Source organism: Watersipora subatra, chromosome 7, assembly GCF_963576615.1.
Source record: "Watersipora subatra chromosome 7, tzWatSuba1.1, whole genome shotgun sequence".
Classification (NCBI taxonomy): domain Eukaryota; kingdom Metazoa; phylum Bryozoa; class Gymnolaemata; order Cheilostomatida; family Watersiporidae; genus Watersipora; species Watersipora subatra.
The window spans coordinates 15,072,457-15,192,270 of NC_088714.1; the positions used below are offsets into that span (position 1 = coordinate 15,072,457).

Here is a 119,814-nt window from a genome sequence, read left to right on the forward strand (position 1 = left end):
AACTCTGGTAGCCGCACTTGGAAATTCTTATCAAAAAACATACTGTTTGTTTTTCAGTTAGCAATTAGCCTGCATGCATTCATGTACTGAAGATGCACTCTTTCACTCAACAAATCGGTTACTATGCTTTGTTCCGCCCAATTTCGGCAGCACTTATCTCAGCACACCTCTGTAGGTTGAAGATTTTTAATAAATTTATATTTTAGCATAGCATTTTAGCCTATGGGACATGTTTTCTAACAAGCATATATTTTAATCTCGGCCAATGGCCATGACAGTAGTCTATAAACATATTTATGGAAAGTTATTAGTATGGCTCATCAAATATTTTCTAAAATGAAAGATTATTTTGGATTAGAAGCTGAGCCTAAATACCCCTTATTTCATTCATAAAGAGGAGTGAATCCTTCTACCTAATTGGCCCTTATGATTAAACGTTCATTCATGCGCCCGCCATCAACTCATACCCGTCTCTGATTGGACGGATGACTCATAAATAATAATAAAGAAAGAGCTTCGCTGTATTCAGGAGTTTGCTGTAGTCTAAACTCGTCAACACATACTGGTTCCCAATTTTTATAATTTTCTTTACAGAATCCGTATCATTATACTTTACCAGAGACTCCGTACGCCGAGGTGGCCGCCGGTTGGCCATCGAAATGCGAGTATAACTCATTGAACAATTCTCACGGGCTCTCAGATACTTACGGACACTCAGTGTGAGCCGACAAGAGCTCTTCACAAGCGCAGGTAGCTGACGAGACGGAGAAGTCTTGGCAGCGGCAAGTAGGGACACTAGTGAAATACGAGTGAGATCTAGCCGAAGAGGGAAGAGTGAGCAGAGAGTGAGGGGTTGAGAGCTGGTAGGGGACTAATAGGGTGCATGATGAACAGTATGGGTATGGGTGGCGGGTACAACTACGTACCTCAGCTCAGTCACGCCTCTACCGGATTCGGTAGCCAGTACGGTACAACAGAACTCAGCCATGCCTATGACAGCACCCGCCATACAGGAAATACTTGGTACAACCCGGCAGCAGCCACTGATCACGCCAGCAGATTCAACGAATATGCATGTAAGTGAGCCATATTTGTGTTAGAGTATAAAAATATATTCAAGAATTGAAACATAAAATTTTTCATCATTTAAAATCTGTTTACAAAAGTTGCGCCAAAGTTGTTGCATCACACGAGTCGTCGGATGTGATGTTTTGCCAAAGTTTCATGAGGAATAGGGAATAATGACATGAATGGAAACAATAATTTGCTGAGTGTCATCTCTTATACTTTGACATAATTAGGGGGTATCACACCAGCAAATACTGTTTACCTCTGACAGACATACGCGTCATACCTCCGACTATACGCGTTTACCCGAAATATTGCAATAACCGATTCTCTTGCAAGTTTTCATCTATCTGCTAAAAGCGATAACTGATTTTTAATATCTTTATATCGTTTGTTTGAGAGATATTTAATTCAATTCTGTAGTCTGTTGCAAGGTAGTTAACAAATGACAGCTGTAAACCAACAGGAAATGAACTTTCACATGTTTTTGTGTCTTGGAAAATCTACAAGTGTGTTTTTAATCATTTATAAGAGAAACAGGCAATAACTGTAGCAAAACTAATAAATAAAACGAAACAAGTCTAACATTTGTCTTAAGGAAGGTTTGTAAAATCAGAAATGATGAGATCTGTGGAAAGAAGGAGCATTAAAAGAAAATGACCTTGAAAAGTTATGTCGACAGCAGTGCTTTCACACGGCTAAATTTGACGATATTGTTATGATAAATTAGTGTAATTGGCACTGATATGAAATGACCAATTTTAATAACCTAAACAAGATTTGACTGGCTATGCCGCTCTAAATACCGGTCAACCTGAATGAGTGATTCATGTGTCAATTTCCTAAATCCACTGATTGCGTTCATATGCTATAGAAGCAATATGTCTCAACCTCGTCTCTCTACTAGCGGTTGAGAATAAGCTACGCGCCTTTTGCTCAACCATGCCTTCTCTATTTGCTTTTTTCCAAACCGGGGTAGTCGTCATTACATCATGGGTAACTAGCTACAGTCAAAATGCCTTCCATGTATCGGATATCCAAAAAATGCCAAAAGCAAATAGCGGTGAAGATATAGTATTGCTCAAAGCCAACGGCCTCGTGAATAAGGAATTTAAATATGCCTCTTTGTATTGTTTGAGTGCAAACAATGTGACAAGTTGGTGAGTGACAGCTAGGAGCAGGTAGTTTGACATGGCAACAGCTCACCCCTGTTGAAGAGGTGGTTTTTTTACAAATAGATCTTTGGCTGAAGTCTTAAGTAGGCACTTGTCTTGACTGCTGTAAGAATTCACAGTTGCACCACAGTTTATTTCTTGGCATATGAACACATAAGTAAGGACCTCTTCCGTCAATATATATCAATTTATATAACAAACTTAAGATTTTAATTGAATAAATTCTTTACATAATGTTTTTTTCTCAAGCGTAATATTTTGGATGTGGAATGTTTGAAATAATATTTTTCCAAGTTTTTATAAAAAAACTAATCATGTTTATATTTGGATCAGCAAAAATACAAATACTTGTTACAAAAGTATCATATAGATTCTTTCTCCAATACTACCGACGGCTGAATACTGGTAGACCAGACTGATTGAAGAATATCATTGGCTGTTATTGATGCCGTATGTATAACTATAAAATACATCTACTCCATTGAATACTTCTAAGAACTGTGCTTTGTGATGAAATATCTCATAAATAATTGACAACCGTCTGAAAAATAATTATTGCTTTTCAACAGATCTGAGAGGTTATGATACACGTAGCTGTTTAGTAGTTTACTAAAACGTGTGAGAAAAAAGACTGAGTTAAAAAAAGATTCAACATTAAGATAAACAGAGTAGCATCTAGCCTACTACTTTCTAGCGAAACTCAACAGTTTAAGGGCAGAGGAACAGATTCTTATTATAAAATCAGTAATCTCAGACTATAAAAGTGAGCAGGGTGTCAGTGCGAGCAAACAAACCAAAGAGAGATACGCATAGAAAAGTTTGCTAATAAACGGCTTGCGGCAGTGTTTGTCACTTTTCTGGCACCTTTTAGCACGTGGCTGCAATGCTCTCCCACAAAACTGCGCTTAGTATTTGGAGAAATCAGAGCTTTGTTGTCCATTTAAGTTTTTACAACTTTGATTAACGTTCATGCACTTGATCAACTGATTTGGTTAGGCGTACTCATGTTAAATATTCATTTTGAAAACTTGAAATTTAAGAAAATGAAATTAGTAGGACATTCTTTATCATCAAAAGTTTGGAGGGATTGATGAACCCTGAGTGAAGCGCCTGTTATGACTGAAAATACTAAAAAATCTTTCATAATTTATCCTGAAATTAAATCTTACACCGTTAAAAAAAGAAGGTTGTTTTTCACCATTTTACCAACTTTTAGAGAAGCTACAATTAGTGCCTGTTAGTTAAATTCTAAGCAGATGACAAAATTAAATAGTGTTTTAGTTATAATTGTCACACGGTTTCTCTAGCAGCAACGTGAGCCCTTGATAGACAATCACGAATGATAAGGGCACATTATCTACCTAATGTCATGAGGCCAACCTTAACAATACTTCTAACCACACTATCTGACACACACTTCTGTTAAACCACCTAGTCCTGCATGTCACTGCACGCTCTTCTCACAACTACCACCTTGTATACTCTTGCTCTTTTTCTTTTAGTAGCCACATAAATGAAATTATAGTGAAATAATTATAACACATTTAAAAAACATCCATATATTCTAAAAAAACTTTAAAACTATAATACTTAATATTATAAAACTTCATCAATTTAAATGAAATTTGAGGAGCATTATTAATAAACTTTAAAGCAAATGCTACAGAAACTCATATAATTGTCCTAGTTGTTAGCGATTATTTTTGTGTTAAAGTTAATTAAAACATATTTGAAACGTTGATAGCAATAAATATATTATGTACTAAATTACACATTATTAATGAGCTACAAAGGCAATCACCGTAAATATAATAAATACATGCGTGAGCTATAAAAATAATACGATATGTTTTATTTTTAAACCTAAAAAATCGACAACAATAGTTATTTATTTTTTAAATTTTATATACCTCTTATCAAAAATGAATTCATGTCAAGTAAAGCTATGGAAGAATATGGGGATGCGCTGCAATATATTAAGAATTGGGAGGTAGTGTCACCATGTATTATTACCACATATTATTAGCGTGTCAGACAGAGCATAACCATTCATAACAAATTCATCTGCCTCTTTAACTCCCTTTCAAATCATCAGCCACTGATAAATAAACTTCAATTCATCTCGTGCACCGCTAGTACAATATTGTTAATATCTAATGCTCTATACTACCGCTTGCCAGATGGCAGCCTGCCTTGTGAACAAAGTTTAATCTGCTGCCTTTATAGCATTCTTTTCAATCTCTTTTGCATTCATTCATGTTGATATAAACCTGTGTTTGCATCGCATAGCTGGGAAGCTTTCGAAAATTTCAAATTATGTTTCACTGCTGGTAACTCCAAATTAAAAGACAAAAATAATTGTCCCAATTATGTTAAAGTGATGTTAACAGAATAAAAGATTTTTCATATTTTCCAACACCAAGTTTTCAGTTTCTTTTGTTTTGCAAATCAATTGTTAAGTCCGGCAGCATTGACGATAGATATTGACAAAATTTCGATGTTAACAAATCAATGCTGATCTTTTTGGAAGTCTGTTAAAAGTCTGCTAACACGGTTCTGAGGTCAGCTGTAGAAATAATTCTCTGTTTATCTTTTACAGTGTCAAGGCTGATGGGGCCAAGTAATTGTTCTATGACCTCTATGGGTCAGATGGCTATTTCTAGCCCGATGAATGCAATGCACGGGCTCGGTGGATATGACAAACATCCCAGCATGCAATTCCCCATTTCACAGAGGCGCAAACGTCGTGTACTCTTTTCACAAGCTCAGGTTTACGAGCTAGAACGACGGTTTAAGCAGCAAAAGTACCTTTCAGCGCCGGAACGGGAGCACCTAGCGCAGATGATTAACCTAACACCCACCCAAGTTAAAATATGGTTCCAGAATCACAGGTATAAATGTAAGAGAGCGCAAAAGGACAAAGACAAAGGACCAAATGATGATGCGAGGAGTGATCACAGCGCTCCGCAGTCAGACGATGAAGATGTAGATGTGGCCCCGTCACAGCATCAGCAGGCGAATGAGCCGAGACGGGTAGCCGTACCGGTGCTAGTCAAAGACGGGAAACCTATAAATAGTGCTACGAATGTTAGTGAAGCGGAGAGCAAATCTATGCCAGAAAACAGCACCCTGGTTATGCCAAACTTAACGCCAGCAGGTCTTTCAATGCCGTCCTTAGACAACCATCTACCACTCGACAATCACATAATTCACCAGCCACAGCAGCAAGCCCTAGCCTCCTATCCTAACATACCGAGCGGCCTAAGCGCCTACGGTTCTTTGATGAATAGCCGGACTTGGTAATACAGGTTTCCTGTGACTATATTATACTCTCTGTAGGTTAATTAAGTCAAAGAGGCTTTTTGCAATTTCTGTACATTTCCTGGAATGATTTTGTGTACATATTATATGATAATGCTGTTGGTCATATTTATTTTAGGTAGTACTGGTAAGGCAACACGCTTTATCATATTTTTATATTTCCTTTATCTTATGTTCTGTTTAACGTTGCACCGTATTAATCGTAAGCACCCTCTAAATGCCTGCTACCTGTCAAAACTTTTCGAACACTTCACAGAGAACTTTGTGATGGCAGGCAAGTGCTCCTGGAGTACTATTTATTATCTCCCTCTGTAAAGCATGAAATACTTTCTCAATCTTTTTGTATCAGTTTTGCTGCCTAACACGCATTTAGAAGCAGCTACACACATTCCAGATTCCAAATTGACATCAGATGAGATAAAACTATTGTAACAGTGTGTCAGTAAGTCGCAAAGTTAGAGCTGGTGTTGTAGTCGTGAGGATTTTCACACTATTTTTCCACGTAATGTCGTTACATAGTAGAAATAAATAGAAAGAACTCATTCAAGTCTGCCTTGACAATATGATTTTATATTAGTTACAAAACAAACTTATTACAACAAGTTGAAAAGGTGTCACAAGAGTAAACTAAGGTGAATTAATGAAACTACGTCGGGCTTAAGGAACGATAAGTAACCCTTGAAATGCTTCTCTGAGTGGAAACTAATTACCTGAAAATAAGTGGCCCTCACAGCTACTCCACTCAAACTTATTATCCTCTACTCTGCTCCAAGGAGCAAGGATGATAACTCCTAATTTTAGCAGTGCCACAACCTCACTCCATTTGAATGTAAAATAAATAAAAGAGCCATTTTCATCAATTTTCTAAAATGCATATATGTTTACTAACATAAAGTTTTGTAAATAGAATAAAGACAGCAAGTTGAGGTTCAACTGCCAAAAAAGGTGACACAAAGGGTGACCTAAGTGGACAAAAGTGGTGACATATATGACATTCAACCTTGAATAGCTCTCTGCAACTGGGCATGTCTCTAGTCACCGAGGTTCCCCTGTCACTAGACTTAGATATGTACAATTAAGACCACAGAGCCATCGCTTGTGCTCTTAACAACACGCACAGCGTCTGCTTGCGGTGAGCTAAGCAGACCTCAAACTTGATTTTGAGCGATCGCTCAAACACAAAATAAAGTCTTCAATATATAAATAAAAGTTAATTTTAAAGTTTAATTTTACTGAAAAATTGAACTATCATATGCTCATCATAACCAATATGGCGATTGCTGAGCTGGTGAAAACCCTACAGTAAATAGATCTACTATATGAGTGATTTAACTAAAATATGCTGTGCGCAACGAATCATAGCTTGGTGAAGAAAAATAACTGTTCGTGGTCATAGATTTAAAGTTAAGAATAACATAGCATAATAACATTGGTGACAAATAAGTGAATGAGAAAACTAGTTCCAAATTAGCTGTAGATGATTCAAAACTGCGCAAAGAGAAAAACATTAAATAAAAGAAACTATGTTAAAAGTGTTCAAATTGAAACTAGAAACTTGTTAAAAATATCCTTGCTGTTTCCTTTTGTCAACCATTTTATTCTGCTATTTCGGCCACAACAACTCATGAAATATCTTTTTTGATATGGGACAGAGTTTACATATTTTTGGAATGACATCATTGCTATTTGCATGCTCTCAAGTGAATGTATTTCACTGGCTTAGCCATAGAAGAAGTTAGGGAAGGGCACTTAGCTAGATGTCATGCGGTCTTGTACAAGCCGTGTAATAATGGCATATCGGTGGTGAAAGCCGTCCTTGGACACCCGGCCTGTGGTTTGTCGCTGGCCCTAATATCTACCGTATATAACATTAAGAATGCTCTAATTCATTTAAGTCTGTTTAATAGATGGTTCGGTGGTCACCCTTGACATCTGCCGTATGAATTACCGGAGAAAAGTAAGGACTCGACACAAATGCCCAACAAGAAGATTTCCTTTCAAAAACTGTTGTCTCTTTAATGAAAATAACCAAATGAATCTAAAGGCATGTGGCATCATTACTAAGTACGCTAATCAGGCTTCCGTTCTATAATAGATTGACAAGGAATTAAACTTGCTTTTTATTAAATTAATTCTTTTCTTAAGTCTTTTAAATTTAGCTTCTGTGCTTTCTTTAAAATAAAACAAATATACAAATAAATATTGATAAAGTGGCCATTTAGTGTGTGATCTTTAAGGTTCATTCTCGGTTTGAAAGAGGGGGTGTGGGATAAAAAAGAATTTAGATAACAAGGATTGTTGGTAGTTATCTAAACAGAGTTTGATGTGCAGAAAGGGTAATATAGTATAGAATAGGTGCGGCTATGGCAAATTTAAATTCTAACAAAGCTTTGTTGTTGTTTCCTGAGTCTTTTACTTTCTCTAAATGGTAGTTTTTACTTCAGCTGAACTTTAGACAAATGCCGGCTAAAACAATAAAACCCAAATATTATTTTCATAAATACTACAAACAACACTTTCAAGTGATAAAGTAACAGGTTTTACGTGACATTGTATAATAAAGTTATAATATATAATGGTATTTTTCACCAAAAATTTATGTTTGATACAATGTTGTGCCACCCTTATTCCTATGCTAATTATTCTAGCCAGTGGCTCAAAAACATGCTGAAAAAATTTCTCAGCAGAAAGAAAAAAATAAAAAAGGTGTGAAGACATTACAGGTTTTCTCTCGAAGTGTTTTATTAACCTATCAAATAGAAATGTCCTTGTTTCATTGTGTGTGCATCACAATACAACAAAGTTTTAGAACATCACATTATGAAGATAGTTAATATGAAAAGATACTATTGAAAATTTTCAAAAGCAAATTTAAGCAAAAGTGGAATGTTCATACCATTTAGAAGAAAAACAACGAGATGGTGAGTCAAAGAAAACAGGAATGATAAGGGAATGATAACGGGAATGATAATAGTTAAAATTTGGAAATCAGCGTGATAACAGTGTGAAAACAGATAAACCAGCAGAAATCTCAAACTAGCTGACTTCAACTGAAGTTAAAAGAATCTAATGCAGCTGACAGAGTTAGTAGAACTAGTATTTCACTGTAACATTGAGGTAAAGTGGAAGACTGCCCCACTGCAGTGCTGTAATGAATTGGGGGCAAGGATAAAACTGTAACGGCAGGTGAAGTAATAAATGGCATGTAATAGCAATGACCTCTAAAGAGAGGTAGCGCAACAATTGGTGAACTCGTATCAGGGTCATTGCGTGCTTGTAGAATAAAGCTTAACGTTTTGTCTGAATATTCTGAGTCGAACGATAAAAGAAGTATTTTAATTATTTCATTTTAGTGTTTTATTTTTTAGTCAATTTTCACCGGTCTAGTAAAACCATGCTTTTAAATTCTACATATGCTTTTGTCCGTGTAGTTTGAGCATTAGTTTATTTTTAAGCTGTGACAAATTTGTACTGTCTGATGACAAATTAAAAAATCAAGATATCTTTTATAACAATCTCTAATTTTTTAGGGTCGAAAACTCAGTTTTAATACAAAAAGCTCATTTACGCGGTGACTGGTCATAGACTCTATGTGGCAGCTACTTGGCAGCTGTTTGACAGCTAGATAGAACAGAAATTACTTGGAATCTCCATATATGTATCTAGTTGCTGTAGCAGACGAGTATTGGAATATCAGGCATGCAATGAACTGGTGTCAAGTCATCAGCGAGGGACAAGTGCCTCTTGGAGAGAGAATTAGCTGTTACAAGTATTCTGCCACCGTACAGTCTCTACAGGCTCTCTCGTAAGTCAGCTCGGGGGAAGAAGGCAGCCGACAGCAGGCAGTATTAGCTGATAAAATTACAAATTTACAAAATATTGATATCATACAGTTTGAAAGACAAAACATGGTCTAAAAAGTTCAATCAAATACCAGAAAGGTTGATCTTAAATATATGTAGAGGTTGATTTTTTAGGAAAAGAGTAACTTGCCAGTTAGGAGAACAAATATTACCACTTTTTATACAATAAATAGTAGCAAAAATAAATGCAAATAATGAATAAAAATAGATTAGAACCGACACAGGATACAAAAGTGTTTTTTGGATCAAAATAAAAAACCTTAAATGATGGGAAAAGATGACAGTGATAGATAGCATGTTTTCCAGAAAATACAATATTATTAAAATAATGTTTTTATTTATGCATTTGCTTCTAAAACGGAGTAGTTTTGACTGCAAAATATCGTCACACAATTAATATGATGAAAGCAGTTAAGCGTGCTGGTATTAGAACATGGCTAGTCACTTTTGTGATTCATCGTCTGCAGCGATTTGCTAACGAATTTTAATACTCGCCAGCGATGGCCTCCATTACCATAGCTTCAAGTGTCATTAACAGAGATAATCTCTTTAGTTAATGACAGCAAGCAATATGTCGTAGGTTGACACGTCTTTGCTGGTGGCTGGCGACAAACCTCTTTCAATGAACTAATTACAATCAAAAACAAATGTAAATGATTTCGCAAAACTTCAAAATGAGATGATTTCCAAAAACAGAAAGTGCAAATTTAAAATAATAATCCAACTGCCGTATACTTGAAGGAAAACAAGTAGTAGTTGTCTAGAAATAAACAACTTCAAATAATTAATTACCATTTGTTTTTCTGTTAAATAAATTTAATAAGTAAATTTTTTAAAATTTTAGCTAACATAATTATATAATACTTGATGAGCATTCTTTTAACTAATTGTGTGTCTTTTTGAACAATTAAGTTTTATCGTGCTACATCATTAAAGTTTTTTATATATAAGTACACCAAAACAACATTTCCAGCATTTTTTGCAAAGTCATGTAAAGTTATGTGCCAAAAAACTTTTAAATTAATGACTAGTTGCATTTACAAAAAGTCGTGTAAAAATCTAAAGAAATTTTTTGAATGTGAGGGGGTTGTTAGGGCAGGTGATGAAGGCAATGAACTAGAAGGTAAGTAAATACACAGAGCATTACACAGAGCTGCACAAGTGTTTTATACGTGAAAAGAGATGAGCCACTTGTAAGCCTGCCAATAGATCATATTCCATTAGCGTGCCACACGGCTCGGCTCTCCTTACCCCTGCTGCTTCTCACATCGGCCAATCACGGACATGATAACCTCTCTATTGCTCGTATATCCCTCGCTTTGTTCTTTTGTTCTTGTGAAAAGCTAGTATCATATTTATCCTTGATGATATTACAATAATGTTCAGTACAATAATTACAATATCTACAAAATGGTGTGATATCTAATTTGATATAAATTAGATTAGAATTATAGAAATTGTGAAAAAAAATCGAAGTTAGTCAGCTTAAAATCACTGGGTAAACAGCAACCAAATTGGGTCCGGCATCAAATAAAAAAAACTATCTCATTATTTTGTAAGAAATATCCTACAGAAGCTGATGTAAACCAACATTAACAGCCCTAAGACGCTAGAATAAGTCTCATTTGCAGTATATAACATTATATTTTTAAAAATTCCCTGTCTAGTAACTGATTATTTGCTAAATGTAAAATTACCAACAAGAAAGCAGTCAAGTATGTGGAGACCAATGCTGTCAATGTGTCAATTTGATGTCAGAAAAACCTGGCACGTAGGAGAGCTTCCTCATTTAACATGGCACTCATAAACATAGCTAGTTATATATTGCTGTCCTGGCTTCCAAGGTTCTATATAAAAGGATTTGGAACAGAAATTTTAACAAAAATAAAATTTGATAAAAATGGCTAATTTTTCTTGGTTTACTTCAACATCTGAGTTATCTGTTAATTATATAATAAGGAAATAAGTCTAAAAATAATTTATTTTAACAGATTGCAAGAAAATCTGCCAAAAAAGGTTGTAATTAAAGAATCACAAAAAAATTCTTTATTTAAATTTATGTACCAAAATGAAAAAACAAAAAGTAACACGCTTCGCTAGTCTACAAAAGCAATAAAACAATTGTGTTCTTAGCATGACAGACTCTTGTAGGCGGTATGGCATTAAGTAACCTCGTAACAACATCATAGATAATTCATGCGGTGTCAATATGGCCATCTAGCTGCCAATAACTCAAGTGTGCTACAGATGTTCTCTAGCTCTCCAGGTTGTATCATGGATACAGCTTTGCCAGCCCACAACACAAAATCCAATTCAGAAACATTATTCCACAGCATTGCTCGATATTTGCATGTCTTTGCTAATGACTTTTGTGAATCTTCGTAACAAATTTTAGATTTTCATTAGTAAAAATCTGTAAATCAGGTATTTTAGGCTACACACCATTATTAATCATAGAGCGTACATTTAGCTAGAACCTACTGGCCACTTATGAAACGAAGATAATTACCTGAGCTTTATTAGAAAAGGAAAGCAAGAGGTTTGGCTGAAGGAACGGTTGCTTGTTTAGAGCGAATGGAGCATTAATTATATGTGAATGAGTATGACCATTGACTGGTTCTCATGGCCAACTTGATCTGCACTTACCAGTGTTACATTTAATAGCCCTGATAGCCCGGCTCCAGGACCGCCGAGAGCCCTCGACATCAGCGCCAATGACGCACTAGTACAACGAGATGAGTCGCTCCGTCATTCCTCAAACATGATTGTCAGCGAATGAGGACATCATAAACACACTTTATGGCTACTTATTACATGTTTATTTCATGTTCAAGCACTGCTTCACTGGCTATCTCCAACGCTTTCGGTATTACAAAGAGCTTCTTTAAGATATGCTATACTTAACAGGAGGTTGTTAAATCCATCAAAATAAATAGACGCCCTTGTACTGATACAGTTAAGTGGCGCTGAGCTTGTAAAACTATTTATGGGCAATAGCTAGCAATAAGGTATTATTTTCAGCTTATAATGAATTTGCAAAAAACTTCCTGTTAATAATCCAATGAACCCTTCATTTAGTGAGACATTTCGACAATATTAAAAAACAATTTTAAATAGAATAAATATATCTGTTGATCTTTATTGGATTTTGGGGGACCTTCGGCGTAACTGATGTCTTCTTAACTGACGATCTCTAGACAGCGCCACCAGGTCATCTAAGCGTGTTGACATCCTACTCAGCCTCCCAAAGACAATGTCAAGAAAATGCCTGAAGGAGAAACTTATCCCTCTTGCACCGCTGATATGACTGGTAAGTTGCGATCAAGTAGATGAAACTGACATGTGGAGGCAAGTGCCCCGGGTGCTATACCTACAGTACAGAATCCCTCCAGTGGAAAAGCAAGGATTTCCCACCGTGGAGGAGAAAGAGAGGAGAGCCCGAGGCCAAGTATTTGTGTTCCAAGTGGCTATCATTACTCTCTGACGAGCGTGTTAGCCACTAAACTGTCATCATTGAGATGTTAGAACTAGCTTGCCAAAACTGACACATGTTCCATGCCACTCACTTGAATGCAGGTGAAATACTTTAAAATCCATAAGACATTCAGAGGAGAGGAAAACTCTCCGAGTTTAGTGATTTAAAGGGTTAAATAACACGCAAACAACTTGAACAATAAGGAGTGCTTAAACACAGAGATACAATAACTGGATTCTGTTGGCGATGCTTATATTGAAGGATGTAATGAAAAATGTTATACTTAACTAGAGAAACAGGAAACCAGTACGAGTAAGGATTAGTGAGAGGCAGAACAAGCTGCTTGACACGCTGCTAGTACTGATGTCTATTGAAAATAAGATATTACACTATATACATAGCTGAGATAATACAGCCGCCTTCGAGTTCTACATTTCACGAGGTGACCCAAAAGCATTAGACAAATAAAACATTTAAAATCATACAAAATATGATTACAGACAATCCTCCCTGTCCAATTCATGTGATGCAAAGTCTGTTCAGCTTGTACGAAGGTTTAAAGTTGACTATGTATCGCCTTGATGAAGTCATATACATATATCTTGTACAACGACATCAGACGAAGGTCTGAAACTGTGCGATGCTTCGACGATTCTATCTGTATTGCTACAAAATCGAAAATACTATGGAACAGAGGAAATAAAAATGGTTGAAGGAAAAGTCTTGGTTGATGGCCTTCACGGGAGCGCTGCGACAGTTGAAATAGGCATGACTGAGGATGAAACAACATAAAACATAACAGTTACATGTAAGTGATCACATCATAAAATATTTCATACTTTATGTGAACACACGTAACCCATTTCATACTTTATGTGAACACCTGACAACACATTTCATACTGTATGTGAACACATCATTGCATACTCCCATCTATTCTGCTACAGGAATCTTCATCACTTCTGATGAATATGGCCCACACTGCATTGAAATTTAGTGACTTTTGAATTTTTCTTTGTCTCACTATGACATGAACAATATTATATGAGCATAATTTGTATGACAACTGAGCCTTACATGACAGAAGACTAGGGAATCTTGAAACTTTATCATAGCTTTATCCAAGTTAGTAGCATGTGTTATTATTACTCATACAGGAGGCCTTGAGGTCCTCCGGTCATCATTGCTAAACTAGTCAGAAAATATGATGCAACATTTTAGATACCAGACTAGCAGTAGCAACGATGAGTACAGGATGTAGGTTGCTGGTAAGGAAAAGTCAACAGACACCTACCCTGTTGTTTGAGGTGTAGTATTGCTGAGGGTGACCAAGCTGTCCGTATACATTGCTCTGGTTATAGCGAGATTCACTCGCCTGTCCTTGTCCACCTCTAGACCCTTGTCCATATCTCGACCCTTGTCCACCTCTAGACCCTTGTCCATATCTCGACCCTTGTCCACCTCTAGACCCTTGTCCATCTCTACCCATCTGCCCTCCGTATGGCTGGTAACGGGTGTTTTGCATCTGATCTGAGGAGAGCATGACAGATAGGTAATATGATCTCGGTTTTTGACCACAATATAATCTAGAAGACAGTTAAAAAAAAGAATTGTGCAAATTTTCTCAAAATTCCATTTAAAAAAAGTGTAGAAATATCATGTTGTGTTTTAATCTAACAAAAATGAAAATATAATAATCATTATAAAATCCAAAACACAGTATTTTGTAAACCACAGTGAAGACATCTGCATAACAGGTTGAATGCTGAAGATAACAAGGGTCTGCGAGTTGGCAACCAAACCATTTTGTCAAGTTTCTCATGTTCGTGTCGAAGTGTTCGATTCTTGAATTTTGTTCAGCATCCGAAGCAAAATAGTCTGGAAGATTTTTTTAATTACGAATTATTTACGATATAGGTGATCAAAAATAGAGGTTGGACTATATAATAGACATACTTTGATGTGCATAAGGATTGATGTTTCCTTGGTAGCCCCCTGCTTGACGATTTCCTTGAAATCCACCACTGCCTTGATGGAATGCACCCCCTCGTCCTCCACCACTATTGTAAGAGTTATGGCCATCTAGAAAACAATATCCTTTTATCAATGAGAAAATAAAATGAGGTTGTGATAAAGTTTTACACTCATACCATGATGATAAAGTGTGGTAGTTGTATCTAATGGCAATCTTTCAAAAAATATCAATGATAAACCTGTTACTTAATAGATTGCGACCATGCTGTTTTTCTAATGACAAACCTGGTGTAGCGATTAAGGTTTCGTTGCATTTGATTAAAAATCATCAAATTCTACAAAGGAAACTTCTACGCTATACAAGCAACATCAACACCATAGAGTACAAGGTAAAGGCTTTTGACCGATCTAAAAGCGATAGGGGATTAAAATGCTGCTTGCTGGGTCTCTATATGCGATGCTGGAATCGAAGGCGACGTACAATTTTGAAAGAAAATAACTAAGAGACGGTGTCTATAAAATAGATTATCCAAACGAGCCTGAAGAAAACCATCAGTATCGCTACACAACTCTTTATGCGCTGAACAAATCATGGAAATTTATTTAACAGAATATCCAGTCTATTTCCTTGATGAAAATCCACAATATATTAATGAACAGTCAGTCATTAAGCTTCGCAAATAATTATATTTTACTCTATTACTTATAAGCTACATACTTTAAATGTAAACTTATATCAATGCCATTTCCTCCGCATTAAATAATTTGCCTTGAAACTCACACTTTCCACCTAAAACCGTCCTTTTTAAGAAAACAGTCCAAGATATTTCACATATCAAAGAACTTCAATTTTGTTATTTTTCCCTTTATTTCAAGTAGATATACAAATATATATATATATATTAATCAAGAATTTTCTTTCAGATTTGTTCACTATCTGTAATACATGTAAGAAGCACCCATAATCATAAACAGAAGCAAAACATGTGTTTAACTACAAAACACAAATCAAATCAACATAACAATGGGAGATACAGATAACGAAGCGAATGAACCATGACATGTTATGGTTCTACGGAAGAGGTCAGGTGAAATGATGTAGAGACGGAGTGAGGAACTGACGGGGTATACCAAAGGACAATGCAACAGAGCTGACAGCTAGAGTCCAACGCTCAAGTGCGACGTGACATCTCCGTGCGACAAAGAGCACTCACTACCTCGCACACTTTATCAATAGCACAAGTGGTAACATTATAAACTCTAATTTTCATGGCAAACACTTTGAGACGTTGAAGAGGCCGAAGTAAACTAACAATATTCTGTCGAGCTAGGCTGACACTTGCGAGCTGAGATCTCAGAGCAGCATATTAATATTCGGCATCGCGTTTAAACAAACATATCATTCGCATTTTATACAATATTCAATAATTTGAGAAAAACATTAGGCGTGCTCAAATGACATACGGGGCAGCTCGGCGAATGTCGCAATGATTTACAGAAAAATCTCTATCTAGTTATATCACGGAGAATGTTACACAAGCGTAAAACGTATGTTGTTTATATTGCCATGCAGCGGTATAACTGGGAAGGAATAGATTTTGAACTGAAAGACGCCGAGGCGCAAAACAATGCTTAAAGGCCGAGAGGCAATCTTGTGGTGATGAGGGAGCACAATGCTGCGTGGTTCGGAATCAATGCACACCAATATTTCTGTCTGCTTCAAGTGCCAGTAGGCTGATTACGAGTCCAAAAGATTCGATAATTAACCAGGGCCACTTGAAACGACACGTAGGAAATTGCGAGTGAGATCTAATTTGTTCTCTATTTTCTCGTCACCTGGCGAATTAATCATGTATCAAGAGGGCGCAATCAACAGCGCTTAGACAGCCATGGCATCCCATACGAACCGTACCTGTTCTGCTCCTTGAGCTGAGTCTCTTGCCTACCGACTTGAGCTCAACAGAACAATAATATTATCTGTTTTTGTAAAAATTAATTTACTCGCATTCAATACGAGGCTCTAGAAAAATAATAGAATTGTCGAGGAATTGCTGAGACAGCGAGTAATATCGGCAGCACCTTGACGACAGCGGACAAATGACGGTTGGTAATGAGCGATTCCCTTTGAAACCTCTTCAACTGATTCTATCAGGCAACCACCGACTTCACGCTGCCGTAGCTAATGTACTTATGCAGAAGCCTTCCTCAGTGCCATCTACCCCCTTGTTCTTATGCAAATTGGGAGAATTAGCTTATGCTGTAACATATACACTACATTCTCAGAATGACGAAGACACACAAGTCAGCTTCCGAAAATTGTTAGCAAAACTAACTTTGCCTGTAAAACACACATGTACCCTTGTGCACCCTTATGCGTATGAGTACAAATAAAGCCATTTGTATATAAACCTTCATACCCATACGTATAAACAAAACCATAAGATGTACACCTTGTTTATACCTTTTAAACATACATATACTTCTTATCTTCGTCACGCCGACACATCGATAAAAAAATTAAATTTTTTAATATAATTATAAAGTTGAAAAGCAGCCTTTTGGTAAACTTTTATAAAATGATTATATTTATCTTTGAAATGTCTTCTAAAACATTATTAAACATTGTCACAAATTTCAAGTAGATGAAAAATTGATCGCTCTTGCTTTAGACTCAATGTTCTGGAACACTTATTTTGGTTATAGTCATCTATCCCATCAGACCAGACAGAACTGTAAGCAGTAAATAAGGACACGGATGTAACTCCCCATTTACGGATGCATTTAAATGTAGGGCTATCATTTGATTGAGAATATCAATAAGTATTTCAACAAAAAGAATGCTTAACATAGTTTACTACATCTAGCGTGTAAATTAGTGGGCTGACGCAAAAAGGTCACCATTATTTCCACCATAAAACCACCGCCCCCCTCGTCCAGTTACTCCCACGAGTCGACCTAACCAACTTGAATTCCACCCGCATATCTCTGGATACTTGAATATATTATCTTTTCAAGTTAAGATTAATTATGAACGCAATAGTAAATGACTATTAATTACATAAAGTGAATGTACAAGAGCCATGTAGATGGTCCTTAGCAACAGAACTAGCAACGCTTATGCAGCTCTGAGTGGTCAAATGGTACTTGTCGAGTAGAGGTGGAGAGGAACAAGTTGTTAGTAAATTGATGCTCATGGCTAGCATACGATCTCTTCCGTGACATCTAGATGAGTATACATATAATGTAATGAAGGAACACTTCTTCACCACGAAGAAGGACTTGTCATTAAGTTATCTAACATCATGCGTGTGAAAAACTATGCATAACGCGGGTGGAGATAATTCTGGTCACCCCAATTTTCAGTGACTACACAGGTTAGGTAAAACATCAAATTTTATTGACTATCTTAAATAGCAACAAAGACTCAGATTATGATAAGTTACTAAAGAATGAAGTGGCACAGAAGCTGCAGGGTAAAATGATATTCTACCTTTCAACCCATACAGGCTGCTTTAAACTGATATCCTTGCAGTCACTACGGGACATATTGGGGGACATATTGGTAAAAAATAGTGCAATGGAAAAAACTATCAAAATTTCTCTCTAAAAACTGACAACAGGAGACCGATTACTCCACTACAGTAAAACAAACATTTGTTTACAAAGAACCGCAATAAACTGCTACGAAATCATCTAAAGTTTTTCTAATTTCACGCGTGACCCAGGTGGGTGTCGCACTAATACAAGTGAATTAAACTAGTATATAAAGGTAAACAAACCTATTCCATGGCTTATTCACAAAATATTAATACGACGGGATCCTGCCTACTATTTCATAAAACATGGATGAAATTAAGTCTTTACTTTACGGACAGAAATAAATGCCTACGAAAATGCAGAGAAGTCATGCTAAAATATACATCCAGGATAAAAATGTGGTAATTTTATTGTTCCAAGTTATGTATTTGTGTTTATAAGTTTACGATAGCCTTCGGTAGCAATACATCCGCGAGATGGACAGGAATTTTCATCTCGACCCACAAATAAAATTTATTAATAAACTTGAAGGTGGTTGCTTGAAGCAACACATGATGAGGAATCAATCCCCTTGCGGATAATCAAAGAAAGATTTTTATAAAGCATAAATAAATCTACTCCAATTTTTAATTCTGCCGGCTGAAACTAGGCTGCCTGGGCGAAATGCTCATTTATCACCAACAACAACATTGGTCAGTTTATTCAGGCTAAAAATCACAAACAACGAGTAAGCAATAAGTTTATCATTTCAATAGCAAATCTATAGATCTATACCAATATATAGAGCTATAGAACAAATCTGTAGATCTATACCTATATATATATAGAGCTATAGAGCAAATCTGTAGATCTATACCGATATATAGAGCTATAGTACAAATCTATAGATCTATACCTATATATAGAGCTATAGAACAAATCTGTAGATCTATACCTATATATATATATATATATATATATAGAGCTATGGAACAAATCTGTAGGTCTATACCTATATATAGAGCTATAGAACAAATCTGTAAATCTGCACCTATATATAGAGCTATAGAACAAATCTGTAGATCTACACCTACATATAGAGCTATAGAACAAATCTGTAGATCTACACCTATATATAGAGCTATAGAACAAATCTGTAGATCTACACCTACATATAGAGCTATAGAACAAATCTGGAGATCTATACCTACATATAGAGCTATAGAACAAATCTGGAGATCTATACCTATATATAGAGCTATAGAACAAATCATGTACCTTTTATATATTACCTTCCATTCTAAACTAAAACAGAGACCAAATGTAAGAGACAAAGGCTATTTTAGATGAGCTGCAGTCCCATCGTTTTTATCCACTCCTGATAATTTTCATGGAATACTTTCAAATAGATTGTAGATATTTGGACAAGACAGATATACCTGTACCCTAAACAACAACATACTATTGCGCATAACGCTGTCCGCTAGAAAGGTAGCGCAGAACAAGAATAACTGCTCATAATGCGAGGTCAGAGAGGCTGTTCAAAGTGATACAACGTGAGAGATGTCATTAAGTTGATGGGTAATAGAACTAAGGCATGAAGAATAACAATAACATTGCAATATATATTCTATATAAAACATATAAGAAATATTAATTGAAATGTGGGTCTCAAGATGTTTGCACACAAAGTAAGTGGGTAACACAGATGTTTCAAGCCTCCTCCAACGGCCATTCAAATGATGATGATTACGAGAGGCATTGTGATGCCGATGCTGTCATAACCGCTGCTTCAGGCTTGCCGAGCGTCCCTCCAGCTCATTTGCTCAAGTAGAGCCTCCTCTCGCCCGACTACTTAGTGTCACAGGCATACGCAACCAAGGATTACCGCGCAGGGGCGAATCTACTCACACCTCCAGTATCTACACCGCAGTGACTACGCATTTAAACAACCAGAATATTGTTGCATAATGTCTCTACATTTAGCGAGGGAAGCTAAGACTTGAACACTGATTTTAAAGTTCCCCGAGTTTGTAGGAGCAGCGTCGAGTTAAACGACGATAAAATGTATTTCCTTCTGCAACTATCATTTTACATCGTTACATTTTACATAACTACAACAAAAACTAAGAAATAGAAAAAATTGCAAAATTACTTTGTGATATTTCATTTTTAGTCAATAAAACTAATAAATTTTCATTATAATTATTTAGTTATAATTTACAATTACTGCAGTTGGGCCGTCATTATAAAGGCAAAGAGAAAGAAAGGGTTTGTGGAATCCGACCCTGCTAATAAGCGAGCAAAAAGGTAGAGAACGTCAAGTAGGGTAAGCGTATCCATGGCTATCTTATTAGTACGTTTGACACGCTCCGTCTCCTACTATATATATGCATAAATAAATGGAGAGGATTTCTACTTGTAATTCCATTAAAGCAGAGCATACAAAAGCCTGTCAGACCAAAGTTGAAGCTGGTGGCTAAGAAGAATCGAATAGAAAATGGAGAAGCTGAAGAGTAAGAACTCGGCGTAAAAATTCTTAGAAGCGCATCTCCGCTCCAAATGATACAAACTGAACAAACAACTTTTAAAACGTCACTCGAATTTAATGAAACCATCCATTCATACATACAGACCTAAAGCTAGAAAATTTAAAAAGTTAATTATTGAAATGTGTTGAGGAAAGGATTAAGTTTAATGAAATTAGTGGAAATATGGTGACAACGAAATTCTTGTGTTGAGCTATTAGGAAACCAATTATTGGTAAGAGACAGATTATCTGAAGCGCCTGCCACATAGTGAGATTATCCATGGTAAGAGGGTGTGTATGCTATATAGCCTGTTATCCATGGTTAGAGGGTGTATGTTATATAGCCTGTTATCCATGGTTAAAGGGTGTATGTTATATAACCTATTGTCCATGGTAAGAGAGTGTGTATGCTATATAGCCTGTTATCCATGGTTAGACGGTGTGTATGTTATATAGCCTGTTATCCATGGTTAGAGGGTGTATGTTATATAGCCTATTATCCATGGTTAGAGGGTGTGTATGTTATATAACCTGTTATCCATGGTTAGAAGGTGTATCTTATATAGCCTGATATCCATGGTTAGAAGGTGTGAATGTTATATGGCCTGTTATCCATGGTTAGAAGGTGTGTTATATAGCCTGATATCCATGGTTAGAAAGTGTGGATGTTATATAGCCTGTTATCCATGGTTAGATTGTGAATGTTATATAGCCTGTTATCCATGGTTAGAGTGTCTATGCTATATAGCCTGTTATCCATGGTTAGAGTGTATGCTATATAGCTTGTTATACATGATTAGAGTGTGTATGTTATATAGCTCGTTGAGGAAGCAACTCCCATAGCACGTCCTCAATAAAAATAAGGAATCTGTTTAGCTGTCTTACGATGATGGTGCGAAATGTAAACATCGGCTATTAGCATTCAATAAAATGACACAAGCCTAGAAACTGAGTGACGATAGAGCGCGGGTGGACATGATACGCCCCACCTAATTTAGCCATGAATCACGACTTCCTGCACATTTGACATGTTCCCCTAAATCATAAGGCATATATCTGAGACAAAAGAGATAAATGGAAGAGCATATATACAGCGAGCATTACGGGATTAGGGTGACTCTTTGATCAGAGATAGTGCATTGTCTCTCAATAAACAGGGGTGGATACAAGAAGAATGAGAGAGGGTTTAGATTAATGATAATTCTTATTATTCGACTTATACTGATACCTTTGTATTCAATTTAACTTTGGAGCTTTTATTCTGCGGAATTAAATTCAGCTAAGATTAAAACATAAATAGAAGAAAAGTTAACACCAGAATTTAGCGGAGATATGGCGGTGGGAGGTGAAAGCCACTGTCAGCCGGTATTCACGAGGTAAACAAAAAGTGCCCGAGGCCGTTCCAAACACACCACAAATCAGCGCAAGTGACACGTCCCGTAGCTTCACAAGAGAATCTTTGACATTTCTAAGGACTTTGCTCTACACATCCCAAATGGCACAACGACACATGACAAATAAAGAGTAAATTTTACATTCTTCAAATTCCTTCGAAAGTTTGTTATTGCGCACGAGTTGTGGGAGAATTGCTTTGCAACACTTCAACACCCAACAGAATTCTTATGAGAATATAACTATGTAAAAACTGGAATACCAAGTGCAGCATCACAAAAGTTTAACATGTCTCAGCTCGGGCCATACCCATTTCTAGAGATTTCAGAAAGAGAAGCAGACTCATATCAAATCGACACAGCACTAGCCATGCATGTAATTAATGCATGGTTTGATGTCAAGCGCAAGAGGAAACAAAATAAGCTCTCTTGATAAAGGAGATAAGATTCTTTGTATCAACTTAGTTATATGTAACAAGCAAGCTCACTCAATGCGCGCCTCTGGAGGCAGCAACTCAAACAGATGAGAACATCTCAAGAACACAATCAACAAAAACCATGACGGACTAACATCGCGTAGAAGCATCTGTATGCATCCAAAACCTAATCGCCTTGCTAGCCAACGACGCGCTAGTGAAAAAAGATGACAATGGAACACCTTGAACTCACTAAAACAGTATTTTAAAATGCTTACGACGCGGTTTGTTGGAAAAGTAAATTTAATCAGTATCTAACGGAGCTGAGCGAAGGGATGTGAAGCGGTATACGGAAATACTAGATAATGGAAGGGTGTAAACTGATGCCATAAAGGGGGAATAAGAGAGGCTGTAAACACGCAAATTTTAGAAACTTTGTTTGCTAGTAATTTTTTAACAAAACTTTTAAAACAAATTTTTTTTATAAATAAATTTTTTTTTACAACCGAGAGCATACTTCAGTCAGCCTTAACGAGATGAGGCATTTACATCTTATGCTGCCGGCTATTCATCTTAACTGCTGCCTATACTTGGAAACAATCAGCTAGTTTTATATTAGAAACCTTGATGAAATGAAATCTAAACGAATTGAGAGATTCTACTTGTACTGGTTTTGCTATATTTATATAAGTTTGATAAAATAATTTATTTGAGTTTATTGGCTAACTGTTGCCTCATTTTTGTTTCAAGGTTCTTGGATGACATAATTTGGAAAGCATTTTTGTTTGAACTGAAATTATTGCAAATATAGGAATTTTGCATGAAACAATTACAGAAATATTACCCTTTGCTGACTTTTGCACAATTGCAATAATAATATGATACTAATGATATAATAATATTAATGATATAATATTGCTTGCGATGATAGACGTCAGTTGTAGACTCAAACCCCTTAGCAGCTTATCTTTTGAAAAATAACAGCAATGGAGCCATAAATATTCTTGTAGTATGGTCCATTTTCAAGTACTAAGATATTTTCAGAAATGTTTTACAAAATCCTTGAGCAAAAGAAACTGAGATGTTAAGAAATCGCTGTCCCGTTAACGGCGTCGATAGTCAGCTACAAAACTATACCGAGGGTCATAAGGCTGCCCTGCTACTCATGCGCAGGTCTGATCATGCACAGATTTGATCAACAAATACAAACTGTTCCACAAAGTCATTACATCTGAGTAAGATAAACTTGTATTTCCTCATATTGACTGGACTTCACCAATATCGGAGCTCCTTAAGGAGTCCTTACAATCTTGGTAAAAGATGAGGATGGGTAGAGGAGTTCTATTATTGAAGGGTGGAATGAATGCTGGACAAACACTGTCAGAGTGTCAAAGTGTGTACACAGCAGTTTGTATGCATTTAACATAATAGTATTTGCATGAATATGCTCCAACCTTCCTACTCTATTTACACTGCACTACCTCCTAAGGGAGATAATTCCAAAACATTGTTTTACGCCAAAATAAGAATCTACAGATCTACAAAACTATATGTGAATAAAGGTAAACATCACATCGCACGCCTCGTGGGGATAACTACAGAATGTACAGTAAGTATAGCGGTGATAGCTAGAGAATGTACAGTAAGTATAGCGGTGATAACTAGAGAATGTACAGTAAGTATAGCGGTGATAACTAGAGAATGTACAGTAAGTATAGCGGTGATAGCTAGAGAATGTACAGTAAGTATAGCGGTGATAACTGCAGGATTTACAGTAAGTGTAGCGAAGAGATGAATGTATTAAAGTACAAACTACAGCCGTACAAAACAAATAGCAAATCAGGTAACTTTTGACTAATGATACTCTTAATATATGATTGTAAAGCAAGAAGTTATCATGTACCATAACCCATTCTTACAAGGGGAGTTACATTCAACCACAAGGATATGAGCATGTACTTTTACATAACTATGAACTCACGAGTAATTTCTGTAGATTTAGTCTACAAATGCCGACAGACGAGACATGCACACAAATAAACTTTGCACATATAACGCATATATCTTAAGAATTGATACAGCTCATGAAAGTGCGTAGAGAGCGACCTGCTCGGAAAAAACAAACATATTTAAGAGGCCATACAGCGTGGATACACGAAATATATCTACATATCACATGCAAGCAGGGGTGTTAATGGGACACTTCCTAGCAAACAGAGACAATGTGTCATACGCATCGACAGTCACTCATTGACAAACCACCAAGTGCCCTGTGGTTAAAGCCATCTAAAAATACTCGAAGGATCAAGTAATTATACAATAGTTTCACACACGGCCAAAGAGCTACAACTGAGAAGGTGGAGGAATATGTAGCCGCTAGCTAGCCAGCGCTTCTGTGGCTACACGGAAAAGCCGACGGCTACTTTAGTTTCACTGCAACATTAGCAGCAATTAATATGTCAGAGTGACAAGTCCTGGTGTGTCAGACACGATGCGGTGCAGCGAGGCTAGCTTTGACCACTGCTCAATCCGCAAAAAGAAGAATGAAATTTTTTATTAGCCCCATTAGTGCAAATGACTGCTTCACACCAGCCCAGACCGTTGAGCGGGAGTCGTCCCTACAAATTGAATATATTCTAGGCGACTTAGCGGCACCCATTTATAGAACGAGCGAAAGTATCTATATGTGTATAAACCAAATATGAAAAACTATACGGCAAATATCTGCGTACGGATGAAATGTATGAAAAGAAAAGCGCTGGCAGCTGGGAACTAGATACGAATACAAGTAAAGATACAACATGTTGGAGCAACGTGAGAGAGCGGCTGATGACAGCCCATTGAGTCAACATAGCAATTTGAACTTGACAGACAAACATTCTAATGACAGGACTAGCTTCTTTTCTGCCAAGTGTCTTCAATGACCCTCCATGGAAACCACAAAACAATGAAGGTAAACAGGAAGTGAAACACCACAAAGGCTGTGAAAGAAACAGTAGCCAACCAAAAAAGAAGATAGTTCATGTAGGAGGATTACTTAGCCAGCGAAAGAAACTGGGAAGATAAGAGATGCAATTTGCCAAGGACATGGAATATGATGCTGAGAAATTGGCTAAGGCAGGGATCATATAAACTGAGCCCTGACGGCTTGATATGAGTGACACAAATAATTACAGGTTTCAGAACAAGTTGATGAGAATTTGTGAGACAAAAAGTGCACTCACTGTAGCTATTGGGGGGAGCGATGGTGTTTCCTCCTGACCGCAATGATGAACTGTAAAAGAAAGGAGATCAAAGGTGCTCAATATTGCTGATAACAAGAAGCGGGAATATGCTATGCTTTACACCAATTGGCTAAGAGAGAACAACTACCAAATAAAGAACAAACGCTATTATGTAGACCGGTGAGACAAAGAAACGATGAATATGTAGAGTAGCACTTGATGGCATATGAGAACATGCTTACATTCCTGCACGCATCTACATTCCACTTCGATAGACAACTAATAAAACACTTGACAGTTTGACACAAGTCAACTGCTGGTTACTAGCTAATGGTCAACATCTATGATCGCCTCTATGGAAAGCCGACCTGAGCATCCTGTTCGCCGGGCCAGCATCCTTATTAGTTCTGTAGCCCGAATTTGGAGTGAAGCCGAGTTGGGGCCGGTAACTATCACCCCGTCCGCGACCTCTTCCCCTGCCTCTACCGCCATAGTTGCCTCTGTTATCCACTTGCAAGTCCTCTGGCTTCAGGGTTGCGGCTGGGAGTCTTAATGAAACAAGCATTTAGTGGTGATCCAACATTGAGAGTATAATATAACAATACACAGAGGTAGTAGAAATCACAGGCTATAACAAGGAGTACTCCGGCATAAGGAACTGGTAGACATAAGGAACTGGTAGACATAAGAAATAAGACCATGTGCAGATAGGTGGATACATATGCAACCATTTAAAACAAATGATATGGAAAGCAGCAATCATATGACTGACTCCTATGTAATAAAGTTCAGTGAGAAATGCATAGCTTGAGCTTCTTTATTTCTGCATTGTACTACAGCTACCTGCTAACATGTACTAGTGAACAGACACGATGACTGTTCGTTTAACTATTTCACCACCAAACTTTCTTTTACCGTAAAAGATTATATCATTTTTGGACTAATCAGAATCATTTTGTTCGAAGCCTCCTAAATCCACACCACCATTCTGCACAGCCATATGCAAACACTGTGCAGAGCCGAACTATGCAGTTCGTGGCATGCAAAAAGTTGAAGAAAACTAATATCCACCGCTGACTTTGATAAACGTATACTAAACCAAAGGGAAGCTTATCAGAATGTAGAGTGCAAACAGCAAGCATTCTACAGCTCCAAGACTGGCTAACAAGAATGAGTTATGAGCTCATGCCTAATGCTACTCACACTGGCACACATAAAACTCTTGTCGTGCCAACCAGCTAAGTGAATTAATCCACTTACTTGGCACCGGGTAAAAGTACAGCAGGGTAGATGTGACCCTCTGGATATTTTGGGTCTTCATACTTGACCCTGCAAACAGCGATGGCATATGATAACAGCTGTAACATACACCTCCATATGTGAACAGTGATAGCATATGATAACAGCTGTAAAATACACCTCCATATGTGAACAGTGATAGCATATGATAACAGCTGTAATATGCCACCTCCAGCCTATATATGAACAGTGATAGCATATGATAACAGCTGTAACATGCCACCTCCAGACTATATATGAACAGTGATAGCATATGATAACAGCTGTAACAAGCCATCTCCAGCCTATATATGAACAGTGATAGCATATGATAACGACTGTAACATGTCACCTCCAGCCTATATATGAACAGTGATAGCATATGATAACAGCTGTAACATGCCACCTCCAGCCTATATATGAACAGTGATAGCATATGATAACAGCTGTAACAAGCCATCTCCAGCCTATATATGAACAGCGATGGCATATGATAACAGCTGTAACATACACCTCCATATGTGAACAGTGATAGCATATGATAACAGCTATAACAAGCCATCTCCAGCCTATATATGAACAGTGATAGCATATGATAACGACTGTAACATGCCACCTCCAGCCTATATATGAACAGTGATAGCATATGATAACAGCTGTAACATGCCACCTCCAGCCTATATATGAACAGTGATAGCATATGATAACAGCTGTAACAAGCCATCTCCAGCCTATATATGAACAGCGATGGCATATGATAACAGCTGTAACATACACCTCCATATATGAACAGTGATAGCATATGATAACAGCTGTAGCATGTCACCCTCATATGTGAACAGTGACAGTATAATTATGATAACAGGTGTAACACGCCAACTCTACTATACCAAACTAATTTGAAGCGCATGTTGTTGAATAGCAAACATGCAACTAGTCAAACAATATTTAGATCTACCTCGGAGATGAAAGAGACCTTTGTTCACAAAATCGGCAATAGCGACAACCATACTTACATGATGGCCTTGTTGTCAATGATGTCTTCGCATTGTTGTAAAGGCGAGGGGACCACACTAAAACAGTAAACAGACAATTCCTAACAGAAACATACAAATAATTGAAAGAGAAGACGACTGACAGTTTGAATACATGAATAGATCGAAGGGATACTCACTGTTCTGGCAGGATGACAAATTCATCCTTCTGTATCGTACCAAACATTCCATCGGTAAGTCTCGTCACCAAATCCATGGGCTGTAAAAATGCAAAACTTGTATGAAATCATGCAAGACCAGGATATTGATAATTTATTAATATATAACAATACGAGATAGCAAATGTGCGCTACTATCTCAATAACCCAACTGACATCCATGCTATCAGCTCATGTATGAGAAGTCTGACAGAGTAATTCGAAGAGAAACATTTCTTCTTACAAATCACTGGCTTTTCGATAAAGCATGTGTACAGAGATTCTACATTAAGTGCTAAAAATAACTTTAAATAAGCATAATTTGTGCGAGTACAAACAGCAGTTGCAAACTCCTGCTACCAAAGGAGAACGACTCCAACATATTTATCAATATTTCACAAGGATGCTAGCCACATACCGCATTATCGGTGGACTCGTAGAGACTTGTGAGAAAATCAAAGCTGTCATGCCATTTGCTGACAAACAGTCGATCGCTGCCTTTCACAGCCCTCTTATTCTCCTCGTCTGTCAAATCGGCGTAGCGAGGTTGTAGCGCTGTCAGCAACCTTTGCTCATCCACGAAAGGCAAAAGCGCGACCCCTTAAAAACATAGCAGTAAGAAGATGCTAACAGACCATGCCAGAGAATATTCAGTAAAAATCTTGGTCAGATGGTACCACTAGCGCACTATCATGTCTCTCAATAAATAAACCTGCAAAAAGTCAAGCGAGGGCTCTATGTACAAAATTAATTCTCCCCTCTCTGTGCCTCTGCTACTTCAATAGTTTATACCTATTTTTATGTCCCGCACTTTTTATTCTCATCTCTCGGTTTCACCAACCCAGCCATGCCAATATATTGATTGACAGCTGTCCAGCCCTTTTATATTCCAGTTCTCTACCTACACCAACCCAGCCATGCCAATATATTGATTGACAGCTGTCCAGCCCTTTTATATTCCAGTTCTCTACCTACACCAACCCAGCCATGCCAATATATTGATTGACAGCTGTCCAGCCCTTTTATATTCTAGTTCTCTACCTACACCAACCCAGCCATGCCAATATATTGATTGACAGCTGTCCAGCCCTTTTATATTCCAGTTCTCTACCTACACCAACCCAGCCATGCCAATATATTGATTGACAGCTGTCCAGCCCTTTTATATTCCAGTTCTCTACCTACACCAACCCAGCCATGCCAATATATTGATTGACAGCTGTCCAGCCCTTTTATATTCTAGTTCTCTACCTACACCAACCCAGCCATGCCAATATATTGATTGACAGCTGTCCAGCCCTTTTATATTCCAGTTCTCTACCTACACCAACCCAGCCATGCCAATATATTGATTGACAGCTGTCCAGCCCTTTTATATTCCAGTTCTCTACCTACACCAACCCAGCCATGCCAATATATTGATTGACAGCTGTCCAGCCCTTTTATATTCCAGTTCTCTACCTACACCAACCCAGCCATGCCAATATATTGATTGACAGCTGTCCAGCCCTTTCATATTCAACTTCTCTACCTCCACCAACCCACTCATACTAATATATTGACTGGCAACTGTCTAGTCCTTCGATATTCCAGTTCTCTACCTACCAGCTGCTACCAACCCAGTTGAATGCTGCTGTTTCTAATCTTTTCAACCCCCCTAACCTAACCAGTCACAAGACCAATTCTTTTTAACAACTGCTTAGCCTCATTATTCTGATTACTGATCCCTCAGTCTACGCCAGGCCAGCAACTCATATACTGGTTTCTTTACATCCGACTGAGCTGGCCTGTCAGAAACATCTCAATCCTTGCTTAAACCCGCACAGAGCTTCCCAGTAAGCATCGCTTTTATAACTAACCCATCCAAGCCCACTTCTTGCCATTGAGGTCAATTCTGAAGTTAGTAGGATAGAAGTCTATGATGGGAGAGTCGGGCTCATACATGAGCGGTCTCCAAGTGGGTGGCACGTGGTCTTTACTACCGGCAGGGAAAACAGACATCAACTGTTCAAAAGGTCGGAATGGCTAAAAGGAGACAGAAGACGCTGTACACGTGTGACTACAAACAAACATTTAGATGTGTGATAACAGGTCCATATATATGTGTGATCCAGGATCCATATCTCTATGGCTCCATATCTCTATGGCTCCATATCTCTATGGCTCCATATCTCTATGGCTCCATATCTCTATGGCTCCATATCTCTATGGCTCCATATCTCTATGGCTCCATATCTCTATGGCTCCATATCTCTATGGCTCCATATCTCTATGGCTCCATATCTCTATGGCTTCATAGCTCTATGGCAGCCAATACCTATGCAACATCAATCTTCGATAACACACACAAACAATAAAAACTTATTATTGACAGTTTATTCATTTACTCTTGTACATTCCCTAGGACACTTATATTTCGCTAGTATTTAGTTTCGTGAGTAGCACACAGAGTAAAATTTCGCTGCGACTTAATTTTGCGGCTCTGATGAGTGCGAAAATATAGTGATGTGAAAACAAATGCAGTGGAAAAAACATTACATTCCTCAGGCCCAGTTCACTAATAAAAAAAAAATTCAATTTGGGAATAGTTCGTATTTGTAAACCACAGGTTGAAATGTGTGGGTGAGATCGACAATTCAATTTGATCACTTGCTGCCATTTGTTTCTTAGTCTATCAATGACGTCTAGGTCCCTCCCGCCGTGACTTTCACACTCGAATCCCAAGAAGAAGAAAATAGATAGGTAACAACCAACTTCACAACCAAAACTGTATAACCCTTACGCTGCCATAAACGCATTTATGCGTTTTCTAGGGGCCACTGCCATAAACGCATTTTTGGACTTTCTCAGCAATAGTGTGGTAACCTGATTTTATTATTTGTTGACCACGCAACCCACGGTCTTTAAGAGTTTTATGAAATTGACTGTGTTGTCCGAAGATTTCTCTATAAAATCAGCCTAAAACAACGAAGCAATTTTAAACTTTTGTTTGAGAATTTCTAATCTAAAAACAAACATTTTTCTGTGAGTTCATTAACTACCCCGCGCGAGTCATAAAACAGGTAATTAGTTGTTGATGACATAATAGCCAATTTAGATTTTTGTGATTATGCAAATAATTAAAGTAGAACTTGAAAAAATACTGTATACATATCATGAAGCAATATCGGCAATTTCGGTAAAACGGCTGGCACTAGGCCGGTAACGAATTTGTACAGGGTTGGCAGTGAAAGAGATAATGTGGTTGGACCTGATGAGGGTTGATATTGTTTTTGGTTGATAATAAAATTCATCACTACAATAATTATTCTTCAATTTTATGACTTCACCTACCAGACTTTCATCCTCATCAGTTACAAATTCGGTGACTAAACTGATATAATCTTAATTTGATTTGCCATGCTGCTCAGTCGGTGTATTAGCTATAATGAGTTTACCAGAAATTTCCCATTTATCCCAACCACAGACGAAAATTGCCTGCATTTCTAATATTACGATTTTATTGTGGATATCAATGAACAAAGCTATTTAACTTCACGTTTTCGCTCGTTTGTTACGATAGTTTAGTTTCGCTCATGAAATTTTCGCGAGAGGATGACACCGCGAAAACGCGAAAGTTAGATGCTGCGAATACATAAGTGTCCTAGGGTATAATTTAATTTGTGAATTTAGCCTATTATATAATATTATACTGGAAAATCTCCTGTCATACAGCCCACAACCTGATAATGGAATAAGTGATAATGGAAAAAAGAAAGGGTAGTGCTGGTTGTAGAAAAAGTAGTTGTCAGCAGGAATTGACAGAGTATAGTGTAAATGAGAGTTGCTCGAGATGATATAAAAACAAATTTGATGGAGCACGACTTCAAAAAGGAAATTCTAGTAATCTAGGAATTTGACAGGGAAACTTGTTGGCATGTATGACATAGTTGTATTTGAGCATGGAATGAAATGTTTCTCATTACATCCAGTACACGTGAGCTGTGATATGTTGTTGTCCAGTCTGCCTAGAAAGTTGTTACGCAGTTCTTGAAAATCAGGACAATCTAAAGATTGAAAATGAGGAATGTGATGAAGGGGGGGGGGCAGCATTGGGAGGAGCAATATTGTTTTGTGCAATATTTTCATCGTCAATGATGTCCATAAAATCATGATCATCATCTGGAAACAAAAGGGCTGCTAAGTCCATGTCATTTACAACGCCTACAACATCTACTAAAGAATTCTCTGAATCAGATGAGTTGTTGTTGTTATTAATTTGAGTAGCGTGTTGTTGAACATTAGTATTTGATGTTGCTGGTTGCTGTGAGGACCTTCTATTTATCCTCCTATTGAGCTGTAATTATTGAAAGACACGTGGACGGACGGCCAATGCGTCGGCCACGACATGGTGTTCTGGGAAGTTGTATGTCCATGGTAGTTGTCCAGTTGTTTTGAAAGTAAATTCAAAAAGTCAATTATGCAAAACAAAAGTTGTAAAAAATTCACACCTAATCTACTACTATCTCAAACCTAAACTTTACAACAATAAAATGAATATTAATTAAAGCTGTAGGCCTAACCTACTGTAATGTATGTAATTTAACAACAGCAATAAGGAAATATGTTTATTATATCTTTGAAATGCAATATTAGAAGTAAAATGGCAAGCTGCTGTGTAATATACACAATTTGAAAGTTGGTTGTGTTAAATGTAGAATGGTTTTGATAGCGATCTAGCAGGAAGCAAGTAAGAGCGTTCACACGTCTGGAAGTTTTCTGCAAACTGTAGCAAAATAAAAAAATGTTTTCGTCATAAAAGGGCGTTGTAATTCGGCCCTAGCTTGTACATAGGATGTAAACAATTTTGGCAAACGTTTCAAATAATTTAATGAAACCTTCGGTAATTGGGAAAAAACATAGGCTGATAGACTGTGTACCACAATTTCGTACCTGTAAATCGATCTACGCCTCAAACGGTCTACGTTTATTACAGAAACCTTCGGACAAATAAATTCGAATAACTATTCTTATGATAATTTTATAAAATCAAATAATTACTCTTATAATTAAATATTTTTGCAAGATATTAAAAACGGAAAAATATTAGAAACCTTCGGCAATGCTATAGACTGGTGAAATGCGCACGTTTTTTATCCGTGAAATGCGTACGACTTAATCGTTCTATTCTCTGCCGCTCGGCGTCTCGTTTGCCGGTCTTAATTTTGATAAAAATAAGGCTTGTCAAGTTTTAATAACGATTTCCGGCCGAATTAATCTGTCTATTGTGTTTAATCTGATCAGATGGGTAAGTTTTAGGATATTGTCGACAATTTTCAAAGATTTGGTAACATATTTAAATAGGTTTATATGTGTTTTGTAGCGCTATTATACTTAAACGACTCCATAGAAAAATGGTTAAATTTGTTGATGAGATTTGGGTACAAGGGTTTGCGACGGTGTTGATGAATAATTTTTATGAGTTGTGTGCACTATGCATTTATCATAAATCTCTCAAACAATCGCTCCGCTCGTGTTTGGTTGTGGGATAATACATTTCATTTAATCCTACATGTAACTACTTACATCATTCATTTTGAGGCTTTACAGCTGTTGAATCATTGCAAGAAACAACTAAATATACTTATAAGAGTATTTGGTTCAACACACGACAATCGTGAATCCTTTTGCAAAGATCGGAACAGATTAATGTACAGTTTTCACTAGACTGGAGATGCTCGCAATGTTTTGAATGTCCCACTGGTACCAAAGTTATAAATATACGAGACATCTCGTTGATAAGTGTAATTAGGAATTGTTAACCTATAACAGATATAGCATATATATGTGAATAAATCAACCAACCTGGGTACCAAGCTCAAACGTGTTAGACAAATCTCCTAAATTTGTGAAATCTGAAGCGAAGGGTGCATAGTGATACGGGAAGTACCACTTCCACGAGGCACATCCCTGAAAGTAATATCTGAAAGAGTAGGAAGAACTGTTAGCTGGGAAGTTCTCAAGCGAAATACAAAAATGGACGAAAAAATCCAAGCATCATTTAAGCAGACAACAGGAAACAACAAATTAGCCAATCACTGAACAAGAAGCTGCTTCATCGTGAAACTACATGGTCTAATAGCCTAACAGGTTGGTAGAATTGCATGACAGATAGTCAAACCGAATGGCTAGCAGATGCCCACAATAATGGAGTAAATACCTCAGCACCCAACAGAGGCCCTTGGCGTATGCTTTGGCTACTTTTTGACGGAAGGCATAGTCATCACCATCCACCCCAAACTTGTTCACGTAGTACCTTTCCTTCCATCCATTCTCCCATAGTCTGCAATAGAACACCCATCACTATTTGCTCAAAACTTTTTTTCATTAATATTTTTATCATTGCCCTTATTTCTGCAAGTTAACCTTGACTTGACCCTGCAAATAACATTCAAGTCAAACTGTAGTAGCTACTTTACAATAAATAATTAAACTTAATTAAATTGGAATTCATACAAAGAATTATTTGGAATATCCATGTTATAGTCACATTACGATCGCAATGTACAAATGAATTTAACAGTAGTTTTTATCCTTATTTACACTTGTACATCGTATACTGTGTGCCTGTTTTACTCTCATTATTTACTGACTCACTTGACATCATCTTCAGGCTCAGGATCTGAGTCCGAGTCCTCATTACGTTTCCTCTTTTCACCAGCCTTTGGTTCAGAGCTCTGTAACAGAAACATAATGCTGCTTGCTATGTCTATGACAACAACTTGAGACCATAGTACAAGCAAATCTCTATATACAGCTGAAGGTGGCACAGCACTAACGACTTACCATGGCATGCTACTGTTTGCTAACTGCAAAGGCTAGTTTATTGACAATGCATGCTTTAGAAACTAAAATATATAACCTTAAACCATGTTTCTAGTGAGAATGATATGCGTACAATCAATTTTATACCTCTCAACAGTTTCCGGTATTGTGGATATGCTTGATATACATGTGTAATTTATTACGTCCGTAAGAGGAAAAGTCATGCTACTACAAGAATAACAATATGTAGATACACACTCATTTTCATATGCAACCAAACCTCTAAATTAAAGACGAGGAGAACAGTGGACTTACCGATTTATTCCCCTCACCATCCTTGTACAACATGGCCCTCAAGCTTGCAGCAGCATTCTGATTGCTTCCACCAGTTCTCACTGCGGCAGCACCAGATTTTGTATATTTTTGGTCCTGACCTTGCCCAGGTTTGTAAGCGGTAGACTGGGATTGCATGAAACCTGGCCTCTGAGCACCCGACCACTGGTCCTGATCCTAGAGTTAAAAATAAGTACCATAAATTTTGGCTTACAAACCAAAAATTGAAATTTAGCTTACAAGCCAGCTAAATTTTGAACTTAAGAATCCATCCTCGACTTATATGATGGTTACGCTTTTCTTGACTCGAATTCTAGTAAACTTCCATTTCGAAAACCATTGCAAATCCAAATTACATGATATGACATGGAGGGATTTATTTATAAAATAGTAAAATACTAGTAATCCTACTCAACGTGAAATGGAGACACAAAGTCCCATTCTTCACCATTTAAATTGTCATCGCTAAGATTCTCTTCTGGAACAACATTATTTTTTCGAATTTAATGTTTTTTGTGGTATCAGTCTGTAAGTCCACACTTTGATAATCCATTTGACACATCGGCTATTGTCGGTCCAACCTTTTTCTTGTGCATGAATCACGATTTTTGACAGAAATCTGTTCTGCGGTATGGCTTTCCCGTTAAATATGTAAATATTATCAGAGGTGGCAGTTTCGTTCTATTGGCTAAGCGGACCAACACGATGGTGAAGAGCTGTTTCTTGTGCCCTGTTGTCTTCATTAGCACTGCTTTCTCTTGTTCATTCGTTTAAGTGTTGTATTGCTGATAGCAGCAAAGAAATGGGCGTTTCTGCTGATGGCATTTTCAAATGTCATTTTTTCAGCTACATATCACTCGCCTCTGATGCCGACTGATAATTACCGATCAAGCCATTCGAGCCAGAGAAGGAGGTCGACATATACCGCAGGTACATGTCAAAACCAAAATTTTAAACCCAACTTCAGACCTTGACTTATACGCCGGGTCGACTTTGTAGCAAATTTCGTTATGCTTTTAGGAAATGGAGGTTCAGTTTACGATCTAATGGATTGTTCAAAGAGTGTTGTAGGCTACTGCAATTTCGAAGCTTGGAGAGGTTATTAATTTTCACTGCTGTTTATTGATTGACACCGTGAAATCTAAAATAGTGTAATACATTGTGATTACATAATGCTTTAGATAAAATGGGGTAAAAAATACGTAATAATGAGTAATAAAAGGTACACAACTGTTGACATAAAATATCGCTATAAAATCCATACCTTTAATTCTCTCTTCTCTTATAGGTTTAAATTGCAGCAACATTTAGAAAAGTAGGTAAAGTTGTAAATGAAGAATTTGTATCGACTGATTTCCAGTGATATTTCAAACCTACTAACAGGTATTGACAGAGCGCGCCAAGGTGAGCGCGCTAATAAAATTTTACGGTGCGGACCGGACTCATTGACTGACAGATCACGGTACCACTCCCGCCGGCCAATCGCGCCCACGCAGCACAAGGGCTGTCAGCTGTGACCGCCAAACAGCCGGGCAACGAACAATGCCGCAAACTCAACACTGACAACCGGCCTCCAACAACACCAATTAGTGGTTGATCCCAGCCCATAGCTAATACGAACTTGCATAATTTATTGTATGTTGCTAATCTACTAGTAACTAGAAAATAAGTGGAACAAGGGTGTTGCTGATTCAAAATTATACTATATTTATTACAGACTTGTACCCTGAGAATTACGGTAGTTAAGCTATTGGATTTCCGCAGACCTTGGCTATGTACTTGACTCATAAAGGTCTGGTTAAAGATGCACTTACACAAAATTGAATTAGATTTTATTAGAAAGTATCGGTATTTTCTATCATTTATGATTGTTTTTGATGTTTGAAGTGATCTGACTACCAGAATGTTTCAAAATTAAAATCCACAAAACTTAAAAACGAGACTGAAACGTTAAAAAAATATTCCTGCCAAATGAGATCACTCGTTATTATCGTTGCGATAGTTGATATCAGCTGTCGTGTTCGAGTTGCAGCATTACGCGTCTCTGTTTTGTCAGTCTCTTTGCAATTATTGATGTCATAATCATACTTTTCCTTGATCTGACAGTTTTAATGGTGATCACGTTTTGTTGCTTTTAATCTTGAAACACCCTGGTAGTCAGATCAGCTCAGACATAAAAAATAAGCGTAAATAATAGAAAACTGTCGATACTCTGATTAAATCTATTAAAATTTTGTGAAAGTTCGTTGTTAACAGTATATTGAGCAATAGGAATCTCCTGAGTTACTTAGTAAACAGTAAAGTGTGTATGTAAACACAAAGTTCCAACTGATAATAGATAGTTTTGTAAATTTTTGTACATTTCAAAATAAAGTTGAAATATACTAAAAACATGTAAACAACAGATCAAGAGCAAACAACTCTACCACACAAACCAAACATGAGGTCAAATCGGCTGTTTTGAACATAACAACTTGCTGCGCAAAGAATAGCTATAATCTTGAACTTACCCGAGCCTGCCTTCTCTCGTTCTTTTTTCTTGCTCTAAACCGTACCTATATGGCACAACAACATTAACATACGTATACTGACAGATCTAAACAAGTGCTCTCTCAAACAATGCCTTAAGAAGAATAGAATTAAACATTGATTTGTTGCTCCAATTATAAAAGGAACAACAACTGCTTGCACCACAGCAATGAATCATGGAAGGAACATCAACTACTTGCACCACAGTAATGAATCGTGGAAGCCATACCTCGTCTTGCCTTCTGTTTTTAAAGATCTGGTCCTCCGCTTCTCCAAGAGCTTTCAACACCACCTGAACCTTGTTGAGATCAGCCACTCCGTCTTTTGACAAGTAACCCTGACAAGAACAAAACCTTCTATGAGACTAGCCCCAAATACCGAGAGCGATGTACGGAAAAGATATAAGTACAAGATGCGTTACCCCTGTTTGACGAGCTGTTTCTTTATATATTCTCACGAGTCTGTCAATGGCACCTTCTCTGATCTCAAGACTCGGGAGATGAGGCAGGAAATCATTGCCCACAAAGAAGCACATGAATATCCAATCGTCTATCACCCTCTGCAACAATGTATCGGACCGACTAATCCGGCGGTTAAAGAGCCTCAAGATTAAAGGTCGCCTACTGACCTGATTCCACTGCTTCAAGTCAATCGAACCCGATGGCTAGCAGCAAGAATATTGAGGATCTTAAGAAACCATGCCTGACACTTGGGAGAAACATTAAAGAGAGAGTTTTGGTATGTAATACATGCACGCACGTAGCAGCTGTATGTGTCCCAGTTAGTAGATTACGAGGGAGTATAGATTACATACAGATTGATCTAGATACCAAAAAGTTTGCATAGTCAAATTTAGAAGCTAGTACATATTCCACTGGCTAGCAACTGCTAATCATAAAGTCTTGTCAACACAAATGAGTCACCGAAAGAGGCTGTTTTTGGTTAGGCAAAGTATTGGCTAGGCTAGTAACTAGTAAAATGTACACTAATAAATGGTTAAAACTCAAGAAATGGAAATAACATATTAATAACAAGACAAGTTGGAATTACCTTCATAAGAAAAAACCAAAAAGAATTTTTAGCACTCATATTCGACAACCTTTAGTTTAACCTTCAGTTTATAGCACAATGAAGCATTTTTGAAGGTGATCCAATGGCATATTCTATAACTAATTTAGCAAGGCACTCATTCGTAATAATGCACTGCAGTGAAAAACGATTAAACTGAAAAATGAAACACATCGATCCAAATGTGATTTGATTGGGAATTGAATGATAAATATCTAGTCTACCAGTTGGAAAACAGTAACTGCTTTATGAGGAGTCTCCAATTCAATTAGGCTGACCTGATCTTGCGCTTACAAATGACTGTCCATCCAATGACTTACACAACTATTAATAGGCAATAGAAACGCCATACAAGACTATCAAATTTTATCAATAAAACTATTATATGACTCCATCGCTAATCGCTACCTCTTCCTCGACAAATCAGCCATTAAAATTATTTTACAACTTGTAACAACTCAAAACAAACTATTTCTAAAACTTTTTAGTGAAAGCTACAAATAAGCTACAAGAGTTATGCCTCCATGAATTTTTGTTAAACAGCGATGAGACAACTTCCATTTCCAGAAAAAGAAAATTACGCTGATTTTATAAAATGGGAATACTGACTAACCATTGGCCGGGATGATATCTTCATGTTTTAATCAGTTGACCATAGACAACCAGATCAGATAAAAACAAACCAACCTGGCAACTTTCGCATATTTAGAAGAGCTCACATTTATGTACTGAAATTTTAAATACCGAGTAGATCAAATGTGAAAGGCAAGATTACGCATGTTGATATATTTATTATACGGGACCTTCCGCAAAATGTAGGAAATACAAATGTGTTCTACGAGCGAGTCCGTGATTTCTTCAATTTGAAAATAACTGAAAAGATGCTTGTAATGAGTAATAACAATGCAGAGCATTAGCTGATGTTTTGTTAAATAAGATAAACAATTATATGAATTAATTATATATTAACTCCAACAAATTATTTCAGTCAGGGAGCAAGTTGTTTGAAAATTGAAATAAAATATTAGATGCCTAGAGCCTTAATATTTAACATACTGTGTCAAAATTAATGATAGCTAAATGTGGGAGTAGAACAGCCATGATACATTTATCAACGATCCTCTAGTTCAGGAGATAGGGTTACCATGCCGTAGGCCGCAAAGGAATATCTCGTACCAACAGCAAGGACTACGCAATTATTTAGATTTTATCTAAAACTGATGATCTTTCATAAAATTTGCTATTACAGAGAAAAGGCAGTAAAAAGGTCTGAATAAAATGCATAACATCAACTCTGCTTATGAACTAGAGACTACAAGAAAAGAGTTCATTTAGAGTTGCAAATTTTACAAGGAAAACAACTCCAATTTTATACTTTTGTCAACAACTAAGAATTCTTACTGGAAAACCTCTAATTGAACGCAACCTTTATTTGAATTCCACCTCCATTTGACCACCACTCTGGGGGAAGAGTTGAAAAATAGAGTGCCATGGCGTTAAAATAAAGGTTTTACAGTAAATGTGAAATCCAGGACAACTCTTATAAGGTAAATACTGTTACTAAAGCATGAGCTGATAACTTCAATATTTTAATGACAAGGGGTATGTAAAGTCAACCGCTCTGCCTACCTAGACAGAGAAGGACAAGGAAATTAGAAGTGGAAAAAACTTTGAAAACCTGTTTGATGTCAAAGGAGTCAATTAAACAGCAAAAGACCGACAGCAAGGTCATAACCCGGAGATATTACCTCAAAATCGTAGGAAAAGTTGATGTTGGTAAGGAGGAGATCTCTGGAGAGGTACTCCCTCAGCACATTCAGTCTGATAAATATGAACTCTACACCACTTGGCTGTATTTCTGGCAGTTCATCATGCTGTCAACAACCATACAACACTTTATCACTGACACATAATAGTAATTAGCCTGAACATGACAGACAGAGGGGTGACAACTCTTATACAGCTGGTGGTGATGAGAGCGGCGAGAATAAATTACTGTAGAAGCGCAGATGTTGAAAACTGTTTACTCTGACATATGAAGAACAATTGGAATAAAGTTCAAGAGCTGATAAATATGTAAGAGGCACGGTTAAATATGACAACCATAAAAACATGACTCTCGCTACCTATTCGATTTTTTACCGCGACGATTAAATATTCCGTAGAACTTAATATTCGACAAAGGTGCACAAAATATATCATAACTTTTGAAATACCAGATCTATGAAAAGGTTTTGAAACTAAATTGATCAGCATTCAATTTTACATCAGCTGATGCTATAAAAACAAGTCAGCAAGAATGTTGCTGACTGTGTTTGAAAATTTTTCAACCCTTCCCTTACTACCGCGTGTAATAACTTGAAGGTATCCCGAGTCAAAAGGGTTATCGCTATTACTATAGCTTACGGCATTACTATTATTGTTGAAAATAATTATTGTCCCTAAGACTATTATGCAATAGGCCTAGACGATCCTCACAAATCAATTGATCCACAATTAGTGAAATCTCATTAGCTATAATGAGTCAGACACGACTGACCATGGAGAAGAAAAAAATTGTGATCAAAATCAATGCTTTCGAAAAACGAAACTCATCTCAGCCTGGGATGTAAACACGTTTCGTTAATGCAGAAAATGGTTTCCTTCCATTCGCATACAGACACAATGCACTAATAAAATAACTACTCACAAACTAACAACATTTTTTACAAAGCTTATTAAACCCACACCACACAACTCTTGGCCATACACAAACGCTGTACCGATACACATTACGCGGCTCGTGGTATGCGATGAGCTAGGCAAGACACCCTATAGCCTCATGTTTCTTTCTCTGACAACAATGAGGGTTCTATATCAAATGACACATAAAAAGATTACCATTAATTTTAATATGCATGATTACACGTTCCAGACAAGTTACAGATTTGAAATTAAAATAAAAACTTGTCTAGTTCCTATTCAAAATTTAATAAGCAGAAGTTTAAACAAATGTTGTTAAATTATGACTGCTTCTAAAAAGGGACAATGTTGAAAGCGAAGAGGTGAAAAAGCAGACAAGTTATAAAACGGGTATTGAACCAACAGTCACTAAAACTTGATTGAGACAAGTCAAATTCAGTCGTAGTGATAACAATGCCATGGCTTATCGATATGATACATGTAGTCCTCATTTAACGACGGTTATTCCCTCCAGGAAATCCGTTGATAATGTATCCGTAGTTTAATAGGTTAGACCATTCCATCATCATTCAGCAATATGATAGCTTTTACTTTTTCCTCTTTTATCCATTAAAGCCTTATTTACTGGTTTGGCAGTATTTAAACTCATTTAATATTCTAGTCATAAAAATTCAAATATCTTGAAAATGACTAACATATTCATAAATTTCAAATTATAAATTTAATATTCTTTAATTCATAAACTTCAAATATCTTGAAATTTATGAATTAAAGTTATGCAATAATGCATATCCAATAAATTTTCAGCGATAAAGTTTGAAAACCTAAGCTAGTCTAGAATACCGCAAATGAATGGCTCTAACCATTTTGTCATTTGACCATACATACGATAGTGTACTACTGTATGTATTGTTACTTAAGTACTTTCTATAATTTCCCTGTATTATATAATGTAGCGTAACACATCTATTTATTGCAAATTATTTATTTGATGAATAGATTATGGATTAGAGTACGACTAACATGGGAAGATACTGAGTGAGAGTTGGAGAGGGTGGCTGCGTTACCTTAGCCAACTTATCAAACGCATGCGTGGGCACGTTGTTACGCTCACAACTGTAACACCACTGCGCTGCCGTACTTACAAGAATTTGTGTTAAACAAATACTTGAGCAGTTTCAAAGTCTGTCGTTACTCTGAGTTGTCAGTAAACAATGACTACTTGTATTAAAACTATATCATAGAAGTGATAATGAGAAGACAGATAAAACCTTACTCTTGATTCGCCATACATAATAGTACTTAACAATACTAAACTGCTGCCTCTTTGAGATAAACTATGACTGCTGGACTAACTAGAGACAAAGCCATTACCACTACCTGCAACTCAAGTTTTGATATCATTTCCTGATACAGTGCACCATCAGAATACAATTTTGATCTAATCCAGGGTTGGCATCACATGGTGAAAAAGTCGTATGTAGGGGTATAGAAACCATGGTAATTATATAATGCAAACATTTCCTGGTTAAAATCACCAAAATTTTATATAAGCGCAGTACATACTAACAACTAGTGACAAAACAGTATGTTAACCTTAGTAACTATAGTTACCTACAGAGACATTATTGTATTTAGTAGTTATGACCTGCAATAATATTTTAAAACATTTGCGGTGAAGAGTTTCGGCGTCTTTGTTATTTTGGCGTACGCAATAAGCACACCGACTGTCAATTTGAGCTTGAGCGAGAATTTTGTTGAATTCGTATGAGGTGAAATCATCATGCTTCACTTCGCAAAGTGAAAAAATCATATATCAAGATAATTGCATCCTGAGGTTGCACTGTACTAAGTTTCAATTCAAGCGAATGTTTCACACAGATTCACATGATGTTTCAATACTTACTCAAACCGGCCAACTTATCAAAAGAAATAATAATCTCACCTCGCCTCGTTTAGCCTTAGGAGCTCCTGTGCATTCTTTTGCCTCGTGCCCCAGCTGTGCACAAATCTCACATGGTCTTGGCTGACCTGGCTTGAATTCCTCTCTTATTATTGTGAAGTTGGGCTCATGTGTTGCCAACCCCAACATGATAAGGTCAGCATCGGCACCACACAGGCAGTGCTGAGTGTTGGGGTCATGATCCGGCTGACCTAAGATCAAGTAAAACACACTAGTCTGTCACAAACACAAAATAAAACAGAAATAGTCCATGAAGGAACAGCATGAACAGTAGAGCACCCAAAGGCGTGTGGCACTACTGTTTCTAGTAACTTTCCAGAGCACTAAAGGAATCAGCAAATGAGAAAAGAGCAATACCAAAGAGTTCTAAAAATACACCAACACACTATGACGGGTGTCGATATTATCATGTCTTAACCTTTTTTGTGCCATTTTTGCATTTGAGCATAAACGCTTGTGTGACCAAAGTGCCAATTTCGCATTTCTGTGAATCTGCAATGGCTAAGAATTGATAAAAATTAGCGACCGGCAAATGAGCATAATATGATTTCAAAATATCTACAAACTTTATGTATTAACAGTAGAAATATATTTAGAGTGCCTATCAAGCAATTTTAGACAGTTAGAACAAGTATTTAATTAATAGTGGTAAAAGAAATGGACAAAAAAATACCACCCATTTAATTGTGATGTTGCAAATGATTTTTAAAATATTTATTACATTTTCAAAAATTTGTGACAGCCGTCTTAACCCGAGTTTCAACACAATATAAACCTACATACATCTATGAAATATCAAAAGGAAAGGCTATATTGCTTGGTAATTGCTTTGTTCATCAATCGAAAAAATGATGTTTTGCAAAAGCCAATTATCTGAAAACGGTAGTTTCTATAAAAGAAGTTTTTCTATGGTGTTTCCTGTCTAACGTTGTTACAATGTCTTTTAGTTTAAATTCGAAACCTTTGTGGGCGCATTCATCGTTTTTAATTTTAGGAAGTTTCTGCTATCGATAATCATATTTTGAAGGATACAAATTTATTTGTTAGTCGATCGTACATTTTTCCGAGTTCTGTTTCTGGTTGGTAATATATTCATAAAATGTTGTTATATAATTCTGCATTAATTTATTCTAGCTTGTCTAAACTGCTTTTACATTATTTTATGCTTCTGGCAGCAAAATAAAATGGTTAACATGTATGAAGTATGAACTAGAGCCCAGAGGATTGTATTTTTATTTAAAAAACAAACATTTTTGTATTCGGCATCATCTGGTTTGCTATAAGATCACCCACGACAGGTACTATTGGTGGTATTCTGTTGTTTACAGAGTTCAGCGAATAATGCTGCAGTCAAAGTATTAAAGTGCATCAATTATATCAGTACTGTTTCAGCTTATTCAGATTCTTCAATATCTTGGCTTTCAAATGAGCCATTGTTTGACATCGTGAGACAGATATTGGTTGGTGTTTATAGGATTTCCCCAGAGCGCTACCACAGAAATGTTCAATGGTATAGGTTCGCAAATTATGACGCCACAATGTTCATATTCGGTGTTGTGTGCTCTTACCACTTATTTATCAACTACTATAATGACGCTAGAAGCAGGCGAACGTAGGAAAACTCCAGAGAACCAATGAAGATGACAAAGGAATCAGTGTAATTAGCTCTCCATGTACAGATTTTTATGATAAATAGCTCAGATTTCAAGAACCAGACTATGTTTCCCGATGATATTATGTACTAGCCCTCTCTTTTTATTGTGATGTTGAGGGACATGACTAAGGCTAATTAATTTCAAGCATTGCGTGATCTCGCGAGTGCAATTTATGTATAGTCCTAGGGCCACGCAACTGCAGGGCACAATTTAATTGATGTGATTTCATTACCTTTATCAACGACAGTATATTTATTGAAGCATAATCATGTTTAGAAGGCAACATGGAAAGTGATGCGAATTCTTCAGATAATAATACTACTACAACTAAGGATGAAAAAAGCAAACTCTAACAATCACCCGGAATCTATTAACCCAGAACATGTGTTTCTATTGGTCGAGCATTAGCACGATCCCAGGCATTGTTGATTATCTAGAATCCTAGTTTATTATTCGCGCTCTCTGGGTTAAGAGCACCGATTGTCACAGAAGAGGGCAATTTTCTGTGACAATGGCAGCGAAAGGCACCGACAACCTAAGGCTAAATGCTAATTATGACATCACATTGTGAGAACCACAACCAAGTGTTTTTTTATTGCAGGACATACTTTTGACAACCTGTTTTTCATAGTTCTATTATTCTTTGTGTATTGAATATAGGTTCATTCGAAAGCCAAGACTCTGAAGTACTGAAATATATGATAAAGGTACTGATATAATTGATGTGCTTTAAACACAACCTGTGAAACCAGTCCTTGAGTCGGAGAAACTAAATTGCTCACACACAGAATCAGTTAGAGCGGAAATCATGGCCTAATTAAACATTAACATTTCAGTATGCTTTATACTAACAGCTTACAATATGATAACATATTACAAAGCTAGATTGTAATGCAGACTAGAATATTCATAGAGCGTATAGAGGAGAGATATACTAACCTCGCTGTTTACGTATGTAGTCCATGATCTTGTGCTCACCCTCGCCTGGCATATTGGCATCAGAAAGAATGACCTTGAGCTTGCGCCATGCCGGGTCAGTGTTAAGTCTGTCATGGATGTAGTATCTGAGGCAATCGGCAAGCCGAAACATGAATGGCGTTCCCTTTAAGAAAAGAATGGAAAACACGTCCATACTTTCCTTAGCACTAATAGTAAAACAATACCACCCAGACTCTGAAGGTCACATAACTCCGAGGGGTAGCAATGATGAATATGTACATTTTTTTGAAGGAAACTGGATGTGATGAGATATATTTACAACAAGCATTACAAGATTTAAACCTCAGATATAAAACTCTGAAGTTTACAGAGAAATGAGACTTGTGACAAAAACCTGTCTGTTCTCTTGGAGCCGCTGCTTTAGCATTACGGAAACAATTATTTCACTACAAAAGGCAGCAAAAAATTGCATAAAAATTTTAGTAAAATGAAATATTGCCTTCTACCAGTATTTCCCTAATCAAGAACCATGAAGTCTTTTCTGTTTGGAATATAGTCAAACCCTGACATTTAGAAGTTAATCTGTTACTATATTTACTCCGCATGTCAAACTTGTATTTTGAAGCAAATATTCTTACCATACATTTTATTTCATTCGCTTTGTTCCACATCCCAAAAACTGATAGTAAATATTTTAGGTAAGTACACATAACCTAATAGTGCATTATATAGATATGTATTATATTAATAATACAAAAACCTAAAATATATGTAAAAACTAAATAAACAAAGCTATATCAGTAGACATTTTTTGTTACTTTACGAGTTTGAGCAAAATCGAAAAGTCAACAATGCTCAGACTCGATAGCAGAGTAAGTGATAGAAATATCTGGAGTAACTTACTCTAGCTTACACTCGATATTGTTTAAATTGGCTCAACTTTTACATTTTGCATCAATTGTACATTTTACTTTCTGCTATCACGCAAAATTATGTATCAAAAAGTTTCTAACAACGCACATTGGGAATGAATTCCTTCACATGCCAACAGATAATGTTCGCAAAAAGATGATCGTCGAGTGGAGTTATACTGTACTACCACAAGCACCTTTATTAAATGTTAGTTTGTGACAGGAGATCTATAAATACAAATGCGATGTCCATCCGTCTTTATATTAGTCTTCCTTCCTGGTATTAACAATGAAGAAACACTCAGAAGCAGCGGTAGAGTTCAGAGTTCAACTATTTAACAACAACCACGACTACAGCTGTTGCTGCACGATATCTTTGCATGTACATTCGATTATTTGGTCTCAAAATATATCGAATATCGAAAAATATCGAACATTGGAGTTGTCTTCTTTCAATAGAAAGTGTTAGGCTTTAACATGAACGATATGAGAGGATATTGGCTAATATTGGTTGAAAAACAGGAGTTGTCAGCTCGTTACAATAAAGAGAAGAGACAACTCCATTTTTGCAAAATAAAATCAGCCGATATTTCGATAAAATATCGACTTCGATATTCATATCGACTTGAAAACTGGCCAAATATAAAATCGTCCACTGAAATATATCGTCATATCGAATTATATCGTGTTATCGTGCAGCACTAACTACAGCCACCACAAAGCTACTGATAAAAGCCCGGCATGAATTAGCTATAAAGAAGCAAGATAGTTCAGCAATAACAGACTAACGAAAACAAAGTAACAAGACCCAGTATGCAGTAAGTGTATAATATACCACGGTGTAAGTTAAGTGACAAAGAGACACTCACAGGAGTAATACAATTGCTGTCAAAGTGTTCAGACTTGGGTTTCTCTGGCGGAAGTGTGACGCCATTGGCCTCCAACTGAGCTCTGATCTTTGATAACTCTACTCTCTTGGTTCTTTCAAACATGACGAAAAATGAGAGATAAGAACAGAAATGAATGATACTAATAGCAGACAGACAGGAAGCTACAAAAAGTGCAGCGCCTCCTGCACCGACAGGATGTTAAATCATGTAACTAGCGGTGATGAGTATGTCTGGGCAAGTTACATCTCCGAGTATCAATACTCTGTTAGACATAAACACCCATTTATAACACTTTCATAAACAATGAAAGTGTTATAAATGGGTCCATAAAATCAAGGTTTATAAAATATACACATACATTATAGACGACTTTTGAAGAATTTGAATTGAATGTCTTTTTGGTTTGGAAATTCTGAACCATGACAACAGTTAGTGCAAGTCAACACGGACAAAAAAGTTTCCTCATCTTCTTCTGTTAAAATGAGCTAAATAGGATAGCGGTAATGTTTATGTTTTTGCTCAAACTGTCACAAGACAACTTTATTTTAATTAACAGTAAAAATCTGTATGGATAATTAAACCATAACTGTCACGAACAACTTTTATCGTATTTACTAGGTAAATCAGACACGCTGATTCCGATTTTGTACTGAAAATAAAGATTAGTCCACTAACCTTCAGTCATTTAGGCGTTTTTTATAGCATTTCAGTATCTGTTTCGAAAACAACACAATCGGCATTACAAGCTCCGCCCATAAATATGTGACGAAACCTAGCTTTTTCAGAAACGGAAGTTAGGAATGTTTAGTCCGATTTAGAATAATAGAGATGGGTGTCTTAAAACCTATTATTATCTAAATCCAGCCTGTAAAATAATTTTAGTTTTTTTATGAAAGGGATATAAACTATTTAAAATTGCTCGCAGCTTGTTACATGACGTTTAAATGGGCTGGACGCCGAGAAAAATGAGCTCAAAAAGCACGGTTTTATCACAAGCTAGCGTTGTTATCGCGCTTTTTAAATATGCAATGCTAAATAGCTTATCTACCTTTTAGAAAAGACTGATATTATTTTTAAGGCTGAATTTAGATATTAATGGATTTTAAAACACCCATCTCTATTATTCTAAATCGGTCTAAACATCCCTACGTAACTTCTGTTCCTAAAAAGCTAGGTTACGTCACGTATTTATGGACGGAGCTTGTTATGCCGATCGTGTTGTTTTCGAGACCGATATTAAACTGCTATAAAAAATCCTTCATTACTCTGAAGTTAGTGGCCTAATCTTTATTTTGATTACAAAATCGGAATCAGCGTGTCTGATTTACCTAGTAAATACGATAAAAGTTGTTCGTGGCAGTTATGGTTTAATTTGGTGTTTGACATGCAGGTCACCATCAACGACGGATTTTCCCGGTTAAAGCTTTACAGTCACAATCCATCCAGCTGACAGTTATTGGTAACACACTATCTATCAGGCGCTTCAATAAGGATCATCACTATGATAATGGTTGCCCTGTTATTGAAGTTATTTTCACAGATGCTCATTATGGAATTATTATTATTAAATAAACATTATAACTATGAATAATATTGTATTGCTTTTACATAGTTTAACAGTCAGTAAAGGCTATTTGCTCATATGGACACACATAGTTGGTAGTGCGTGAATATGCCACCGTGTCAAGCACAAACAAAGGGAGACAAATCCCAATTTGTTTTGATATATCAAAATTTGTAGAAAGTTGATAAAATTATCATGTTACATTATTAAAAAAACCAACGCAAAAAAAATTTGCAGGGCAGCATTTCTTGACATATTTGTAAGTTAACGACCTTGCTAAGCTAGGCAGAGTGATACAAGCAAACCCAACTGAAGTTGACATTGGAGGGGTGCCCCATATGAACAAGGAAGTCACTTACTCAGACTCATTGCTTGACCTGAACCTCCTAGATCTCTGTTGGTTCATCTTGGCGCGTGGAGCCTGCAACAAACATTTAGCATTTGACCCTGAGACATGCTGGATGGCAAATAGTGAACAGACAACTCCCAAATATCTTATTTCTTGACAATAGCGCTTCAAACGGAAGGCATTCTTGTAAATTCCTATGAAGAGCCACGGGCTGCAGGAGCTTCCTTAGTTTTATATGAGCTGAATAACTTGCCCTGTCATCAAATAAACATCAGCGGAATAAAGAAACGAAAGTCGTTGCTACATGCAGCAATCATGAAGAAGGCAAAACTACATAAGATAAACAGTTTGGATATATACATGTATATATAACGATCCTCAGCCAATTCACGCTTCACTTTCTGCAGTTTCAGTTATCCGCCCGTTTTTCAAAAATATTCAGCAAATAATAAAAATTGATTGGTCAAGACACATCACCAAGCATCGCCAGGATGTGTATTGTCACAACAAAAAAGCTCATACTTCAGTCCGTCTCCCTTCACTGCAGTACATAGCTATTTCCTTGTGCTCTTTGAACATACACAGCTATTTTTTCAGTGCTTGAAAGTGGTACCAAAACGATTAGTGTCTTCCAAGCCAAGAAGTGAGCAAAAAGAAGAAGACGCTTACTATTAGTGAAAAAATGAAATTGTTGGAGACACTGCTAAGGAAGGATGTTAGCATGCCGCTGTGGAATACTATTACTGTCTGGTTGAAGGAATCAGCAGTGGTACATAAAATTATACAGAAAAAATTCATAAAACTGTATCTGTGTCCTTCAATCAAGATCTAATACGCGTAGAGACTCATGGGCCGGGCAATGATAAAAATTCAAAACATTGTCAATTTGGATAGCTTATTTTCAATTTTTAACGAGTTTCGCTTTTTCCGTAAGGGCATTTGTCCCAAGTAAGTGTGGAAAATGAGGAGCCACTGTTATATTATATAGTTTATCACCTGCAAGGAAATTGTGAATTTCAATCATCAATCAGAGATCAGTTGGAAAAGCCTTCAACCAAAATTGCTCAACCTTCATTTGAGATCACCAACTTTAAGATAACACTCCAGCTATAACTCTGTTTTACAGGAAAGTTGGCAACAAACCGCACGATTGCTAGCGGTGACTTGGTTATGAAGTTTACACCAAAGCCAACATGGTTCTAAAACAATACTATAGTGAAACCTTTACTTTGGAGTCTTTTAGTAGAAATTTTGATTCAACTTACAAAAGATGTTTCTAAATAGAAAGACCAGAAGGCCTGTTGTAACTTAATCCATTTGCTTGACGTAGGTGCGACGTATGTGTCATTATCGGTTTCATTAGCTGGCAAATATCAGTAAATAACAGGGATGTTGTTTTCATTCCTTATATAATATATAGAGTCACCATATATCACATACAGAGTAGAACAGCCTTTGTTTCTAGCGAGTCAAGTTTCATGTTTTCTATATGATGACAGATTTTTTAGTATATGCCAGCGTAAATAAATCGTTCTACTTGCGCTCTTAAAAATATTCTTAGCAAAATGAGACAACAATACAACACCCGCCTCTTTTGACCGCTATCTTCCCCCAGTCTTCGCTTCGCCTAATCAAAATGACTAATGTAAAAGGAAAACAATTAACCATACCGTTTGTATTCTTTCTTCGTTTTCTTTTGGTTCTTTCCTCTTTTCATCTGTGCTTTTTCTATTTATTTTACTATGTAGTAATATAATTCTAACATGTATTTGTTACTGGTTTTAACCATTGCATGTATTTAAAATTTATACAAAAATTATATCCGAGGTTTGCGAGGCCGAGGCTCAGAAAAAACTTAGGTATTTAATCAGTTTTTACTTACAATATTTTCTACAGACGGAACGGCTTCCTGAACGAATTAATTTCTTAAGTAGAAGTCGCACTGTATATTCCATCCCATTGGACTGAATAACTATAGAGGACCAGTGTAACGAGCAAACAAAACTCACCACTCCATCTATAGCCATGTAGAGCAGCTTGCGAGGCCTGCATATAGCAAAGATTCTGTCGATGTACTCAAATATGGCTACCATCATCTCATCCTCATTCTTGGGTGCTGGCCTACAAAGATACAGACAAGACTAAAGCAATTCCAAAAAGGTATCGCTGAGTAATACAACAAACTACAGCAATATGTAGAGATAAACTCAGCTTTAGCTATGAGTATTTCTCAAAAGGATGACCTCAAAAATAATGTTGAAGTCAGCCAGTCCATAAATTTGATTCCAAATCGCAAAAAAGTTTATTGTAAAGACTGTTAACAACCAACGGTTAAATAAAGAAAAGAGCACAGGCTATAAGAACAACTAAAACAGTGTTATTATCAGGTAATCTCACTCTGTAAGGTTTATTTACAACAAACTCTGATGAACATGGTTTAGGGAAATTAGACTTCAAGTGTGAAAAGTTTGTTGTCATTCCAGCTATAACAACCCTACTCTCTTTGATGGGCTTTCACAGCCTGCACTACATCTCCTTTGTGAAATTACACGTTTCAACAATTGTTTTTTGTCCACACTATGACAAAGGGAGCACATTCTATGAAGCGTCGGCCTAATTTATGAAAGCTTTTGTTCTTTTCTCTCTTGAAAGAAGCCAATTTCAACAAACCCTGAATATGCTCGTTCAAATTGATATAGAATGTACATATATGTCACGTTACAGCAAGGAAATGGTTGATATGACTTGATGTGAATACCCTATTGTTATACAAAAGTAAAAATGGAAAATAGTTGAAAACCTTCGAAATACATTGAAAATCTGAACCGTGTGAAAGTCAAAGCTCACTTACCTGGAAGAAAGTCGAATAGAATGAATTTAAAAATATGATAAATGAAATCAATTAGCCAGCGCACCATTGGTTGGCCTCCGATGTTGATATTACACCACGAAAAGGGTTATATCCGACTTTATTTATCTATTGCTTTAATCGTTTGATCAATTGCATCAATATAGAACCATTCCTATGAGGGAAACTTTCCCTAACTAGCTCTTTGCCCTAAACAAGACTAAATTACCCTCACTCATAGAATAAAAAAGGTTAGCCCTAATTTAAATAAAAACTTCATCCTTCAAAATTGTTCTTACGAAGTAATCATTGTAGTACTGTCATTTTTCATGGTGTGATCACTTAAGATATCTAAGCAGGTTTACATAAATAGAGAGCTTTTACCAACCAGAAAATACAAAAATAAAACCGCAACACTCGTTGAAATATTTAGGAAAAACATTGCCAATGGCTCTCCAAGAATTCAGACATATCATCATGTTGCTGACTGTTGCCAAACCTAATATTTGATTTTTTTGATAAAATCATCTAAAACATATACACTAACATGTGTACTAACACATGCAATGTTAAAATAGTATGCACTACAATGGCGAGGCTTACATGGAGCTTTAAAACATTTAAAGGCAAAAAGTTTTCAGCGTTCTTTCAAGGCAAGAACCCAAAAAACTTTACTAAGTTCATGTATTGATATTTTACTGCACCGAACCCACCTGTGCTTTGTAAAAACAATCCATGCTACAAATGAAAGTGATTTAGTTAAACTTTTATTAAAGTCCTTAGTGGCACCTACTTGTCATCTGGGTGACAGCATGGATGAATAATTCCATTCATATCCAAATAAAGGTTGTCAAACTCTACATCATTCAAATTTGGGGTTGTACAATCAGGTTGAATTCTCCTTCCATCCTCATCGACTTTTGCCTATGGTAGAGTTATAGGTAACAGTACTTAGAACAATATAATAACTTCACTCGGAAAAAAGCAGTTTAATGACTAAATTAAGCAACGCGTAAAGATTTTAGTATAGATATGGTAAACGTTACGACTCGTTCACCTTATAAATCAGCTTGGATGTCTAAAAATAGTCGATCTACCAGATAATTGTTGTTCTTGTTAGTTTTAATAGTATAAACCAAAATAAATTTGAAAACAGCTCACAAATAAAAACGTCAAACACTTATGTTTATTACAGCTCTGCGGCAGTCCATTTTAGACTACAGACATACCTGCCAACTCTCACGCATTGGGCGTGAGACTCACGCAATCACCCCAAAGAAAAAGTGAAAATGCGTGAGATTTTTGCCCCTATTTCCACAATTTTATATATACTATCATTGATACATCAATTGCCCCAAAACCAAATCTCACGCATTGCCCCACTCTTGGGTTGGCAGGTCTGACTACAGACTACAAATAATATATCAATTAAAATATATTTAGTACAACACCTGGTACTTATTACTATTTCGCTAGCAAAAAAAGAAGCAAAAACTGCGGTTACTTCTCCAGAAAAAGGGAATAATACATGAATAGATAAAAGCAAAACTAAAAAGCTTAGTGTTAGATTACCTTTTCCTCGACAGCGTGAACTACAACGGACGGATACTTTCTGCTTAACCATCTGAAAAATGCTGGCACCCCCATGTGCAAACTAACTTTTTACAGTATACTTTGAAAACGTAAATGAAGTTGAATCAATAACGCTAAAACTACGATTTTTTATTATCACTTAAAGAGAAATTGGCATGGAAAAAGTAGTGTGCCCATGTAACGGCAGACGGTGTCGATCATTGGTTAGCCGAATTATAACTGGTATCACATAGGGACATCAAGTAAGAAGAAGAGTTATCTTCTTTAATCATAGTAAAAGATAACTCGTAATAAAAAAAGGTTTTGTCCTAGAAATAATTTGTGTGTAGCGTATAAGTAATTATATGTCCTGAATAACTGGTATTGAAGACATTTTGTGTTTGATACTGGGGCTGAAGTTCAACAGTAACTGAAAAAAACAGCTGACAGGCTAGATTTACAGTTAATGGAACCATAAATGGAACTCCAGTTTTTACTGGAGTTAAAGGTAGTGGGTAAAGCAGACAGTCAGTTAGGAAGTAGATACAGATCTATGGTAACTGAGGTTTATGTTGTAGAAGGATTGAGAAAAAATACTTTAGGCATGGATGAATTGAAGCACCTGAAATTATCTAAATGCATCATTTATGAGAGAATTTAAGCCGGTTAAGAAAGACCTGCTCACTAAGCAAAAAGCGTTCAGGAATAAGTTACAAATTTTCAAGCCAGTTACATTGTTGCCTCTTAGACCTATTACTGCTGGTCTAAGTTGGTATTTTTTAGATGATGGCCAATTGCTAAACATGATGAATACATCTGATGATGAAGGTAAAAGTCCCGAAGATGGGAAGGATAAGAACGGAGGCTGACCAGGAATAGTATCGATGAAGGATAGTACCAGTTACAAAGAAGCCGATCAAAGGGCAAAGGTGCCTGTCTGTAACACCAGCTACGCAGCTACAGCTATGAGCAAAGTGGAAAAGTGGCCGGTGGACAAGGTGCAGTCACCTTTGAGCGGCATTACATTTGGAACGGTCTCTGAACAGATTGCAATACCAGTTAGAGTGGACACTCACTCTGGTGAGAATGAGGTGGGCTCTCATTCTGGTGAGAGTATAACGGAGGGTATGCCTACAGGACTGAGCTTTGGAGAGGCTATGATTTTAAGTAAAGAGAACCTATTAGAGGGGTTTCATGGCTTGAAATTGGGTGCTCTTGTAGGAAAGCCCCAAACAAACTAGACCAGGAGGGCTAATGGAATACTGCCCTTAAAGGTTGCGGTACGAACGATTTGAAGGCTCAATTGAATAAAAGAGGTGTGTTTATTGTCTTCACTGCATATTGGTCCTATGTGCTTATTGGTGTATGGAGAGTATCATCAGACCAGTGTAAACCACTCGAGGAAAAAAAGGTATATTGTATATGCAAGCGTCTCCAGGGTGCCTGCCTGTGTTTCACAGACTTGGGTTAAGAACACCAGATCAGCTTTATGAGACAAAGCCTCTTTAATAGGTTTATAGGACTATGTAGCTTTTTCAGCTTATTAAGGCTCCTCAAGTATAGATATACGAGGGTGTAGTGAAGAAAGTTGTTTTTCCTTTTAACAGGCTTATAGGAGTAGGTAGCTTTTTCAGCTTATTAAGGCTCCTCAAGTATAGATATACGAGAGTGCAGTGAAGGAAGTTGTTTTTCCTTTTAACAGGCTTATAGGAGTATGTAGCTTTTTCAGCTTATTAAGGCTCCCCAAGTATACATACACGAGGGTGTAGTGAAGAGAGTTGTCTTTCCTTTTTCCATGTAGTAAAGACGTGGTGAGCGATTATAAAACGATTTCTACTATAATAACAGCTGTTTGTCCGTCTAAAATCACTCTAAGAGTGTTAAAGGTTGACTTGCAACAAAATTCACATTACAATTATTTGGTATCAAAAGATTCACCATGTCTTACTCTGCTGTGTTGTAGGTTCCAAATATGCGGAAATGTGATTACAAGCTCTTAAAAGCTCAAAAACGAACAGTTAATAAATGGCCGTAAGTTGGAATCCCTTTACTTTGACGTACTCAATTCGGCAGGGTTATTATTTTGACACGATGTTATCACATGAATAAAAAGGCCAATAAAAGGCTCAATATAATACTTTTTGTAGCAGTAGTTCATGACAAACACTTCAGGTTTTACTGGAAAGCCCTTATCAAATGTAGTTGCTCGCTACTTTACAGTTTCGTTTCAGCAAATAAAGAGAAACCAATTAGATATATACTTTATATGAGAACGTTTATAATTACTGATTATTATTAATAAGCTATCTTGTTCTTTCATTTGGTTTCTGTTCATAGTATCACATATAGGCATCAAACGTTGCCCTCTCTTATAAAGAAGTTAGTTGGACAACTCCTTAATGAACCAATTTTACCCATGTACAGTACATGTGCAACTGTACTGTACAGTACAGTAACTGTACTGTGGGATATACATGTGTTCAAACGATGTATGGAATGCCCCCTCCTAATGAAGGCAACATAATCAATAAAAGGTATTTTTGATAGACAATAAAGAGTTTTATATTTGAAAGGATTTTATGCAAAAACTCTCAATAGTTATTTAATAAATTTTATTTTTATTTACCATAATTTTTGATGTTTGATATTTTTTGCAAATAAAGATGCTCTTTGTTAGCATTTCTCATTTAAGTTATCATAAAAAAAATAGTTTAGCTGATTTACTGAAAACCTCGTTGTCACAAGTCAGAGATTTCTGGATAGGAATCGAGGGTCACCTCATGATAAGACCTTATATAGAAATACAGAATAAAATTACATTTTCACCAATAATTGTGCAAAGTGTACAATTGTTTGAGCAATGTGTAACAATTTGCCGCAGGTGACATTGCTGAGGATTTAGTAAGCTGCAATACATTGAACAACTCTAACAGGTGTTTAAAATAAACTATAAGAATTTTTATTTTATTAAACCACTGCTGTGATTTTACTATATACAGTACTACTAATTACTATGGTATATTATTTTACAACTCTATACTACTGCTTTACCATAACAAAACAGTTATATGAAAGTAAGTATAATACATAAATTAGCTAATGTTATTTGTTTAATTAGTTTGTAATAAATCTGTGCTTAGTCACTATACTTAGCGGCTTTTAATAACTTGGAACAATTTCTCATCAGCTAAAACTCCTATGGAATTTCTTCTGTGCATCAAATTGTAGGTTATAAAAACGGCGTGGAAAAAACATTCTGGAAAACTCTGTGGTTAGACTGTATATCACATGCTGCATAACACGTTTGGTAAACTCTGTGATTATATAATATATGCTGCATAACATGTTGGAACAAGGTTGATTATTCATTAAGTGACAGTAGAACCATCTTAATAATCAGAGCCCAGTCTAATATCTGAGGAGTTTAGACTAAACCAACAGCAAAAGACAAACATTGAATTATATCTTATGAAAGGTTTTATACATAAGTAAAAGCACATTGATTAATATATTGGAGAAATAATGCATTTACTATAATACTGAAGAAAATAACTTCTAAATATATGGTTAAAAAGATTTATAACTCACATGTGATAGTTAAAGAGTGGCTTTTTTATAATGACAAGAGATTTTCCTGCTGTAATATGGTAGAACTCTCATAGGTTTGTATTTACTGAGACAAGAGGTGATGTGGGTCAATATGAATTTAATACAATAAGAACTATTCAAAGCAACAGAAATAAAATAGAGTTCAGGCTGTTAGGAAAAACTGGTCCCATACTAAAACTTTTCACAAACGAAAGCCTGCGGAGTTGAAGTGCAGGTTACATCATCCCACTTGAAGTTTTCCGCGATAAGACCATTAGAAGCTCTGCCACCATCAAATGTGTGAATGCAGTAGTCATCCACAGTCGAACCAGGTTGTGTTTGTTCCCAATCACCTAAAAGAATGTCTTTCTGGTCTCTGCCAAACCACTGCCATTTTCCTCCAGTTTTCTTACCTCCAATCCAAGCCCAGCTGTTCCTCCAATCTGTAAGTAAAGAATGTGAAATCACTACCGCTTAATTAGCACGGAGCGTAACTCCTCTGACCCCACTTGATACTGACTTTTTAAAGAAGAATGATAATTCCGATAAATTGATTTTTGACAAGACTGTATGGATTTCACATGTACAATAATAAGCATAGATAAATGAAACCCTTGTAGTGTGAGTACAATTCATAGGGATGAACTCAATTGATCTTTAGATACAATTCATAGGGATGAACTCAATTGATCTTTAGATACAATTCATAGGGATGAACTCAATTGATCTTTAGATACAATTCATAGGGATGAACTCAATTGATCTTTAGATACAGCTCTACAGGGATGTAATGAATTGATCTTGTGCAAGCGAAATAAACCATATATAAATTTCTCAAAGTTTGTTGTCTGTAGGTCTGTCTGTCTGTCCTTCAGTATGCCCAGCTATAGCTATTAAAATTTTGGAATTAAAATTTCGCATTTTGTTGGATTGAACTCATGTAAATTGCGACCACAGGTTTGCAATTCAATTCTCTAACTACAAGACCACGGAAGCTCTTATAATTCATTGCTCTTACTACATAACGTATAGACCCTTTTCCATTTCACGCCCAAAATGAAGTATTAATTGAAACTACTAACTCTATTAACTCTATGAAACGCGATGCTTTCTCGTGTTTTCATGAACTTCTATTTTTTAGTTTATCTCTTAACTTATTTAAACTGCACAAAATACTTTTCTCAAGATATGAAGTTTGAAAGTTAGAATGGCAACTGTTGTTATATGTTAAATACAAATAATTTTTTGTGTTAAGACTTTTATTACCCAGGCAACGCCGAGCATTTGTCTAGTTGTTCAATAAATTCATAATTTGAATTGTTATTTATTATTATTATTATTTATTATTATTTGAGTTGATATTCAAACAGAGGTACAAAACTATGTAAGGATGAAAGCACATACCTGGATCTGTCATTCTTAAGTTTTTGTACCAGTTGATAGATTCCACGGAGTCGAGGACAGCTAGATACTCTCCAGCACCTTCACAGTAAGCCTTAGCCTCATCCCAGGTCTTACGTTCTCTAATAATGCGCAGACAGCTGCAGGCAAATGGGTTGTATGCGTATCCTGTTGGACACGCTATTCCTGCTGTTAAGGACAGATAACTATATATAACAAAAAATAGATATATCTACATACTGCTTAGTGTTTGTTTGTCTTTTGTCCCTATTTGTAGTCATAGCAATTCAAAACTAGCCACGGAAAGTTTGCATTGCACTGGATTTGCACTTGAGCTCTTTAGCGACAGACAGGTACATTACTCATTACACTACATGCCCGATAAGCAATACTATGATATGATTATGCCTTACAATCAAAATATGCTTGATTTCACAGCCGTGTTTCCAAACCTGTTTGATCCCTGTGAAATGCAATTTTTCTGAACGTTCTTAACTGGCTTTGGAAAGCTTGCATGCCACGATCATTGATTGCGTGCCACAAACAAAACTTCACCTCTTTTGTTTGTTTATAGTTTTTACATCAATTCTTTATTTATTTTAAAACTAGATGTCTTTATAACTAGCTAAACATCTGCTTTCTTTAAAAATTTCAATTTTACCCGCTTTCAATTTCCGGATCCTAAGATCTGACTGATCCTAAGGTAAATCGCTAAAAACTGTAAAAACTAAAAACTTTTCACATGATCAGTCATATGTTGCATTATTTTGAGTAGGAATTGCTTCTACATCCTCTCTACATTTAGTCACACGGAGTAGTCTTGTGTGCTTCACTGCTTCAGTAATGTATTTAGTTCTGGTATCTCATTTTTACATTTGTACCAGTATCGAGAGGTACCAGCATCGTGTATTTAAACTTTCTATGGATAGCTTTTACTGCATCAGTAACATTTTTATCTCACACACTTCTATTTACTCATCGTTATTATTAATTTAACATATTCATGATTTGTATTTTTTTTCAGTTTATATAAATTGTATCAGTATTAAATCTTTTTTATTTTAATTTTTGTAGTAGAACAGACTTCATCTAGCCATTACTGGCTACTTATTTTACAATCAATCACTGTTAAAGTTGTTTTATTTTTTCTTAATTTATTTAAGCTGTACCAAACACTTTTATCATGATACGACATTTAAAAGTTAGAATGGTAAATGCTGTATATGATAAACAAAAATAGACTTTCAGTGCAAAAACCTTTTTATTGCCAGCTTAATGACGGGCATTCATATAGCTGGAGGTAGATGAAATAAAATACATAAATAAAATTGAAGTTAGTAAATGTCAGCTAGAATAGCATGGTATAAAGCTATATTACTTTCTACATATCATTGTATATAGCTATATAACTTATATAACTATAAATTATATAGCTGTATATAACACTATATAATCTAATTATATGTATATAATATATAACTAGGTGATTGATCTAAATAACTAAAGGTATATATATCTACCTATTTATCATCTATAAAAGTAGATTAACATATAAATATAAACATCAGGAAGGTCAGCTAAAATGAAACGCTATATAAGCTAGCTTTGAATAAAATTTGACACTCACAGCAATAAGCATTGACTTGAATGCTGGAGACTGTAGCAGCTACTACAAAGATAGAAATCATGTATGTCTTCATCTTCAATCGTAACCAGAATATCCTCAACTCCGCTAAGAGGTCTTATATACCAACAGTATATTCCGGTGACTTACTATGACTCACAATAGAATTACTTGTGAAATTACAACATGTCTATGCAAGTTATACATTAGCAATACTTATTTACCTTATTTCGTCAGTTCACTTTGACATGCTCGGTGGTTAATGGAGTTATTACATCAGTTAGTTTGATGTCTTTGATTGATTAGGTTCTACAGCTTGATCTGCTGATAACATCTATATTGATAGATGGAAACACGTATATAAACATTGCATCATATTGCGGTGTACCACCTCCTTATTTGTCATGTTCATGGTTTCGAATAATTCTTCTCACCATGAGTAGGTCAGAAACTAGTTATTGAGTGACTGTATGGAGTTCTCTAGCTGTTGTATGAAGATGAGACTTTACTCTGACATCAGAGTCAAGACAATAAGGTGGAGAAATAAACTATACTTTATGATAAACTCCTACTAGCTTCTACTGATAGACTTCTACTAGCTTTACTGTTATATGATTAACGATTTGGGATATGTAAGGCATCAAATATAACAATTTTGTGATAATTTAGTGTTTCAGTGATTATCTACACGTAGTTTAACAAACTACATTTTGTCATGGCATGTGGGCATGTATGTATGCGAAAGTCTGTTCCAATGCATGCTCGCATGTATGCACATGAGCATGCCTGCGTGTTTCTGCATCCATGTTTTAGTGCAGGTAAACACATGTTCACATTTTCTGGCCAATTTCATCCAAATTTCAGTTGCATATGTTCCATGCCTTCTTCCATGGAAGGCATGGAAAGAAGGAGAATGCGTGAAGTATTCTCACATTTGATTTCTCATAAACAGTCTTTTAAACACCTGAAAACTTTCTGATAGAAAATAAAAACAATTCTCTGACACCTCAAAGTTTGTTGCTTTTCATAATTTTAAGGCTACAGTAGAGGCTCCTACAAAGTAAATTATCCACTCTGTAAACGTTTATGTCATAGCAATTTTACATTATATAAACAGTAATATACTCGTAAATTTCTTAATCCGTTCCATAACTCTTCAAACTCACACCTATGGCCTTTCAAATAGGAAAAAATTATATTTAACCTTTTAATTTAACTTTTTTTGTACCGAAGTTAACTATATCCTAGTAACATTAATAAAACAACTAAGGAATTACAGGCTTGAGTAATTACTAAAGGATCTGTACTGCTATGTCAAGGCTAATATTTGTCCTTAGCGCTTGTGTACAAGATCTACGCGTAGCTAAATGTTTCTTTTCCTTTACATGAAAGTTTTGCTCCTTTTTGAAATTTTGGACGCTCATATTGACTAGTTCAGCGGTGCAGAATATTTCGGGTTAGAAGAAAACGTAGAAGGTATTGAACAGTCAAAAGAAGCAAAATGGCCAAGCAAACGGCGCTTAAGGTTTTTTCTTTAAAAGTTTTTATTTTAATATTAGCATGCATTATAAACTTTCTTTATCGTGTCACTTATTTTGGAATGAATATTTGTAGCATTTAATAGATTTAACATAATTTATAAATTTGCAGATTTTTAGCAGATCATTTGATAGCATCATTGGGGTTATTTGAATTATTATTTGCATATTATGTGCATATTGCACACAAAAACCCAGTTTTGGCTACAAATCGTGGCGAACATATCAATTAGTACTTGCATCCACTTGACATTAGAGAGATATGTTCCTGTGATACAAAGCATAAACTTTACACAAATTCTTTACGTTATGTGAAATTTACATTAAGTGAGGTGTATGTTATAAGAGTGTCGACTACACTTGCAAAACTAGTAAATCTATATATAGTTTAACATTTGTCTTGTAAGAATAATTTTTATAATGTCAGTTTTTGATAAATTAAATTGTTGATTAACAGAAATAATTTTTATGAAAAAGAAGCATAAACATAATTTATCGGTACATAATTAGTTTATTGTAATATTTTTATCAGTTCATTATATTATCACTATTTATTTATTGTATCACTGTGGCAAAGAAAGTGGCAGACTAAAAGCCTCTTTATATGAGAACTGTAAAACCTCTAATTGAACGCTGTGGTCTTCTATTTTCCACCCCTTTCTTATTAGTGGCGATCAATTCAAGGCGGCGTTCAGATAAAAGCTGGCATTGCATTTTTCAAGTGGCTCATACAAATTTTTGGAAGATAATTTTAGTCCTTTTACAAGTGACGTGAATGTCACCTATATTTTGCATTTTTTTCGGTGGAACGATAATTAACCTTTTGGATGCAATAATTCTGCGAACATAACTCTAACTTGTCAAAGATCTCTTAATAAATCTACATTGAGAAATCGAGAAATATCTCTACCAGTAGATATTTATTGCTTGCAATGAACCTGTGATGATATTATAGCTTGTGTACTGCTTTGTAATTTGTTGGAGGTCTTGCACCATCAAGTCATAAAGTGTACTTAGAAATATTTTCAAGCGTCAATATAAATTGTTATGGTAAATTTCTACAAAATGTGCTTAACCATAAACACATTCTGCGTTACTGTTGCAAAAATCTTTATATAACTAGCTTTAGTATAACTTAATATAAGTAATCACAAATCATTTTAGATAGCTATAAAAACGTGAAAAACTTTGGTACATCCTCAAATGGTTTTCTTTAAAAAAGTTCATGCCTTTCTTGGTAATCTAATGAGTACTTCTGAGTACTCAAAGGGTTTGCTCAAACTCTATGATAATCCTTCATTGAGAGAATATATTGGCAGCCATCTAACGATCTAAAGCTAATAAATCAGAAGTTTTTGAGGATGCTCGACACTCGACAGATGACCTGTCATTGGCTGCGGAGAAATCTTTAGAGCGCAACTACTTAAACCATCTATTGATTTTACTGTTTTATGTCTATGCAAGTAACTCGATCTTGCACCATTATCAATACTAGCAGCTTGACAATCTAGTCTGCTGTGTTAGATCATCAGTTGCACCAATAAAGCACAGAGAATAACAGTCTACATAATTATACTGAAGTGTTGAAAGGTGTTAGTGTGTCAGCCTCCCAGGCTGAATGTGGTGAGTTTGAATCCCATTGAAAACAATCTTTTATTTCAACTTTTAGCCATGGCTTTACGGAAACGACTGCAAGTTTTATTATATTAAAAGTAGTCCTTTAACAGTCAGGTAGGCCGTGAGAAATCATTCAAAGATAACTGAACAATATTTTTTAGGTGTGAAACAGTGCGGGATTGGTGCAAGTGGTAATGTGTTGGTCTATCTAACAACAAGTTGAGGGTTAGAACCCTGTGAAAGGGAATCTTTTTATCTAACCTCAGAGTATAGCTACAGATATCCTGATAGATGAACACTACTCTTATTATAGTAAATATTATCATTAAATCGTTATACTTGATGTTTTACATATCCGAGGTCATTAATCATATAACAGTAAAGCCAGTAGAAGTGTATTGTAGAATATAGTTTATCTTTCCATTTTATCGTTTTGCCTCTCATGTCAGAGTAAAGTCTCATCTGTATAATACAGCTAGAGAACTCCATACACTCACTCTATAACTAGTTTCTGACCTACTCATGGTGAGAAGAATTATTCGAAACCATGAACATGACAAATAAGGAGGTGGTACATCGCAATATGATGCAATGTTTATATACGTGTTTCCATCTATCAATATAGATGTTATCAGCAGATCAAGCTGTAGAAGCTAATCAATCAAAAACATCAAATTAACTGATGTAATAACTTCATTAACCACCAATCATGTCAAAGTGAACTGATGCAATAAGGTAAATAAGTATTACTACTGGATACTTTTCATAGAAATGTTGTAATTTTACAAGGAATTTTATTGTGAATCATCGTAAGTCACCAGAATATAATGTTGGTATATAAGACTTCTCTCAGAAGAGTTGAGAGGATTCTGGTGAAGATCGAAGATGAAGACATACATGGTTTCTCTCTTTGTAGTAGCTGCTACAGTCTGCAGCATTCAAGTCAATGCTTATTGCTGTGAGTGTCAAATTGTATTCAAAGCTAACTTATATAGCGTGTCATTTTAGCTGACCTTCCTGATGTTTATCTTTATATACTAATCTACTTTTATAGATGTTAGATAGGTAGATATATATATATATATATATATATATATATATATATATATATATATATATATATATATATATATATATATATATATATATATATATATATATACCTTTAGTTATTTACACCACTTAGTTTTATATTATATATAGTTAAATTATATAGTAATATATATAGTTATTTAATTCATACCTATAATTAAATAACAATATAACTTTATACCATGCCATTTTAGTTGGTATTTGTGAAGTTGAAGTTTGTTCATTTATTTAATTTCATCTACCTTTAGTTATATACTAGCTTAATTACTCGCATTGCCATGACAATAACAAAGTTTTTGCAAAGAAATCTTTATTATTGTTTAATATATACAGCATTTACTATTATAAATTTTAAAGATTATATCATGATGAAAGTGTTATGTGTAGTTTAAATAAATTAAGAAAAAATAAATCAACTGTAACGGAGGTTGAATGTAAAATAAGTAGCAAGTAATAGCTAGATAAAGTCTGTTCTACTACAAAAATTACAAGAAAAAAATATTTGATACTGATACTAACAAAATGAGCTGAGAAAAAAGATCATGAATATGTTAAATTGATAATAACAATGAGTAAATAGAAGTGTGTGAGATAAAATTGTTACTGATGCAGTAAAAGCTATCCATCAAAATTTTAAATACAGCGATACTAGTACCTCTTGATATACAGGTACAAACGTAAAAATGAGAGACTGGAACTAAATACATCACTGAAGCAGTGAAGCACAAAGGACTAATTTGTGTGACTAAATGGAAAAAGAATTTAGAATCAATTCCTACTCAAAATAACACAGCATACAACTGTCTATGTGAAAAGTTTTTAGTTTTTACAGTTTCTAGCGATTTGCCTTTAGGATCAGTCAGATCTTAGAAACCCGAATTTTTTGTGATATATAGTTGTTTGTTTTTAATAGCTGGAAGGCCGTGTCCAACAGGATACGCATACAACCCATTTGCCTGCAGCTGTCTGCGTATTATTAGAGAACGTAAAACCTGGGATGAAGCTAAGGCTTACTGTGAAGCTGCCGGAGAGTATCTAGCTGTCCTCGACTCCGTGGAATCTATCAACTGGTACAAAAACTTAAGAATGACAGATCCAGGTATGTGTTTTCAACCATAAAAAGTTTTGTATCTTTGTTTAAATATTGACAATTCAGATAACGAATTTATGGAACATTTATCTCACTTGCACCAATGATATACAGCGCCCACTGGGGGCTGTATATCATTGCTTGCACCAAATCCGGTCATTACATCTGCATGAGGTGTATTTAATGATCAATTGAGTTCATCCCTATGAGCTGTATTTAAAGATCAATTGGGTTCATCCCTATGAGCTGTATTTAGTAATCAATTGAATTCATCCCTATGAGATGTATTTAAAGATCAATTGAATTCATCCCTATGAGGTGTATTTAATAATCAATTGAGTCCATCTTCATGAATTGTATTCAAACAACAAGAGTTTTATTAATCTTTGCTTATTACTGCAATGTGAAATCCATACAGTCTTGTCAAAAATGAATCTTTCGGGATTATTAATCTTCTTTCAAAAATTCACAGCATCAAATATGGTCAGGAGTTATGTCCCGTGCTAACTAAGCAATAGGGATTTCACATTTTTTACTTACAGATTGGAGAAGCAGCTGGGCTTGGATTGGAGGAAAGAAAACTGGAGGAAAATGGCAGTGGTTTGGCAGAGACCAGAAAGACATCCTTCTGGGTGATTGGGAACAGACACAACCTAGTCCGAATCTCGATGACTATTGCATTCACACATTTGACGGTGCCAGAGCTTCTAATGGTTTTATCGCGGAGAACTTTAAGTGGGATGACATAACCTGCACTTCAACTCCCCAGGCTTTTGTGTGTGAAAAGTTTTAGTATGGAACCAGTTTTTCCTAACTGCCTGAACTCTATTTTATTTCTGTTGCTTTAAATAGTTGCTATTGTATTAAATTCATATTAACCCACATCACCACTTGCTTCAGTAAATATAAACCTTTGAGAGCTCAATAGTATTAAAGCAGGAGAATCTCTTTTCAGTTTGAAAAAAGCCACTCTTTAACTATCACATGTGAGCTATAAATCTTTTTAACCATATATTTAGAAATTAATCTTTTCAGTATTATAGAAAACCCAATACTTCTTTAAGGTATTAATTAATGTGTTTCTGCTTATGTAGAAAACCTTTAGTAAGATATAATTCAATGTTTGTCTTTTGCTGTTGGTTTAGTCTAAACTCCTCAGATATTAGACTGGGCTCTTTTTATTAAGATGGTTCTACTGTCATTTAATAAATAATCAACTTTGTGGGAACCTGTTATACAGCATATATTATATAACCATAGAGTTTTCCAAAATACTCTTTCCCCACCGCTTTTATAACCTATATTTTGATACACAGAAAAAATTCCATAGGAGTTTCAGCTGATGAGAAGTTGTTCCAAGTTATAGAAAGTTGCTCAGTATAGTGACTAAACACAGATTTATTACAAACTAATCAAACGAAAAACATTAGCTTATTTATGTATTTTATTTACTTTCATACTTTTGTTACAATAAAGCAGTAGTATAGAGCAGTAAAATAATATACCATAGTAATAGTAGTACTGTATATAGTAAAATAACAGCAGTGGTTTAGTAAAATAAAATTTAGTATAGTTTATTCTAGACACCTGTTAGAGTTATTCAATCTATTGCAGCTTACTTACTCTTTAGCAATGTCACCCACAACAACTTGTTATACATTGCCAAAAAAATCGTGCACTTTACACAACTATTCGTGAAAACATAGTTTTATTCTGTACTTCTATATAAGGTTTTATTACAAGATTATTCCAGTTTCTACCCCAAAAGCTATGACTTATGAGTCAAAGGTTTCTAGTAAATGAGTTCAAATACATTTTTTATGATAACTTAAATGAGAAATGCAAACAAAGAGCATGAATATTTGCAATAAATGACAAACATAAAAATTATTGCTAAATTGAAGTAGAACTTATCAAAAAATTATTAAGATTTTACAAAAAAGTCCTTTAAATATGAAATTTTTTGTTGTCTACTAAAAACACCCTATATTTATTATGAGGCTTTCATTAAGAGGGGGTATTCCACACAACATTTGTATATTTTCTATATATATATTTCTCAAAGTATGTCTGTCTGTCATTCCAGCTATAGCTATAGCTATGGCGCACACTGGTTATTTTACCGATGCGGCCACCGTTACGGTGCCCGTGTTAAGAAATACTTTTTGGTAGGTTCAATTAATATATCTGGAGTCAAGGTCAATTCTTCTTACGTGGACAATTATATTGTCTTTGTGAGAAGAGCCTCGACATTATCTTTCCCCTCAGTCAGACAAAGACAGTATGATATATCAGTTTTTTACACACACACAAATACACACGCATGCACGCATGTGCACACACACACAACTTCTATGCAAAAATTATTATTATTAATTTTACATAGGGCCTATTCAATATCATTATTTTGTTTTCTAAGTTCGTATTAATTGTATCATTACCGAATCATCTCATATTGTAATCGTAGCAAGACAAACTCAATTAGGCTATTACTTGCTATTTATTTCACACTTACATCTAAACATTTTTTTTATATTTGTTCTGTTTATTTTAATTTATTTGACCTGCACGAAACATTTTCCCCATGATATGAAGTTTAAAAGTGGTTTGACAAAGTTTCAAAACCTTCACAGTAACTGCTGTAGTTTTCTCTCTTAATTTATTTCAATTACACAAAACACTAAAAATTAGAATAGCAAATGTTATTATATATTAAACACAAATAAATTATCACAGCATAAACCTTTTTATTACTCGGGCAATGCTGGGTAGCACAGCTAGTGTACATCTATATCACACAGTATGTATAACATAGATGCATTAAGGAGTTGTCTAACTTCTTTATAAGAGAGGGAAACTTCTGATGCTTAGAAAGGATACTTAAATGCAGTTAGATCATTGTTTATTATAGACAATAATTATAAAATCTGCTAAAACAACCGTGATTAGCCTGTTTGAGTTTTAAATATATTGAATGCTGCTATCCCCCTTCTTATACGTATATATTTAACTGGTTTCTCTTTATTTGCTCAACTGATGCTATAAGGCAGGTGGACTAATAAAACTCACCTTTAGGCAGCTGCAAATTGTTCTATTACATAAATTTTAACAAAAAAGTTGTGAGACAGTCAAAGTCAATATGTAGTCGATCTGTATCACAATCACAATGCAGTAGTCAACCACATTCAGATTAGGTAGAGTTTGTTCCCAATCATTTAGAAGGATGTTTTTCTGGTCTCTGCCAAACCACTGCCATTTTCCTCTAAAGAATATGTAAAAGAATATGAAAACATGTAGAAGCAAAAGAACAAGCAGCAGGCCTTGACAGTTATATTAACTTTATTGTGTAAATAAGATTATAAGTTCATATAATGATAATTACATATAATAATATATAAAAATAAGATATAATAGTATAAAATAATGATAGTGAAGGATAATAAGTATTTTAAATGCACTATATTCAAATAAGAACTGGCTCACTTTTGTGCTATTTAAATTAGGACTGTATGTTAAGCTAAAGCTATGTTTTCATAAATTTCAAGAAGTTTATCTCTATAATTACTTCAATGAGTATATGCTATCATCAGGTGTAATAACTTGCTGCACAATCATTCCACAGTATTGCAAGGCAGGTGGTAGAGTGTCAGCCTACCAAGCCACAACTTGAAAGTTTGGCTTTAGGTGAAAGCAATTTTATTCTTTACCTCAAAGCCTGACTTTAGACTGACTAGTAAATACTTGCACCCAAACAGTCCTGTCCGGTGTGAGAGATTGTCACCTAGATTGTACCTATAAAGTGCAGCAAGCTTATTTTTGAGCACAATTACGTTATATGGGCACACAACCTTTCCTATGCTAACTACTTATTCAGCAAAAATCTGAGTTTTAGCTTTATCGATTCAACCTCAAGTACGTTTTTAAAATATATTGTATAATATTAGTCTGTGCATGAGGTGCCAGAATTTTCCTGGTGATTAAGCAGAAAGTATCCGTCTGTCATAGTTCAGGCAGTCAAGGAAAAGGTAATCTAATACTGAGCTTTTCAGTTTAGCTTTTAACCTATTGATGTATTGTTTACTTTTTCAGAAGTAGCAACTCTTTTTGTTTTTTTTTAATTCTTCATGACATAGTAGCAATTGCAAGGTGTTGTACTAAGAATATTTCAATAATTACATAATAAACAATATTTGAGTTCATTTTTGCATCTTTATACTTTATAGCAAAATAATAATGATCTCAAATCAACAAACATTTCATATTTTGTTTTTATTTTATTTAGGAGCAGTTGTAATGTATATTAGATTTTTATTAGTTCGGAAGACAAAATTGTTTTTCAATTACTTAGACTAGAGCCTTTTGAGCAAATCGAACACACCGCAGTTTAATTATGAGGTTGTTTGTAATATTTCTGGAGATATTTATGACTTGATTCTGTAATATTATTCAATTAATATTATGTATTCAAGTCTTAAGCGAACGGCAAGTTTAACACTTGCAGATGATTTGTTACATACCGTTTTTATCGATAAACTGTTAACCTGTGGCTCATGTTAGAAAACTTATCCTTTTTGAGATATAACCTAAACTTTTAAAGTGGTTGATGTTTAATACTGGTAACTGTTAGGAGTATATTATTATTGGTATAAAGATATACTTGTAGAAACTTATTGTAGATTTTGTCAAAAATCTTCAGTATCTCTCAATCATTTGTGATTGTATTTGATGTGTGAGATAATCTGAATGCCAGGACGTTTTATGGTTAAAATTGACAAAATTTGATCAGGATTAAAATGCTCAAATTTGGTACCCGTTAATGAATTCCACGGAGTCGAAGATAGATTGCAATACCAGTTAGAGTGGACACTCACTCTGGTGAGAGTGAGGTGGGCTCTCATTCTAGTGATAGTATAATGAGGGTATGCCTACAGGACTGAGCTTTGAAGAGGCTATGATTTTAAGTGAAGAGAACCTCTTAGAAGGGTTTCATGGCTTGAAATTGGATGTTCTTGCGGGAAAGCCCCGAACAAGCTAGACCAGGAGGGCTAATGGAATACTGCCCTTCAAGGTTACGGTACGAACGGTTTGAAGGCTCAACTGAATAAAGCAGGTGTGTTCATTGTTTGTGTTCCTATGTGCTTATTGGTGTATGGGGGGGGGTATCATCACACCAGTCTAAACGACTTAAGGAAAAAACGGTATGTTGTATATGCAGGCGTCTCTCGAGAGCATGACTATGTTCACAAACTTGGGCTAAGGACACCAGATCGGCTTTAGGAGGCAAAGCCTCTTTAACAGGCTTATAGGTTTATGTAGCTTTTTCAGCTTATTAAGGCTCCCCAACTGTATAAATATACGAGGGTGTTGTGAAAAGAGTTGTCTTTCTTTTTTTTATGTAGTAAAGACGTGGTGAGCGATTATAAAACAATTTCTACTATAATAACAGCTGTTTGTCCGTCTAAAATCACTCTAAGAGTGTTAAAGGTTGACTTGCAACAAAATTCAAATTATAATTATTTGGTATTAAAAGATTCACCATGTCTTACTCTGCTGTGTTGTAGGTTCCAAATATGCGGAAATGTGATTACAAGCCCTTAAAAGCTCAGAAACGAACAGTTAAAAAATGGCCGTAGGTTGGAATACCTTTACTTTGACGTACTCAATTCGGCAGGTTTATTGTTTTGACACAATGTTATCAGATGAAATAAAAGGCCAATAAAAGGCTCAATATAATATTTTTTGTAGCAGTAGTTTATGACAAACACTTCAGGTTCTACCGGTAAGCCCTTATCAAATGTAGTTGCTCACTACTTTACAGTTTCGTTTCAGTAAATAAAGAGAAACCAGTTAGATATATACTTGTATGAAAGGATTAGCAGCATTCAATATATGTAAGACTCAAGCAGGCTAATTACAGTTGGCAATGTTTATAATTACTACTTTTTATTATTAAGCTATCTTGTTCTTTCATTTGGTTTCTGTTCATAGGATCATATCTAAGCATCAAAGGTTGCCCTCTCTTATAAAGGAGTTAGTTGGACAACTCCTTAATGACCCAATTTTACACATGTACTGTGCTGTGGGATATACATGCGGTCAAACAATGTATGGAATGGCCCCTCCTAATGAAGGCAACATAATCAGTAAAAGGTATTTTTAATAAACAATAAAGGGTTTTATATTTGAAAGGATTTTATGCAAAAAATCTCAATAATTATTTAATAAATTTTATTTTTATTTACCAATAATTTTTGATGTTTGACATCTCTTGCAAATAAAGATGTTCTTTGTTTGCATTTTTCATTTAAGCTATTCTAAGAAAAATAGTTTAGCTGATTTACTGAAAACCTCGTTGTCACAAGTCAGAGATTTCTGGGTAGGAATAGGGGTCACCTCATAATAAGACCCTATATAGAAATACAGAATAAAATTATATTTTCACCAATAGTTGTGCAAAGTGCTCGATTGTTTTTGCAATGTGTAACAATTTGCTGCGGGTGACATTGCTGAGGAGTTAGTAAGCTGCAATACATTGAATAACTCTAACAGGTGTTTAAAATAAACTATAAGAATTTTTATTTTATTAAACCACTGCTGATATTTTGCTATATACAGTACTACTATTACTATGGTATATTATTTTACAACTCTATACTACTGCTTTACCATAACAAAACAGTTATATGAAAGTAAATAAAATACATAAATTAGCTAATGTTATTTGTTTAATTAGTTTGTAATAAATCTGTGTTTAGTCACTATACTTAGCGACTTTTAATAACTTGGAACAATTTCTCATCAGCTAAAACTCCTATGGAATTTCTTCTGTGCATCAAATTGTAGGTTATAAAAGTGGTGCAGAAAAAAAAATCTGGAAAACAGTGTGGTCATACATGTATAATATATGCTGTATAACGGGTTCCCACACAGTTGATTATTCATTAAATGACAGTAGAACCATCTTAAGAATCAGAGTCCAGTCTAATATCTGAGGAGTTTAGACTAAACCAACAGCAAAAGACAAACATTAAGTTATATCTTATTAAAAGTTTTATACATAAGCAAAAGCACATTGATTAATATATTGGAGAAATATTGCATTTACTATAATACTGAAGAAAATAACTTCTAAATATATGGTTAAAAAGATTTATAACTCACATGTGATAGTTAAAGAGTGGCTTTTTTATAATGACAAGAGATTTTCCTGCTGTAATATGATAGAACTCTCACAGGTTTGTATTTACTGAGACAAGAGGTGATGTGGGTCAATATGAATTTAATACAATAAGAACTATTCAAAGCAACAGAAATAAAATAGAGTTCAGGCTGTTAGGAAAAACTGGTCCCATACTAAAACTTTTCACAAACGAAAGCCTGCGGAGTTGAAGTGCAGGTTACATCATCCCACTTGAAGTTTTCCGCGATAAGACCATTAGAAGCTCTGCCACCATCAAATGTGTGAATGCAGTAGTCATCCACAGTCGAACCAGGTTGTGTTTGTTCCCAATCACCTAGAAGAATGTCTTTCTGGTCTCTGCCAAACTACTGCCATTTTCCTCCAGTTTTCTTACCTCCAATCCAAGCCCAGCTGTTCCTCCAATCTGTAAGTAAAGAATGTGAAATCACTACCGCTTAATTAGCACGGAGCGTAACTCCTCTGACCCCACTTGATACTGACTTTTTAAAGAAGAATGATAATTCCGATAAATTGATTTTTGACAAGACTGTATGGATTTCACATGTACAATAATAAGCATAGATAAATGAAACCCTTGTAGTGTGAGTACAATTCATAGGGATGAACTCAATTGATCTTTAGATACAATTCATAGGGATGAACTCAATTGATCTTTAGATACAATTCATAGGGATGAACTCAATTGATCTTTAGATACAATTCATAGGGATGAACTCAATTGATCTTTAGATACAGCTCTACAGGGATGTAATGAATTGATCTTGTGCAAGCGAAATAAACCATATATAAATTTCTCAAAGTTTGTTGTCTATAGGTCTGTCTGTCTGTCCTTCAGTATGCCCAGCTATAGCTATTAAAATTTTGGAATTAAAATTTCGCATTCTGTTGGATTGAACTCATGTAAATTGCGACCACAGGTTTGCAATTCAATTCTCTAACTACAAGACCACGGAAGCTCTTATAATTCATTGCTCTTACTACATAACGTATAGACCCTTTTCCATTTCACGCCCAAAATGAAGTATTAATTGAAACTCTATAAACTCTTTTGGCTCTATGAAACGCGATGCTTTCTCGTGTTTTCATGAACTTCTATTTCCGCTTTTTTCGTAAGATTCAATCACTAAATCGCAGCCAAGGCTAATTTTTTTCACCAGATCAGCTTTATGAGACAAAGCCTCTTTAATAGGTTTATAGGACTATGTAGCTTTTTCAGCTTATTAAGGCTCCTCAAGTATAGATATACGAGGGTGTAGTGAAGAAAGTTGTTTTTCCTTTTAACAGGCTTATAGGAGTATGTAGCTTTTTCAGCTTATTAAGGCTCCCCAAGTATACATACACGAGGGTGTAGTGAAGAGAGTTGTCTTTCCTTTTTCCATGTAGTAAAGACGTGGTGAGCGATTATAAAACGATTTCTACTATAATAACAGCTGTTTGTCCGTCTAAAATCACTCTAAGAGTGTTAAAGGTTGACTTGCAACAAAATTCACATTACAATTATTTGGTATCAAAAGATTCACCATGTCTTACTCTGCTGTGTTGTAGGTTCCAAATATGCGGAAATGTGATTACAAGCTCTTAAAAGCTCAAAAACGAACAGTTAATAAATGGCCGTAAGTTGGAATCTCTTTACTTTGACGTACTCAATTCGGCAGGGTTATTATTTTGACACGATGTTATCACATGAATAAAAAGGCCAATAAAAGGCTCAATATAATACTTTTTGTAGCAGTAGTTCATGACAAACACTTCAGGTTTTACTGGAAAGCCCTTATCAAATGTAGTTGCTCGCTACTTTACAGTTTCGTTTCAGCAAATAAAGAGAAACCAATTAGATATATACTTTATATGGGAACGTTTATAATTACTACTTTTTATTAATAAGCTATCTTGTTCTTTCATTTGGTTTCTGTTCATAGTTTCACATATAGGCATCAAACGTTGCCCTCTCTTATAAAGAAGTTAGTTGGACAACTCCTTAATGAACCAATTTTACCCATGTACAGTACATGTGTAACTGTACTGTACAGTACAGTAACTGTACTATGGGATATACATGTGGTCAAACGATGTATGGAATGCCCCCTCCTAATGAAGGCAACATAATCAATAAAAGGTATTTTTGATAGACAATAAAGAGTTTTATATTTGAAAGGATTTTATGCAAAAACTCTCAATAGTTATTTAATAAATTTTATTTTTATTTACCATAATTTTTGATGTTTGATATTTTTTGCAAACAAAGATGCTCTTTGTTAGCATTTCTCATTTAAGTTATCATAAAAAAAATAGTTTAGCTGATTTACTGAAAACCTCGTTGTCACAAGTCAGAGATTTCTGGATAGGAATCGAGGGTCACCTCATGATAAGACCTTATATAGAAATACAGAATAAAATTCCATTTTCACCAATAATTGTGCAAAGTGTACAATTGTTTGAGCAATGTGTAACAATTTGCCGCAGGTGACATTGCTGAGGATTTAGTAAGCTGCAATACATTGAACAACTCTAACAGGTGTTTAAAATAAACTATAAGAATTTTTATTTTATTAAACCACTGCTGTGATTTTACTATATACAGTACTACTAATTACTATGGTATACTATTTTACAACTCTATACTACTGCTTTATTGTAACTAAACTATGAAAGTAAATAAAATACATAAATAAGCTAATGTTATTTGTTTAATTAGTTTGTAATAAATCTGTGTTTAGTCACTATACTAAGTGACTTTTAATAACTTAGAACAATTTCTCATCAGCCTATGGAAACTCTTATGGAATTTCTTCTGTGCATCAAATTGTAGGTTATAAAAACGGCGTGGAAAAAACATTCTGGAAAACTCTGTGGTTAGACTGTATATCACATGCTGCATAACATGTTTGGTAAACTCTGTGGTTATATAATAATGTATATGCTGCATAACATGTTGGAACAAGGTTGATTATTCATTAAGTGACAGTAGAACCATCTTAATAATCAGAGCCCAGTCTAATATCTGAGGAGTTTAGACTAAACCAACAGCAAAAGACAAACATTGAATTATATCTTATGAAAGGTTTTATACATAAGTAAAAGCACATTGATTAATATATTGGAGAAATATTGCATTTACTATAATACTGAAGAAAATAACTTCTAAATATATGGTTAAACAGATTTATAACTCACATGTGATAGTTAAAGAGTGGCTTTTTTATAATGACAAGAGATTTTCCTGCTGTAATATGGTAGAACTCTCATAGGTTTGTATTTACTGAGACAAGAGGTGATGTGAGTCAATATGAATTTAATACAATGAGAACTATTCAAAGCAACAGAAATAAAATAGAGTTCAGGCTGTTAGGAAAAACTGGTCCCATACTAAAACTTTTCACAAACGAAAGCCTGCGGAGTTGAAGTGCAGGTTACATCATCCCACTTGAAGTTTTCCGCGATAAGACCATTAGAAGCTCTGCCACCATCAAATGTGTGAATGCAGTAGTCATCCACAGTCGAACCAGGTTGTGTTTGTTCCCAATCACCTAGAAGAATGTCTTTCTGGTCTCTGCCAAACCACTGCCATTTTCCTCCAGTTTTCTTACCTCCAATCCAAGCCCAGCTGTTCCTCCAATCTGTAAGTAAAGAATGTGAAATCACTACCGCTTAATTAGCACGGAGCGTAACTCCTCTGACCCCACTTGATACTGACTTTTTAAAGAAGAATGATAATTCCGATAAATTGATTTTTGACAAGACTGTATGGATTTCACATGTACAATAATAAGCATAGATAAATGAAACCCTTGTAGTGTGAGTACAATTCATAGGGATGAACTCAATTGATCTTTAGATACAATTCATAGGGATGAACTCAATTGATCTTTAGATACAATTCATAGGGATGAACTCAATTGATCTTTAGATACAGCTCTACAGGGATGTAATGAATTGATCTTGTGCAAGCGAAATAAACCATATATAAATTTCTCAAAGTTTGTTGTCTGTAGGTCTGTCTGTCTGTCCTTCAGTATGCCCAGCTATAGCTATTAAAAGTTTGGAATTAAAATTTCGCATTTTGTTGGATTGAACTCATGTAAATTGCGACCACAGGTTTGCAATTCAATTCTCTAACTACAAGACCACGGAAGCTCTTATAATTCATTGCTCTTACTACATAACGTATAGACCCTTTTCCATTTCACGCCCAAAATAAAGTATTAATTGAAACTCCATGAACTCTTTTAGCCCTATGAAACGCGATGCTTTCTCGTGTTTTCATGAACTTCTATTTCCGTTTTTTCGTAAGATGCAATCACTAAATCGCAGCCAAGGCTAATTTTTTTCACGCGGATGGTTGTATTATCTCGAGTAGGTTACTGGTCTTAGGCTACTTATCTCTACATTCTCTCTATGTTCGGTCAGACAAAGACAGTACGGTATCTCATTTTTACATTTGTACCAGTATCCAGAGGTACCAGTATTGTCGTATTCAAAGTTTTGATGGATAGCTTCTGCTGGAACAGTAATCTTTTTTATACACACTTCTACGCACGAGTAGTCATTATTAATTCAACGTATTCAGGATTTTAATTTTGTTTTCTCCGTTCGTATTAATTGTATCATTACCAAATCATCTTTTATTGCAATCGTAGCAAAACAGATTTAATTTAGCTATTACTTGCTAATTATTTCACATTTACATTTAAACCCTTTTATAGTTGTTCTATTTTTTTAAATTCATTTGATCTGCACAAAACATTTTCCTCATGGTATGAAGTTTAAAAGTTAGTTGTTTGACAAAGTTTGAAAACCTTTACAGGTTTTTTAGTTTTTCTCTTACATGTAACTTATTTAAACTGCACAAAATACTTTTCTCATGATATGAAGTTTAAAAGTTAGAATGGTAACTGTTATTATATGCTAAATAAAAATAATTTTTCTGTGCAAAGACTTTTATTACCCAGGCAACGTCAGGTATTCGTCTAGTTGTTCTATAAACTCATTATTTGAATTGTCAATATTCAAACAAAGATACAAAACTAGGTGAGGTTGAAAGCACATACCTGGATTCGTCATTCTTAAGTTTTTGTACCAGTTGATAGATTCCACGGAGTCGAGGACAGCTAGATACTCTCCGGCAGCTTCGCAGTAAGCCTTAGCTTCATCCCAGGTCTTACGTTCTCTAATAATGCGCAGACAGCTGCAGGCAAATGGGTTGTATGCGTATCCTGCTGGACACGCTATTCCTGCTATTAAAGACAAATAACTATATATAACAAAATAAAAATATATCTATATACTTCTTAGTGTTTGTCTGTTTTTTGTCCCTATGCGTAGTCATAGCACTTCAAAACTAGTCACGGAAAGCCCGCGTTGCACTGGGTTCGCACTTGAGCCCTCTAGTTCTGCAGACATGTGTGTTACCCATTACACTACACGTCCGACAAGCGATACTATGATATAATTACACCTAACAATCCAAGTACGCTTGGTTTCACAGTCGTGTCTCCTAATGTATCTGTTTGATTCCTGTGAAATGCATTTTTGTCTCAATGTTTTTAACTGGCTTTGGTAAGCTTGCAGGCCACGATCATCGATTGTGTGCCACAAACAAAACTTCACCTTTTTTATTTATAGTTTTTACATTATTTCTTTATTCATTTTAATTAAAACTAATTTTTTTTATAACTAACTAAACGGTTTTTTTAAAATTTCCATTTTACGCGCCTTCAATTTCCGGTTCCTAAGATCTGACTAATCCTAAGGTAAATCGCTAAAACTGTAAAAACTAAAAGCTTTTCACATGAACAGTCGTATGTTGCATTATTTTGAGTAAGAATTGCATCTACATTCACTCTCCATTTAGTCAAACAAATTAGTCTCGTGTGCTTCACTGCTTCAGTGATGTATTTTGTTTCGATATCTCATTTTTACATTTGTACCACTATCGAGAGGTACTATAGTATCATCTATTCAAACTTTTTATGGATAGTTTTTACTGCATCAGTAACCCGTTTCACACACACTTCTATTTACTCATCGTTATTATTAATTTAACATATTGATGATTTGTATTTCTTTTTCAGTTCATATTAATTGTATCAGTATCAAATCTTTTTTATTTTAATTTTTGTAGTACAACAGACTTTATCTAGCCATTACTGGCTACTTATTTTACAATCAAACACTATTAAAGTTGTTTTATTTTTTCTTAATTTATTTGAGCTGCACCAAACACTTTTATCATGATACGACATTTGAAAGTTAGAATGGTAAATGTTATATATGATAAATAAAAATAAACTTTAAATGCAAAAACTATTTTATTGCCGGAGCAATGACGGGCATTCACCTAGTATATAACTAAAGGTAGATGAAATTAAATAAATAAAATTGAACTTGGTAAATGTCGGCTAGAATAGCATGGTATACAGTTATATTACTTTCTATATATAATTATATATTGCTATATAACTTATATAACTATAAATTATATAGCTGTATATAACACTATATGATCTAATTAGATGTATATAATATGTAACTAACCGAACAAAATAACTAAAAGTATATATAATCTATCATTTAAAAAGTAGATGAGTATATAAATATGAACTTTAGAAATTTAAGCTAAAATGACACGCTATGTAAGCTAGCTTTGAATACAATTTGACACTCACAGCAATAAGCATTGACTTGAAGGCTGCAGACTGTAGCAGCTACTACAAAAAGAGAAATCATGTATGTCTTCATCTTCAATCTTCACCAGAATACTCTCAACTTCTCTGAGAGAGCTCTTATATACCAGCAGTATATTCCGGAATATACCAGTATATTCCCGGTATATTCTTGTCACTTACGGATGATTCACAATAAAATTACAAGATTTCTATGAAAGGTATTCAATCGCAATACTTGTTTACCTTATTTCGTCAGTTTACTTTGACATGCTCGGTGGTTAATGGAGTTCTTGCAGAGTTTATTTGATGTCTTGGATTGATTAGCTCTTCAGAATGATCTGATAACTATCTAAATTGATAGATGAAAACACATACGTGCATCATATTGTGGCGGACGTTGCATTTACTTTATTTACTCCTATATGCCTTATACTGTCTTGTCCTTTTAAATATCGTGATTCGTCTCCCCTGTCTGTTGTATATGCTTATTTCTTATTACTCTGTACGTTTTTAATCGGCAACGCCAATAATTATTTAATCATACTTATACTTCTTTTTATATTATTATTATATTCAGTTTCGACCATGTGGTATGTTTTTACTTGTTTTGTACATATCCACCTTTTTTTTATACGGTAGTAAATTGGGTGACTTGGCAAGATGGGCCAGGCTCCCGGTGGAGTTGTGAATGCATCTGTTGTACATTGATTGCGGCGCTTACAGTCAAATACAAACTTATTCACTTTGAACTCATACATTCTTTCTCTGCCTGAAAGAGGGGTGGATTGCAGTAGCCAGTCAATGGAAGGCGCTTGACCTTAGCAATATTGCGCTGTACCAACTACTTATTTGTCATTTTTATGGTTTGGAATAATTCCTCTCACCGTGAGTAGGTCAGAAAGTAGTTATATAGTGAGTGTATGGAGTTTTCTAGCTGTAGAATGAAGATGAGACTTTACTCTGACATCAGAGTCAAGACAATAAGGTGGAGAGATAATCTATATTTTATGATAAACTCCTACTAGCTTCTACTGATAGACTTCTACTGGCTTTACTGTTATATGATTAATAATTTGGGATATGTAAGGCATCAGATATAACAATTTGGTGATAATTTGTGTTTCGATGACTATCTAGATTAACAAACTGCATTTTGTCATGGCGTGTGGACATGTGTGTATATAGGCATGCCATGACATGTGCATACACACATGTGTGGACATGTGCGTATGCACATGTCCATGTATGCACCAATGTGTGTATGCGCATGTATGGGCCCATGTGCATGCCTGCATGTTTCTGCGCGCTTGTGTTAGTACAGGTAAATGCATTTCCACATTTTTGGGCAATTTCATCCAAATTTCACTCACATATGTTCCATGCCTTCAGCCATTTGGTCTCTTATAACCAGTATTTTAAACACCTGCAAACTTTCTGATTAAAAAAAAAAATTCTCTGACACCTCAAAGTTAACTGATTGTCATAAGTTTAACGCTACAGTAGAGGCTCCTACAAAATAAATAATCCACTATGTAAACATTTATGTCATAGGGATTTTACATTATACAAACAGTAAACTACTCGTAAATTTCCTAATCTGTTACATAATTTTTCAAACTCACACCTATTGCCTTTCAAAGAGAAAAAAATTATACTCAACCTTTTAATTCAACCCTTTTAGTACCGAAGTTAACTATGTCTTAGTAAGTGACTTGCCCAAGCTTACCGATCCCATGTCAGCCCATGTGACTCCACAACTTGATAGATTTTTGTAAAATCTTTTTATTTAACTGCAAATTTGCATTAATACAACAACTAATTATAGGCTTGAGTAATTGCAGAGGATCTGTAATGCTATGTCAAGGCTAATATTGGTCCTTAGCACTCGTGGACAGGCTCTATGCGTAGCTAAAAGTTTATCTTTTTTACATAAAGGTTTTGCTCCTTTTGGGAGTTATGTAGTTTATCGATTATTTTAACTGTGCAGAGGATTTCAGGTCACAAGAAACCGCAGAAGGTATTGAACAGTTGGAAGAAACAAAAATGAATTGGAAAAAAACAATCACATCGCAAATGGCCAAGCAAACGATGCCTAAGATTTTTTGTTAAAAAGTTTTTATTCTGATATTAGCATGCATTATAAACTTCTTTACCATATCACTTATTTAGAATGAATATTTATAGCATTTACTAGACTTTTTATATAATTTATAAATTCTCAGATTTGTAGCGTATCATTTGATAGAATCATTGGTGTTAATTGAATTATTATTTGCATATTATGTGCATATTGCACAAAAAACCCAGTTTTGGCTGCAAACTGTGGTGAACATATCAATTAGTGCTATGAGCTTTTCTATAAAATTGGCTAGTCACGTGTGATATTTTCGTTATTTGAATCCAACTTGGGAACTTGCACAGACTCGACACTTTACATTATAGGGAATTTTTTCTGTGATATGAAGCATAAACTTTAGATAAATTCTTGACGTTATATGAAATTTACAATGAAGGAGGTGTACGTTGTAAGAGTGTCTACTATACTTGTAAAACTTGTAAATCTATATATAGTTTAACATTTGTCTTGTAAAGATATTTTTATATTAATTTTTGATAAATTAAGTGGTTGATTGACAGAAATAATTTTTATGAAAGAGAAACATAAACATAATTTAGCGATACATAATTAGTTTATTGTATTATTTTTATCAGTTTATTATATCACTATCAGTTTACTGTATCACCGTGGCATAGAAAGTGGCAGACTAAAAGTCTCTTTTGATATATACTGTAAAACCTCTAATTGAACGCTATGGCCCTCTATTTTTCACTCATTTCTCATTAGTGGCGGTCAATTGGAGGCGGCGTTCAAATAAAGGCTGACATTGTATTTTTCAAGTCGCTCATAAAAATTTTGAAAAGATGACTTTAGCCCTTTTACGAGTATAGCAAATATCGTCTATATTTTGCCCTCTTTTTCCGGTGGAACGATAATAAACCTTTCGGATGCAATAAATCTGCGAACATAAATCTAACTTGTCAAACATTTCTTAATAAATATCCATTGAGAAACCGAGAAATACTTCTACCAGTAGATATATATTGCTTGCAATTAACCCACGATTATAGTATAGCTTTTGAACTGCTTTGCAATTGGTTGAAAGTCTTGCACCATCAAGTCATATAGTGTACTTGAAAATATTTTCAAGCATCAATATAAATTGCTATGGTACATGTAAATGCCTACAAAACGTGTTTAACCATAAACGCAGTCTGCTTTAGTGTTGCAAAAATCTTTATATAACTAGCTTTAGTACAATTAATATAGGTAATCACAAATTAATTTAGATAGCTATGATAAACGTGAAAACTTCGTGCATCCTCAAATGGTTTTCTTTTAAAAAGTTCACACATTGTTTGGTAGCGCAAACTCCATGAGTAATCCTTTATTGAGAGAATACATTGGCAGTCATCTACAAATCTAAAGCAATTAAATCAGAGATTTTTAGTGCTAGCAAGCATTGAGCGTTGCGGCAAGCTGACCTGTCATTGGCTGCAGAGAAATCTTTATAGCGCATGACTATTAAAACCATCTATTGAATTTACTGTTATATGTCTATGCAAGTAGTTCTATCTTGCATTATTATCAATACTAGCACCTTGACAGTCTAGTCTGCTGTGAGAGATTGGCAGCTGCGGTGATAAAGCACAGAGAGCAACAAGCTGCACGATTATACTGAAGCGCTGAAGGGTGTTAGAGCGTCAGTCTCCAAGCAGAATGTCACAAGTTCGAATCCCATTACAAACAATCTTTTATCTCAACCTTTAGCCATGGCTTCACGCAGACGACTGCGAGTCTTATTATAGTAAAAGTAGTACTCAAACAGTCAGGTATGCCATGAGAGATGATTCAGAGATAACTAACTGCGCAATATTTTGTAGGCGGGAAACAGTGTGATTGGAGCAAGTGTTTTGGTCTGTCTAACAAAGAGTTGAGGGTTCGAATCCTGTGAAAAGGAATCTTTTTATCTTATCTCAAAGTATAGCTACAGATATCCGGATAGATAGACACAACTTTTATTATAGTAAATATTATGATTAAATCATTATATTTGATGTTTTACATATTCAAAGTCTTAAGTTTTGCTGCGATTACAATAAAATAAGATTTGGTAATGATACAATTAATACGAACTGAGAAAACAAAATAATAATGTTGAATATGTTGAATTAGTAATAACATCACATAACAGTAAAGCCAGTAGAATTGTATTGTAGAATATAGTTTATCTCTCCACCTTATTGTCTTTACTCTGATGCCAGAGTAAAGTCTCATATTCATTCTACAGCTAGAAAACTCCATACAGTCACTCAATAACTAGTTTCTGACCTACTCACGGTGAGAAGAATTATTCGAAACCATAAACATGACAAATAAGTAGTTGGTACAGCGCAATATGATGCACGTATATGTGTTTTCGTTTATCAATTTAGATGAATTTAAATTTTCAGATGATTCTGTAGAAGCTAATCAATCCAAGACATCAAATTAACTTATGCAATAACTCCATTAACCACCGAGCATGTCAAAGTGAACTGACGAAATAAGGTAAACAAGTATTGCTATTGGATAACTTTCATAAAAATGTTGTCATTTTATTGTGAATCATCCGTAAGTGACAAGAATATTCCGGAATATACCGGTATATTCCGGAATATACTGGAATATACTGCTGGTATATAAGAGTTCTCTCAGCAAAGTTGAGAGTATTCTGATGAAGATTGAAGATGAAGACATACATGATTTCTCTCTTTGTAGTAGCTGCTACAGTCTGCAGCCTTCAAGTCAATGCTTATTGCTGTGAGTGTCAAATTGTATTCAAAGCTAGCTTACATAGCGTGTCATTTTAGCTGAAATTTCTAAAGTTCATATTTATATACTCATCTACCTTTTTAAATGATAGATTATATATACTTTTAGTTATTTTGTTCGGTTAGTTACATATTATATACATCTAATTAGATCATATAGTGTTATATACAGCTATATAATTTATAGTTATATAAGTTATATAGCAATATATAATTATATATAGAAAGTAATATAACTGTATACCATGCTATTCTAGCCGACATTTACCAAGTTCAATTTTATTTATTTAATTTCATCTACCTTTAGTTATATACTAGGTGAATGCCCGTCATTGCTCCAGCAATAAAATAGTTTTTGCATTCAAAGTTTATTTTTATTTATCATATATAACATTTACCATTCTAACTTTCAAATGTCGTATCATGATAAAAGTGTTTGGTGCAGCTCAAATAAATTAAGAAAAAATAGAACAACTTTAATAGTGTTTGATTGTAAAATAAGTAGCCAGTAATGGCTAGATAAAGTCTGTTGTACTACAAAAACTAAAATAAAAAAGATTTAATACTGATACAATTAATATGAACTGAAAAAAAATACAAATCATCAATATGTTAAATTAATAATAACGATGAGTAAATAGAAGTGTGTGTGAAACGGGTTACTGATGCAGCAAAAGCTATCCATAAAAAGTTTGAATAGGATGATACTATAGTACCTCTCGATAGTGGTACAAATGTAAAAATGAGATATCGAAACAAAATACATCACTGAAGCAGTGAAGCACACGAGACTAATTTGTTTGACTAAATGGAGAGTGAATGTAGATGCAATTCTTACTCAAAATAATGCAAAATACGACTGTTCATGTGAAAAGCTTTTAGTTTTTACAGTTTTTAGCGAGTTACCTTAGGATTAGTCAGATCTTAGGAACCGGAAATTGAAGGCGCGTTAAATGGAAATTAAAAAAAAACCGTTTAGTTAGTTATAAAAAAAATTAGTTTTAATTAAAATAAATAAAGAAATAATGTAAAAACTATAAATAAAAAAGGTGAAGTTTTGTTTGTGGCACACAATCGATGATCGTGACCTGCAAGCTTTCCAAAGCCGGTTAAAAACGTTGAGACAAAAATGCATTTCACAGGAATCAAACAGATAAATTAGGAGACACGACTGTGAAACCAAGCGTACTTGGATTGTTAGGTGTAAATTATATCATAGTATCGCTTGTCGGATGTGTAGTGTAATGGGTAACACACATGTCTGCAGAACTAGAGGGCTCAAGTGCGAATCCAGTGCAACGCAGGCTTTCCGGGACTAGTTTTGAATTGCTATGACTACACATAGGGACAAAAAACAAACAAACACTAAGAAGTATATAGATATATTTATATTTTGTTATATATAGTTATTTGTCTTTAATAGCAGGAATAGCGTGTCCAGCAGGATACGCATACAACCCATTTGCCTGCAGCTGTCTGCGCATTATTAGAGAACGTAAGACCTGGGATGAAGCTAAGGCTTACTGTGAAGCTGCCGGAGAGTATCTAGCTGTCCTCGACTCCGTGGAGTCTATCAACTGGTACAAAAACTTAAGAATGACAAATCCAGGTATGTGCTTTCAACCTCACCTAGTTTTGTATCTTTGTTTGAATATTGACAATTCAAATAATGAGTTTATAGAACAACTAGACGAATACCTGGCGTTGCTTGGGTAATAAAAGTCTTTGCACAGAAAAATTATTTTTATTTAGCATATAACAACAGTTACCATTCTAACTTTTAAACTTCATACCATGAGGAAAATGTTTTGTGCAGATCAAATGAATTTAAAAAAAATAGAATAACTATAAAAGGGTTTAAATGTAAATGTGAAATAATTAGCAAGTAATAGCTAAATTAAATCTGTTTTGCTACGATTGCAATAAAAGATGATTTGGTAATGATGCAATTAATACGAACTGAGAAAACAAAATTAAAATCCTGAATACGTTGAATTAATAATGACTACTTGTGCGTAGAAGTGTGTATAAAAAAGGTTATTGTTCCAGCAGAAGCTATCCATCAAAACTTTGAATACGACAATACTGGTACCTCTCGATACTGGTACAAATGTAAAAATGAGATACCGTACTGTCTTTGTCTGACCGAACACAGAGAGCATGTAGAGGCTATTCCTACTCGAGATAATACAACTATCCGCGTGAAAAAGATTAGCCTTGTCTGCGATTTAGTGATTGAATCTTACGAAAAAACGGAAATAGAAGTTCATGAAAACACGAGAAAGCATCACGTTTCATAGAGCTAAAAGAGTTTATAGAGTTTCAATTAATACATCATTTTGGGCGTGAAATGGAAAAGGGTCTATACGTTATGTAGTAAGAGCAATGAATTATAAGAGCTTTTGTGGTCTTGTAGTTAGAGAATTGAATTGCAAACCTGCGGTCGCAATTTACATGAGTTCAATCCAACAGAATGCGAAATTTTAATTCCAAAATTTTAATAGCTATAGCTGGACATACTGAAGGACAGACAGACAGACCTACAGACAACAAACTTTGAGAAATTTATATATGGTTTATTTCGCTTGCACAAGATCAATTCATTACATCCCCATGAACTGTATCTAAAGATCAATTGAGTTCATCCCTATGAATTGTATCTAAAGATCAATTGAGTCCATCCCTATGAATTGTATTCGAACTACAAGGGTTTAATTTATCTATGCTTATTATTGTACATGTGAAATCCATACAGTCTTGTCAAAAATCAATTTATCGGAATTATCATTCTTCTTTAAAAAGTCACAGTATCAAGTGTGGTCAGAGGAGTTACGCTCAGTGCTAATTAAGCGGTAGTGATTTCACATTCTTTACTTACAGATTGGAGGAACAGCTGGGCTTGGATTGGAGGAAAGAAAACTGGAGGAAAATGGCAGTGGTTTGGCAGAGACCAGAAAGACATTCTTCTAGGTGATTGGGAACAAACACAACCTGGTTCGACTGTGGATGACTACTGCATTCACACATTTGATGGTGGCAGAGCTTCTAATGGTCTTATCGCGGAAAACTTCAAGTGGGATGATGTAACCTGCACTTCAACTCCGCAGGCTTTCGTTTGTGAAAAGTTTTAGTATGGGACCAGTTTTTCCTAACAGCCTGAACTCTATTTTATTTCTGTTGCTTTGAATAGTTCTTATTGTATTAAATTCATATTGACCCACATCACCTCTTTTCTCAGTAAATACAAACCTATGAGAGTTCTATCATATTACAGCAGGAAAATCTCTTGTCATTATAAAAAAGCCACTCTTTAACTATCACATGTGAGTTATAAATCTTTTTAACCATATATTTAGAAGTTATTTTCTTCAGTATTATAGTAAATGCAATATTTCTCCAATATATTAATCAATGTGCTTTTGCTTATGTATAAAACTTTTAATAAGATATAATTTAATGTTTGTCTTTTGCTGTTGGTTTAGTCTAAACTCCTCATACATGTAGTTTAGACTGGACTCTGATTATTAAGATGGTTCTACTGTCATTTAATGAATAATCGACTTTGTGGGAACATGTTATGCAGCATGTGATATACAGTATAACCACAAAGTTTTCCAGAATGTTTTTTCTGCACCGCTTTTATAACCTACAATTTGATACACAGAAAAAATTCCATAGTAGTTTCCATAGGCTGATGAGAAATTGTTCCAAGTTATTAAAAGCCGCTAAGTATAGTGATTAAACACAGAATTATTACAAACTAATTAAACAAATAACATTAGCTAATTTATGTATTTCATTTATTTTCATAACTGTTTTGTTACGATAAAGCAGTAATATAGAGTAGTAAAATAACATACCATAGTAATAGTAGTACTGTATATAGTATAATAACAGCAGTGGTTTAGTAAAATAAAAATTAGTGTAGTCTATTATAGACACCTGTTAGAGTTATTCAACATATTGCAGCTTACTAACTCCTCAGCAATGTCACCTGCAGCAAATTGTTACACATTGCAAAAACAATCGTGCACTTTGCACAACTATTGGTGAAAATATAATTTTATTCTGTATTTCTATATAAGGTCTTATTATGAGGTGACCCTTATTCCTATCCAGAAATCTCTGACTTATGACAACAAGGTTTTCAGTAAATCAGCTAAACTATTTTTCTTAGGATAACTTAAATGAGAAATGCAAACAAAGAACATCTTTATTTGCAAGAAATGTCAAACATCAAAAATTATTGGTAAATTAGAATAAAACTTATTAAATAATTATTGAGATTTTTTGCATAAAATCTTTTCAAATATACAATTCTGTATTGTCTATTAAAAATACCTCTTACTGATTATGTGACCTTTATTAGGAGGGGTATTTTACACATCGTTTGACCACATGTATATCATACAGTACATGTGTAAAATAAGTTCATTAAGGAGTTGACCAACTAACTTCTTTATAAGAGAGGGCAACTTTCGATGCCTAGATATGATACTATAAACAGAAACCAAATGATAGAACAAGCTAGCTTATTAATAATAATCAGTAATTATAAACGTTACTAGCTGTGATTAGCCTGTTTGAGTCTTACATATGTTGAATGCTGCTAACCCACTTCTTACACGTATATATTTAACTGGTTTCGCTTTATTTGCTGAAACGAAACTGTAAAGTAGCGAGCATCCATATTTGATAAGGGCTTTCCAGTAAAACCTGAAGTTTTTGACATAAACTAGTGCTACTAAAAGTGTTATATTGAGCCTTTTATTGGCCTTTCATTTCACGTGATAACATCACGTGTCAAAACAATAACCACACCGAGTTGAGTATGTCAAAGTGAAAGGATTCCAACCTACGGCCATTTCTTTTTAACTGTTTGTTTTTGAGCTTTTAAGAGCTTGTAATCACATTTCTGCATATTTAGACCCTACAACACAGCAGAGTAAGACATGGTGAATCTTTTGATACCAAATAACTGTAAAGTAGATTTTGTTGCAAGTCAACCTTTAACACTCTTACAGTGACTTCAGACGGACAAACAGCTGTTATTATAGTAGAATTTGTTTTATAATCGCTCACCACCATATGTATACTTGAGGAGCCTTAATAAGCTGAACAAACTACATAATCCTATAAGCCTGTTAAAGAGGCTTTGCCTCCTAAAGCCGATCTGGTGTCCTTAGCCCAAGTTTGTCATGCTCCCGAGAGATGCCTGCATATACAACATACCGTTTTTTCCTTAAGTCGTTTAGACTGGTGTGATGATACCCCACTCCCATACACTAAGAAGCGCATAGTATACCAATATGCAGTGAAGACAATGAACACACCTATTTTATTCAGTTGAGCCTTCAAATCGTTCATACCGTAACCTTAAAGGGCAGTATTCCATTAGCCCTCCTGGTCTAGTTTGTTCGAGGATTTCCCGCAAGAGCATCCAAGTTCAAGCCATAAAACCCCTCTAAGAGGTTCTCATTATTTTAAACCATAGCCTCTCCAAAGCTCAGCCCTGTAGGCTGAGAGCTTGTAGAATGAGAGCCCACCTCACTCTCATCAGAGTGAGTGTCCACTGTAACTGGTATTGCAATCTGTTCAGAGACCGTTCCAGATGTAATGCGGTGGCAAAAAATAACTGCACCTTGCCCACCGGCCACTTTGCCACCTTATTCATAGCTGCAGCTGCGTAACTGGTGTTACAGACAGGCACCTTTGACCAGCTTTTTTTTTACTGGTACTATCCTTCATCGATACCTTACCTGGTCAGCCTCCGTTCTTATCCTTCCCATCTTTAGGACTTCTACCTTTACCATCAGATTTATTCATCATGTTTTGCAATTTGCCATCATCTAAAAGATATCAACTTAGACCAGCTGTAATAGGTCTAAGAGGCAACAATGTAACTGGCTTGAAAATTTTTAACTTATTCTTGAACACTTTTTGCTTAGTGAGCAGGTCTTTCTTAACCGGCTTAAATTCTCTCATAAATGATACATTTAAAACAGCCAATAATATAAGCTGTTTCAACTCATTCGTGCCCAAAGTACTTTTTTCTCAATCCTTTTACAATATGAGCCGCAGTTACCATAGATCTGTATCTACTTCCTAACCGAACCTCTGCTTTACCCACTACCTTCAACTCACAACCATCTACTCAGGAAGGAAGGTCAAGGTCGATCATGGCGGCAGGTTTAAATTTTTATCGCCAATGTCGATTTTGAAAATATAAATACGTTTTTCTACAAATGCCGGCTATGGGCATTGAAATGATTGACGGTAATATAGATGATATCAAAGAAAAATCTACGAGTACGACATTTTATGCGGTAGCCAACGGTCACATGCCTGGTATTTATGACAATTGGAACTTAGCTGAAAAGCAAGTCTACCGCTATAGTGGACAGTGCTTCAAAGATTTTTCTACTTTAGCTAAAGCCGAGGAATTTATGCTTGCCAAATCAGAATTTAACCCTCCTGCCTACTATATTAAGGACAATTCTATTCTCAATCTCAACTCTACAATGAACAGCTTTAGCTTACCAGATAGTCCCACTACTACAAAATCTACTGATGCTAACTCCTGTAGTAACTGCTCAAAGCTGGAAAAGGTCGTCAGTCAGCTGACAGAAAGAATCTGTAAAGTAGAAAATCAGCTACCACAACGAAACGATATTCAACCGTCATCTACGTGTACAAAACTAGAAGAGCTTGAAGCCAAAATAACTTCTTTAACATCTCAACTTACTGAGATAAAAAAACAAATCAAACTTATGCCAATGTTTGCACCACGCAAAACGAACATCCGAATCATAACACTCACACACAACCATTTGCACTTCAATATCCACTAATCAACAGGAATACTAATACCAATATAAATCCTGTAGTAAACTCTACAACTGTTCCTGCTACTACTACATCTCCAGCCAGCAGAAACAACGCTAGTCAACTCAAATCAAGTAAAACATCTACTGCAGTATTTAAACCTGAAAATTGTATTGTCATAAGCCCCAGTGAAGAAAACATCGACAAAAACCTATTCAAACACACCAATCAAGACACGATACGGCGTATGTTATATGTTAACCATGGTCCTCTGATAATAGACATGGTCAACAAATACAAAATTCACTCGTCAAATCCGAGATTTATAGTACAACTCGATTCTGCAGAGGTAGCAGCTAAGATCACCAGAGACTGGAAAGCCGATAATTTTGATGGCTCTGTTATTAGAAAGACTATCGACCCCAAAGACTCATTGGAACATATTGGTATGGTAAAAGGAGTTCCTAAGGATATACCTGACTCAGAAATATTCGATGCTATACAAAATAAATATTCCGGTGCCTCATTTTCTAGGCTTTTCAAAGACCAGCAACCACTACGTACACTGAAAATAACTTTCAAAGATGAACTCCAACTAAAAAAAGCAGTAAAAAATAGCTTATTACTTTCCAACTTAAACATAATCTTTAGAGTAGAGCATCTCTATGCCAACACAAACCTCAATAGACACAACAATGTTCGTTAAATTTGTCGGATTACCCATCGGTCTCATAAACATACGAGGACTTCTTAACAAAATGGATGATGTAAAACATCTAATCAATAAATACAATTTTAAAATTTTTCATGTTTCTGAAACACTGTTAAGCAACTCCATAAGTAGTAATTTGTTATATATTCCTGGTTATGTAATACAGCGTAGAGACAAAATAGGTAAGCAGAGTGGTGGTGTTTTGACCTATGTTCATTCATCTATTGACTTCATCTAGCTACCTGATCTTGATAACATTCTACCTGAATCTATTACTATTAAAATCTCTCAACCATACGCGAAACCATTTCTCACCTCAGTTGTTTACCGGCCTCCCAATTCTCCTGTTACATGGTCAGACACATTCGAAAATTATATAGCAAATTGTAAAGACATCTGTCATGAACTTATCATCTTAGGTGACCTTAATATAAATCTAAATGCTCCCAATATCAAATGGAATAATATTTTAAAACAACTGGCTCTGGTTCAGTTTGTCAAACAAAACACTCGAGTCCAGAAAAAATCTCAATCACTTATTGACCACATAATAGATTAGATAATGAGTGGTCATTATCTAATCTTTGCATCTCGAAAGTTAGGCATCTCAACCACAGGACCTAAAACACGTCAAAGACTAACATATTTTGACTGGAAAAGCTTCTCAATTCAAGCTTTTCAAAAAGTATTAAAAGAAGCTGACTGGCTAACTCTTTACCAATCACCTTCCGTTGAGACTATGCTTAACTCATTTACTTTTAAACTAAACTCGATTATCTTGCATCACTTAAAACCAAGACCAGATTTGTCAAGTCCTCAACTCTTCCTCCCTGGTTGGACAGTAAAATTCTGAAAAATATGGAAAAGAGAGATAAACTTAAAAGTCAGCAGTTATGGAACGAATATAAAACACAGAGAAATTACACAACAAATCTAATACGTAAAAAAGAGAAACTTTATATTTCTAACTTAATTTCAGAGTCAAACGATAAGCAAACCAAGAAGCTGTGGCAAGTTATGCGCAACACTAACAAAAACAACACTAATCCAGATATGTCATCAGAAACTGATACCCCGGAACGCTCATTGGGTATGCATTTAACAAACATTTTGTCAACATTTCTAGAAATTTAAATATCGAAAACGAATGCAGTTGGACTCCTAATTCGCATTGCTATTCACATGCTTCAGATACTATTCCACCTATACATACAACCAACGTAGTAAACATACTGCATCACATTCATTCAGACAAAGCTACAGGTATTGACAATATCTCAATTCGAATTCTTCGCATATCATTGCCATTCATAATCATCCCGCTCACAGATATCATTAATAAAGCTATTAAGGAAGCAACTTTCCCTGAACTATGGAAAACTGCTATAGTTACCCCACTACACAAGAGTGGGGATAAAAATAATTTATCTAATTATAGACCCATATCTGTACTTCCTATCCTTTCTAAAATTTACGAAAGACATATACTTACTGCGCTTAAAATACACTTAGATAGTAACCAAACTATAAGCAGCTCACAGTCAGGATTTAGAAAAACCACTCCTGCATCACTACTATTCATCATCTTTACTCCACTTGGTCAAACATGGTCAAAAACAAAAATACTTTAGTCCTTATTTTTCTTGACTTTCAAAAAGCTTTTGACATGGTTAATCATAATATACTTATTTCAAAAATAGCAAACATAGGAATAACTGGTAAATTTCTTGACACCATCAGGTCATATTTGAATGGATGGCACCAATGCGTGAAAATAAAAAATATCTGATCAGATGCTCTTCCGATAGCTACTGGCGTTCCACAAGGTTCAATTCTTGCACCCACACTGTTTCAAATTTTTATAAATGATATACTTAAATTACCACTCCACAGCACACCTCATGCTTATGCTGACGATACCTCATTCTCTATATCCGAAACTGACCCTTCATGCCTCCAATCTAAAATAAATTCAGACCTAAGACTTATCCAACAATGGTGTGTGGCAAATCAGATGCCTCTTAACATTTCGAAATCTCACTATATCTTAGTAAATCCACCATTGAATTTCCCTCTGACAATTTCTATATTCGACAGTACCCTAACAAGACAATCTACTTCTAAACTACTTGGCTTTATCATCAACGACTTTTTATTATGGCTAGACCACATCTCATTCATTTCAAATAAAATATCATCTAGCCTACGTTTATTTTATAACATTTGTCATCTTGTGAAATTTGATACCGCCAGACTATATTACTATAATTTTATCCATTCCTATCTTATATATGGCCTACATGTGTTTTACCCTACAACACCTGTAAAATATACCAACACACTATTTATTTTACAAAAAAAGCTTTACGACTTATATGCAAAGACCTAAACATACCCCATAAAAACCATCACTTACCACCTACCAACTTAATAACAAGCACTACCGGTGTTCTTCCCTTACCTAAGCTATCACATTACTTTACCTGCCTCACTGCTCATTCAATACTCCGCGATAACTGCCCTAAATATCTCAGCTATAGCTTTCAAACTGTAAATCATGGTCACAAAACCAGAAACAGATTCAAATTACCTAGTGCCATAAACCACAACAAACTCAACAGTAACCTGCTAAATTTATTTAATAATCTCTGCACTCATTTAAGTGCAGATCTTCCTCTGCAATCTTTTAAAACAAAACTCAAACTACACCTACTATCCTCTGACCAATAATACCATTCACCATATAGCCTTACCTATTTGAACATGTTTATATTACACGTTGTTTTCATAACTAGAAAATTGTTGTCATAGATATGCATACTATTTTCACAGAGCTGTTATTTGTTCACCTTTTGTTTAAACAATACTCATATCAATCCTCAAGCTTGCGTTTTACGTATTTTATGCAATCAGTTCCAATATTATTATATTAGTTAGACCATTGTTTCTTTGCAATCCTTTTTATTTTTTCATTGTACACCGCTTTTTAGTTAATTTACTTGCCGTAGTACCTTGTGGAAAACATATTGTAAAATATGACTATTGATTACCACAATAAAGATTGCTCATATATATATATATATACACCAGTAAAAACAGTTGATGGTTCCATTAAATGTAAATCTAGCCTGTTGGCTGTTTTTTCAGTTACTGTTGAAACTTCAGCTCCAGTATCAAACACAAAATTGTCCTCAATACCAATTATTTTAATTACTCGCAAATTATTTCTAGGACAAAAAACTTTTTTATTACGAGTTATCTTTTACTATGATTAAAGAAGATAACTCTCTTGTCATACTTGATGTCCCTATGTGATACCAGCTATAATTCGGCTAACCAATGATCGACTCGGTCTGCCGTTACATGGGCACGCTACCTTTCCCATGCCAATCTCTCTTTCAGTGATAATAAAAATCGGAATTTTAGCGTTATTGATTCAACTTCATTTACGTTTTCAAAGTATACTGTAAAAAGTGTGTTTGTACATGGGGGTGCCAGCATTTTTCAGATGGTTAAGCAGAAAGTATCCGTCCGTTGTAGTTCACGCTGTCGAGGAAAAGGTAATCTAACACTAAGCTTTTTAGTGTTCCAAGCCTTTTTAGTGACCAAGCCTTCAAGTCAATGCTTATTGCTGTGAGTGTCAATTTGCATTCAAAGCTAGCTTACATAGCGTGTCATTTTAGCCGACTTTCCTGAAGTTCATATTTATATGCTCATTTACTTTTATAAATGATAGATAGGTAGATATACATGTATATACCTTTAGTTATATAGGTCACTTAGTTATATATAGTTAGATTATATATTATTATATATAGTTATTTAATTGATACCTATATTTAAATAGCAATATAACTTTATACCATGCCATTTTAGGTGACATTTGTGAAGCACAAATTTATTTATTTAATTTCATCTACCTTTAGTTATATACTAGCTTGATGCCTAGCATTGCTCTGGCAATAAAAAAGTTTTTGCAAAGAAATATTTATTGTTATTTGACATAGACAGCATTTACCATTATAACTTTTAAATGTCATATTATGAGGAAAGTGTTTTGTGTAGTTCAAATAAGTTAAAAAAATAAAACAACTGTAACGGTGTTTGATTGTAAAATAAGTAGCCAGTAAGGACTAGATAAAGTCTGTTGTACTACAAAAATTAAAATAAAAAAGATTTGATACTTATACAATTAATATGAACTAGGAAAAACAAAATAAAAATCATGAATATTTTAAATTAATAACAACAATGAGTAAATAGCAGCGTGAGATAAAAAGGTTACTGATGCAGCAAAAGCTATCCATAAAAAGTTTAAATACAATGGTACTAGTACCTCTCGATACTGGTACAAATGTAAAAATGAGATACCGGAACTAAATACATCACTGAAGCAGTGAAGCACATGAGACTACTTTGTGTGACTAAATGGAAAGTGAATGTAGATGCAATTCTTACTCAAAATAATGCAACATACGACTGTTCATTTGAAGTTTTTCGTTTTTACAGCTTTTAGCGATTTATCTTAGGATTAGTCAGATCTTAGGAACCGGAAATTAAAGGCGCGTAAATTTGAACTTAAAAGAAAACGAATGCTAAGTTACTTCAGAAAAGTACATGTAGTTTTACTTAAAATAAATAAATAATGTAAACATTATAAATAAAAAGGAGGTGAAGTTTTGTTTGTGGCAGACAATCGATGATCATGGCGCGCAAGCTTTCCAAAGCCAGTTAGGAGCGTTGGGAAAAATTGCATTTCACAGGAATCAAACGGATACATAAGGAGACACGGCTGTGAAACCAAGCATACTTTGATTGTTAGGCGTAATCATATCATAGTATCGCTTGTTGGGGATGTAGTGTAATGGGTAACACACATGTCTGCAGAACTAGAGGGCTCAAGTGCGAGTCTAGTGCAACACAGGCTTTCCGTGACTAGTTTTGAAGTGCTATGACTACACATAGGGACAAAAAACAAACAAACACTAAGAAGTATGTAGATACACCTATGTTTGTTACATATAGTTATCTGTCCTTAACAGCAGGAATAGCGTGTCCAGCAGGATATGCATACAATCCATTTGCCTGCAGCTGTCTGCGCATTATTAGAGAACGTAATACCTGGGATGAAGCTAAGGCTTACTGTGAAGCTGCCGAAGAGTATCTAGCTGTCCTCGACTCCGTGGAATCTATCAACTGGTACAAAAACTTAAGAATGACAGATCCAGGTATGTGCTTTCAATCTCACCTAGTTTTGTATCTCTGTTTGAATATTGACAATTCAAATAATGAAGTTACAGAAAAATTACCTCGTTTGCACCAAATCAATTCATTACATCCGTATGAGCTGTGTTTAATGATCAATTGAGTTCATCCCTATGGGCTGTATTTAAAGATCAATTGAGTTCATAAAAAAGAGCTGTGTTTGAAGATCAATTGAGTTCATCGCTCAGGGCTGTATTTAAAGATCAATTGAGTTCATCCCTATGAACTGTATTTAAAGATCAATTGAGTTCACCCCTATGGGCTGTATTTAAAGATCAATTGAATTCATCTCTATGAGATGTATTTAAAAATCAATTGAGTTCAGCCCTATGAGCTGTATTTAATAATCAATTGAGTCAATCTCCATGAATTGTATTCAAACAACAAGAGTTTTATTCATCTTTGCTTATTACTGCAATGTGAAATCCATACAGTCTTGTCAAAGATGAATCTTTTGGGATTATTATTCTTCTTTAAAAATTCACAGCATCAAATATGGTCAGGAGTTATGTCCCGTGCTAACTAAGCAATAGGGATTTCACATTTTTTACTTACAGATTGGAGAAGCAGCTGGGCTTGGATTGGAGGAAAGAAAACTGGAGGAAAATGGCAGTGGTTTGGCAGAGACCAGAAAGACATTCTTCTAGGTGATTGGGAACAGACACAACCGAGTCCGAATCTCGATGACTATTGCATTCACACATTTGATGGTGCCAGAGCTTCTAATGGTTTTATCGCGGAGAACTTTAAGTGGGATGACATAACTTGCACTTCAACTCCGCAGGCTTACGTTTGTGAAAGGTTCTAGTATGGAACCAGTTTTTCCTAACAGCCTGGACTCAATTTTATTTCTGTTGCTTTAAATAGTTGCTATTGTATTAAATTCATATTAACTCACATCACCACTTGCTTCAGTAAATATAAACGTTTGAGAGCTCAACAGTATTAAAGCAGGAAAATCTTTAGTCAGTTTGAAAAAAGCCACTCTTTAACTATCACATGTGATTTATAAATCCTTTTAACCATATATTTAGAAGTTAGCTTTTTCAGTATTATAGAAAACCCAATACTTCTCTAAGGTATTAATTAATGTGTTTCTGCTTATGTAGAAAACCTTTAGTAAGATATAATTCAATGTTTGTCTTTTGCTGTTGGTTTAGTCTCAACTCCTCAGATATTAGACTGGGCTCTTTTTATTAAGATGGTTCTACTGTCATTCAATAAATAATCAACTTTGTGGGAACCTGTTATACAGCATATATATTATTATATAACCACAGAGTTTACCAAAATGCTCTTTCCACACCGCTTTTATAACCTACATTTTGATACACAGAAAAAAATCCATAGGAGTTTCCATAGGCTGATGAGAAATTGTTCCAAGTTATTAAAAGTCGCTTAGTATAGTGACTAAACACAGATTTATTACAAACTAATTAAACAAATAAAATTAGCTTATTTATGTATTTCATTTATTTTCATAGTTTTGTTACAATAAAGCAGTAGTATAGAGTTGTAAAATAGTATACCATAGTAATAGTAGTACTGTATATAGTAAAACAACATGCCATAGTAATAGTAGTACTGTATATAGTAAAATAACATACCATAGTAATAGTAGTACTGTATATAGTAAAATAACATACCATAGTAATAGTAGTACTGCATATAGTAAAATAACATGCCATGGTAATAGTAGTACTGTATATATTAAAATAACAAACTATAGTAATAGTAGTACTGTATATAGTAAAATAACATACCATAGTAATAGTAGTACTGTATATAGTAAAACAACATGCCATAGTAATAGTAGTACTGTATATAGTAAAATAACATACCATAGTATTAGTAGTACTGTATATAGTAAAATAACATAACATAGTAATAGTAGTACTGTATATAGTAAAATAATATACCATAGTAATAGTAGTACTGCATATAGTAAAATAGTATACCATAGTAATAGTATTACTGTATATAGTAAAATAGTATACCATAGTAATAGTATTACTGTATATAGTAAAATAACATACCATAGTAATACTGTATATAGTAAAATAGTATACCATAGTAATAATAGTACTGTATATAGTAAAACAACATACCATAGTAATTATAGTAGTACTGCATATAGTAAAATAGTATACCATAGTAATAGTAGTACTGTATATAGTAAAACAACATACCATAGTAATTATAGTAGTACTGCATATAGTAAAATAGTATACCATAGTAATAGTAGCACTCTATGTAGTAAAGTAACATACCATAGTAATAGTAGTACTGTATGCAGTAAAATAACATACCATAGTAATAGTATTACTGTATATAGTAAAATAACATACCATAGTAATAGTAGTACTGTATGCAGTAAAATAACAGCAGTGGTTTAGTAAAATAAAAATTGTAGTTTTTTATAAAATTCTTAGAGTTATTCAACATATTGCTGATTGATTTGATTGATTGATTTAGCTTACTTACTCTTTAACAATGTAACCCACAACAACTTGTTATACATTGCCAAAACAATCATGCACTTAACACAACTATTCGTGAAAACATAGTTTTATTCTGTACTTCTATATAAGGTTTTATTACAAGATTATTCCAGTTTCTACCCCAAAAGCTATGACTTATGAGTCAAAGGTTTCTAGTAAATGAGCTCAAATACATTTTTTATGATAACTTAAATGAGAAATGCAAACAAAGAGCATGAATATTTGCAATAAATGACAAACATGAAAAATTATTGCTAAATCGAAATAGAACTTATCAAAAAATTAAGATTTTGCAAAAAATTCCTTTAAAAATGAAATTTTTTGTTGTCTGCTAAAAACACCCTATATTTATTATGAGGCATTCATTAAGAGGGGGTATTCCACACAACATTTGAATATTTTCTATATATATATTTCTCAAAGTATGTCTGTCTGTCATTCCAGCTATAGCTATAGCTATGGCGCACACTGATTATTTTACCGATGCGGCCACCGTTACGATGCCCGTGTTAAGAAATACTTTTCGGTAGGTTCAATTAGTATACCTGGAGTCAAGGTCAATTCTTCTTACGTGGACAATTATATTGTCTTTGTGAGAAAAGTCTCGACATTATCTCTCTTCTCAGTCAGACAAAGACAGTATGATATCTCATTTTTACATTTGTATCGGTATCAAAAGGTACCAGTATCGGCGTATTCAAAGTTTTGATGGATAGCTTTTGGGAGAACAGTAATCTTTTTTACACACAAGTAGTATGTAGAGAGCAGATCTACACAAAAAAGTGACGGATCCAGCGGGGGGATAGAAAAAGGGGGTTGCGAATTAAATTGGCTAGGGGTGTAGATTGAATTGCGTGGAGTTGAATGAGATGTTGGGGTTTGGGGGGAAATTGTGGTGTAGAGTAGGGGGTTGAATTCGAGGGGGTATGGATCCGCTCCCGGCGTAATCGGCGGATTATCTGTGGATGAGTCATCCGATTAGTGGGGGATGAGTCATCCGATTAAACGTGGATTATCGCGGGATTAGTCAGGGGAATCGTCGCGGATTAGTCGGCCGAATCGTCGCGGACTATCGGTGGATTAGTGGGAGGGGGTGAATATCTGGGACATCGAGGGCTGGTTGGTTTTCCGGAGTGGATCTCGCGGATTATCGAGGAGAGCGAGAGGAGAATGTTATATATTTGGTTGAATGATAGATAAGTTTTTATTATAAAATATAAACTATAAATGTTACAAAAAATTCAAAATCATTCTGTCATTCGTTTTAAAAAGGAAAGTTTTGGAATACATCTTTCATCAATTTCTGTGTCACATCGAAGAACTAAAATAAGAGTTGATTTTCCCAAAGAATTGAGAAACTGAACAGGAAGTAACAAATCTAACCCTTCATTTTTTCCAATATTATCATAAATGAAGGTATCTTTAGGTGTAGTAGAATTTGAAATAGGCTGAAGATTACAGATAAAGTCAATATCTTGAAAATTCGATCCTGGAGGACATTGCAACATTGAAAGAGTAGAGTTATATCCACATAATTCTCCTCTGTAGAATAATTTGAAATCAATTAGAATATCGATTGTGGAATTTTGAACTGAATATTCACATTCAGAATATGTTAGAACTTGTTCCGATGAAGCTGACACTATAGGATTAAGGTATAGGTTTTCTCCATCTGTTTCATCTTCATTTAGTAGTTCTTTACATGCAAATCTGTGATTGCCTGGTAATGGATAACCACAATGAAAGTAGTCTGATGGAAATATTCTTCCACATGTTTCATTATTCTTGTGATATAAAGTAGTTTCTTCGAATGGAAGTAGTAATGAAACTTCAAATTCATTGAGTGTTCTGCTTAAGCAGCTATTCGCATCGGTAACATATTGAATTCTTTGATTTCCATTTATTATTCCCGTAAACCGTAAAATGAGAAATATTATAATGTGCAAATTCATTATAGTCATAGTGTCTTTTTAAAATACTACTCTCTTGACTGAAGTAGGCAAAGAAAATGAATAAAAAGTATGTCGATATAATATATATAGTTCATTCTTTAAAATTATCTTGAAATAGTATACAAAAAAGTTATTCAATTCTGTTTGATGACTCAATCCTTCTTGGAAATGAAGTGAATAAATATAAAGAATTATGCAAAGTCTAACTGTGATGTTTATCAATTCTTCCCATTGATATGTAGGAGTTCACTGAAGTAATGATTTGTAACTTGTTGATCATTGGCTTCTCCTCTCAAATATGGATAAAGTCTTGATTCGGTTAATATTATGTTTGAAGGTGTGTTCCAATCAAGTGAGGATAATAATGATAGTTGGACTTTGTCACTCCTTGGTCCGATTTGAGCAGATTCCAAACACGTTCCAATATCGAGTTCGGCAAAAGTCTCATGAAGTTCTTGTCGAGTCAATCCTTCATTTCCATATCGTACTTGCATTATTCTAATACAATGTTGACATCCTTGAGCTCCCTCGAAGCATCTACACTGACTTTCTAAATATGTTACGAAGCGTTTATAGATATAGAATCCGATAACATAGTAAAAAGTTTCTTCAGTAACTCTTCTGATGAATTTTTTTGTGTTTTTCTTTACAACCACTCTTGATAATTGTCCATCCTTAAGATGAGCTGGAATAAACTCCTCTAGAAATATAACCGACATTGTTTCTGTTTTCTTCGTTTTTGGTTCCTTCACCATCAGAGCTAAATTGAAGAATGGTGGAGAATTCTAGAGGAGTAGACTTAATAACATTCCGAATCATTTATTATTTTCATCCAACAGTTTTTTCATCTATAATTACATCATCAATTTCATGCTCGATTTCCTCTTCCAGTCTTTCTCCGATTAATGGAAATTGTGCTATATGAAGGAGTCTTCTGAAGAGCAGTTGTTTCGTTTCTTCACGTTGTGTAGGATGAGTCATGTAGTGCCGAATTCTATTCCAAAGCATGGTTTCAAAAATCTTTTTTTCCATCGTTTTAAAATCGATCGCGATAAATCTGTTAATCCATTCTAAATCAACCTCTTTTCCAATTTTACCTTCTCGAATGGTAGCTTCAAGATCAACCCATTCAAAGATCATCTTCAAATCTGAGGGTGTTATCGATATTTCTTTTACAGATATTGTTGATTCCAAACATTCCCTGCATTCCATCGCACTGCAGACACAGTTGGACTTTAATCTTTTCAATGACACAACTTTTTTAAAAGCAGCTGTTCCTAGAATGTAGTATAAACATTCCTCGGTGAGATGTGTACGAATTTGTTCATTTTCGTCAAGTTGAACCAAGATGTTATCCGGGATTATTTCTGCAACCTCGAATGGAACAAAATCTTTAATCAGAATGTTTTGAGCCATGTTACTATGAGAAAGTCTACATTCGAAATGATTTTACATTGGATAGTATATTGAATTTATATGAGCTTAGTTATATATTATTGATATTGTATATACGAAAAGAAGAGTCAATGAAGAAAATAAAATTTTATAGTAATAATACATCGTGGAGCAAAACTCTACTATCATATATACTTAGCAACAAAATCACTTCTAAAAATTATGCTAAAATATATTCTGTGCTCACTCCATCGTTACATACTCTTCTTTTTGAATAAAAATATGTTAATCCTGTTCTAAGTTGAGTGTATGAGAACACTCTATTGTCTTTTTTTACAAAGCCTTTGTTTATCCCTTCCTTAGGAAATCTTGATTGTAATACTTTTAAAAAAGTGTCTTTTGTAAAACTATTCGTAGTTTTACTTAATCCTTTACTGCTATGCTTTGTAGAATGAGTTTCATCATTCCAGCAAAAGTAAGTCTTAGAATTTAAGGCTACTATTCCATGACCTGAAAATTCTACTTTGAATAAACCAGGAGTCCTTATATCATATTGTTGAAAATGCGTGAAGAAATTCCCTCTGCTCACTTGGATGTTTACTGGCTGACTGATTTTATTCCACACAGAAGCATACAAAGGCAAAGTATGATGTAATAACACACAATAACAGGGTCATCATGAAGACCACACAAAGGCAGAGTATGACATAATAACACACAATAACAAGGTCATTATGGAGACCACACAAAGACAGAGTATGACATAATAACACACAATAATCCGGTCATCATAGAGACCACAAAAATGGCTACAGTTATTATTTCTACACTCCCACATTACTGTCAGCCCTTTTTGCTATAATATGGTGTAAGGATTGAACCATACAGACAACACAATAATGAAGAACATAAGTTCTTTCATCAGAATTAACAATATCATGATTAACACACAAAAACAAACACAACACAAGCTAGCTAAACAAATGAGAATAGGTATATGCCATGTAGTACAATATGTAGATATGCAGATAACAGAGTCTATTGTCAATACATAAGACCCAGTTTGGTACGTAGCTTCTCAAACTGGTTTCGTGGTATTGATTTGGTTAGAATGTCAGCAGTCATACTGCCAGACGGGCAGTATTCAAGTTTTATGTCGTTGTTTATCACGGCATCTCTCACGAAATGGTATTTAATGTCAATGTGTTTTGCTCTAGATTTATTGCTGGTGTTATGAGCAATTGATATGGCAGCTTGACTATCTGTGTAAACGGTTACAGGTGCTATGTGTGGTTTTGTTTGACTAATCTCATTTAGCAGACGTTTTACAACTATAGCTTCTTGTGCACAGTGATACATTGAGATGTATTCAGCCTCTGCTGTAGATGTTGCCACGACAGATTGTCTCTTTGACAGCCAACTGATAGCACCATTAGCGAGTACGAAAGCATTGCCAGTTGTCGATCGACGGTTATCCAAATCTCCAGCCCAGTTAGCATCAGCATATGCTACTACAGGTTTACTATCTGTGGAGTATGTCAGTTTGAGGTCTATAGTCCCTTTCAGATATCGCATGATACGTTTTACGACAGTTAGGTGGCTTTCATTTGGAGAGTTATTGTATTTTGACACTTCTCCCACTGCTTGAGCTATGTCGGGTCGTGTACCACCTGACGCATAGAGCAGGCTTCCAACCATAGCCTGGTACATAGTTGCATCAACAGGTTTACTCACACCATCATCCTTTTGGAGCTTCACGGACATGTTGGCGGGTGTTGACACTGGATTAGCACTTTCCATGTTGAAACGAGCCAGTACTTGCTGTAAATAGAACTTTTGATGAAGTTCTAGGACATTTTCCTTTCTTTGCACTGTAATGCCTAAGCAATAGCGAAGTACACCTAAGTCCTTCATTTTGAACCTGGCTTCCAGAGCTCTTTTAGTAGAACTCATATCAGTGGCATTGTCGGTCATGATTATCAGGTCATCGACATATACAGCGATGATGGACTGGTTTTCATTTTCAGTTTTAATATAGACACACTGATCGGCGTTTGATCGAACGTAGCCCAAGCCCTTAAGAAACTTGTCAAGCGTGGCGTTCCAGCAGCGTGGTGATTGCTTTAATCCATACAACGCTTTACGGAGTCGGCATACTTTGTTTGCTGCACCTGATTTAACAAATCCCTCTGGTTGCTTCATATATATCTCCTCTTCTAATTCACCGTTTAAAAATGCTGATACAACGTCCATTTGGTGAATAGTCATGTTTCGTTTCAGTCCATAAGCGAGTAGAGTGCGAATTGACGAGTATTTTACTACTGGTGAGAATGTTTCATTGTAATCAATTCCACTTTTCTGTGAGAAACCCTTTGCAACTAGGCGAGCTTTGTATCTTTCTACTTCTCCAGTGTCCCTATACTTTGTTTTGAATACCCACTTTGAGTCAATTGCTTTTCTACCAGGGGGTAGCTGTACCAGATCCCACGTTTTATTGTCTATTAGTGATTGATACTCTTCGTTGGCAGCATTCAACCATTGGCTAGAGTGAGCTGACTGCGCTGCCTCACCAAACGTAAGCGGTTCTGGCACATTGCTCACATGATAGGCTACATGCTGAGCATACTCATCAATTCCGTAGCGAACTGGTGGTACATGTGGACGATTAGACGAGCGACGTGGTTTTATTTCTTGCTCAGGTTCTTCGCTGGTCTGTTCATTACGAACAGATGATGTTGTCATGGTATCACATGTAACCGTGTCACTAACAGCATTACCTGCACCAAAGTCCTCTTCATTGAATATTACGTCACGGTGTTCTTTCACTTTGTTAGTGGTTACATAATATACTCTATATGCCTTGGATTGCATACTATATCCAACAAATCTAACTCTCTCACACCTTTTATCAAGCTTCTTTCTTTGTTGTACATAGGCATATGCAATACAACCAAACACACGCAGGCGAGACAGATCAGGTTTCTTGCCATACCAACGTTCATACGGCGTAGTGTCATGCGACGACGTAGGGAGACGATTACGAGTATAGGCTGCTGTGTTTACGGCCTCGGCCCAAAAACTCTTAGGTAGGTTAGCGTGTGACATCATCGTTCGAGCAGCTTCACACAGCGTTCGATTCATTCTCTCTGCAACCCCGTTTTGTTGTGGGCAATCTGGCGCAGTGAACTCAATTTTGATACCTTGATCAGTTAGAAAGTCTTTGAATGACTTAGACATGTATTCTCCACCTCTATCAGATCGTAGTGTGCCTACCTTTTCACCACATCCTGCAGTACGAGCTAAGAACTGCTTGAATTTTTCAGGTACCTCTGATTTGTGTTTCATGAAGAACACGGCACAACAGCGAGAATAGTCATCGATAAATGTGACGAAGTATTTACTGCCACCTAATGATTCACTGTCCATTGTACATACGTCAGTGTGAACTAGTTCGAGCGGGCGTTTTGATCGAATTTCTCCCACAGGGTGAAATGGCTGACGTGCCATCTTACCTTCGACACAACCCTCACAGAAAGTCAACTCAGATTTATCTATATTTGGAATGCAATTGTCTTTATCACGACTAATTGTAGTGAGAGTTGTGTTGTTGACATGAGCTAATCTTTGATGCCAAATGTCACCGGTTACAGCAGCCGTGTTTATGATCGGTTGACAGTCAAGGTGAAACATTCTACCAACAAGAGCACCCTTAGCTCTAACACGTCCCTTGCTATCCTTAATCCAGCACATTTTACTACCAAATTCCACAGTCTTGTTATGACTGGTTGCAGCATGTACAGAGAACAAGTTTACAGCTAAATCAGGAACATAGAGTACGTCATACAGGGTAACGTGTTTTTTAACCTTACGATGTGTCAGGGCAATCCTGACATTACCAACACCTACAGCATCAATGATTCTACCATCTCCAACGCTTACCTTCTCAGGGCTTGTTAGTTCCTCATATTCACAAAATAATTGTCTACTTGCAGTCATGTGTTTCGACGCACCGGAGTCAATAATCCATGCCATGTATGCATTATTCTGTTGATCAACAGTCTCGGAGACTGTGTAAGCTTCACCATTGCTACTGTCATCAGACGACTGTTCTGTCGAAACATGCTTTGCATTGTGTTTTGATCTGTCGGCGGTTTTATAACGATTTTGCGGGCATTTACGTTGCAGGTGAGTCATTGAGCCACAGTTATAGCATGCTCTTGCTCTTGGTAGCGTTCGATGTTGCGGTGTCGACATTAAGGCGGTGTCAGTAGTTGTCGATGATGCTGATCTCTTTTGTTCAGCATTTATCAATGTCTGGTGAACAAAGTTTAGAGTCAAGTCATCAACCCTTGCTTCTAGTGCAGTTACGACATTCTCAAAACTGTCCGGCAAACTTCCAAGAAGGGTTACGACTTGATCCTCCTCGGAAATAGGAGCTTTTATAGCAGCTAACTTATCCGTAAGTTCCTTCATATGCTTTATATGATTAGATATCAATTCTCCCTCTCTCATGACGGATCTAAAGTATTGTTTCTTTAGAAAGAGTTTATTTGCTACTGTGTCTCTTTCAAAGTGTTCTTTCAGCCTTTTCCAAGCTTCATTGGGTTCTTCACAGTCGGATATTAGATACACTAGCTCACTGCTCACACCAAGTGCTAGGTGAGAAAATGCTTTCTGTTTTCTCCTTTGGTAGTCCTTTTTAGCATCATCTCCTGTTGTAGGCTCTTCTTCACTACCATCGACTATAGAATATAATCCTTTGGCTAGCAAGAGGTGTTTCATTTGGAATTTCCATGTGGAGTAGTTCTGTGTTGTGAGTTTGTCAATTGTGTATCTATCCTCAGAAGCCATTGTGAACTGGGCCCATAACCTGTTGAAAATGCGTGAAGAAATTCCCTCTGCTCACTTGGATGTTTACTGGCTGACTGATTTTATTCCACACAGAAGCATACAAAGGCAAAGTATGATGTAATAACACACAATAACAGGGTCATCATGAAGACCACACAAAGGCAGAGTATGACATAATAACACACAATAACAAGGTCATTATGGAGACCACACAAAGACAGAGTATGACATAATAACACACAATAATCCGGTCATCATAGAGACCACAAAAATGGCTACAGTTATTATTTCTACACATATTGATATACTTCTTTGCAACAATTTTGTAATTCCCACAACTTTGTAGGATCAGATTTACAGAGTTGGAAATCATCCGCGTGTCGTTCACAATACATCCTAGGAAACCATTTTCCATATTCTTTGTAGTATATATCAGCCATCTCTTTTCTAACGATATTATCCTTAGGTGCTGAAAGAGCCATGTAGGCACTATCTGTATCCATCGCCACATACTGGAAGTCCTTTCTGTCGAAGTATCTAAAATAAAAAAATTTCAATCCTTAATTCTTGTTATCTTAGTATTATAATACTCTCATTTCAAAAATTTATCATTCAAATGTTTACCATTATACATATTTTTTCTAGAAGATACAAATGAGATTACTTACCTATCCATGAAGTCATAGTAGAACTCCAACATCCGAAGTTTAGCCAGTTGTAATATGGAAAATCCGATATGTACAGGCATATCCATCTTCATCTGAATAAATATATATATACAGTCTTATTAGATTCCTTTACATATATTACTCCAAGTAAATTTTTCATTAAGATTCAATTATATCAATAAGATAATAAATATATACTACTAACCGAAGACTTGTGTTGAGTCAACTCATAGAAGCTATCATCGATTTCCTCCAAAGATTCAAATCTGTGTGATCGTATTCTCAAGGATGCTTCATAATCTCCTTGAATATACTTGACATTTCGATGTTTTAATTTCTCAGTGATTGTTTTCCCGTACGATGAATTTCCAATGAGTTTATTGGTTGTGGCTATCAACTCTTGGTCAGGATCTTTGTCACCAGCTCTTCTAGCATTTGAGACAGATTCTCCAAATGACTTGAAAACTCTTCTAGGGGTGTATTCTATGAGTTGATATATTTTGGTTATAATCATCGCATGATTAAGATACCATTTTGCTAAAGTGGTGAGTAGTAAAATTTTTTGTCCAAACATACTCCCCACCAAAGTTCGTTGTTCTTGAGGTAGCATTCCTTCCTTTTCAGCAAATTCTTTCATACTTTCACTAAGATGATTTCTATTCAAAGATGTATTCTTGAAAATGGGGCTCATTTCTGAAAACTTTTCGTATAAGTTTTCAGGAACAGATATATCGCATTCAATGAATCCATATATCTCCCCTTTTATAATCTGCTGAATAATCTCATCCTCAGTGGCAAAGGAATTGGAAGGATAAAACTCTTCGTTGAAGATACTAATAAAGTTCTTAATCTCGGTGTTATCCTCAATCATCTTGTCCCATTCACACTCCCAGATTCTTACTAAACGATATCCAAGTTCTTTAACATATTCTTCTTTCTTTTTCGTTTCCTCCAGAACTTCACTCATGGGTCGATTCTTATATGGATGTATACTTATTCCTTTGGTCTTGTTACAGTTATGTCCATGCCAGAAACATCCATGAAATTGAAACACTGTATTCGATTCTTCACAATATCCATCAACAGGAAGATTATGTTGTCCAATTCTAAATTCTTTATCATTGTTTTCATGTAAGATTTGAATATTGTCCTTCCAAGTCAAAAATTGTAACCATCCATGAGCAGCCTTGCTATTTTTTTGAGGATGAGTGTATGCAAATCCATTTTCGAATCGCCTTATTCTAGGGTTTCCAGTAGGCATTTCTTGCATCATACTCCACAAATATAATGCATTTGCATCAACTCCTAGAATAAGTTCACAAAGTTTGGATTCCTTTCCAAACTTTCTTTCTCGAATCAGTGTTTTCTTCGACTCATGAAGTCTGTGAAAAATAATGCTAGGTCCACCTACGATATTGTCCTTGATGGTAAAGTAAATATCTTTATCGTTTTCCTTGATCAGACAGACAGGTTGACAAGTTTTGAAATGATGTGATGAGATTGTCTGATGATGAGAACTCATAGGATGAGGAGGTGAATCTGAAAGTTTCAACATCCATTTTACCGCCAATCCAGGAAGTGAAATGGCGTCTTTCAACATATCGATTCCCATGGTTCTGTAAACTTTTTTTTGTTTTTCTACAGCTTCAACAAATGGTACTACATCGAGATTGTTGTACCATACTAGAAAATCTTTTAACGTTTTCATCTTCTCTTGTTTCCAAATGTTTAAACAGATTTCATAATCAGCATCCGAAATATGTTCATCTCTCAAAGAACTGTAAAAGCATTCTTTAGGTGGTAGAAACGGTTGTTTCAACTTCTCAAGATCATCCATATATTCATAAGGATAGAATCCTTTTTGTTGAGAACATTTGAAAGCTTTGAGATACTTTGCATAGGAAAATCCTGGAGCAATGAAGTTGGAAATATCCAAGAATTTGAATCTTCTTGATTGAATACAGCTCATCTTGTTTGTTCTTTTCACTACAAAATCAAAATCTTCATCTTCTGTGACTTGAAGACATCGAAGTAGAGGTCCTTTCATCACATTCAGGTCGTAGTTTTGTGAATTAAATCCTAGAATCGGAATACATGAGATGAATTTGTCGAATCGTTCAAATAAATGACGAAATCCCTCTCTTGAATGGTATACTCGAGGACTGGAAAATTTGCAGAATTTAAATCTTTCTTCAACTTTTCCTTGCTTTTCAGCTTTTGCCTTCATCATCTGTCTAATGTAGTAAAGTTTATTTTCAAGGATATCCCGGGCTTCATCAGCAATTTGGGAAATATACTGAACAAAAAAAGATATACAAGAATCAGTATCTCCCTCACTTACAAAACACTTTGGATCCTTAAATCCGGGTACATTTGAACAAACTGATATACTCATCAATTCGTGTCTCGATGTGAATGTAACCGAATTGGAATTTGGTGGAAGGTCGGATTTTGGAAGATAACACTCGATATCATAGGTGATTAAAAAAGGATAATAAGTATCTTCCTCAGCCACGGATATTCCTATCTCTCGTTTCAGTTGTTCGAAAATTGTAGGTGTTGCCTTAAACTTTCCTCCTTCAAAGATGAAGTTTGTTACTGTTTCTTGACTACATTTATGTCTCTTGAAATTTCCTCTTTTTGTAAAGCTCACTTCACAGGAAGGACAACTAAACCCTTTAGTATAAGCATTAACATCCTTGATGAAACTGAAATGAGAGTTCTGCAAATCGAGGAAGAGTTCCTTTCCCTCTTTTTGGGTCGATGTCCAGATGACTGTTGAGGTTTCATCAGCATTCAGAGATAATACGGTTATACGGATGTCAAAACACTTCTCAAGAGAAATTAAGTCTCCTAACTCAATTCCAGGAAAATTCTTCATCAGATCTTTGGAGGATGAGGAAGGAGAAGAAATGTGATTCGAGTACTTTTGAAATAGCATCTTCACAAGTTGCTGTTTTGGTCTTTGTCTGGTGCAACTACATCGCTTTGAACACTCACACATCTCCTTCAATGCTAAACATCTGAAGAAACAGAGATTGTCTGTGTAAGGAGTGCAGCTCATAGTGATTACATGTCGATTGTTAAGAATGTGAGACGGAAGATTTGAAGCCACTCCTATTTGCCCCATTCCAATCAATTTATAGAAATAGAATGAAATATTGGTAATTACATTCAATTTCTAAGCTGTATTCGGGCGTTCTCGAATCGCTATAGCAGCAAGATCTTGTCTTGTCAATTCTTCAAAAAATTCTGTAGTTCCTGTCTTGTTGTAATCAGTTATGCTTTTTTGAAAATTGTAGCATTATTCGATGAAGCATGAAAATATCTTAATTCTCCTGAGGCTTTATGTTCAAGAATGCATCCCACACTACAATTTAATTTAGCTCTTGTTTGTAACCCATTCCAAGTTGTCAACATTTCGTTCCATATTCTTTCCGAATGGTTTGGAGTTGGAAGTTCTGCTTGAGGAATATTTCCATTCCATAAATTTACGTTTAACGTTTCAACAACTCTTCCTCGTCGTCTTTTTGTTTTCATAGCATTCCAATATCTTCTTATTAACTCATCCCATGCCTCATCATCATTAACAGGAATGATATCCTGATTAACTTGTTCTCTTTCATTTTCGATAGGAACGATGGGCTCGACTCTATCATTAATACCAACTAAATTGTCATCATCAGCGTCCACTTCATTTTCGTTTCTTTCGATTTGATTTGTAGGTTGATCAGATAAATATCTATTTTCTTCGATTTCATTTGTATTTTCTTCTTCTCATACATCTGATTCATCGGATTCATCATCAGCAAGATTTCGAGTAATAGGAGTTACTGTTATCTTAGATCGACTAAGATCTCCTCTTCCAATTTGAGTTGAAGCAGAACGAAATGAAGAATGATGAGAAACAATCTTTACTTTTTCGAAAATGAAAGGGGGATTGGAAACTTGTATAATAATCGAGGCATCATCATCATCATCATATTCGTGATATTGTTCTGAAGAATCATTAGTTGATGTTGTAAACGATTCTGAACTTTCATTCGATTGGAGATGAATGTGTTTAACATGTCTTTTGAGGATTGATTTTTTGTTAAATGAAGTCGAACATTCTAAGCAGATATATTTATTAGCTGAAACGGATGATACACTTCTTTCCCTACTTCTGCTTCTTTCTCTATTATCAATTGAAGTGGAAGGAGCAGAATTTTCCGATGAAATTAAATTATGCTCTCGTGAAAGCTTGAACATCTTTGAGGAAGATTTCCAGCTGCCAAGAATTAAAAATCTCATTTTACTATTCTCTCTACATTTATTCATTCATTAAAAATTTTTCCACCAATTATTGTAAATCAACTCACCTCATCAGATTTGCTCCAGTCTTCTTCTGAATGGGAAGATGCCGGATACATTTCCTTGATGTATTCAAATTTCGGAAATATATAATCCAGTGAAACAGAGATAATCCAAAGTTCTGAGAGAAGATTATACATAGATATCCAAATTGTAGAATTAATCCAAACTTTTGTGAGATATATAATCCAGTTAGTTCGGAGAAATATAATCCAGTGAAACAGAGATAATCCAAAATTCTGAGAGAAGATTATCCATAGATATCCAAATGGTAGAATTAATCCAAACTTTTGTGCGATATATAATCCAGTTAGTTCGGAGAAATATAATCCAAAGTTCTGAGAGAAGATTATACGTAGATATCCAAATTGTAGAATTAATCCAAACTTTTGTGCGATATATAATCCAGTTAGTTCGGAGAAATATAATCCAAAGTTCTGAGAGAAGATTATACGTAGATATCCAAATTGTAGAATTAATCCAAACTTTTGTGAGATATATAATCCAGTTAGTTCGGAGAAATATAATCCAAAGTTCTGAGAGAAGATTATACGTAGATATCCAAATTGTAGAATTAATCCAAACTTTTGTGAGATATATAATCCAGTTAGGTAAAGAAATAGTTCGAAGATCTGAGAATTTCATGTATAATAACTCCAGAAAAAAAGTCTCGATAATGGTGAGCCCAACAAACTTAGCTGTATTTATACTAGTCAAGTTCAAGGAGGTGGAACCCGGACAAAAGTTATAAATCTCTTCTAATCCATCTTGTCTCACTCAACTTTCGTGAAAATTGAATTTCGCGAAAGTGAATTTCGCGAAATTGGATTTCGCGAAATTACACATTATATATATATATTATATAGTCAACTTTCGCGAAATTGAATTTCGCGAAAAGTGAATTTCGCGAAATTGGATTTCGCGAAATTACACATTATATATTATATAGTCAACTTTCGCGAAATTGGATTTCGCGAAATTATACATTATATATATTATATAGTCAACTTTCGCGAAATTGAATTTCGCGAAAAGTGAATTTCGCGAAATCCAATTGCGCGAAATTACACATATATATTATATAGTCAACTTTCGCGAAATTGAATTTCACGATTTTCAATTTCGCGAAAAGTCTTCTGATATTATGGATGATGCAACTAAATTTATCAAAACTCATTAATCATTTGATGAGGAGAATTGTATATAACCAGCAGAATTTTACTAAAACGATATCAGTTCTTCATTCAAACTCAGAGAATTAACACACTACACAACTATGGAGGATAATAGTCAATCTGGAGTGATAAAACCTGGATCGAATAGTTCAGTGAAGATGACGAAAAAGAGAATTTCACCTGTAACTCTTTCTAACACGACTCCTCCAACGAAGAAGAAGAAATCCAACCAAATCGAAACGAATTTGGAGCAAAGGGCAAAAGATGTGACAGACAAGTTAAGAACATTAAGTAAGGATACTTTAATGGAGGCAAAATCACTGCAGAAAATGACAGACTTTTCAGTAGGATTGATTATGGAGGTGACAAAAACGGAAGAAGCTCATTCGGTCCATGGAGCGTGCTGTATCATTCACTTCAACTATGTGGAAAATGGGATTACTAAATCTACTGCTGTATTTGCTCCAAAACGATTTCTAGATGAATCGCTGTCTTATCCAAGTATTATGGTATATCTTGGATTAAAACCTAAGAGTAATGGACAGGGAAGTTACCATGACTTAAGACGAGTAACAGAAGGAACCTCAACTCCCTTGGACATGAAACGCACTCTAGCCAATCTGAGATCGAAGAGACTTGAAAAACTTATACAACTTTTCGAGACTCGTCATCTCAAGGAGTTCAAAGCACCATCTATTTTCTACTATCACAATGTTGGAACAAGTGAATACAAAGATGCTGAAGGCAAGGTGAATGTGGTACCAACTGTAGCATTTTCAACCAAAGTTGATGGAGAGGAAGTTCAAGGAACTTTAACGATGCCTTCGAGATATGCCCTTCGTTGAAAGAAAATTATCCGGGTATCATTATATACAAGGGACTAGTAACATCTCACAATACTCGCGAATACTACGATGTAGTAGTCATGGGACATGAAGAAGCAAGCAGATTTTACGAGAGTTCACAATGCAAAAAGGAATCTGCTATCATAGATATTTCCGATGACGATGAGTGAATGATAAACAACTCGATACAAACTTCGTTATAAAGATTGTACATGAACATTTTCTTATGTATATATTCAATGTTTCATTTATACTATATTATCTTTATTGTGTCCTATCTACTTGAACATTTTCATATATTTCAAGTTAAACATAAACTATTTTATTTTTATTGAAACAAAATGATGATGGAAATAATGAATAATACATATAAATATATCTTTTAAAGTGAATAATTTTGTAATAAAACTGATCTTTCATTCAACATATTAATTTCTCCAACAAATTTCAATCTTACATACAAAAAAATACAAAAAAAAACCGAAAATAAATTCCTTAAAATTCTTAACCATTCAAGAGCTTCAACATTACAAAAACATCAAATCTTCAAAAAATAACTTTGTACATAAACACTTTCTCATATATATTCAATGTTTCAAATATATAACAATCTCCGGAAAATCAACCCCTCGGTGTCCCAGATATTAACCCCCTCACTCATCCGGTAATCTCTCGCTCTCCTCGATAATCCGCGAGATCCACTCCGGAAAACCAACCAGCCCTCGATGTCCCAGATATTCACCCCCCACTAATCCACCGATAATCCGCGACGATTCGGCCGACTAATCCGCGACGATTCCCCCGACTAATCCCGCGATAATCCATGTTTAATCGGATGACTCATCCCCCACTAATCGGATGACTCATCCACAGATAATCCGCCGATTACGCCGGGAGTGGATCCATACCCCCTGGAATTCAACCCCCTACTCTACACCACAATTTCCCCCAAACCCCAACATCTCATTCAACTCCACGCAATTCAATCTACACCCCTAGCCAATTTAATTCGCAACCCCCTTTTTCTATCCCCCCGCTGGATCCGTCACTTTTTTGTGTAGATCTGCTCTCTACATACTACTCACACACACACACACACACACACACACACACACACACGCACGCGCGCGCACGCACGCACGCACGCACGCACGCACGCACGCACGCACGCACGCACGCACGCACGCACGCACGCACGCACGCACACACACACACAAATACACACACATGCACGCATGTGCACGCATGTGCACACACACACAACTTCTATGCAAGAATTGTTATTATTAATTTTACATATTCAGTATCATTATTTTGTTTTCTAAGTTCGTATTAATTGTATCATTATCGAATCATCTCATATTGTAATCGTAGCAAAATTGACTTAATTTAGCTATTACTTGCTATTTATTTCACACTTACATCTAAACATTTTTTTATATTTGTTCTGTTTATTTTAATTTATTTGACCTGCACGAAACATTTTCCCCATGATATGAAGTTTAAAAGTGGTTTGACAAAGTTTGAAAACCTTCACAGTAACTGTTGTTGTTTTCTCTCTTAATTTATTTCAATTACACAAAACACTGAAAATTAGAATAGCAAATGTTATTATATATTAAACACAAATCAATTTTTACAGCATAAACCTTTTTATTACTCGGGCAATGCTGGGTAGCACAGCTAGTGTACATCTATTATATCACACAGTGTATGTATAACATAGATGCATTAAGGAGTTGTCTAACTTCTTTATAAGAGAGGGAAACTTCTGATGCTTAGAAAAGATACTTAAATGCAGTTAGATCATTGTTTATTATAGACAATAATTATAAACTCTGCTAAAACAACTGTGATTAGCCTGTTTGAGTCTTACATATATTGAATGCTGCTATCCCCCTTCTTATACGTATATATTTAACTGGTTTCTCTTTATTTGCTCAACTGATGCTATAAGGCAGGTGGACTAATAAAACTCACCTTTAGGCAGCTGCAAATTGTTCTATTACATAAATTTTAACAAAAAAGTTGTGAGACAGTCAAAGTCAATATGTAGTCGATCTGTATCACATCACAATGCAGTAGTCAACCACATTCAGATTAGGTGGAGTTTGTTCCCAATCATTTAGAAGGATGTTTTTCTGGTCTCTGCCAAACCACTGCCATTTTCCTCTAAAGAATATGTAAAAGAATATGAAAACATGTAGAAGCAAAAGAACAAGCAGCAGGCCTTGACAGTTATATTAACTTTATTGTGTAAATAAGATTATAAGTTCATATAATGATAATTACATATAATAATATATAAAAATAAGATATAATAATATAAAATAATGATAGTGAAGGATCATAAGTATTTTAAATGCACTATATTCAAATAAGAACTGGCTCACTTCCGTGCTATTTAAATTAGGACTGTATGTTAAGCTAAAGCTATATTTCAATAAATTTCAAAAAGTTTATCTCTATAATTACTTCAATGAGTATATGCTATCATCAGGTGTAATAACTTGCTGCTCAATCATTCCACAGTATTGCAAGGCAGGTGGTAGAGTGTCAGCCTACCAAGTCGCAACTTGAAAGTTTGGCTTTAGGTGAAAGCAATTTTATTCTTTACCTCAAAGCCTGGCTTTAGACTGACTAGTAAATACTTGCACCCAAACAGTCCTGTCCGGTGTGAGAGATTGTCAGGTGTACCTATAAAGTGCAGCAAGCTTATTTTTGAGCACAATTACGTTATATGGGCACACAACCTTTCCCATGCTAACTACTTATTCAGCAAAAATCTGGGTTTTAGCATTATCGATTCAACCTCAAGTACATTTTTAAAATATATTGTATAATATTAGTCTGTACATGAGGTGCCAGCATTTTCCCGGCGATTAAGCAGAAAGTACCTATCGGTTGTAGTTCAGGCAGTCAAGGAAAAGGTAATCTAATACTGAGCTTTGCAGTTTAGCTTTTAACCTATTGATGTATTGTTTACTTTTTCAGAAGTAGCAACTCTTTTTGCTTTTTTTTAATTCTTCATGACATAGTAGCAATTGCAAGGTGTACTAAGAATATTTCAATAATTATATAATAAACAATATTTGAGTTCATTTTTGCATCTTTATACTTTATAGCAAAATAATAATGATCTCAAATCAACAAACATTTCATATTTTGTTTTTATTTTATCTAGGAGCAGTTGTAATGTATACTAGATTTTTATTAGTTCGGAAGACAAAAATGTTTTTCAATTACTTAGACTAGAGCCTTTTGAGCAAATCGAACACACCGCAGTTTAATTACCCTATGAGGTTGTTTGTAATATTTCTGGAGATATTTATGACTTGATTCTGCAATATTATTCAATTAATATTATGTATTCAAGTCTTAAGCGAACGGCAAGTTTCCCACTTGCAGATGATTTGTTACATACTGTTTTTATTGATAAGCTGTTAACCTGTGGCTCATGTTAGAAAACTTATCCTTTTTGAGATATAACCTAAACTTTTAAAGTGGTTGAAGTTTAATACTGGTAATTGTTAGGAGTATATTATTATTGGTATAAAGATGAACTGGTAGAAAGTTGTTGTAGATTTTGTCAAAAATCTTTAGTATCTCTCAATCATTTGTGATTGTATTTGATGTGTAAGATAATCTGAATGCCAGGACGTTTTACGGTTAAAATTGACAAAATTTGATCAGGATTAAAATGCTCAAATTTGGTACCCGTTAATGAATTCCACGGAGTCGAAGATAGATTGCAATACCAGTTAGAGTGGACACTCACTCTGGTGAGAGTGAGGTGGGCTCTCATTCTAGTGAGAGTATAATGGAGGGTATGCCTACAGGACTGAGCTTTGAAGAGGCTATGATTTTAAGTGAAGAGAACCTCTTAGAAGGGTTTCATGGCTTGAAATTGGATGCTCTTGCGGGAAAGCCCCGAACAAGCTAGACCAGGAGGGCTAATGGAATACTGCCCTTCAAGGTTACGGTACGAGCGGTTTGAAGGCTCAATTGAATAAAACAGGTGTGTTCATTGTCTTCACTGCATGTTGGTCCTATG

General features: G+C 35.2%; 6 protein-coding genes across 6 annotated transcripts; 3 read left to right on the forward strand and 3 right to left on the reverse strand.

Annotated features, from left to right (window-relative positions):
- The first annotated feature begins 666 nt into the window (after positions 1–666).
- LOC137399218 (homeobox protein Nkx-2.1-like) lies at positions 667–6,082 on the forward strand. Its single transcript, XM_068085230.1, has 2 exons — positions 667–1,076; positions 4,843–6,082. The coding sequence occupies exons 1-2, from the start codon at positions 884–886 to the stop codon at positions 5,544–5,546; spliced, it is 897 nt and encodes a 298-aa protein (XP_067941331.1). The 5' UTR covers positions 667–883; the 3' UTR covers positions 5,547–6,082.
- A 7,055-nt stretch (positions 6,083–13,137) lies between these two features.
- Positions 13,138–54,710, reverse strand: LOC137399250 (5'-3' exoribonuclease 2-like). Its single transcript, XM_068085275.1, has 25 exons — positions 54,531–54,710; positions 53,752–53,882; positions 52,120–52,231; positions 50,121–50,182; positions 48,177–48,288; positions 46,397–46,559; positions 43,785–43,993; positions 40,906–41,031; positions 38,511–38,648; positions 38,319–38,426; positions 38,071–38,115; positions 35,543–35,737; positions 35,060–35,139; positions 34,623–34,745; positions 34,268–34,385; positions 30,283–30,448; positions 28,842–29,023; positions 28,406–28,485; positions 28,248–28,304; positions 27,214–27,282; positions 26,322–26,501; positions 25,954–26,003; positions 14,859–14,984; positions 14,197–14,432; positions 13,138–13,568 (listed from the first exon to the last, which is right to left on the reverse strand). Exons 1-25 carry the CDS (start codon positions 54,603–54,605, stop codon positions 13,557–13,559), a joined length of 2,955 nt encoding a protein of 984 aa, XP_067941376.1. The 5' UTR covers positions 54,606–54,710; the 3' UTR covers positions 13,138–13,556.
- A 3,265-nt stretch (positions 54,711–57,975) lies between these two features.
- On the reverse strand, positions 57,976–61,225 carry LOC137399965 (C-type lectin domain family 17, member A-like). Its single transcript, XM_068086244.1, has 3 exons — positions 61,147–61,225; positions 59,523–59,708; positions 57,976–58,561 (listed from the first exon to the last, which is right to left on the reverse strand). Exons 1-3 carry the CDS (start codon positions 61,217–61,219, stop codon positions 58,311–58,313), a joined length of 510 nt encoding a protein of 169 aa, XP_067942345.1. The 5' UTR covers positions 61,220–61,225; the 3' UTR covers positions 57,976–58,310.
- A 3,965-nt stretch (positions 61,226–65,190) lies between these two features.
- LOC137399211 (C-type lectin lectoxin-Phi1-like) lies at positions 65,191–67,699 on the forward strand. Its single transcript, XM_068085221.1, has 3 exons — positions 65,191–65,256; positions 66,304–66,489; positions 67,023–67,699. The coding sequence occupies exons 1-3, from the start codon at positions 65,196–65,198 to the stop codon at positions 67,271–67,273; spliced, it is 498 nt and encodes a 165-aa protein (XP_067941322.1). The 5' UTR covers positions 65,191–65,195; the 3' UTR covers positions 67,274–67,699.
- Positions 67,700–76,712: 9,013 nt separating this feature from the next.
- Positions 76,713–80,436, reverse strand: LOC137399209 (C-type lectin domain family 17, member A-like). The gene is made up of 3 exons (XM_068085219.1): positions 80,347–80,436; positions 78,730–78,915; positions 76,713–77,298 (listed from the first exon to the last, which is right to left on the reverse strand). Exons 1-3 carry the CDS (start codon positions 80,417–80,419, stop codon positions 77,048–77,050), a joined length of 510 nt encoding a protein of 169 aa, XP_067941320.1. The 5' UTR covers positions 80,420–80,436; the 3' UTR covers positions 76,713–77,047.
- Positions 80,437–85,115: 4,679 nt separating this feature from the next.
- On the forward strand, positions 85,116–88,639 carry LOC137399208 (C-type lectin domain family 17, member A-like). The gene is made up of 3 exons (XM_068085217.1): positions 85,116–85,207; positions 86,642–86,827; positions 88,099–88,639. Exons 1-3 carry the CDS (start codon positions 85,135–85,137, stop codon positions 88,347–88,349), a joined length of 510 nt encoding a protein of 169 aa, XP_067941318.1. The 5' UTR covers positions 85,116–85,134; the 3' UTR covers positions 88,350–88,639.
- Positions 88,640–119,814: the final 31,175 nt, after the last annotated feature.

Excerpts from the sequence above, each read along its gene's own strand:
- LOC137399211 (XM_068085221.1), top strand. The coding sequence starts at position 65,196 with ATGGTTTCTCTCTTTGTAGTAGCTGCTACAGTCTGCAGCATTCAAGTC. Across the intron at positions 65,257-66,303 it reads TCAAGTCAATGCTTATTGCT|CTGGAAGGCCGTGTCCAACA; the intron begins GTGAGTGTCAAA and ends TGTTTTTAATAG. Across the intron at positions 66,490-67,022 it reads CTTAAGAATGACAGATCCAG|ATTGGAGAAGCAGCTGGGCT; the intron begins GTATGTGTTTTC and ends TTTTACTTACAG.
- LOC137399209 (XM_068085219.1), bottom strand. The coding sequence starts at position 80,419 with ATGAAGACATACATGATTTCTCTTTTTGTAGTAGCTGCTACAGTCTGC. Across the intron at positions 78,916-80,346 it reads TCAAGTCAATGCTTATTGCT|CAGGAATAGCGTGTCCAGCA; the intron begins GTGAGTGTCAAA and ends TGTCTTTAATAG. Across the intron at positions 77,299-78,729 it reads CTTAAGAATGACGAATCCAG|ATTGGAGGAACAGCTGGGCT; the intron begins GTATGTGCTTTC and ends CTTTACTTACAG.
- LOC137399218 (XM_068085230.1), top strand. The coding sequence starts at position 884 with ATGATGAACAGTATGGGTATGGGTGGCGGGTACAACTACGTACCTCAG. Across the intron at positions 1,077-4,842 it reads CAGATTCAACGAATATGCAT|TGTCAAGGCTGATGGGGCCA; the intron begins GTAAGTGAGCCA and ends TATCTTTTACAG.
- LOC137399965 (XM_068086244.1), bottom strand. The coding sequence starts at position 61,219 with ATGAAGACATACATGATTTCTATCTTTGTAGTAGCTGCTACAGTCTCC. Across the intron at positions 59,709-61,146 it reads TCAAGTCAATGCTTATTGCT|CAGGAATAGCGTGTCCAACA; the intron begins GTGAGTGTCAAA and ends TGTCCTTAACAG. Across the intron at positions 58,562-59,522 it reads CTTAAGAATGACAGATCCAG|ATTGGAGGAACAGCTGGGCT; the intron begins GTATGTGCTTTC and ends CTTTACTTACAG.
- LOC137399208 (XM_068085217.1), top strand. The coding sequence starts at position 85,135 with ATGAAGACATACATGATTTCTCTCTTTGTAGTAGCTGCTACAGTCTGC. Across the intron at positions 85,208-86,641 it reads TCAAGTCAATGCTTATTGCT|CAGGAATAGCGTGTCCAGCA; the intron begins GTGAGTGTCAAA and ends TGTCTTTAATAG. Across the intron at positions 86,828-88,098 it reads CTTAAGAATGACAAATCCAG|ATTGGAGGAACAGCTGGGCT; the intron begins GTATGTGCTTTC and ends CTTTACTTACAG.
- LOC137399250 (XM_068085275.1), bottom strand. The coding sequence starts at position 54,605 with ATGGGGGTGCCAGCATTTTTCAGATGGTTAAGCAGAAAGTATCCGTCC. Across the intron at positions 26,502-27,213 it reads GTACTTTTACCCGGTGCCAA|ACTCCCAGCCGCAACCCTGA; the intron begins GTAAGTGGATTA and ends TGTTTCATTAAG. Across the intron at positions 14,985-25,953 it reads CGCTCCCCCCAATAGCTACA|ATGGCCATAACTCTTACAAT; the intron begins GTGAGTGCACTT and ends ATTGTTTTCTAG.